At 42.7% G+C, this 121896-nt stretch overlaps 1 protein-coding gene across 1 annotated transcript; it reads right to left on the bottom strand.

Annotated features, from left to right (window-relative positions):
- Positions 1–8060: 8060 nt before the first annotated feature.
- On the bottom strand, positions 8061–61710 carry IRX6 (iroquois homeobox 6). Its single transcript, XM_073581509.1, has 10 exons — positions 61519–61710; positions 60788–61039; positions 60065–60174; positions 48440–48744; positions 46245–46844; positions 41936–42044; positions 31035–31147; positions 11312–11489; positions 8710–8934; positions 8061–8181 (listed from the first exon to the last, which is right to left on the bottom strand). The coding sequence occupies exons 1-10, from the start codon at positions 61588–61590 to the stop codon at positions 8061–8063; spliced, it is 2085 nt and encodes a 694-aa protein (XP_073437610.1). The 5' UTR covers positions 61591–61710.
- Positions 61711–121896: the final 60186 nt, after the last annotated feature.

Genomic DNA, 121896 nt, shown 5'->3' with positions numbered 1-121896 from the left:
AAAATTATTGAAACAAAAATTAAAATCCACAAAATGACATTATGATGGGTAATAACATCATGCTTCTCACAAAATTAGAATATCATCAAAAGGTTAATGTATTTCAGTTCTTCAATGCAAAAAGTGAAACTCCTATATTGTATAGAGTCATTACAGAGTGATCTATTTCAAGTGTTTATTTCTGTTAATGTTGATGATTATGGCTTACAGCCAATGAAAAGCCAAAAGTCATTATCTCGGTAAATTAGAATACTTTATAACACCAGCTTGAAAAATGATTTTAAAATTCGAAATGTTGGTCTACAGAAATGTATGTTCAGTAAATGCACTCAATAGTTGGTCGGGGCTCCTTTTGCATCAATTACTGAATCAACGCGGCGTGGAATGGAGGCAATCAGCCTGTGGCACTGCTGAGAGGTTATGGAAGCCCAGGTTGCTTTGATAGCAGCCTTCAGCTCATCTGCGTTGTTGGGTCTGATGTCTCTCATCTTCCTCTTCACAATACCCCATTGATTCTTTATGGGGGTAAGGTCAGGGGAGTTTGCTACCAATCATGCACAGTGATACTGTTGTTTTTAAACCAGGTATTGGTACTGTTTGCAGTGTGGACAGGTGCCAAGTCCTGCTGGAGAATGAAATTTCCATCTCCATAAAGCTTGTCAGCAGAGGGAAGCATGAAGTGCTCTAAAATTGTCTGGTAGACAGCTGCGCTGACTTTGGTCTTGATAAAACACAGTGGACCTACACCAGCAGATGACATGGCTCCCCAAACCATCACTGATTGTGGATACTTCACACTAGACCTCCAGCAGCTTGGATTGCCTGTCTCTCCACCCTTCCTCCAGACTCTGGGACCTTGATTTCCAAATGAAATGCAAAATGTCATTCTCCAGCAGGACTTGGCTCCTGTCCACACTGCTAAAAGTACCAATACCTGGTTTACAAACAACAATATCCCTGTGCTTGATTGGCCAGCAAACTCGCCTGAGTTAACCACATAGAAAATCTATGGACTATTGTGAAGAGGAAGATGAAAGACAACAGACCCAACAATGCAGACGAGTTGAAGACTGCTATCAAAGCAACCTGGGCGTCCATAACCCTTCAGCAGTGCCACAGGCTGATCGCCTCCATGCCATGCCTCATTGATGCAGTAATTGATGCCATAGGAGCCCAGACCAAGTATTGAGTGCATTTACTGAACATACATTTCAGTAGGCCAACATTTCGGATTTTAAAATCATTTTTCAAGCTGGTGTTATAAAGTATTCTATTACTGAGATAATGACTTTTGGCTTTTCATTGGCTGTAAGCCATAATCATCAACATTAACAGAAATAAACACTTGAAATAGATCACTCTGTAATGACTCTATATAATATAGGAGTTTCACTTTTTGCAACGAAGAGCTGAAATAAATTAACTTTTTTTTTTAATGAAATTCTAATTTAGTGAGAAGCACCTGTACAAGGAAAGCAGCAGTCAAGCACATTATCTACTCAACTAAATTAGAGGTTGATATTGGAAGACAAAATAGCTATCCATTACAGTTTAGAGTCTCTGTAATTAGAATGAGTAGCTAAATCATTTAATGAGCATCTATAGGAGAGCAAATCTGACGCCAGCAGCCACGGTAATTCCAGTTCGAACTGCGTCCACACGGATGGCACAGTGATACTGCGAATGGTCATAAAATCAGTCAATCTGGATGTATTTTTTTTAAAAATTCTGGCTACAGATCGCTTTAAAATTCTGAAAAGATAAAGGAATGCATGAAAAGCCTAACAGAGATGCCGCATAGGCCTCCTTGCCCTCGCGAACTATCCCGAACGACCCTGTGCATTGCCTTGGGTGTGTTGGTTGACAAGGCAGGGCGGTTGTGGTTTCCATGAGAGGCCTTTCACCTCATCTTTGCCGTGCAAGGGGTATTTTCTCTACGCCTGCCACTTATGGACCTGCCTGCACAGCGAAATGTTGTCCCTTGAGACCACCCCCCGTGCGGTATGGGCTCCATTACATTCTGGTTTCCTTGGAGTATGGTGAATCAGGATTTGAATATTGAGAGGGAGTCTGATACCCAGGTACCACATTCAAGGAAGGTAGCAGTTGCGCAAATTACCCATTCTTCAAATTTCGGAAAGAATTTAAAAAGTTTGTGAAGTGGATTGGATTAAAACATTTTTTTTTGAAAATGAGGCCCTGTACCACAACTACTGTGTACACAAAGATGGTACAATAAAACTGCAAATGGTCATAAAATCAGTCAAGTTGAATTCATTTTTTTAAATTTCTGGCTTCAGATTGCTGTAAAATTATTAGCCGATAAAGGAATGCACGGAAAGCAGCTAGCATGTTGTGGACTGTGGACAAAGTGAACACTCATTTCCAGCAGATGATACCAATTATTATTACAGTGCCATTTATTCCATGGCGCTTTACATGTGAAGAGGGGTATACATAATAAATATGTGGCGCCCCTGAGGCTTCAGTCGCCACAAATGGGACTGCACCTTCTCCTAAGGTGTAGTGCCCCACCATCCAGGTAGGCTGGAAACTCCTTTCCGCATTCCAACACCTGCACCCCACACACAGGATAGTTCAGCAGGGACCCATCCATGCTTTATGCTGGAAAGGTCATAGGGTGCATTTTGTGGTCCCTGGCTTCGTAACACGAGAGCTGCTGGGGAGGCGGGTGGAGTTAGATATAAAAGAGTGGGAAGAGTGAGAGTTAGTAGTTAGTTGGTTAGAGGAGAGAGAAGAGAGAAGATGGGTGTCTGAGGGACGTGCTGCAGCAGGTCCCAGTGATCCGGTCTGCTGGCACGAGAAAGACAAGAGAAAGAGACGGATAAGATTGATAACCTAACCTTCCATAAGAGAGATAGAACAGATCGGAACGAAGGAGAATAGAAGGACGGTGGGAAGCTGGTTGAAGAAAGATAGAGAACCCTTCCAGTCCAGAGGGTACAAAGGCCGGGGCCCGGTCCCCGAGGTTGATTGGATCTTTATGTCCGGTAACAGACACCGGAGGAGTAGTGAGCCGCTAACACCTTGCTCCCATCATAGACTTGGGACACAACAGCAACCGAATAGAGAGCCGGGACGCAGTGAGGAGTCCCTGAAGCAGGCTACAGCTGTCTGTCATACAAGTAAAGACTAGGAACACCTAGAGAGAGGCATTCCAGGGTAACTAAGTACTAGAGTGCTTCGCACCTAAAGGCGCATTGGAGGAGTCGTTCAGTAAGGTACATGTTGGCGGAGTGTGGAGGGGAGAATCCTATCCTGCCTGGAGGTTGGCTGGAGCCCTGACCTGGAGAACACAGTACGGAGTGTTGTGAGTTCATTTTCCCCTTCACTACTGAGGCCCGAGGAACTCCCTCTTCTGGTGAAGAAAGGTAGTGAGCCTGATTGTCAAACACCTGGGGCTGATGATGATGACTGGCTGAGTGGAGTTAATGACTGGATATAAGGCTGCCGATGCCCTTCTGGCCTGCGGGTGATTTCTCTGTGGACTTCTAGGAAGCCAGTCTGATTCCTGCTCATCTAAAGCTAAGATTTCTGCTTTGTCTTTTTGCATTAGTGTTTTGTTTTCCTTGTTTTTCTGGATTCTGCCATTCCCCGCTGGGGTTAGCTGAATCTCCTTTTGCCTGTTGCTCTGTCTTCAGAATATTCCTGAGTACTGACATAGCTTTTTTGAAGCCTAGCGTCTTCAGGGCCTTTTTTACTGTCAGTTTGTTGGCTCTTATTTTCATAGGGTTTTTCACGGATTGCAGACAGCAGCCTTCCTGTCCTTTCCTATCTAAGCTAGCGTGGGCCCCATCTTTGCTCAGTCTATCTTTCTGTCTGTGTTTTGTTCTTTCTTCTTGCTTCACCGTCATTATATGTGGGGGGCTGCCTTTTACTTTGGGGTCTGCTCTGGGGCAGTTTAGATTTCCCTTTCTGTCTTTAGGCTATGTAATCCTCCGGCTGTGATCGAGGGGCCTAGGGCATCGTAGGAGCCCCCCACGGCTACTGCTAGTTGTGTTGATAGGTTCGGGGGTCTGCAATCCGATAGCTGCCAACTTCTCTGGTTTTCTGGACTTAGCTTGCATTTCTATTTTTGCCTCCAACGGTGACTCAATCATAACAACGGAGGCAGGCAGTTGAGTGAACTGCAAACAGTGAGTAAAGCTTTGGAACCGCATACTCTGGTGTCCTCCAGTTATTCCCGCACCACTACACCTGGGTACCAGCCTCCATACCATTCTGCACCTCTCCTCATCCATTGCACCTACTCTGCCCTGGGACTACAGCTCCACCTGTGGGGAGCTACACCATCTCGGCTGCACCACACCATCAGTCCCAGCGGATCTGTATGCAGCGTTGGCTTACCATCTTACTTGCCAAACACCGCGGGTGGCGTCACGAACTATTCAAATAAACTTTAACACCATTAACATCACCGCCACAGATATTGGGTGCCCAGGGCCATGGACCGGGTCACCGCTGCTGTGACACATTCCCCTGACACCGGCCCGGTACCGAGTACCCCGCTGCCCTGGGTGTGCGAGGGCGACCCAAATACAAGTACAGTAATCTTAAACAATACAAGTCACTACTGGTACAGGAGGAGAGAGGACCCTGGCCGCGAGGGCTCACAAGCTACAATGTGAAGCAAGAAGAAACACAACAAGATGGCAAAAAGCCAGCACTAGATGTCCATGTCCTTTATTTCATGCTTTTCTCCTTTTGTTAAGTGTTTTTTAGGCAAAGTACACCCACAAACACAGTTGCAGATTAGAAATCCTTGTTTTTACGCACAGCACTATCCCAGACACGGGTGCATAAAAGTAGAAAAAATTGTTTTGATGCACTTGACTCCCACAGACACAGTTGTACTCTATCATAGTAATGATTAAAAGCCTGATGTTACCATTTTACTACAGTAAATTTATCACTTAAACATGAGCCATGTATGGAGGGAGTGGGAGTCAGGGTCGTGGAAATTGAGGAGTTGGAGTTGGAGGTTTGGCTTACCGACTCCACAGCCCTGATTTTGTGTGACTGTGTGGGTCTCCTTCCATGTTCTGAAGACAGACCTGTAGGAGATATGACCCCTGATGGGTGCAGTGATGTCTGTAAAGTGCTGTACAATCAACATGCTTATTTATTATGCTTCATATGAACGGTCTCACTTTGCAGACATTATTGCCTCGTCAGGACGCACATCCTATCAGTATGTCTTTGGAAGTGAAGCTGTTCATACTCTGCTCCATTCATTGCTTATGGGACTGTCTGAGAAAGCAGATATCTGTTATTTCCAGACAGTCCAGTAGACAATGAATGCCGTGGAGGATAAGCCCACGTACATCTGCTCCATTCAAGAATGGGATGGATCTAGGACACTTATGCACCGAGCTCTGGATATCATGTCATGGAGATTATTAAGTGATGTTTTCTAGTACGTGGACATGTCAGAAATGTCCCACAGTGAACGGCCGCCCTCGGCGGTCTCTTGTCTGAAAACACAGAGACTTAAAGCTTTTTGTTCCCATCTCATAGCTCGGTACAGCCTGCTGTTGCTGGTGGTTAAGCACCCATGGGGCAGCATGGAAACACTGGGGCTTTCATTTTCTTGTTGCTGTTTCCATTGGTTCAGCTCTGACCAAGAACAATGAGATTCCGCCTCTCTGACACATCTCAGAAAATGAAATCAGTGACCGCAAGGGAACCTGCTCTTCCTTTTCATGACCTGTGGGTGGGTATTGATAGGCATATAGATGACCTAGCCATCAGGTGGCTCAGTGGTTAGCGCAATTACCTTTCAATGCTTAGGTCCTTAGTTCAATTCTGACTGAGGTCTGAGTAATCGTATCTCTCAATTGTACTTTAGAAATTGCAAATCGAGCTGCTATAGTTTTTCCTGATCGTCCCATAGGAGCTGGTAGCAATATCAATGACTTTGCCAAAGGACAACTTTCGAGCAGCACGGTAGCTCAGTGGGAAGCACTGGTGCTTTGCAGCATGGGAGTCCAGGGTTCAAATCCCACCATAGATAACTATGCAAGGAGTTTGTATGTGCTCAGGTGGGCTGCCACCCATGCTCCAAAGACATACAGGTGCAGCATCAAGGAGTAGCCATTGGGCAAGTAGCCAGAGTTCTTATTGGATGAATGTTCAGATACAGGTATCAAGAACTCAGCTTGCTATATATGTGCAGCTCAGGTGCACCTGAGCTGTCAACACCTTTTTTTAAAAAAAATATTGGTTTAAAAAGGTAGCAAGCTGAACATTCATCCAATAAGGACTCAGGCTACTTTCCCAATGCAGAGGACAAGCAGCCCTCCTGGATGCTGCACAGGTAACACCATCATTTGCCCCTACCTGTATGTCTTTGGAGCATGGGTGGCAGCCCACCAGAGCACAGGGAGAACATACAAACTCCATGCAAATATCATCCATGGTGGGATCAGAACCCTGGACTCCCATGCTGCAAAGCATCAGTGCTTTCCACTGAGCCACCATGCTGCGCGGAAGATATCCTTTGGCAAAGTCATTGATATTACTACCAGCACCAATGGGAAGATCAGGAAAAACTAGAGAAGTTGCATTTGCTAAAGAAGACCTGTGAGGAAGAATCACTCCAACCTCCGTCAGAATTGAACTAATGACCCAAGCTTTAAAATGGAATGGAGCTAACCACTGACCCACCATGCTGCCTGATAATAATCTGATGGCTAGGTCATCAAGATGACAATCAGTGCCCACCGACAGGTCATGAAAAACTAGAGTCAGACACATCTTAGAAAATGAAATCCGAGACCTCAAATGAAACCTGCTCTTCCTTTTCATGACCTGTCAGTGGTCAATAATTCTGTGGTGGCTCAGTGGTCAGCTTCATTACCTTTCATTGCTTGGGTCCTTAGTTCAATTCTGGCTATGGTCGGCGTAATTCTACCTCTCAGTTGTACTTTAGAAATTGAAAATGGACCCGCTCTAGTTTTTCATGACCTGTCGGTGGGCACTGATAGACATATTGATGTCCTAGCCATTCGGCAATTCTCATGCAGCATGGTGGCTCAGTGCTTAGCTTAATTACCCTTCAATGCTTGGGTACTTAGTTCAATTCTGACTTAGGTCAGCGTAATCATATCTCTCAGCTGTACTTTAGAAATTGCAAATCAAGCTGATCTAATTTTTCTTGCGCTTCCCTTAGGTGCTGGTAGTAATATCAATGACTTTGCCAACAAGTGTTTTCTGAGCAGCATGGTGGCTCAGTGGAAAGCTTTGATGCATGGTGATCCAGGGTTTGAATCCCAACGCTTGGGTCCTTAGTTCAATTCTGACTGAAGTCTGAGTAATTCTACCTCTCAGTTGTACTTTAGAAATTGCAAATAGACCTGCTCTAGTTTTTCCTGATCTTCACATTGGTGCTGGTAGCAATATCAATGACTTTGCCAAAGGACATCTTCCGAGCAGCACAGTAGCTCAGTGAAAAGCACTGATGCTTTGCAGCATGGGAGTCCAGGGTTCAAATCCCATCACGGGTGACATCTGCAAGGAGTTTGTATGTTCTCCCTGTGCTCAGGTGGTCTGCCACCCATGCTCCAAAGACATACAGGTAGGGGCTAATGATGGTGTCACCTGTGCAGCATCCAGGAGGGCTGCTTGTCCTATCATCGGGCAAGTAGCCTCAGTCCTTATTGGATGAATGTCCAGATACAAGTAGCAAGAACTCAGCTTGCTATATAGACAGCTCAGGTGCACCTGAGCTGTCAACACCTAATTAAAAGGGTGTTGACAGCTCAGGTGCACTTGAGCTGGCCATATATAGCAAGCTGAGTTCTTGCTACTTGTATCTGAACATTCATCCAATAAGGACACTGGCTACTTGCCCAATGAAGAAGGCAAGCAGCCCTCCAGGAAGCTGCACAGGTAACACCATCATTTGCCCCTACCTGTATGTCTTTGGAGCATGGGTGGCAGACCACCTGAACACAGGGAGAACATACAAACTCTTTGCAGATGTCACCCGTGATGGGATTTGAACCCTGGACTCCCATGCTGCAAAGCATCAGTGCTTTTCACTGAGCTACTGTGCTGCTCAGAAGATGTTCTTTGGCAAAGTCATTGATATTGCTACCAGCACCAATGTGAAGATCAGGAAAAACTAGAGCAGGTCCATTTGCAATCTCTAAAGTACAACTGAGAGATAGAATTACTCAGAATTGAACTAAGGACCCAAGCATTGAGATTCAAACCCTAGATCACCATGCATCAAAGCTTTCCACTGAGCCACTGTGCTGCTCAGTATATACTCTTTGTCAACGTCATTGATATTACTACCAGCACCTATGGGAAGATCAAGAAAAACTAGAGCAGGTCCATTTGCAATTTCTAAAATAGAACTGAAAGGTAGAATTACACAGACATCAGTCAGAATTGAACTATGGACCCAAGCATTGGGATTTGAACCCTGGACCACCACATATCAAAGCACCAGTGCTTTCCACTGAGCAACCGTGCTGCTCGGAATACACCTTTTGGCAAAGTCATTGATATTACTACCAGCACCTATGGGAAGATCAAGAAAAACTAGAGCAGGTCCATTTGCAATTTCTAAAATACAACTAGAGGTAGAATCCCACAGACGTCAGTCAGAATTGAACTAAGGACACAAGCATAGAAAGGTAATCAAGTTTCCACTCAGCCACTGCACTGCCTGAGAATTACCTGATGGCTAGGTCATCAATATGTCTATCAGTGCCCACCGACAGGTCACGAAAAACTAGAGTAAGTCCATTTGCAATTTCTAAACTACAACTGAGAGTTAGAATTTCTCCATCCTTAGCTAGAATTGAACTTAGGACCCAAGTGTTGAAAGGCAAGGAGATTAACCACTGAACCAACTTAGCATTACCTGATGTGTATGTCATCAATATGCCTATCAGTATCCACCTACAGGTCATAAAAAGGAAGAGAAGGTTTCATTTGAGGTCTCAGATTTAATTTTCTAAGATGTGTCAGAGAGGAAAAATTTCATTGACCTCGGTCATAGTTGAACTAAGGACCCGAGTGTTGGACAGCAATGGAGGTAACCACTGAGCCACTGCACTGCCTGAGAGTTTATTTTTGGCCAGATCATCAATAGGACTGTCAGCATTTATGGCAAAGTCATGAAAACCAGAGCAGGAACCATTACTATTTCTAAAATACACCTAAGAGAAAGAATCACATTGTCCTCAGTCAGAGTTGAACCCAGGACACCAGCAGTGCAAAAACTGTACCATCATGCTGCCTGAATGCTAACCTCTGGGTAAGTCATCTATATGACTCTCAGCACCTATGGGACGGTCAGGAAAAACTAGAGCAGGTTCCATTTGCAGTCGCTGATTACAATTTCTAAAATACACCTGAGTGGAGGAATCTCATTGTCCTCAGTCAGAGTTGAACCCAGAACACCAGCAGTGTTAACCACTGGGCCATCATGCTACCTGAGCACTAAACTCTGGGTAACTCATCAACATGACTCCCGGCACCTAGGGGAAGGTCAGGAAAAATTGGTTAGATGGGTTGGGCAGCTATGCCTATCTGTTCATTGATTTCAATTTCTAAAGTGAGTTGGAAAACAGGGCCGGAATGGTTAATGGCAGAAGGGCCTGTATGGTCATGGGCTGCCTTGTTTGCTATGTTCTTAACAGAAATGGTGTTCTCAAGACACCCATACTGTTAAGAGTTGTAATGGAGCAGAAAGTTGTTGACTCCTTCACTTACCCCAGCAGGCCACGGGTATCATTAGAAATATTGGTCTCATAGAAAATCTTCCTTTCCTCCATCCAGGGTAATATTAGAAATATATATCCCATCTGGTTCATGGGGACGGGGACAACATGGGCCTGTGTGATTTCAAATGGCAGGACTGAATTTCAGCCCCAGTCTGTACCTGGTTGCAGATTAGAAAAAAAATTGGGTACGCACTGTACTATCCCAGACATGGGTGACAAGTACACAAAGAGAGTCTTTTTGAAAAATTGCTCACGCAAAATCTAATACTGTCCCTGACTCCAGTTGCATCTTGTCCCTATGCTAAGCAGAGCAGAAATACAAAATAATAATACTGAACAAGGAGGAAGAAGTCCAAGTGGAGGAGGTGGAGTAAATGGAAGAGGTGGTGGTGGGGAAGTAGGTGGAAGAAGCAAGGGAGGAGTAATCCAACACTGTTTTTTTAAGGGAAAACAACCTATAATAAACACAACTATAAATAGCAACCTAGAATACATCCTAGAGGTGTAGATCCAAGTGGAGGAAGAGGCAAGGAAGGAGTAATCCAACACTGTTTTTGTTGTTTTTTTTGTGTTTCGTCTACTTTTTTATGGAACTGACTTAATACAACCTAGAGTTAACAAAACTAATACTAGCAATCTAGAACATGTAGGCAGAGGTCCCAATGGAGGAAGAGGTAGACGTGGCGGTGAAGGTGGAAGAGGCAAGGAAGAAGTAATCAATCACTGTTTTTGTGTTTGTTTTTTTAATGGAACCGACTTAGAACAACTCAGAATTAACAAAACTAAAACTATAAGTCTAGAACAAGGAGGCGTAGTTTCAAGTGGAGGGAGAGGTGGACGTAACAGTGTAGCTGGAAGAGTAATCCAACACTGTTTTTGTTTGGTTTTTCTTTTTTTTTTTTATGAATCTGACTTAAAACAACCTAGAATTAAGAAAGCTAAAACTAGCAATCTAGAACTGGGAGGCGTAGGTCCAAGTCGAGGAAATGGTGGACGTGTAAGTGGAAGAGGCAAGGGAGGAGTAATCGAACACTGTATGTGTTTTTTTTTTGGGGGGGGGGACTTTTTTTAGGTAACTGACTTAAAACAACATATAATGAACTGAAAATAGGCTAACAAGCTAAAACTAGGGGGTGAAGGTTCAACTGGAGGAGGAGGACATCCATGACTTCTTCCTTTCTGATTCTTTCTGAGACATCACCGCTGTTGCTACTTTCTTATATGGTGGCCTACATTTCTCTCATACCCTAAAATCTGACAACAGACCAGGTGGAGGTTTTACTCGGCTCCTATCACCCAAATGTAATTTTCAGGTTATCCCCCAAGTACCGTCACTTATCTTCCCTTCATTTGAGGTCCTCATTATCAGACATTACAATGGCTTCTTCCTTCAAATGGCGGTTGTTTATCATCCTCCAGGCCCCTCATGTCATTTCCTGGATCACTTTGCCACCTATCATCCACATTATCTATCCTGTGACAGCCCCACCTTCATCAAGGGAAACCTTAACATCACCATTGGTGATTCCCTCTCCCCATCTACTACTCACCTTCTATCTCTAGCCTCCTCCTTTGGCCTTTCACAGCCTAATAATACTGATACACAAAAAGACGGAAATACTCTGGACCTGGTCTTCTCCTGGGTCTGCTCAGTGCTTGATTTTACTAACTCCCCTCTTCCACTCTCTGACCACAAGCTTTTTTCATTCTCTGTCAAGAACTGCCCTCCTGCTCAGAACACCCCCATTATCCACAATTATAGAAATATGCATTCCATTAACACCCAGAAACTTATGAAGAATTTGCAGTCATCATTGGCCCCAATCACCTCCCTCTCATGTTCTGACTCTGCACTCATACATTATAATGAAACTCTGCAAAGTGCCCTGGATGAAGCTGCACCGCCTGCATTTAAAACCACTCGACACAGATGGCGACAACTCTGTCACACACTGCAAACACGTTTCCTACAGCAGTACTCCAGGTGCACCGAATGTCTGTGGAGAAAATCCAATCTGGCCAAAGATTTCATCCTTATAAATTTAGACTTAAAACATACAACATTGCCCTTCGCCTCTCCAAACAAACCTATTGCAGAACCCTCATTACATTACTATCCAAGAATCCTAAATGTCTCCGACACTTTTTGTTCCTTCCTCAGTCCAAGAGTACAGGCCCTGACCACAGACCATTGGCTGACGATTTGGTCAATTATTTCAAAGAAAAAATTTGACCATATCCAACAAGAAGTTTTGTTCCAATCACTTCATACCACTGTCCTTCCTCCCTCCCCCACTGCATCTAGCTCACTTGAACCAGTCACGGAAGAAGTAAGCTGGCTCCTTGCATCTTCTCGCCCTACTTCTTGCACCAGTGACTAGAGATGGGCGAACCCGAACAGTAAAGTTCGGCATCCGTACTGAACACCTATTGTTGTGGCACAAACACCGAGCACGGACTTCTCCAGGAAGTCCGTGTTACTGTTCGGGTTCGGCTGCCCGAACACTGGGTGTTTGTCAAGCTGTCACGTGCTTGGCAGCATGCAAAACAATGCTTCTGATTGGCGGTAAAATCATTCTGTCAAAAGACAGTGTGAGCACTCAGCTGTGATCGGAGGTATAGAGTCTACCTCCGGTCACTCTTGTCAGCTGATGGGATTACTGATCCCATCATCCGACACCTGCTGCCACTAATAACAGTGAGAGCAGGAGCGTCAGATGGGAATATTCATTAGACGGCACCTGCTATGTAAATAGATTATAAAAAAAAAAACAGCATGGGTTCCCCTGTACTTTTGATAACCAGCCAGGCAAAACTCACAGCTGGGTGATGCAACCCTCAGCTTTCAACTTCAATAAGGCTGGTTATCAAAAATAGAGGGGTCCCCATGCTGTTTTTTCAATAAATAATAAAAAAAATAAGTGTGGGGTCCCCCCCATTTTTGACAACCAGCCTTGCTAAAGCAGACAGCTGGGGACTGGAATTCTGAGGCTGGTAAGGGGACATGGATATTGGCCCACCCTGCCTAAAAATAGCAGTCCACAGCAGCCTAGAGAAGGCACATATATTAGATGCGCAAATTCTGATGCTTTGCCTGGCTCTTCCCACTTGCCCTGCGGGGGCAAGTGGGGTTTATATTTGTGAGGTTGTTGTCACCTTTGTATTGTTAGGTGATATCAAGCCCACGGCTTAGTAATGGAGAGGCATCTATAAGACACCTATCCAATACTAATCCTATAGTTGTATGGTAAATAAAGACACAGCGAGAATAAAGTCCTTTATTAGAAATAAAACAAAACACACTTTTACTTTATAGATGCTTATTGTAACTGTTCGGTCAAACCCGCTGGACCCGAATATCCAGGGGTCCGCCCTTCTCTAACAGTGACCCTATTCCCTCACATCTCCTACTGTCCATTTTCCCAGCTGTCACCGCTAACCTAACAAAAATATTCAACCTCTCTGCCACATCTGATATCTTTCCCTCCTCATTTAAACATGGCAGCATACATCCATTACTTAAAAAAACATTCCTCATCCAAAACTTGCTGTTAACTCTATAGACCTGGCTCTAATCTTCCCTTCATCTCTAAACTCCTGGAATGCTTGGTCCTCGCTGATCTAATCTGTTATCTCTTCTTGACCCTCTACAATCCGGTTTCCGCTCTTTATACTCTACAGAAACTACTCTCACTAAAGTCTCTAATGATCTTCTAACAGCTCCATGCTAAATCTCCTGGATCTCTCTGCAGCATTCGACCCTGTGGATCATCAGCTCCTCCTCACTATTCTACTCTTTATCGGGCTGAAGGACACCTGTATTCTCTTGATTCTCCTCCTACCTCTCTGATTGCTCCATCACTGTATCTTTTGCTGGATCCTCTTCCTCTCCGTTTACCCTTACTGCCAGGGTTCCTCAAGGATCAGTCCTAGGTCTCCTCCTCTTCTCCTTGTATATTGTTCCTAGATTGAGGGAGATTATCAGTGGTCTTGTATGTCTTCCATTTTCTTATTATTGCTCCCACAGTTGATTTCATCACACCAAGCTGCTTGCCTATTGCAGATTCAGTCTTCCCAGCCTGGTGCAGGGCTGCAATTTTGTTTCTGTTGTCCTTCGACAGCTCTTTGGTCTTCGCCATAGTGGAGTTTGAAGTGTGACTGTTTGAGGTTGTGGACAGGTGTCTTTTATACTAAGTTCAAACAGGTGCCATTACTACAGGTAATGAGGAGAGGACAGAGGAGCCTCTTAAAGAAGAACTAACAGGTCTGTGAGAGCCAGAAATCTTGCATGCTTTGATGTGACCAAATACTTATTTTCCACCACAATTTGAAAAATAAACCTTGCCAAATCAGACAAGGTGATTTTCTGGATTTGTTTTCTCATTTTGACTCTCGTAGTTGTGGTCTACCTATGATGTCAATTACAGGCCTGTCTCATCTTTTTAACTGGGAGAACTTGCGCAATTTGTGGCTCACTAAATACTTTTTTTCCCCACTGTATAATTATTATTATTAGGACTAAGTAGAGGAAGAGGATGTAACAGAGTAGGTGCGAGAGGCAGATGTAGCCAACAAAGTTTTTTTTTCATTTGGGGAGAAGGCATTTAAATGAAATAAATGACAAATAGAATTGAACACTGGGGAGTACGACTGTTATAGTTGTCTAAATAAGAAGAAGAAGAGCAGCATCCAATCCAGGTGAGAATTGTATAAATTTATTCAGCCATGAAGAAATAGCATTTCTTCATGGCTGAATAAATTTATACAATTCTCACCTGGATTGGATGCTGCTCTTCTTCTTCTTATTGGGATTCCTGTTGTCCGACTGGGTCTTTGGACTGTGAGCATGCATCCCCCTGATCCTGTAAGTGCTGTTTGCCATTTTTCTATTTATGTTATAGTTGTCTAGTCAGCCAAATGAAAGGACAAGTCCTTTGGCATCCATGCCTGGTTCATTTTAGTGAATATTAGCTTCTCCACATTAGCTATGGAAAGATGGATGCCCCTATCTGTGATCATACACCCTGCCGTGCAAAACACACGTTCCGACATTACACATGCCACAGTGCAGGCTAGCACCTCCAAGGCATAAAGGGCAAGCTCAGGCCTTGTGTCCAAGTGTCCAATTTAGAGTCCCAGAAGTTAAATAGGGCAGACTCATTACTTGTGTAGATGTGTGGAAGCATACTCTTCCAACATGTTGTTGTAATGCTGCCTCCTGCTAATATGGACCACATCAGATGATTGTGCCGAATGTTGTGGCATGCTCATAATGTTTTGCCACATTCCGGCCATGCTAACCCTGCCTTCTGAGGTGCTAGTGGTGCTCTAGCTGTCTTGGCGACTTCCTCCGCCTCTTCCCCGTTTTTCCACTGAACCCCTGCTGTAAGATGGGAAATAGTCAGTAGTTTATCTACCAGCATGTGCTTGTATTCACAAGTTTTGTGATCACGCCCCAGAGATGGAAGCAATGATGGTACATTGTTCTTGTTGCCGGTATCCAGCAGAGTGACCACCCAGTAATCAGCATTGCTAATAATGCGAGCAACTCAGTGGTCATTGCCAGGCACAGCAGCATATATTGTCTCATGTGTGCCAGGCTGCCTAGAGACAATGACATGCTTTCCTCTCTGAGAGGTGTATTGTCTGAGTCCTCTGTTTCCCCCCAGCCACACTCTAGTGATTACTGTGATCTGCCACCCTGCTGTTGTTCCTACTCTTACTCCTCATCCTCCCAAACTGTCCCCTTGGCTGTATAGTTGGGTACCTAGCCACTGTTGGGAAAGCGGGCTCAGATCGGAGAGAGCAATGCGTGGCCATAGGCTTGATAATGGTGTGAATTTACCCTGCACCTGCTGCTCCTCTTCCTCCTTTACCACCACTTAATTTATCATCACCTGAATTGTTTTTTTCCAGCAGGCATATGAGTGATATAGTAATGGTGATGATGGCATCATCAGCGATGGCCATATTGGTGTAGCATTCAAAGCAGCGCAACATGGCACACTTCACACATGGAAGGCTAGTTTCACACTAGCGTATGGGCGAGATGCGGAGGGCTGCATACTTCCTCTGTGAAGCTCCGCCCATGGCCGCACCTCCTCCAGTCAGCTCCGCCTACCTCGGCATGCGGCGTGCGTACCCTATCTTTTGCATTGAGTACGCAGGCCGTGACGGTGTATGCGGTTGTCGCCGCATATGTCGTTTTGACGGTGTGGCGACCGCACCAAAATGCAACACGTTGCGTTCGGTGCCGGTCGCCACACCGTCAAAATGACGCATGTGGCGGCATCCGCATACATAGGCATGGCCTGCATACCCAATTCAAAAGATAGGGTACACACACCGCATGCCGAGGTAGGCGGAGCTGACGGGAAGAGGTGCGGCCATGGGCGGAGCTTCACAGAGGAAGTCTGCAGCCCTCCGCACCTTGACCGTACACTAGTGTGAAACTAGCCTAAGGAAGGGGCAGGAACCCTCATCTGCCCTCTCTCTCCTATGTGCACTTCGCTGTATTATGTGCCTGTTTATTAATGTCTTGTTGTTTCGGTACTGTGCAATGTGTGTAATATAATGTATGTGCTATGTTTGTAAAGTCTGATAATGTTTAGGGGGGTGTCGTTGCGGGTGCATTCTTGTACATAAAGGGGCGGTGTCGTTGTGGGTGCATTCTTGTACGTAAGGGGGAGTGTCGTCACGGGTGCATTTTTGTACGTAAGGGGGCAGTATCGTTGTGGGTGCATTCTTGTATGTAAGGGTGGGCAGTGTCGTCGCAAGTGCATTCTTGTACGTAAGGGGGGCGGTTTCATCGTGGGCGCATTCTTGTATGTAAGGGGGCGGTGTCATCGAAGTTGCATTCTTTCTCTAGAAAGGAACTAGTTAATTTTGTGGGCTGGGTCAGCAGCTTCTAGAGAGGAGGAAGCTGCTGCTTCCAGTCAATAGCCCGGGCACGTTTGCCCTGGGCAGATATGTATCCACAGCCGGGGCATTGCCAGATCCCAGGAAGGAGCAGAATCTGCTGCCCCGGTCTAAAGACTTAAGGACCACAACATGGCCCCAGGACTTTGGAAGGGCCCCCGCTGAAGGAACTAAAAGCATCCAGATCCCAGTGAGTGGAAAACTGCTTGATTTCGGCTACCATGGCTGTGCTGGGTATGGCCGTGGACAGCGTCAGGGTAAGAGCAGGAAGCCAGTGTTATATCCCTTTTTCTTCTCATCACTGGTCTATTAAAGTTTATTACCTGTTGATCCGCAGCTGTGATCCTGGACTTTTATTACCTGTACAACCGTGACTGGAAAAAGTGGTAACTCGTGAGGGAAGCTGGGTCCATCCTGTGATTCATGTACAAGGGGTCAGGGTGTTTGTGGACTGTGTTTTGTGTGTGAGTTCAGTCAGGGCTACCACCCCAGTCGCCCTTGTTACAGCTGCTGGCACAGTCTCTCCAGCAAATGCAAGGGGAAGTTCCACTTTTTTGGTATATTGCATATGAGTCAGTGAGCAGAAAGTCAGAAGTTATGCTGCAGCACAGACAGGCAGTCAGCAGCACAATGAGAATGCCAAAAGTGTGCACACACAACCCGCTCTTTCAGCAGCAGCTCCAACATATGTGGGTAGTTTTTCAGGAACTTCTGCACCACTAAGTTCAACATATGCGCCAGGCAATGGAAGTGTGTCAAACTGGCTAGGCTCAGAGCTGCTAAGAGATTTCTCCCATTATCACATGCCGCCAGGCCAGGCTTGAGGTTCACCAGCACCAACCATTCTTCTGTCTAGTGTTTGATCCCCTTCCATAGTTCATGCTTATTGTGGGACTTGTGCCCCAAACAGATGAGTTTCAGAACAGCGCGCTGTTGTTTTCCCCTGGCTGTGCTGAAGTTGGTGGTGTAGGTTTTCCTGGAAGCAGAGTACGAAGTAGGAAGTGGACACATCCTCGACAGAGAAATGTCCATCAATCCTCAGTGGATCACCCTCATTATCTTCCACCCAGTCCTCTCTCTTCCCTCCTTGCCAGTCTGCACAGTGCAGAAAAACACAGCAGTTGGAACCTGTGCTTCATCATGATCAGAGATGTGCTGCAGTGGTCGGCTGACCATGTGCACTAACCCTCCCATGTACTCATCCTCCAACTGAACAAGTGGTTGGGCATCAGTGCACTCAATATCTTTCACTTATGGGGCAGGGCCAAATGGATGGCGCACAAAATGACAGCCAGCAGTGTCAACAAAAAGCAGAAGTAACTGTGCATAACTTAGGGTTCAGACTGCTTGGTTGATTTGCAAGGGTGTAAGCCGGATGACCATGGTCCACACATGCAAACTCTGTGCTTTCTTCAATGGACTGGGAAGAAGATAATGAGAAGGAACTGGAGCAACTTTCAGACATCCAATGTAACACTGCCTCAACATGTTCTGGCCTCACCATTCATGTACCGGTATTCGGCCCTACGAAATTATGCAGAATGTTCCGTCGCCTGCGTGCACCAGAGGAAGGTGTTGTATTTGGACACGCATCAGGCACCAAATGACCACGTCCTTTCCCTGCAGCAGCTAAATCACTAGCAGCACCATGGCAACAGTATAATATAAGAGTATACTTATTTTTTAGGCACACTACTTGCAAAAAGTTGGCTGCAGAGTATAATTATTTTTTAGGCACACTACTCGAACAGACATGCCTGCAGAGTACACACAGAGGCTTTTTGGAACAATACTCGCACAGGCAGGGGAGTAGAATACACACAGACTCTTAAAGGTACAGTACTCCCAAAGTCAGGGGTGCAGAGCACACATAGAGGCTTAAAGGCACAGCACTCCCACAGGCGGAGTAGCAGAGTATACACAGAGGCTTAAAGACACAGTACTCCCACAGGCGAGGTTGCAGTGTACACACAGAGGCTCACCTTTCCTCACCTCACTGTTCATCTCTCAGGCCCCACCACTCTTCACTGTCAACTTTACAGCCCCCTGCTGCATCTTCAGGTTGCCGTTGGTCTCTGCACATAAGGTTACAGCACGTGACGTGATGTCATGATGCCATGACAGTTCAGAATCCACCCAAGCCTCATCCAAGCTGGAAGTTTGGTGTTTTCAGCCAGAGCGTTTGTGATCTGAAGATGCGTCGAGCAGTGGACGGGTGACATGGAGGGGCTGGAGAGGTGAGCGATAAGGTATGAGTTTTTTTTATTTTTTAACATTTTGGTTTTTTACGGCTCAGAAAAATGATGGCCAGTGGCCACCATTTTGGTGAATCCATATGGAAGCGAATTGCAAAAAATCCACATTTTGGCAAATGCATTTTTTTGTCAAACTTGTGTACAATTCAATTTCATTTAATTTTATCCAGATATTTTATATTGGGTAACTCTTAAAATATATTTCACCATCATGAACACTTTTTTTCCCATGTATAAATATCAACTAAGTATATAAATTAATAATAAATTGTGATGGCTTGGAAAGTTTTTTTAAGGCTATATTTTGTATTTATTTAGCTGTTTTTCTAAGTAGTTAATCATGTTTTGCATTAAGTTGAGTCAATAGTGTACTAATGTGTACTTTACTAACCAAGCATATCTAGAAAGGATACGCTTTTGGCATCTAAAAGCTACTGTAAGTTTAAAATTCACTCAAGGTTTTCTACAAATTAGGTATAACTTACGATAAGAGGTGGGCCTACCACAGAACAACGTACACTCATATATTGGGCATATATTGGAGCTGAAATCTATTATGTTCTGGCTCACAGACAGACCCAAACAGCTAAATTTATCAAGTGTCTCCTAAAACAAAAAAATGGGCACACCTTCCCCAGCGCGCTCTGTGTTGAAAACCACCTTTATAAAACACCAGTCTTGATCATTTCCTTCATCCACCTCACCCAATGACTCATAGGTCTGTGATTAAATAGTCCTCACAGATACACAAAATACTATAAAAATGATTTGATCCTCACCCCAAATAAATTTATAATATATTTAAATAAATACTTGTTTTGTGATGAATTTTCAATTTTTGAGCAACTTTTCTTTGAACTGTATGTTGTGCCATTTTTATGTAACGTTTCCAGGAAATGTATGAATAATCTAATAGGGCATTACACACAACTGCCAGTTTTATTATAACATCCAAGAGGCTTGATAAAACGGGCAACCTACCAAACTTCCAGAGTTGGCAAGGCTCCCTGGTGCCACAGGAGCCCACCTTGAAAGCAGTGCTCTCTGAGTGTTTTCTGTGCATAGCACCACCATCATACCCCACTCTAGCATCCAGTCACCCAATCAGGGTGTGTTTGGTGAAAAATGGGTGTCACATGTCAAATTTTCCCAAAGTACCATTTTTAAAGGATTGCAATGTTAGTATTGACTCTTTAACGATCCTTAAGCCACATGACTTAAATAAAAAGCCAATTAAAACACTTCATTTGTGGACACATGTTTCAGGTTGTTTGCCCCTCATCAGTGCAAAGCAGGAGGTCTGATTTGGCTAAAAGAGAGACCTCTGACCAGGAGTCTAAGGGGGAAAGCTTCTTCTTGTGGACAGTTCCAACCCAGTGTAAAAAGACTTATACTAAGACCTTTGGATATTATAAGGCAATTTGACCCCATTAATTTTATATATTATTATATACTAGCTACAGTTTTAATAAATCTACTAATAAAAGTTATATTTTCTTCACATATGACTTCCTTTATTCCCCCCTTTTTCTCCCTTAGATGACTATTTAGGTGGTGACCACATATGTGAAGTATTAATTTGGCCATTTACCTACCAGGTAATAAAGAAGACTTATAGGCCATGGAATTTCCTAGAGGAACATTACAAGGCCATACAATGCATCTCAGGGAAATTAAATCTTCCTCTGCAGAAAAGAAGAGGACTTAAATTCTAGTGCCACAATTGGATATAGCAAGTCTAGAATATAGGCAAAATTGAAAATGATTGGCACATAAATTGGACAATTCATGTGTACCCAGCAGCCGCGTTACACGGGTATTACATACCTGGTAATGTGTTTTTTCATGAGACATGACGGCACCACGAGAGAGGGGATCCGCCCTACGAGGACAGGAAACCTTCAAGATAAAAGGGGCGGCTCCTCTCTCCGCATCAGTTGTTTTACAGAGCACGAGAGGAACTCCGCAGGTTAGTGCACACATGAACAATACATATTTTACACTGCTAAATTTCCAACACCAAGGGAGTGTATAATACTAACGAAACACCCAACTAATGACGTGATCAAAATAGGGCGGGAATATAAGGGTGCCGTCATGTCTCATGAAAAAACACATTACCAGGTATGTAATACCCGTGTTTTTCCATGGTACATGACGGCACCACGAGAGAGTTACAGAGATTTGTATTCTCTTTTAGGGGGGGATCACTGCCTGTAACACTCTTCTCCCAAATGTGAGATCAGAGGTGGCAGATAGGTCTAATCTGTAATGTCTGAAAAAGGTAGATGGAGAGGACCAAGTGGCCGCCTTACAGATTTGGTCGATGGAGGCGTCCGCTTTCTCCGCCCAGGACGTTGCCATGGCCCTCGTGGAGTGGGCTTTTAGGCCCTCTGGAACAGCCCTACCTGCACTACTATATGCTAGTATGATGGCCTCTCTCACCCATCTAGCTATAGTTTGCTTAGAGGCTTTAAGGCCTTTCCTTGCTCCTTGATACGAGACAAATAAGGCCCTCCGTTTCCTCCATGGTTTTGTCACCTCTAAATACTGTAGGATACATCTTCTAACGTCTAAGCAATGTAATCTCTCTTCCTTTTTGTTACCGGGGTTAGGACAAAAGGATGGCAAGATTATTTCCTGGGCTCTGTAGAATTTTGACACTACCTTAGGGAGGTATGCTGGATCTAATCTCAACACGACTCTATCGTCCATAACCTGAGTGTATGGTGGATCTGCTGATAGTGCGTGTAAGTCCCCAACCCTACGTGCCGATGTGAGCGCCACTAACAAGGCTGTTTTTAAAGTTACCACTTTATCTGATGTTGCGTTTATTGGTTCGAACGGACTTTCCGTTAGGGATGATAGGACTAAATTTAGATCCCAGGGAGGAGGTTTAGGAGATGGGACAGAGTCAGCTCTAGCACAGGCCCGGATAAATCTGGCGACCCATCTATCGCTTGCCAGGTCATAATTAAATAATGCTGCCAGGGCTGAAACGTGTACTTTCAGGGTGCTGACTGCTAAGCCCAGGTCCAAACCCTTTTGTAGGAATTCTAGTATCGCCCTCACAGGCACTTCCCCCTCCTGTATTGGGCCTGAGGTGGACAAAAATTTTCTCCATATCCTCCCATATATTTTTGTGGTCACTGGCTTTCTGCTACTAATTAGGGTGGAAATCAATCTTGCTGAAAAGCCTTTCTTCTCTAACAGTGACCTTTCAAATTCCAGGCTGTCAAATGCAGCCTGGAATTTGGAGGATGATTGAAGGGACCCTGTGTTAGGAGGTCGTGATCCTCTGGGAGCACCCATGGGTCTGTCACTGACATCACCCTCAGCCAATAGAACCACGGCCTTTTTGGCCAAAAGGGAGCTATCATAATTACTCTGGCTTGATCCTCCCTGATTTTCTTCAGGACTAATGGAATGAGGCATATCGGAGGGAAGGCGTACAGGAGACCTGATGTCCATCTTATTCTGAAGGCGTCTACTGCCAGTGGCATGTCTGCTGGTCTTAGGGAGCAGAATTTTTTAACTTTCCTGTTGGTTTTTGAGGCGAAGAGATCTATTATGGGTTTTCCCCACCTCTGCACAATTTGCTGAAAAATGGACTCTTTTAGGCACCATTCTCCTTGTTTTAAGTGGTTCCTGCTCAGAAAGTCCGCCTTCAGGTTGTCCGTGCCTCGGATATGCAGGGCCGATAATGAAAGGAAATGATGTTCCGCCAGAGTCAGGATTCTTTTCGCTATTTACATCAAAGACCGAGAACGAGTGCCCCCTTGATGGTTTACGTATGCAACCGCCGTACGATTGTCTGATAGGACTTTCACATGATGTCCTCTTAGGTATGTCAGTAATCCTTCCAGCGCTCTTTCGATGGCTAGTAGTTCCCACTCGTTTGAGGATAGATCTTTTTCCCCCCGCGTCCAAGGGTCTTGGAGCCACAGGGTGTCTAGATGGGCTCCCCAGCCCCAGGGACTGGCATCTGTCGTGACTACTCTGGAGGCTGCATATGTCCAGGGTACTCCCCTCGGAGAGGACTCTATCTGTAGCCACCACTTTAGCGACTGGAGTACAGGATCCGGGATGGTAAGCTTCTGTTCCAACTGCCCCTGAAGCGTCAGATCGTTTTGTAACACACACCACTGAATTTCCCTTGTGTGAAGTTGGGCCCATTTTACCGCTGGTATGCAGGAGGTTAGGGACCCCAACACTGACATGGCTTTCCTTAGAGTCATTGTTGGCTTTCCTAACGTTGTTCTGATTAGGTTTTTGATTTTCTCTTCTTTCTCCTCTGAGAGGCGACGCTCCTGCATTACCGAGTCTATTGTTAGGCCCAAAAAATTCTGGACCATCGTTGGCTCCAACCTGGATTTTTTGAAGTTCAGTTGCCAACCCAGAGTCTGAAGAGTCTCTATTACTGTCTTGACTTGTTCCTGACAGTGAGCGAAATCCTTCCCCACTATCAAGAAGTCGTCCAGATATGGTATTACTAGAGCATCTTTTTCTCTGAGATGTGCCGTGACCTCCGCAATTAACTTCGTAAAGACCCGGGGGGCTGTTGCTACCCCGAAGGGCAGAGCCTTGTATTGAAAATGATGCCACTGAGAGTTTATCTGGACTGCCACTCTGAGAAATTTGCGGTCTTGCTGCCGGATCGGGACATGATAGTAAGCGTCCTTGAGATCCAGGACCGACATGTAACACCGAGGGAAGAGGAGTTTCACCGTAGACCTTATCGTCTCCATTTTGAACGATGGGACTACTAGATACTTGTTGAGGCCTTTCAGGTTTACAATCGTCCTCCAGGAATCGTCTGGTTTCTTTATCAGAAATAGGGGGGAGTAAAAACCTTCCTTCTTTTCCCCTTCTGGAACTTCTTCCAGTACGCGTTTTTGTATAAGCGATAACACCTCCCCCTCCAAACTCTTTTGTCTTTCTTGGGATGATTGTACCGGAGTTTGAATGAATTTTTGTGGTGGCCAGTGGTGGAATTTTAACTCCAGACCTGACCCTACTATAGGTTGGATCCAGGTACTGGATGAGATCCTTTCCCAGGCTGGGAGGAAGTGAGAGAGCCTTCCCCCCACCTGAGAGGGACCGTCACTGGCCGGGTTTTTTGGCTTCTCTAGGGGGCTTACTAAAATAGAAGCCTCTCCCTCCTCTGTATCATCTGTCAGAATTATTTCTGTCACGTTCTTTGAACTGTTGCCTTCTAAACTTTCGGCCCCTCTGAAAGGAGCGCCGAAAGGCCTGAAACGGTTGTTTCGGAAAATTCTTTTTTGTGTCACTCGCTTTTTCCAATACTTCATCCAGTGCTGGACCGAATAAGAAATTTCCCTCACATGGTAGAGAACAAAGCTTCAGTTTTGCCTGTGTGTCCCCCGGCCAGCACTTGAGCCATACCGCCCGCCGTCCTACATTTGTTAAGGCTGCTGATTTTGACGCTAGTCTGGCCGAATCTGCTGACGCCTCTGCAAGAAAGCCCGCCGCCGCTCTAATAGCCGGTAATGATTCCAGAATCATGTCCCTGGGAACTCCTTGTTCTAATTGATCTTCCAAGTTGTCTGTCCATATCTTTAGGGACCTAGCCACACAAGTGGCTGCGATGGCGGGTCTTAGTGCGCCAGCCGAGGTTTCCCAGGCTGATTTAAGGCAATTGTCTACCTTTCGGTCCAGTGGCTCTTTTAGGAACCCCAGGTCCTCAAAGGGTAGGGAAGATTTTCTGGCGACCTTTGATATCGCCACATCAATTTTGGGGGCCCTATCCCAGGACGAGGATGCTTCCTCCTCAAAGGGGTATCTCCTCTTTAGGGAATTCGTTATCTGGGACTTCCTTTCTGGCTTTTCCCATTCGCGTTTTATTAGTGCTTTTAGTTGCTCGTTAGCAGGGAAGGTCTTACGTTTTTTCTTTTGCAATCCGCTAAACATGAGATCTTGGGCTGTCTTTTTTGTCTGTTCTTCTACTAGTCCCATGGTAGATCTAACTGCTTTAATGAGCTCATCTGTAGTTTCTACTGGAAACATATCTTCCCCGTCCGAGCTACTTCCTAAATACTGAGACTTATTTGAGTCGTCCTCTGACTCTGTAGAGTCTTGCTGAGAGACCCCTGAGGGGCTTGCTCTCCTATTTTTCCTTTCTGTATCTACAGGTTGTAATGCTCTTACTGATTTTGAAACTTCTGTCTGAATTATGGTCCTCAGACTAGCCGAAAATAAGGGTGTCTCCTCCGCTATGGTTTTGTTAATGCATTCCTGGCACAACTTTTTGTTCCAGGCTGCCTCTGTGGGATTTTTACATAAGGCACATTCCTTATTCTTCGACTTCCCTCTACATTTCTTAGGGACGTCCTATACTCCACCCAGCCAATGTATATAAGAGGAGGAGGAGGAGAGGGAGAGAGAGAGAGAAGAAAAGGAGAAAGAGAACAGATATTAGATTACTGGACTTTCTCGAAGTTCACTCACCACTCGGATGCTTCATAGAACGGGTACCGGATCTGGAGGTTGGCTGGTCCTTTCACTGTCTCCCAACGAGACTACGGACCCCTCTTTCCTGCGGTGACGACCCGCCCGTGCGCTGCCCGAGTGGCTCACACTACTGCTGCGACGTGCTTTCTCCTCTGAGCGCGACCGCCTCTCTTTCGCTTCCTGGCGTGGTAGCACATGCTCTGGCGAAGGGCTCTCCATTACGCTGCTTATGGCTGCAAGCAGTCACTTCTGCTCCAAATTGGTGCTGTGATGCCTGCTCGCCTTTTCTGGTGAACTTAAATAGCCCCCTTTTTTTTTTTTTTTTTTAGACCAACTGGTCTCGCACCTGCCGCGCCTCTGTGTGGACGTGCGCGCGCGCATGCGTGCTCCGTGCCCCTCCCGGGACCGTGCACACCTTCTGCTTCTCCCAGGCCCCGTGGTGTCGTGCTCGCCGCTCTACTTCCGGGTCGCCGCACCACTTCCGTTTCGTCGGCCATGATGCGCGCTCCCAGCGCGCGCGCCTCCCGGTGCGGCCCGGCCGAGTGAGCGTCTGCATTTCGGGACCCCCAGACACCTCTTACCTGCATGGTGGACCCCATCTCCCCGCTCTGGCGCAGGTATGTGCGGAACCGACCCCCGCTGCGGGGTCCGGTGTCTGGTGCTCACAGGGAGGGTACACAATCTGTGGCCTCCGAGGAGCTCTTCTGCCCGGGCACTGATGTGCCTCCCGGGCTGCATGGCCACTATATGTCAACAGGGAGGGAACACTATCAGTGGCCTCCCTGGACCTCCTCGCTGACATCCGCTCGCCTGGGTATCTCCTCCGGCTGTGGCCATGCTCTCGCTCAGGGGGGGCATAGGTGTATATGGCCCCCGAGGCGACTACCGGTACCCGGTGTCAGGTGTAGCAGACCCATGCCTGCCACTAATCACCCGATCCAGGCCCAGGCATCCTCTTCTCGGAATCTTCAAAGAGGCTTTCATCTTGAGGGTTCCCCGTCGAGGACAGGAAACCAACTGATGCGGAGAGAGGAGCCGCCCCTTTTATCTTGAAGGTTTCCTGTCCTCGTAGGGCGGATCCCCTCTCTCGTGGTGCCGTCATGTACCATGGAAAAAAGGCGATTCTTGTTGCTGCGACCAGCAATGCGCTAAGTATTCTCAATTTTTCCTATTTTTTAAAGCAGTAATACAATTGATATTTCATATATTTCATTCTTGAATGCTATAGTGCTAGACAGTGCTACTTTATTTGTTGGTTGCATATGGAGATGGCTACTCTTAGTTCACTTCTGTACACACCTGGTTTCTGTTTGCGAGTGATCGTCAGTCTTTTGTATGCATATTCTCTTTGACTGAGCACTCCATCCATCAGCCTCAGGCAGTTTTAATGATAGCAGGATCCTATCTACCCACATAAATGAAGGCTACAGCCTAGAAGAGGATTCACATTTGATAGGTTCCCAGCAATAATAGACGCCTTATCGTGGCTGCTGGGTACACATGAATTGACCAGTTTCATGCTCAATTTTTCCCATTTTCTAGAGCAGTAATGCAATTCATATTTCATGTAGTTCATAGTTGCATGCTAGAGTGCTACTTTATGTGTTGGTTATATATGGAGATGGCTACTCTTAGTTCGCACATGTACACACCTGGATTCTGTTTGGAAATTACAGTCTGTCTTATGTTATTAAGATAAAAGCAAATCCAGACACATATTTGCCCCTTGTCAGTGCAAAGCAGGAGGTCTGCTATGGCTAAGTGAAAGGCCTTTTACTGGGATCCAAAGGCGAACATTTCCCCTTATGGAAAGTGCCATGTTAGTGTAAGGTGACTAACAGGCCATGCAATTTCCCAGAAGAGCATTACATAGCCTATAAGTCTCCTTACGCTGAAAAGTCTTTACAATTCTTTTACTACACAGATACAACTCAACATTGATTTTCATATGTTAACTTAGAAAACAAATTCCTATTTACAGGTTAATAAGATAATGAAATGTTAACTTTAGTGTTTCTCTTTGCATCTTTATGAAATGAAATTCGTAGCCACCAGCATTCGCCATCTGTGTTTTGCCCAAGACGACATCAGTGAAACACAAAGATTACATTCATATTTAATATAGACACATATCTGTTTGTTCCTTGCAGATTATTTTTTTTCAGAAATGATTAAAGCAATGCTTAAACTCCTTGGTGTATTTTTAAGGATAGAAGCATATTAAGGTGACCTGCTGTGCCTCTCTTTTAAGGATGGCATTTTCCTCCCCTTTATTAAAGGTCAACTGACTTTAGATTATCCAGGCAGCTCAAGTGCGAATGCAATCTGTCATACAGACCAGATATGTATCGCAAATCTAGCAAAATATAATCTTTAGGAATCATATTCTGAATACTATTTTGATTAAAAAATAGGAGCTCGGATTGATTCTAAACTAATATGTTAAGAAATGGCTCTAGGAGATTGAATTAACCCCATCAAGCCTGACTACCTCCAGCAAATCTCCAAAAATTAGTGACTAAACAAAGTCCAAAAACCCTTATATAACAATGATTCGTGATTTTATTTATTTTTTTTTTTACAAAGCTCAACATTAACAAGGTGTTGGATGCAAGAAAACAAACTTGTTTGACCATTCTTGATGAGGTCTACATATACAAATATGTAATGTTAGGTTACTATTAAAATATATTCACTGTCACGGAAAAATATTTTCATGTATAATTTAAATAAATTAATTAATAAGTAAATTAATGAATTATTGGTAAATTAAGATGGCTTGGAGAGTTTTTAAGTCACTGGAAGCACAAAAATTTACTAAAATATTTTTGACCCCTTTCGACAAGTAGATTTCGGAATGCCACATTACTGATTTATAATTTCATAATGGAATGTAGGTCATTGGGGCAAGCCCTAATCATCCAACTGCCAACAGAATGTCTCCGAGATATACGATGGCACCAGTAAATGGGTCAATCAAGGGGCACATTATAATTTTGGAAAGATTTCGTAGTCTTTGTAATATGCACAAAGGCATCTTTTTCAGTTCTTGTTATACAACTCAAAAATTGTCATTGTCAGAAGTAATTAACGGGACATCAATGGTCGAGAAATTCCGAAGGTTGTAGAAAACAAGATGTCGAATAATGAAAACACGTTGAACTGTTCTCATTTAAATAGATGTAATGAAGTGTGCATGCTGCCTTCCCATTAACATTTGAACTCCAGTCGACCGGCATTCAAAGTTTGTTTTGTAAATTTCCCACCACATAATGAGAGGCCTAAATCCCGTAGTACATAGTTCATCTTGTCTCGTACAATGAAAGGGGAAGAAAGTGTTTATCTTTATTGTCTTCTAATTAGTACAAGTAATCAACAGTTGTCTCTTTCAGACAGAATGCTGAAGGCATCGAAAAACATGAGAGATTACTGTATATCTCCTGCTGACCACAGTCAAAAGGGTTAAAGCAAAAAAACAAAAAAGAAACTGAAAAATTTCGTCACTCCTCACTTAGGCCGGTTTCACATATGCGCTTCAGGGCGCAGCGACGGCCAGTGCACGGCTGCCGCTAAGCCCCACCCCTGCCGCGCCTCCTCCGGTAGCTCCGCCTCCGGGCGCATGACGCTGCATGCGTCATGCGTCCCCTATCTTTATCACTGAGGACGCAGGCCGTACGCAGTAAGCATTTTGGCGGCGCCTGCGTCCTTTTGACGGTGCGCCGACCAGCGCCAAACGCAACCTGTTGCAATTTGGTTGCGCTCTGCGCACCGTCAAAAGGACGCAGGCGCCGCCAAATGCATACTGCGCACGGCCTGCGTCCTCAGTGATAAAGATAGGGGACGCATGACGCATGCAGCGTCATGCGCCCGGAAGCGGAGCTACCGGTGGAGGCACTGCAGGGGGCGGGGCTTACCGGCGGCCGTGCGCAGGCCGACGCTGCGGCCCTAAACGCAAATGTGAAACCGGCCTTAGGTTGTATTACTAAGAGGAAAAAAAATATCAAATAGTGAGCACCAAGTAAGTTATTGGCTTTGCACATGACACAAGGCTGTGACTTACCTTGGCCCATTGGGATCCAGACGCTTCGAGCTACCAACTAGCCAATACCAATACCAACCTCTGGCTCATATGATTGATGATTATCCATATCAGGTAGATATAATGCCAAGTAAAAGCTTGTTAAGAAGACTTGATTGATCATAAATTTTAGTAGATTTGTGACCACAAAGTTCAGCTCATCTTTGAATAAATCATCGCAGAAGAGTTCAGCCAAAGATTGATAAAACTGTTACAAATTCTCCATCCAAACAAGCTCACTGATGTATTCTCAGTTAAAGGGGTAGTCCAGGCTTGGGGCTCAAGTCACATAGGTGGACTGCAGACTTGTGAATCCTCACAGAGTTCGCAGTGCGCACTGTTAGGATTTTCGGGTGCAATGTGACCGTAAGTATGCAATTTGCATGCTTCCGGCCACATTCTGACTAGACGTGTCTGGCCTCACTCAATTCCCTTGTACTGAGTGAGGCCGCACACACCTAGTCTGCACGTGACCATATATATGCAAATCACATACTTGGGGTCATGTTCCTCCAGCTCCCGGGGCCAACACCGGTGAATCTCGACATCGCATAGTGCGTGCGTTGTGAGTATTCACAAGTCTGCAGTCACAGAGTGACTGCAACCTTGTGAATTCTCACAGAGTTTATAGTGCACACTGTTAGGATTTCCTGGTGCCAGGAATGGGAGGCCATGTGACCGGAAGTATGTGATTTGCATGCTTCCGGCCACATTCTGACTAGACATGTCTGGCCTCATTCAATTCACTTGTATTGAGCGTGGCTGCACACATCTAGTCGGCACGTGACCACATATATGCAAATCACGTACTTGCGGTCACATTCCCTCCAGCTCCCGAGGCCAACACCGGCGAATCGTGACAGTGCGCACTGTGTGCACTGTGAGGATTTACAAGTCTGCAGTCACATAGAGCGACTGTGGACTTGAGCCTCAAGCCTGTACAATCCCTTTAAGTCATTATGCAGCTTGCATTGTCCAAATCAACAGCTGGTAAGAGCCAAATGTTGCCAAACTTGTAATAAAACCCAATTAATAAAAAGTGAATATTTTTAGCCCAAAATGCATTAAAGTAAAAAAATAAAACAATTTACCCAAAAGTGTCTCTATCCTTATAGTATAACATTATATCAAGTTATTAACTAATACAGACGGCGGGATATCGTTTGGAGAAGAAGACACTACTTTTTATTTTCTAAGTCTTAGACAAAAATGTCTTTGGCATGTAATTTTCATTACAGCAGCCCCTCGATCTTACAATGCAATGTTACAACATGAAGGCTTTTCTATACCACTATAAACCATGGCATTGTTGTACGGAGCAAATAATCTTGAATAATTTCACCAGAGTTGGTCATTGCTCTTACAGTCCCCGTAACTGAGTAACAATGTTGTCTGATTAAGTAGATTTCCCGTGCGGCGGCACTAAGCTGCTTACATTTACATCTTCAGCTTGATGTTCAACTAATGTCTACTTTTCTCTTGCTTGAGCTGACATGAAAATGGTCTTTAAAAATCTGTGATAATGTTATAGTTTCCAATACTAATTCTCACCTGTTATCGTGAGGTCTGATAACACCTCTGAAAACGACAGAAAATCAACATGGTTACAACCACAAATCTTCATAATCTTGTGTTCTTGCTGTTGACCTTGACTTTCCACCAGGCTATGTTCACGTCAAGGATGGAAGGTTATGGTCATCTTATGGAGCTTGCACTGCCTAGGACATGAAAACTATACCCTTTACCATGCACTGTGCTTTTAATAGTTATGATGTGGCCAACACTGCCTATGAGATGCAGACGCCAGAGACACTTGATGATTTCAAATGCTTAATTCTGATGTTGGAGTTGACCCCAAATTTAATTAAGACTCCAATATCGCACTTGTAAATTAAAAGGAAATCAATAATCAGAAAACGATTTCTTGTTTAAATCTGGGTTTTGTGTTAAAATGTATTTTTTGTCAATTTTTCTTACATATAAAAAAAAATAGAAATCTTGCAATATTCACACCGGCCACTGGGGATGTTTTAGACTCTAACTTCCTGTTGTTTCAGGAAACAACATATGTACATTAGCCACAAAGAACAGTCTGACCCTATCTTTTGTATTAAAACACCTAATGAGCGTATCATTGCAAAGGGAAGGGGCTGAGTCAGCTGTAACATCATCTATTATTATTGCTGGATCCTGTTTATCAGCTGTGTATGAAGGTTGGTATCAGTCATTATAATTCTGCCTCTGATAAGGAAAAATTCCGGAACTCTTCCTGAAAAAACAGGAAGTATGAGTCTAAAATAGCCCCATCGGACAGTGTGAAAATTACAAGATTACTAGTTTTTTTGTTATTTATTACTGATGATTAGTGTTGAGCATTCCGATACCGCAAGTATCGGGTATCGGCCGATACTTGCTGTATCGGAATTCCGATACCGACTTCCGATATTTTTTCAATATCGGAATTCGGCATCGGAATCGGAAGTTCAGTTGATTGACGGCCTGACGTCATCATGATGCGCGGTGTGTGCGCATCATGATGCGCCGTCATTTCGGGCCTTCCGGGGGTCTCTGCCGGCCTGCCGGGGGGCTGTGCCGGCCTGCCGGGGGGCTGTGTGGACTGCCCGGGGTCTCTGCCGGCCTGCCGGGGGGCTGTGCCGGCCTGCCGGGGGGCTGTGCACCCTGTGGGGGTCTGTACCGGCCTGCCGGGGGGCTGTGCCGGCCTGCCGGGGGGCTGTGCTGATGTCCGGGGGTCTGTGCAAGCATCGTCCGATGGGACTACAAGTCCCATCGGGCGATGCCTGCTACCATGACAGTGATTGACACATTAGCCAATGATGGGACAGTAGTAGTCCCATCATCCGGCTAATGTGTTAAATGTTAAAAAAAAAAAAAAAAAAAAAAAAAAAAATACTACATACATACTACATGCTACATACATACTACATATATACTACATACATACTACATACATGCTACATACATACTACATGCATGCTACATACATACTACATGCATGCTACATACATACTACATGCATGCTACATACATACTACATATATACTACATACATACTACATACATACTGCATGCTACATACATACTACATACATACTACATACATACTACATGCATGCTACATATATACTACATGCTACATACATACCACATGCATGCTACATATATACTACATGCATGCTACATACATACTACATATATACTACATGCATGCTACATACATACTACATGCTACATGCATGCTACATACATACTACATACATGCTACATATATACTACATACATACTACATATATACTACATGCATGCTACATATATACTACATGCATGCTACATATATACTACATGCATGCTACATATATACTACATGCATGCTACATATATACTACATACATGCTACATACATACTACATACATACTACATACATACTACATACATACTACATATATACTACATGCTACATACATACCACATACATACTACATACATGCTACATATATACTACATGCATGCTACATACATACTACATATATACTACATGCATGCTACATACATACTACATGCTACATGCATGCTACATACATACTACATACATACTACATGCTACATACATACCACATATATACTACATACATACAATACATTCATACAATACATACATAGACATACAGTACATATAACATAGAGTAACATACTTACCAATACTTGTCACATTGTTCCCCGAAGCCATTGTCTTTCCGGAATAAATATTAACATAACAAACCACAAAAATACTCACCCACGATCCGAAGCAGTCCACGAGTGTGTCCCACGACGATCTTGGGTAGAGAACTGCAGCATCAGATGATGCTGCCGTTCTCTACGGGCTGCAGGAATCCAATGACGGAAGGTAGGTATCCTTCCGCACTGTATTCCTCCGCCACTTAAAAAAAAAAAGTCCCTAGTCTCACTTTATGCCATTGCTGCGTGGGAATTTCCCACACAGCAATGGCATAAAGTGAGACTAGGGACTTTTTTTTTTTAAGTGGCGGAGGAATACAGTGCGGAAGGATACCTACCTTCCGTCATTGGATTCCTGCAGCCCGTAGAGAACGGCAGCATCAGCTGATGCTGCAGTTCTCTACCCAAGATCGTCGTGGGACACACTCGTGGACTGCTTCGGATCGTGGGTGAGTATTTTTGTGGTTTGTTATGTTAATATTTATTCCGTAGACGACAATGGCTTCGGGGAACAATGTGACAAGTATTGGTAAGTATGTTACTCTATGTTATATGTACTGTATGTCTATGTATGTATTGTATGAATGTATTGTATGTATGTAGTATATATGTGGTATGTATGTAGCATGTAGTATGTATGTAGTATGTATGTAGCATGCATGTAGCATGTAGTATGTATGTAGCATGCATGTAGTATATATGTAGTATGTATGTAGCATGCATGTAGTATATATGTAGCATGTATGTAGTATGTATGTGGTATGTATGTAGCATGTAGTATATATGTAGCATGCATGTAGTATATATGTAGTATGTATGTAGCATGTATGTAGTATATATGTAGTATGTATGTAGTATATATGTAGCATGCATGTAGTATATATGTAGTATGTATGTAGTATATATGTAGCATGCATGTAGTATATATGTAGTATGTATGTAGTATATATGTAGCATGCATGTAGTATATATGTAGCATGCATGTAGTATATATGTAGTATGTATGTAGTATATATGTAGCATGTATGTAGTATGTATGTAGCATGCATGTAGCATGTAGTATGTATGTAGCATGCATGTAGTATATATGTAGTATGTATGTAGCATGCATGTAGTATATATGTAGCATGCATGTAGTATATATGTAGTATGTATGTAGTATATATGTAGCATGTATGTAGTATGTATGTAGCATGCATGTAGCATGTAGTATGTATGTAGCATGCATGTAGTATATATGTAGTATGTATGTAGCATGCATGTAGTATATATGTAGTATGTATGTAGCATGCATGTAGTATATATGTAGTATGTATGTTGCATGTAGTATGAATGTAGCATGTATGTAGTATGAATGTAGCATGTAATTTTTTTTTTTTTTTTTTTTTTTTACATTTAACACATTAACCGGATGATGGGACTACTACTGTCCCATCATTGGCTAATGTGTCAATCACTGTCATGGTAGCAGGCATCGCCCGATGGGACTTGTAGTCCCATCGGACGATGCCTGCACAGACCCCCGGAGCCTGCACAGACCACCGGCAGGCCGGCACAGCCCCCCGGCAGGCCGGCACAGCCCCCCGGCAGGCCGGCACAGCCCCCCGGAGCCTGCACAGACCACCGGCAGGCCGGCACAGACCACCGGAGCCTGCACAGACCCCCTGGCAGGCCGGCACAGCCCCCCGGCAGGCCGGCACAGCCCCCCGGCAGGCCGGCACAGCCCCCCGGAGCCTGCACAGACCACCGGCAGGCCGGCACAGACCACCGGAGCCTGCACAGACCCCCTGGCAGGCCGGCACAGCCCCCCGAAAGGCCCGTACAGACCCCAGAGAGGCTGTACAAGGGCAGGAAAGGGTTTTTCTTATTCCGATACCGGAAGTCCCATAGACTTGAATGGGACTTCCGGTATCGGAATCGGCGATACCGATACTTTTTTTAAAGATCGGCCGATACCATCCGATACGATACTTTGAAGTATCGGATGGTATCGCTCAACTCTACTGATGATCAAGATAGGAACAAATACAATGCCAAAAATTGTTAAAAATACACGGAACAACAAACCTGACAATAGCTAATTTTGTAATACTTTGCATGGCTTTGATGGCTCCAGAAGTGACCACATCCTATAAGCTTGTTGATTGACTGCACTGCTGCCTTTCAACAAACTTTATTCAGCATCCCAACCTGAACAGTATAACGGACTTCCGCCAGAAGTCTGTGTTCGGAGTTCAACACAAGACACTAGTTTGGGTTTGCTCATCTCTAGTCCTACCCACCATGATATTGTGTTTTAGCCCCAATTTCAGATATCTCAGAAACTCCCAAATTTTCACTTATGGCTCTTTTACAATATGTGCTCTACAAATGCTGTAGCATTTCAGAGAAAAACGTAATTTAAAAGCCACTGGGGACCGGTCCCCGCTGGCTTCTTTCTGCTTGCTCCCCCAGAAGTGATAAGTCTAACCCTACAAGCTCATGCAGGGAAAAACCTGTCTGTCACTGGTAGCGGGTGGGACGAAGACGCAGGACATAGTGTCCAACTAGTCTCCCTTGCAGCCTGGTACCTGGAAGGCTCTGCATGTGTGACTTTGATAGTGTCTCTTTTGTACTCCGTCTCCTGAACTACTTCATCCATGGCAATCTGTTGCATTTTTATGAAGGTTCGGAATTTTGTACCAAAATGTCAAATGTATATTGCAATTGGATTGCTTAAATAAAAGGGTCACAATTCTACCGCTCAATGCCTGAGTGCCAAATATTTCTCTCTATATATTTACGGACTGGATCCCTTCTCGGGAATAGCTACCCTGATGCAGTGACGTACACCACTATATATAATAATACGTGGCAAAAAATAAGCAGAAAAGGCTTTGTTGCTAGGTAGGTACACCTAGTTTCATGCCTAGAAAGGAACATGCGGAAAAGCGCACAGAATTGTTAGACTAGCAAAATTGGTATGCAAAAAGTCAAAGGTGTCCTTTTTATTTAAAATGATAACACTCCACTTGGGACAAGAAAAGATAAGTACCGTAGGTATATGTGAACTTTCAATAAGCTACTCTATACGGGTGTAATATTGGACTATTAAAACCAGTGTGCAAAAACTATGTATTTTTCAAATATTTTGTGAGGCAGCCTATTACATTTGAATTTTTAAAAAGTTGAGATTTTTCTTTTGTCTTAAAAAAGAATGAAAATTACAGTAATACAGTTCTTTCATAAAAGAAATTGCTTATGCTTGACAGTCTCCCAACAAGCCAGTTAGCACCCTTTATCAGACACAGAGTCAAAGACTGAGTAATCAATTCACAGTCACACTGACTCTGCAGGTCAAGCACCTCCCTACTGCTTGAATCTTTGGATTATAATTCACAGACTGAGACCACTAGTCCCGTTTTCTATGTTCTTCAGTGGTATAAGTGGTACAGCCCGTTCTGATTTAGGCCCTTCTATCCTGCTCTCTAATAATGAGTTGTGCCCTATTACCTCCTATCCATTAGCTAGGGCGGCACGGCGGCTCAGTGGTTAGCCTTGCAGCGCTGGGGTCCTGGGTTCAAATCCTACCAAGGATGACATCTGCAAGGAGTTTGTATGTTCTCCCTGTGTTTGCGTGGGTTTCCTCCCACATTCCAAAGACATACTGATAGGGAATTTAGATTGTGAGCCTTCAGGTACAGCGATGCTAATGTGTGCAAAACTGTAAAGCGCTGTGGAATTTGTTAGCAATATATAAAGATTATTATTAGCTGTAAAATCCTAAAATGGCCACTGCTTTCCTTGCCCTCATCTTTTATACTGGCTGTGATAGTCACCTCTTACTGGCTGTGCTAGTCCATGTGATGTGATACTGTAGCTGCAAGACATTATGGGTAAGCCTGTGCGGCCACTTATTTTGAGCCCACTCTCTGGCTGAAGTAATCCTGTGCAATGTGTGAAATGGTGCAGAGCATTTTTTCAACAATCTATGCAAATTGAAATGCAAATTGTTTGAATCTATCAGAACCTGTACATTTTATGAAATTGGACCCCAAGCCAAGTTACATTGGATTGATTTGATCTTTTCTAGTGGTTAAAGAAGTAACAGGGACATTGTCTTTTGATTGCTCAGCGGCTAGCACTGTTGCTTTGCAGCGCTGAGGTCCTGGGTTCAAATCCCACCAAGGACAACATCCACAAGGAGTTTGCATGTTCTTTTTGTGTTTACATGCGTTTCCTCTGAGTTCTCCAAATTCTCCCCACAATCCAAGGACATACTGATAGGGAATCTAGATTGTGAGCCCCAGTGGGGACAGGGAGGATGTCAGCAAAATGCTCTGCAATTAATAGTACTATATGAGCTATTAAAATATATACATAAATACAGCTTACCCTTCATACTTGTTGGCCAGCTTAAGGCTACTTTCACACTTGCGTTTTTTTGCGCTGCACTGCGTGCCCAGTGCAAACGCACATAAAAAACGCATCATGCGGTTTTATGCGTTGTTTTGTGTTTTTGCGCATGGTTTTTTAAAAAAAGCATGCTTTTTTGCCATGACATGCGCATTACCATGCGCACGTCAGCGCTCCCATAGACTATAATGTGTTTTTGGGTGAATTTTGTGCGCATTGCGTGCGCATGCGTTTTTTTGGGCCAGGTCGGATGCACAAAAAATGCAACAGGATGCATTTTGTGCGCCCGGGTGCACACTGCAAAAAAACGCATGCGCATACAAACGCGTACAAACTCATGTCTATGCGCACCCATGTTAAGTATAGGAAAAAAAAACGCATGCTTTTTTGAGCAAAAAAACGCAAGTGTGAAACCAGCCTGACATTATTGAATCATTATTTGCACCCCGCAGTTGGGTGCATTACATCGCTACCGCAATGTAGTAGTACATCAAATTGACACGGCCACCCCATTTCACAACTATTAGCAGACAAAGGAGCTGAAAAGCATTTTTTTCCTCTCTTACAGACATAGCAGATACAGTATGTTTGTAGTTTATATGTAAATATATTATATATTTTATTAATGTAGCTTCTATGTTAAATATGCTATATATTTTATAATGTAGTTTATATGTTAAATATGATATATATTTTATTAATGTAGTTTATATGTTAATATATGTCAATTCACCAGACTCCTGGGGTCAGCTGGTACCTATTAACAGTAGCTTTCTTTCCACTCTATAGGTCATAGTATGACTATGTATTACATAGTATCTAATTTAATTTGCATTGGTGCTGTGATGCCACATTTTTCTGCAGTGCAAATATCTAACTAACCACAGCTTCCACTGACTAAAGTCTGTAGTTAAGGAAATAATTTTGCAGACTGGACAAACCCTTTAATATACTGTCAAAGACCAATCTCTGTGTCACGGCGGTAATTTGCATATATTCTCAGTGCTGTGGTTCTTATTGCGCTCGCTGCTCCGCTCTTCCCAGTGTCAGGCTGCCTCGCTGAGTTACCTCATGCTGCTCTCCCAACTCTGCTGCATCTTCCTGCGGTCTCCACCTGGCTATAGGGATGTGCGGTCAGATCTTGCAGGAATGTAACCCTGCTGTGGACCTGCAGGGTTTTGCTTCCCTATCCTATCTCTTGTCAGCAGAGGATATTTTTGGCAACTCCTCTATCTATTCCCTGCCTTAACTTAGGTTCCTGTCTGTCTGCAGCAATGAGTTTAATTGATATTTTGTCTCGCCACTCCTGTGCCCAACCTGGCCTGTCTGACCTCTACACTCCTTACCCAAGCTTTGTATTATGAACTGTGCTGCCCTGACCTCGGACCATTGACTAAGCTTCTATCTTCACCCTTTGATGCTCTACATTCCTGCTGTGACCCATGGGTCAGCTGCTGCAGGTCAACGAACTGCCCTGGAGTGGCTTCTGGTGTTTTCCTGAGGCCAAGCCTATGCTCACCACCAAAGGATCTAGTGAAAACTAGATCGTCACGCCCCTCCAGGGTAAGTCTGGCCCATGGCACAGTGAGTCCACACTCACTGCTGTCACACTCTGAATATCTTAATACTAAAAACTTAAAAGATATTAAAAAATAATAAACCATAAACTATCACTTTCCATTTTATTTAGACGTATCAGGACTACGTAACATGGGTTAGTGTTTATAGCCTTTGTAGGGTATAAATGCCAAACATAAAGGAACGAAGAACAAATTCATGAAGATTTTAAATAAAAAAAACCTAAATGGATAATTTGATGGGAAGGATAAAGTGGGTGGTCTTCAAATAAATATATAAACATACAAAACCAAAACAAACTCACACATAAAAAAATCTACACGCTGTGTGATACTAATGCAAAAATTAAACAAGTAATAAACATAAAATATACACAGATTTAACAATGGCTATAAAATAAGCTATTAACCTTTTGTTTAGTTACTTAAAGTTTTATAATATAGGAAAAATACATCACAATATAATGTAACGGGCACTGAAAAGTAATTTATTTTATGGAAAATGCATGGAAATTGGCATTGAAATAACTTCATCTGGATATTCCTTACAAATCATGGCTTTGATGCTACAATATTGAGGAAGACTGCCTTGGTGAAAGCATGTGAGTAACCATATGCCATTGATAAGCAAAAGTATTGAATAACATGGTGCTAAAAACAGTAGTGCTCAACCAAATATATTTTAGGGCCTTAAATGCAACCAAGGCAACAACTATGGATCACACTTGCCATTCAGCTAGAGACAGACCAAGTAGTAGGCATACATGTTTACATTTTATTACAGAACTGTGTTTGGGGGCTTTGCAGCTCATATATACGGTATATACAAAGCAAAGACACAACTATTGCAAATGGGAAGATACCACAGTACCCCTAGATCACCTGTTCTTTATGGTTGGGAAGCCCTTATGCCTGATCATATCCTCGGGACACCAGCTATGTCATAAGAATTTGCTTTTTCTGGGACATTAGAAGTGCAAGTGCAAAATGCAATTTTAGGCTACTAGTTGGTTAACAGGTTTGGAAAACAATTGCAAAATGCTACTTTGGGCTACCACTTGGGCAACGAATTTGGAATGAAGGTGCAAAATGCCATTTTGAGCCACTAGGGTCACGTCATAAGAATTTGCTTTTCCTGGGACAATAGAAGTGCAAGTGCAAACTGCAACTTTGGGCTACTAGTTGGGTAACAGGTCTGGAATGCAAGTGCAAAATGCTACTTTGTGGAAACAGTTTGGCAATAGGTCTGCAATGCAAAATGCCAATTTGGGCCACCAGTCAGACAACAGATCTGGAGTGCAAGTGCAAAATGCCACTTTTGTCACCAGTTTGGTTTCACTGGCTTAGAACAACATAACAATGTTATAACGTTGATTTTAATGAATGTAAACATAAATTACAACAGTCAGCTGAACTGCTCAGTTAATGATCAGAATGATGGATAGTTAAACATATCATTTCTCAAACATTCTCAGGCATGTAGGAGCATTTCCTCTCTTTGATGTAAGTTTCTTTTCCTTCTAATCTACTTCATATTTAGGTCTGGTGAATGAATCTTTAAAAAAAAAAAAAAAGAAAGAAGCCATTCAGTTAGTGTACAAATTCCCTTTTTGCTTTGCTGAAAATCTTTGAACTGAATATTTAATAAATTATAATATTTTATGGAGCAACTTCAGTTCTAATATCTATATATGTTAAATCAGAAATCAAACAATAGACAATATTTTCACCTCATACATACAGCATTTTATAGCTTCAAATTCCCAGTATAAATGTAATAATACGTGATATACATCTGGCTACATATATCCAACACTAGAAGGTGCTTATTAGCATAATTCATACTAGTTTTAATGTATAAATATAGTCTGGTTTGGCTTTTTATCCTTTGTCATGTGGCAATGGTTGTTAAAGGGTTGATATTGACTTTTAAGATTGATTCCTCCAGTAGGGAGCACTAGAGGTCTATTCTTCTTGCTCTCAGACGAGACTATTTCCATAAATACAGTATTGTTATATAAGTAGGTCAATACAAAGTAGATGGCAGCATAGGGAGTCACTCTCTCTGGTAGGTTTTAGACCGTAGGTAGCATTCATACAAAGATTTGGTCCAAACATGTGCAGTTTTGATTGCTTTCCACAGGTTGAACAGCACCAAAAACAACCTCAATCCCTAGCCTTGACCAGGCGCTAACTAAACACAACAGACCCTGGCTACTGATACATGGCTGAGCTAGCCCCAGCTCAGTCACACAAAACAGCTATTGTCTATAGCAACCACTGATAGTTGCGGTTCTCTGCACACAGTCTGTGCAGTGTCTTGTCAGAGAGGAATTCTGTCCTTTCTCCCTCTTCAGCTCCAAGACACATCCAGTCTGGTCAGCTGACTCACTAAGGAGAACAGGTAGCCTAGTTATATGCAGAGCCAGCCAGGTGATCTAATCATCACCTGTAGAGCTAGGATTTAACCCTAGCCTACCTGTCTTTGCCACAGCAGTTAAAAGAGATTATTTTTTTTTCAGGAGGAGACTATGGTTTCCATATAATCTTTAAGATTGGGGACACATAGGTCTGCGTTGGGAACTATATACATAAATTTCAATATCGCCAATTATGGACATTTGAAAGGATGTTTAGCTTTTTTTTTTATTGTCGATGCAGTGAAAAAAATAAAATGTTTGCGAACATAGAGTTTATTGCACACACAATATAATCAAGATACAATATACTTGGTAATGCCTCACCTCCTCATAACTGGCCTGAAGGCTGTTCTTAGCAAGTCATTGTCATCCATAAAGCTGGTTTGTCTGTATTCTGAAACATCTTTATTTGTCTTCATTGACCTTTCACTCCCTGCATAAAGAATACAAACAGCATTGTAAAATGATCAGTTACAAGTTTAATGTGTCTGTTTGGCAGTGACTTTCTAGTTGGGCCATGAATGGTTAATTACCAGAAAACTACTTAAAAAAACCAAACTATCACTGGATCAAAATTGGTAATTTTTTTCTCTTTTTATACTTCATGCTTCTCCGAGTGTTTTTTTCTTTTTTTCTTTTGTTTTTTTTTAAATCCACCATACGGTTTCAAGGAGTTGATGCTCATAGGGTGATAATGTACAGGACAATTTACAGAATACGATACAGATCAGAGTATAGACACAACATTTTGCATAATTAACCCTTTCAAAATGCTATTTTATTAGAAATATAATTAAAATATTCTCAACCAAAAAATACTCCCACCTCAACAAAGTGATAAAGGTGCTTAAAGGGTTTGGCCGATATGAGCTACCGCCACCACCTTTCAGGGCTGATATACAGCATTCTATAATGCTGTATATGAGCCCCCAACCCAAGAGAGAGAGAAGAAAGGAAGAGTAGAAAAATAACTTATTATACTCACCTGTGTGGCGGTCCGGTCTAAGGTTTGTCGCTCTTCTTGGTCCGACGCCCCTACATCTTTTTGCAATGCCGTCCTCCTTCTTGGTTCGTGTAGATGACACATCCCTGCGTCATCCACAGAAGTCTCCTCAGCATCACGCTCCTGCACTGGCGTATTTCTCTGCCCTGTTGAGGGCAGAGCAAAGTACTACAGTGCAGAAGTGCTGGGAAAGGTTTATTGATGAAGCTTGATGATGTTACTATAGATGATAACACCTTCTCAGCATCTACTGATGTTGAAGCACTATATAGAAATATGCACACTGGGCAGGCTTGAAATGAATGGATCACTTCCTTAAAGGGAATCTGTCACTCCCTTGGACTGTGCCAACATCTGCGCAGAAGAACAATGATGCCAATGCACATAGCAGGGCGGAAAAGGTAAGTATAATTGAGTGATTTCAGGGGGTAGGTGCGGGATTCTGGGGCTTGCAAACACTTCACAGGACTCTGACAGCTCATGGGGACTGCAATGGGGAGCCCCTGGTCCCCACTGTATGCCAACCTCTTCCTGAGCTGGTGGGAGGAGACCACAGTCTTCCATGATGACCCATGGTGGGGTTCAAACATTCTATTATGGAGTAAGGTTCATTGATGATGTCTTCTTTATGTGGTCCGGGTCTGTGGAGGAATTCCACCTTTTCATCGAATGCCTCAATGATAATTAGATCAGTATGAGATTCACTTTAGAGATCAATGCAAACGAGATCTCCTTCTTGGATCTTACGATTGGCAACGATAGTATGGGTAAATTGGTCCTGCAAATATAGTGAAAACCTACTTGGATGAATAATTTATTAAGATGGGAAAGTCATCACCCATGATCATTTAAGAAGGGGATCCCCAAAGGAAAATTTACTCTGGTCAAGAGGAACTTCTCCAGTGTGAAAGATTTTCATACACAAGCTCATGATTTGAGACACAGATTTCTGGGAAGGGGATCTCTCAGAAATGTCCTGCATTCAGCCTACCAAGGTGTGGTGAGTCTGGATGGACAATCACTCTTGTTCCAACAAAAGGGAGAACCCTGTTGCTATAGCAAGGATTATTGGAACATATAACAGGCTGTCAAATCATGCACATGCTGTAATAAAAAAAGCATTGGGGCATTGTAAGAGCGGACACGGACCTCAGTGACTTGCACATAGCCCTCCACATGTAATAATTGCCCCATGCAGCCCTCCATTTATTATAATAGCTCCACATAGACCTCTATACATTATATTAGCCTTCCATATACTATAATGAGCCCCATAGTTCTTCATATAGTTTAATGTACTCCTCATAGTCCTCCATATAGTATAATGCACTCCCCATAGCCACTATACAGTATTATGGCCACCACAAAAATACTCACCTCTCTTCCTTGTTCCTCTGCTGCTCTGCTCTCAGCAGAAAGAGCTTTGAAGAGCCGTACATCTCAGTGCAACAGGCACCATATAGTGACATCATCGTGCCCGCTGCACTGATACGTCAGACACTGAAGAAGAATGGAGGAGGAAGGGTCAACTGAAGCTCCCTCTTTTATCATTACTTTCAACTGTATCGGCATCCAGTATGTCAATACAGTTGAACATGCAATGAAGGGTGAGTGGGGCCCGGTGCCTCTTTAAGAACTTCCTTGGTTTATTATATGCAGCATAAACCAAGCTGAAGCCCTCTGGGAAAAAACAGCAAAACAAAAGATAATGGTAGCATAAAGCACATTCCTTGTGGTAGTGGAAATCAGCCCGCTCAGGGAAGAGCAAGACCCCTTGTTCAGGTTTTAGCATAAACACACAAACACTTCTCTGGAGTGTTGCTCTCCAGACATTGAACACCCACTGCCTCTGGAGGCTGACTATTTAAGCTCGAGACCACACCGTTGGGTGGAGGATAAGGTGGACATCCTCCCACCTGCTCCATGGTTGTTCACACAAACCCAGCCCTTCCAAAAAAATGGCTACTTTACACCTTGCAACACTTAATGTGCTGGAGGAAAAAACGCCTGAGTTTTACATCACTGAAGCAATTAGCCTCAGCAAAACATATGTCGCCTCCAGCTCCTTGCCAGTGACTTTGCCACACTCAATACAATAAAGCATGACCACAATGACTATGTCCACATATCATATATGGCATAAATGTCTGGGTTGCAGACTCTAGAAAGCATTAAGGAACTTCAAAAATGCAACCTGACAAAAGATTTTAGTGTCCACTTTTCCAAATACTGTAAGATTTGATAAATATTTTAGCCAGCAATATGCGCTTCTGAAGGATGATGATGGAACTCAATGTCATGCAACATTATAACTGAGGAAGACTCCAAGACGTCTAAACCGGTTGTGTTTTAGTTTTAAATAAAAATCATCTTCAAATCCGAACATTGAGTTCCATCATCATCCTTCAGGAGCGCATATTGCTGGGAAAAATATTTACCAAGTGTTATCTCCTATGGAAGCACTGGCCAGTGCTCTCATTAGTGCCCAGATTTCTGCAGCAAACTGAATGGAAAGAGGAATGGAGCGATCCATCCACTGGATCTATACGCAGTATCTCAAGACACCAAAAAGGTGAGTGGATTCACACTGAGTATATACCTTTGGAAACGAACTACTGCACTTAGATGCCTGCGCTTCTCATTTCTCTCCCTATCATCCCCTCTGGTTTCATAAATACTGAAAGATGCGAATGTTGCATTCATTCCAAGGCTACTTCCTAAAGAGTCAGACCAGAGCTTCAATTATTTTCATGTGAACATGGAAACACGAGAAGCAATGGGATGAAACTGAAAGGGAGAAGGTGCAGGTTAGATATTAGATAAAACTTTTTGGAAGTGAGGGTGATCAATGAGTGGAACAGGCTGCCACAAGAGGAAGTCTTCAAACAGAGGCTGGATAGACATCTGTCTGAGATGGTTTGGTGAATCCTGCATTGAGCAGGGGGTTGGACCAGATGACCCAGGAGGTCCCTTCCAACTCTAACATTCTATGATTCTATGACTTGTTAACCTAGTATGTAGAGAAGTGTGTGGTCTAATTGAACTCCTTACATCCGTAGGCAACTGGTATATATTGACTATTAAAGATGACTATTCAAGATACACAAACAATAATTCCAACTGTCCAATCTTTTTCTCCCCGGCATCATCTGTATTGCACACTCAATTAATATAGGGAATCTTAAAGGCCCCATACACAAAAGATCGAATTTGGCCAAATATGCTGAGATTGGCAGATCGTCAAATGTGTATTGGGCCTCTTGACCTTCCCTCATAGATTATGTCAAATGGCTGATCTTTTTCTTCTCAAGGCAGATAAGTGGAGGCCAGATTAATCTAGTAGTGGCTATTCTGCTCTCCTCCTAGAGAACACATGAATGCTGGGCTGGTTAGGTGAGATTGGACGACCTTTATGGGCACCTTAACACTTTTCAAGCTGTTCATGCATTGTCAGTACGGATAACGGCACAACAATAAGTTCTACAAAAAACGCCCTAGATTTCTTTTTCTCCTGGGGAACATGCATTTACTAAAACAAATATTTCATGAAAGTTGTCAATGAAGGGTGCAGGTTTTATATTCCCTCAATGGGTCTTAATAGCTTTTACAATAACAAGGAAGAGAAGATACCTTCCACTCCAGAGGAATAGTCACAAGATTCTCCCAAAACAGGGTATGGACAGCTGAGCTGAAATGATTGTAAGTTGAACGTTGAAGTGCTATAAACTTTGGTTGACTGGGACATTTCTTCAAAAGAACATTCGGTGTGAGTTTGAGTCTTTATACTATGCAAGGACCTCGTCTCATTGCCCAAGCCATGGGCAGAGTGTCTTCTTCTCACAAAGAGACAGTCAGGGCTCATTGACCTACTATTACCACTTTCAGTGTCCACAGTAATCGTGGCACCTGCTGTGTGCGCCAATGACCATATTCTAGGTTTTTCAGCATTCTCACAACTTACTATGTGTTCACTGTATCCTTGGAAGCTTTTTTTCTCCACCATTAGTCCTAAAAAGTCTTCGGTATTATCTTTATTACATAGATTGGTATCTGCATTGCAATTTTGAGTCAAAATGCTTTCACCGGTCCCTGAAGCATATAAGCTGGATCTGGCCAGATCATGATGACAGGCCATAGTCTTGTCTTCACTCTGTAGGCTGTTAGTCTCTTCCTCAGAGTCATCCAGATCAGTTTGCTTCAGCTCCTTGTCACTTTTACACATTTTGTCCTCTGAAAGATAAAGGAGTATAAGAACAAAACCAAAATATAAAAAACAAAATTATCTAATGAAGTTACTGTATTGACCTATCTATTGGTTAAAGAACACCTTTTACTTGGTCAAAAGTGGCCAGGTTTTATTCTTATTTTATTCCCGCTCCTCACTTGAGTATTCTGTTTTTTCTTTTTTTAAATTCATCTAATGATTCCAGAGATATGGTCCTTTTATTTTGTGTTAATTTTTATGGCCAATATTAAGGGGGCATAGCTTACAAGATCCTCTGGGGTATGTCTTTAGGCTGCTCTGCTTAATTACCCCATTAACCATGCCATTTTACTGTAATGTACTGCTGCCTTTAAAGAAGCACTCCTCCCATCAAAGTTTTTATCCTCTTAATATATTGCAGTTATCATATTATATGGCAGTGTGTACTTACAATCGCTCATTTTGCCTTTCTACCTAGCTAATTCTTGAATGGAATTGAAGGTGAAATAGAATGGAAAGAGCTGCAGTACAAAGTACAACTTCTCATGATAAAGGGGATGTGGCTAGAGATGAGCAATTTGATTTGTGCTGTCCTTCCTGGTCCTGTGACCAATCACGTTCTTTGTAGCAGCTGGTATTCACTTTTTTACCCATCATCCTCTAGAGCTCCATTGAAGCCATTGTCACCTGTAAAAAACAGAAAATAATAAACAAAAATATTCACCTTACGCCTATTCCAATGAAGCCCATGTGGAATGGGCGTAAGGTGTGTATAAATTTGTTTTTTATTTTTATTTCAAATAAAGGAAGCCTGTGTCATTTATTTCAGTTAAAGGACATTATTCTGGCTGTGTGTTTATTTCAAAACTTACTATGGGGTTAGTAATGGGAGGCATCTTATAGGCGCCTCTCCATTTCTAACTTGTGGGCTTGATGTCAGCGGTCATAAAACAACTGACATCAACCTCACAAATATTACCCCACTTGCCACCGCCACATAGCAAGTGAGAAGAGTCGGAGAAAGCGCCAGAACTTTTTACCACAGGTCACAGCTAATTGCTCACTCTCTCATCTGACAGCGTGGGAACCGCAGCTCTCTGACTGGTGGTATTAAGCTTACCGCGAATCAGAGGCAGTGTTTGCCATGTTGTCAGCGTGGCAAACAACTGATGTTCAGGCCCCCCATTCATCTGATTGGAGTGCGGATTTGGGTACTGTTCTGGTACCTGAACTGAACTTTTTTTTAAATGTTTGGCCGAACCCAAACATCTAGGGCAGGGCTTCAGAAATGATCATCTGCTATGAATGCCGGCCATGGATAGTTAGTGCGAGAGGTGTCCAGGATGCCGAGCAGAAGTGAAGATCTGCTGTCACGAAGAATTGGCCTGGATGCCGGAACAAGGCAGCATGATTTGAATTGCTCATCTCTAGATGTAGCACTTGCAAGATCTCCATGGCCAAAATGCTAAAAGGAAATAGCTTTGGATTTTAGATCTTTACCAACATCACACTAATGGCCTACCTTAAGGATAGGTTGCCAATATACTGTAACAGTCATTGAGAGCCCCTTTAATGCAACAGGTATTGCTATATTGTACCTATTTGTAGATGTTTAGCTTACCTGGACTGTCACCTCCTGGACTGTAATCGTCTACATCACTTTTTGCTTCTTTACCTTCATCTCCAGGCTTATTTTTGGGCGACCAGGTCATCTTATTTTCCTTTTTTAACCTTCTTCTGGCATTGGCAAACCAAGTTGAGACTTGTGTGAGCGTCATCTTTGTAATAATCGCCAACATAATTTTTTCACCTTTCGTTGGGTAGGGATTTTTCCTATGCTCATATAACCAGGTCTTAAGGGTGCTTGTGGTCTCTCTGGTTGCATTTTTCCGTCTTGTCGAGACAGTAAAATCCAGTGTTCCAAACCTTTCAACAGATCAATATTTAAGGAAACTGTATCAAATGTATTCTCATTGAACCGACATACAGAATTCCTTTTTCTGTAAAAGTATTTCAAGCAGAGCGCTCGCTAAACAAGTTTGCCACAAAAAAGTAAAACTTTCTTTTGACTGATTAATCCTAATTTCCTTCAACATTATTTACAAACGAAAAAAACACTGAAAAGCACAGTAAAGATACTTTATTGCTCTCACTCATCTGATGCAGGTGCCATTCCAGTGATGTTGGCGGTAGCACTCCCGGGGCTCACGGGAGTTATGTCACGCGAGCCCTGCTGCCAATCAGCTACCACATCACTCTCACTTAGTTCGGACATAACTGACATATCTGCAGCTACATATGCTTCAGTTACCAGATCACGGGCACACAGGTTTGCAATATTATAGCAGTACAGCAGAGCTGTGAGAGTTGCAGCTGCTAATGTGTTTGTAAAGAGACAAAGTTCAGTTCTGCTGTTCTGTGTTAGTCACTTGTCTCCCACTCATAACTTTCCCTTCCATTAAAAATAAGCTCTGGAGGCAGATTCTCAGGAAGATCTTTGTCTGAACCATAGCCTGGAGTCGATATAGGAAAAACTTGTATTTCTCTAGAATAAGACCTCAGATTTCAGATATTAATGTATTATTTTATTCAACTTTCTATGGCCAACGTGCCCATATAGACTGCATAGAAGGGTCGATCCTATTGACAGATTTTCTTTAATTTGGTATTTCAATAGATCGGAGTATTACGTGAACAAAAAGAAACAAATATATTTTTAGTGGTGGAAAAGGTGGTGATTCCAATTTTTACATTTTCTTTTTATCTATTTTTTTAAATGTTTTATTTTATTTATAGCCCCCTTGAGGGACTTGAACCTGCATTCATCTGATCACTTATACTATATACTGCAATAACAGAGTATTGCAGTATTTAGAGAAATAGCTTAGTTACTCACTGATAACGGTGTTTCTCGGAACCCATGACAACACGGAGAGAGGGGGTCCGCCCATCAAGGACAGGAACCTACTGATAAAAAGGCGGCACCTCTCCTCCGTCCCCAGTTGGTTACAGAGCATCAGAGGGTCTCCCGGTTAGTTAACAATAAAAGTATATACATAACGTTATAATATTGCATATTATGGAGAAGCCCCATGTCTAACAAAAAACACTCTACACACATTAAACCGTTCTAACCGCACACGTGAAGGGGGGGAATAAGCGGGTGCTGTCATGGGTTCCAAGAAACACCGTTATCGGTGAGTGACTAAGCTATTCTCTCTCACCCATGACAGCACCACGGAGAGAATTTCAGAGATTGGTAGCTTAGGGAGGGACCACCGCCTGAAGGACCCTTCTCCCGAAGGTCAGGTCAGACGTAGAGGCTAGATCTAGGCAATAGTGCTTGAAAAAGGTAGAAGGTGTTGACCAGGTGGCCACCTTACAGATCTGCTCTATTGATACCTCTGATCTTTCTGCCCATGAGGCCGCCATTGCTCTTGTAGAGTGGGCTTTTAAACCTTCCAGGATGGTATTCCCACTGGATGAGTACGCCAGGGCAATCGCATCCCTTATCCACCTTGCTAAGGTACTCTTGGATGCCTTGAGCCCCTTCTGAGGTCCCTGGAAACACGCAAAGAGAGACCCTTCCTTCCTACATCCCTTGGTGGCCTCTAGGTACTGAACTAGGCACCTCTTCACATCTAGAGTGTGAAATTTTTCCTCTCCCCTATTCCTAGGATTTTGGGCAGAAGGAAGGACTACCTCTTGTGACCTATGAAAGTGTGTTGACACCTTAGGTAGGTATGCTGGGTCAGGTCTTAATATGACTCCAGGATTTTAGTGAATGGGGGTATCGCTGACAAGGCTTGAATGTCACTCACTCTGCGAGCGGATGTTAGGGCCACTAACAGCATCGTTTTTAATGATAAGGTTTTCAGGGGAGCTGACTGAATGGGCTCGAATAGGGGTCCTGTTAGGGCAGACAATACTAGGTTTAGATCCCATCATGGTACCTTCTGGGTGGTTATTGGTCTAGACCTGGCTGCGGCCCTCATAAATCGTGTTACCCAAGGGTCGCCTGCCACATCCTGATTATAAAGGGCGCCTAGTGCCGCTACCTGTACCTTCAGTGTATTAGTCGCCAGCCCCTGTTCTAACCCCTTTAGCAGGAATTCAAGAATTTTATCAATTTGTATTCCATCCTGAACCCTTGCCCCGGAGCTGGATAGAAATTTCCTTCAAGTTCTACCATGGGCCCTGGTTGTGATCGGTTTCCTACTTTTTTGTAGCGTGGAAACCAGATTTTCTGAGAACCCTTTCCCCCTTAGCAGTGCCTTTTCAAATTCCATGCTGTTAAATGGAGGTTCACTGCTCGAGGGTGTAGCACGGGACCATGAGACAGAAGGCTGGGGAGATCTGTTAGAACCCAGGGGTCGGTTACTGACATCATTCTTAGCCTTGAAAACCAAGTTCTTTTTGGCCAAAAGGGGGCTATCAATATCATTCGTGCCCTGTCTTCTCTGACTTTCCTTATTACTGCCGGGATGAGAATGGGCGGCGGGAAGGCATACATTAGGCCCTGTGTCCACGGAAGCATAAACGCATCCAGGGTCCGAGGATTCCCCTTGGGATCTAGGGAACAAAATGCTTCCACTTTTTTGTTTTGTGGTCGGCAAACAAATCTATGTCCGGGGTCCCCTACATTTTTACGATCTTCCGAAAAATGGACTGTTTTAGAACCCACTCCCCTTGATGTAGCTGGGTACGACTTAGAAAGTCTGTTGTCTGGTTCTCTGCTCCCCGTATGTGTAGTGCCGATAGGGATAGTAGGTTATCCTCGGCTAGCGTGAATATTTCGGAGGATGTGTTCATTAGTGTTCTGGACTTGGTTCCCCCCTGGTGATTTATGTAGGCCACCGTCACTCGATTGTCCGAGAATATGCGGACATTATGGCCTCTTAATACTGGTAAAAAGTGTTTTAGGGCGTAGCCTACTGCCAGCAGTTCTTTTTGGTTTGAGGAGGCTTTTAGTTCCTGACCTCCCCATTCCCCCTGAGCCACCCTGCTGCTCATGTGTGCTCCCCATCCCGCGGGACTGGCATCTGTGGTGATTATGTGTGTGATTTTTATCACCCAGGGAATCCCTTTGGACAGGTTGTCTCTGTTCCCCCACCAAGCTAGGGAAAGAATAGTTTCTGAGTTTAGTGTAACATAGCCTTCCAAGTGACCTCCTGATACTGACTGGTTGCTCAACACATCCCATTGGAGATCTCTCGTGTGTATCTGCGCCCACTGGACCGCCGGCAAGCATGCAGAGAGGGACCCTAACAGAGACATTGCTTTTCTTAGTGTCATGGAAGGGTTCTGCGTTGCTCTTGCTATCATGTGAGCGATCCTCTCCTTTTTGTGGTCTGGCAGGTAACACTCCTGGGTGTTTGAATTTAGTGTCAGGCCTAGGAAATCCTGGACTTTCCTGGGCTCCAGCTTTGATTTTTTTAGGTTTAGGAGCCATCTGAGGTTTCTTAGAGTGCCCATCACTCTGTCCCTCTGTTCCCTGCATCTTTGGGCTGAGTTGCTCGCTATTAAAAAGTTGTCCAGATATGGGACTATTAGAACATCTTGTTCTCTTAGGTGAGCAATCATCTCTGCCACTAGTTTCGCGAAGACTCGCGGGGCTACCGAGATCCCAAATGGCAGGGCCCTGTACTGGAATTCCCTTATTTCGCTTGCTATAGAGACCGCCAGTCAGAGGTATTGTCTGGAGTCTTTGTGGATGGGGACATGATAGTAGGCATCGCTGAGGTCTAATACCACCATAAAGCAATGTGGAAAGAGAATTTTGATGGTCGACTTGATCGACTCCATTTTGAATTTTTTGTTTTTGACGTAATCGTTCAGTCTTTTTAAATTTATAATTGTCCGGAAGGTACTGTCCGGTTTGGTTATTAGGAAGAGAGGCGAGTAGAATCCTCTGCCTTTCTCCCGCGTGGGAACCTCCTGGAGGACCTTTTTGTTCAACAGGCTTAGGACCTCTTTTTCGAGGGCTTCTTGTTCTTTTTTTGATGATCTTAATGGGGTCACTATATATTTTTGAGGTGGGAGAGAGAGAAAGTTTATCCTTAACCCTGATCTTATCAGATTTAGCAACCAAGGGTTGTTCGATATTTTCTTCCAGGCTGGAAGAAAAAAGCTGTGCCTCCCTCCCACCCTGGGCAAACAGTCACTTGGAGGGCTTTTTGTCCCGGGACGAATTACCAAAGAAGAATCCCCTGTCCCTCCTTCTGTCGTCCCATTTTTGTTCTCTCGGGGGTCTCCTCTGAAAGAATTTTTTGTTACAAAAGGACCGTTTAAAGCCTGTGGGGCCTATCGGGCCTACATTTGGGAATCCTTTCTTTTTGTCCCCCGCCTTTTCGATGATGTCATCCAAAGTCTCTTCAAACAGGAATTTCCCTTCACAAGGGATGGCGCATAATTCCATTTTAGTTTGTAAATCTCCAGGCCAACATTTTAGCCACAGCGTTGTTCTGGCTGCGTTTGACAGGGCTGCCGTTTTGGATGACAACCTTACCGAATCAGCCGAAGAGTCAGCTAAGAAGGCCTTTGCACCCCTTATCATAGGAATGGATTCTAGGATCTTTTCCCTGGGTGTACCTTCCCTTAGCTGCTTCTCTAGTCGGTCTACCCACACCATGAGGGCTCTGGAGGTACAGGTTGCCGCTACTGCTGGCCTAATATTTCCTCCTGCTGATTCCCAGGTGTCCTTGAGTAGGGTATCCGCCTTTTTGTCTAATGGGTCCTTCAGAGTACCCATATCCTTAAAGGGGAGTGCAAATTTCTTTCAAGCCTTGGCGACCGCCACATCTAGCTTGGGGGCTTTATCCCAGGACGTGGATGCTTCCTCATCAAATGGGTATTTCCTTTTAAGAGAGGGAACCGTGGAGTTCTTCCTATCTTGTCTCTCCCATTCTTTATGAGGCCCTGCACGTTCTCATTTAATGGAAACACTCTCCGTCTCTTTTGGCCCAGTCCCCCGAACATTATGTCCTGGACTGATCTATCGGGCCGGGGATCTTCCACCCCCATGGTGGACCTTACTGCCTTTACTAATGCATCAACCTCATCCAGGGGGAAACAATGGCAACCCTCTGTTTCCTCATCAAAGGATGACGAGTCGGTGTTTGAAGTATGGGAGGTAACTTCCCCTGATGTTGAGATCTCCGACTGGGATTCTATTACAGTGTCCCTCTTTCTTCCCTTTCCTTTCCGTTTTATGGATGAAAGGGCATTCTGAAACTCCGAACGGATTACTGCTCTTAGATTTGAGGCGTAATCCGGGGTTTCGTCACAGAGAACTTCCTGTATGCAGGAGTCGCAGTTTTTTATCCCAGGAAGCTGGTAACGGGCTTTTACAGGTGGGGCATTCCCTGTTCTTTGTTTTGTCCCTAATAAGGGAAAGAAGTCTATTATAATGGGGAACATTCACGTAGATCACTTACCCCCTATGCGCGGTTGCAGGTACCGGTTCTGGAGGTGGATTCAAATCCCTCACTGGGCGATCCACGGCAGGTGACTTGCTCCTTGCAGTCGATTTGCTCCGCTGCGTGGAGTGACTACTGGACCGGCTCTCACGCCCGTCCTTATCTTTTTGCCAGCGATGGTGGTGTTGCCTATGTTGCTGCTGCTGCTGTTTAGGCTGCTGTATTGGCTGCTGCTCGTGCTGGTCGCTGTCCTCCATGTTCACAGGACGCTTCCAGCAAGGAGCAGCTCCAGCGTTCCCCTTTTAAATTTCCTGGCGATGACGTCACCTGCTTCTCTCAGCCTGCACCGCTGTGCCCCAGGGAGCGTGCACCGCGCATGCGCTGACCGCGGGGACCCAGAAGTCGTCGCTTCATTTCCGGGGCAGCGCCATCTTGGTACACCTCTGTACCACGGCGCTGCCCACGCGTGCCGGCATCTCCCAGCCCCATTCTCCTCTCTGGAGCGGCAGCTCGGTCCTCCCCCGCCCGCTCACCCTGAACAGCCCATCAGCTGCAGCGGTGGCGGCTTCAGGAACCGACCCCGCCGCGACAGGGGCCTCCCCGCTGCCAGACTGCGAACGGGGCAGCCCTGGACTCCTCTTCCATCTCCGGTAAGCTGCTGCTGCTGCTTTTAGTTCCACGGGTCACCCGTCAAGGACAGGAACCCAACTGGGGGCGGAGGAGAGGTGCCGCTTTTTTATCTGTAGGTTCCTGTCCTTGATGGGCGGACCCCCTCTCTCCATGGTGCTGTCATGGGTGAGAGAGAAATTGAGGTTTCCTAAGAAGCTCAGCCTGTGACTGAGCTACACCTATGAAGCTCAGCCTGTGACTGAGCTTCACAGGTGTAACAAGATGGCAGCAATGGGATCCTTTAACTAGTACCCTGGCCATGGTAACCTTTTAGCATTCTAAGATTGCATTGAGGGCATCTGCTGGGGGCCAGTAGGTGTGAGCACCGACAACTGGTCTTTTAAACACCACTGGAAGAGACTGATAGCATTTACACCAGCAGCAATCGGAGCTCATCTCTGGTCGCTGCTGTTAGACACAGATATCGGCCATTGGAGCTCAGCTCCTGAGCCCTCCCAACACGTAGACACCCCAACAATGATGTACAATTACATTGTGTTAAGGGGTTAAAGGTATTGTTCAATGGAAACAATTTTAATGTTAGGGGATCACTTTTATTTTGTTTTGATAATCCAGCTATTGAAACTCCCACTAATCGCCAACATTGGGTGATTTTATCCCCATCAGAATGTGTTAGCGGTGCGCACACTCGACTGCTGCTCCTTCCTTTCTCTTTGGGACTTCTGTAGCTCTGAATTCGGCTTTCTCTGGCAGAAAGCACACAGCCATGTAATCCCCATAGGCAAATACTAGCAAGTAATATGGGTTGTACAAAAGCTCAATGACTTAAACTGTGGTGCCATAATAGAGGACACGTGATGTTATTACGAAGTGGAAGTGAAGATCAATGAGCCAGAGAGCCCTCTATAATGCCGATCCTCCTTTTGGAAATTTATTTAAAAAACTAGCTGAAGAGCCCGGCGTTGCCTGGGCATGGTAACTAACTGTGGGTCCCGCTCTCTACCTTAACAGCCCTGCTCTCCACCCACCATCACGCTCTCTCCTTCCGTAGTCCCGCTCTCCACTGTCCCACTCTCTCCCTCTGCAGCCCCGCTCTTCATGCGCCACCCCATTCTATCTCTCCACAGCCTCGCTCTTCATCTAGCCCATACAGCCTTGCTCTCGATGCACTGTGCCACTCTATCCCTCCGCAGCCCTGCTCTCCATCCGTGTCCTGCTCTCCCCTTCACATCCCCGCTCTCTCCCTTCACAGCCCCGATCTCCATCCACGTTCCGTTCTCACCCTCACAGCTCCGCTCTCCACCTGCATCCTGCACTTTCCCTCTGCAACCCTGCTCTCCAACTGCCAGTGGGTGGGGCTATGTTGAGTGGGCATGGCTTGATACATACACACCCATGCATACACTCAGCTTTATATATATAGATTGACAATTTTGTGTTACCGTTTTCCTTCTCAAATGCCTGCGTCTCCACAAAGTCAGCACTGATTGGACAGTATAAGAGTATGTAGGGATATGCCCCCAACTGGTAACACCCACTTGTCAATTTTGCCATCGGGTTTTGTAAGAAAAAAAACAGAGGTATGGCACAATGGAGAGTTACAAAGATAAATTCTCCAGAATTGTTATTTCAAGGGGAATACAATCATCTGCTAAAACTAACCTGTCTGGGGAGCTGACAAAACTTACTTAGGTTTATATAAAGGTAACATGTCACAAGAAGAAAAATTATTAAACTGCAGGTTCTTGCATTCTGAACCTGCTTGGCGCCGGCACTTAGACCCATGCTACCTGGAGGAAATTAACTTGATTCTTTCTGGCAGCGCTTGGCTACGAGTCATTGGGGCGGCGCCAGCATAGGTTCAGTTACCGCTCTGTGTATAATGAGCGGCGGCTTTAACCACACCCCCGGAAATGACGGACAGCCGGCCTTAGTGCTAAGCTGCTGTCAGTCAGTACGGGGGCATGGCCACAGTCGTCGCTCACTATATATACAGAGCGGTGACAGAACCCGCACCGGTGCCACCCCCATGACTAAAACCCAAATGCTACTGGGGTAATAAAGTTGATTTCCTCCCGGCAGCGGGGCTCTCAGTAGGGGCACCGGGCAGGTTCAGAATGCCATTAACCTGCAACTTAACCCCATATCTGAGGGTTAATAGTGTCATTTCGCTTGAAAGGTTCCTTTTACAGGGGTTGTCCAAAACTTTACATTGATGGCCGATACTTAGGATAGCTCATGAATATCTGTTTAGTGTCCATGCGACACCTGGCATCTATGCCAATCAGCTGATCCTGATACCAGCCGCAAGCGGAATTGCCCAGTTTCACAGCACACCTCTAACAACTGTATAGTTACCATCTGCTCATCTGCCCCCTATCGGTTTGAAAAGGCAGCAGATATGCGTTACCCGGCCGTGAACACTATGCAGTTGGCAGAGCTGTGTTGTGCAGCTCTGTAACTCAGCACTTCCGCCTACCACTGGCACCAGGAACAACTGATCCACGGGGGCGCCAGATATCGCAAACCCTCCATTCAGATAGTGCTGAGCTATCCTAAGCATAGGCCATCATTATAAATGTCCAGGACAAACCCTTTAGGTAAATTCTTCTCTTTAAAGGGCTATTCCTATTTCCAAGATCCTATCCCAATATGTAGTAGGTGTAATAATAACAATATTAGCAAATACCTCCAATTAGAAATGTAGTATAGCTCTTCTGATTCTCTGTGTCTCTTTCCTCATGTGCAGATTGTCATGATCTCAGTGCAGGTTTTTGAGCTGCACTTCAGGGGTTAATGTCTGGAGCTCAGTGCAGGTTTTGACCTGCACACCTGGGGTTAATGATTGTGGCCTCTCTTTGGTTCTGGGAGAGCTTCTTAAACCCCTGGGAAGCTCCAATCCCTGTCAGTTATACTTTTGCCTTTGGCCGAGTGTGGTGACCTCTGTGTGCCTGTGCCTGTTTGTTGCTATAGCTTGTTTATATGATTCTGACCCGGTTCTGTTCCCCGTTGTGAGTTTGCCTGTTGATTCTGTACTGCGCTACCCTCTCTGTGTATGACTCGTTGCCTGTGATCTGACTACAATCTGCTCTCGCCCCTCTTGTACTTTGCAGCTATCTCTGTGTATGACTCATTGGCTATGTCCTGACTATCCTCCCTGTCTATGCCCCTTGGGAACTTTGTCTCGCAGTTACCCTGCTAGGAGTTCTCTTGCAGCTCCTAGCGCTCTGGAGTTTAGGCCTCGCCCCCAGCAGTCACGTGCTTCAGGTCCTGCTGTTCTGAAGTACGTAGCTACTCGGCTGCTGCCCGCTCCACAGGTATCTTTGAGCACAGTTCGCTTTACTCAAGACACGCGCACTGGCTCAATGAGCAAGTTCAGTGCGGTGTTCCTGACATAGATATTGGAGGACCTTAGGTATCCATGGTTATGACCACTGATAGAGTGACAGCTCATTAGTGATGGTTGTAACCATGGATACCCAAGGTCTTGCAATGCCCTGCACATGGGGCAAGTGACAGCAAATCAGAAGAACTAGACTCCATTTCTAATTGGAGGTATTTGCTAATATTATTATTACTACAACACCTACTACATACTGGGATAGGATCTTGAAGATGGGAATACCCCTTTAATTCTCATGGAATAACAATTTCAAAGATTTTTTATTACAGTTCTGTTCCTTTGTTATTCCTCCTTGTAAAGTATATGTAAATTGACAACTGGGCATTGTCCTTTCTATTCTCGTAAAGATTTGTCCTAGTCTGATGCTGTAAGCGCTGATTGGATGGCGTCACAATGTGACAAGGCGAATGGAAACTACCAGTTGTCAATTTTTTTTAGACCTTTCCGGGAGGCATAACTGAGGGACAGAACAAGGCGGCACTGCAAAAGGGATCTATAAAACGATGATATACTAAGACAGACATGTCAGAAGAGCAGACGTAGCAGGCAGTAGTTTGGTAACGTCTGTCTTCCTGACATTTTATGGTAATGCCCAGATGCCCAGCAGCAGAATCTCATCACAGGAGCGCGCGCCCTGCACCATTACTGGGGGCCGCAGTGTCTTCTGGGAGGTCTGCTGCAGCGCCTGGTATTGCTATGGATTATGATGAAGGTTTTACTAGTCGGCTTTCTGGTTCGTCTTTATTCCTCTTGATTCATTATTTCCAGACACATATTTATTAAGCAGAGCTCCGGCAGATAAAGGTGAATTTTTGGAAAAGTTTTGATTTAGAAGAAGCATCTGCGGTGTTAGTGCACCATCTAGTGGACACTTCAGGGTACGACACAGTGGTTGTAGAACTAGTTCACATAAGTCCATGTGCGCGGAGTCTCACATGTATGCAGTTATATACGGCTCCTACTCAGGACAATCTTACCACACATCAACCATTTTCTAAAATGTTTTTGAAACTTTGTCCTGATATCTAAAGGCCGTCAGTTGTGGTGTTATAAGAGAAAAATGTTGTTTATTAGACACCGGAGAGCAGTGGCATTTAATAATGGCCATATATTATCCATGCTCCTTTATATGTAATGTTTAGTAGATTTGTAGCTGTAAATTTCAGAAAGACATTTTGCATTTAGTAAAAAAAAATTGGTGAATAAATAAATGTTGTGTTTCTTGTGATTTTAAAGTGGGAAATTTATAATGTTAGATAGATAATAGATAGATAGATAGATAGATAATAGAGAGATAGATAGATGATAGATAGATAGATAGATAGATAGATAGATAATAGATAGATAGATGATAGATATACAGATAGATAAATAGATAGATAGATAATAGATAGATAGATGATAGATAGATAATAGTGAGATAGATAGATGATAGAGAGATAGATAGATAGATAGATGATAGATAGACAGATATATAATAGATAGATAGATAGATAATAGATAGATAGATGATTGATAGATAGATCGATAGATAGATAATAGATAGATAGATAGATAGATGATAGATAGATGATAGATAATAGATAGATAGATGATAGATAGATAGATAGATAGATGATAGATAGATAATAGATAGGTGGATGATAGATAGATAGATAGGGTCTGGCTTAGTTGGTGAGATTACAGACATTTCCTCTGGATGTAGTGATAGTCCCTGGATATGGTGGGGTTTGATGTCGGCTGCAGCATCACAGACAGAACATTAGCTATTCTTATTGATCAAAGAGCACGTTACCTGTCGTACTGGTACTGCCCCAAGGAGTGATCATAGGGATAATAGGCAGCGGGCTGAGCGATGCCCGGATGGAGCGAGCCGGAGCCGTCCTTCATGTCATACTGGGAGGTCTGCAATATATGGACACCGAAAGAATTAGCCATAACATTACTGATGCTTATGGGGCCGAGTGCTGGAAGTCAAGACGGTCTAACAGCAATGTGCTCCTACTATATATATATATATCTCCATTCACATGTATAGGAATAATCTGCAGCAATTTCAGCTGAAATAAAGAAATGAAAACATATCCTAAGTGATTCATATAGAAAACAGAACGTAGGTTACAGAAAGAATAAATGAAGATATAAATGTGTGTGTTCACATACATAGATGTATACAGCTGTACACACATGTTTAATATGCAAATCTATTATCTATCATCTATTATCTGTCTATCTATCTATCTATTATCTATCAATCTATCAATCTAATCTATCTATCATCTATCTATATTTTATCTATCTATCATCTATTATCTATCTATCTATCTATCTATCTATCTCTCTCTCTATTATCTATCTATCTATCTATCATCTATTATCTATCTATCTATCATCTATCTCTCTATCTATTATCTCTCTATCTACTGTATCTATCTATTTATATCTATCATCTATCTATCTATTTGTTATCTATCTTTCTCTCAATACTGCAACTAATGATTTCATGTACATTACTTACCAGAGTAGAGTATAAGGCTGTTGGGTCGGAGCTGCAGGGTAGGTAACTCGTGTAGCCGGGGCTGGCGGTGGTATACTGAGGGTTATACACGCCGAGAGCTGCACTCAGATCACTCCTTGTGCTGACCAGCAGCCTGTTCTCATAAGAGGGGCAGCAGATGGTTGGGGTCTGGGCAGCAGAGACCTCAGGCAGAGATCTGGAGACTGACACTGAGTCATAACACATTGTGCCTGGATTTGTAGTAACCAAAAACTGCAAATAAACCATAATATAATAGATATAAATGGAAGATAATAGAGTGTATTAAGCAATAGAAAAAGGCAAAATTCAATTAAAGTCCACAGGCAATAACACATGCCAGATGTTACTGGAAAGTCTTAGAGTGATCAGACTTATTAACTCCTAGTAACAGTTCTCTTTTAAGCTAAGTAAAAAAAAAAAAAAAATGTTATTTATATAACTTTAAAAAAATGAAATAAAAAATATAACTTTAAATCTAAAAAAAATAAAAAATATAACTTTAAATCTAAAAAAAATATAACTAAATCTCAAAAAAATAATTAAAAAAATAAATATAACTTTAAATCTAAAAAAAAATAAAAAATATAGCTAAATCTAAAAAAATAATAATTAAAAAAATAAATAAATATCACTTTAAATCTAAAAAAAAGCCAGTATTTGCAATTTCCATTCTTGTTTATTCAGAGCGGCCGGGCAATGCTGTCACTTACCTGAGAGTTGCCGTTATATGGATATCCAAACTGAGAAAATGACATCTCTGCTCCTGATTTTTTTATTACCATAGATAATCGTTTACCCGCAGATGAGTCGTAACCGAAGGCGGAATCAGATGCCCGTCTCGAGCCCCGGCTTTTTACTTAATTATATATGATTGCACTTAACGGCATCTTCAGCTTGCAGGACAATGCCAGGACGAGGTTAGGCTTCCTGTCAGAATAATAAGTCAGGAGAGATGGCTTTAGCACACAAGAGTTAAAAAAATGAAAAAAAAAAAAAGAAGATGAATAAATCTTGCTAGATCTGATGACGGCTTGTTGTATTATTTGCTTATCTGTAGTTCTTTAGCATTCATCCATGGAAGAGGAGGAAAAATGACGTCACGGTAATCCCAAAGCCCAGGACAGGATAGGATCCCAATCATATTCAGCATCTTTCAAGATACAGTGGAAAATTGTTTCATGTTGATTTAACCTATCGAAGCCCAAAAGAAACAACGTTTGGACGACGTTACTAAGACGCCCCGTGTCTACGTTCCGAATCGCCATCTTCCTTTTTAGCGATTGGGTCAAAGAACTTGAACGATTTGTCAAAGAAATCATTTCAAAATGTCAAAAACGTTCTTCATCCCAACGTGGTTTTAATCCTCAGTGTAAAATTCAAACATCTAGATTTGACGATTACATATTTAATACCGGGGGGTTGTGTGCGCCCAAGGTGCGGATGGAAACATTTCACTTGACGCATTGGACTTGGCATTTTTTCGGATCTTCATTAGTGACGGTTCCGTATTCGGTCAAATTAATTTGTCCTAGGAATGGTGGCTTGTCTGGAAACAATGCTACTATATTGCTTTATTCTCTCATGAAATATTCATCTATGTTCATTTAAAAAAAAAAAAAAAAAGCCGAAGCACATTGAGAAATCCAAACACACTGCCAACCTACTTCTCTACGAAGACTACAGAACACAACATCTAAAAAAAGTTACATCTGGATAGAACCAAAATAATCATAAAAATTTCAGCACATATGTAATTCTTTCTTATATAGAAATGTATTTTACCCCCTAAAATACTCATTTAGCCATAAAACAAAAATGATATCACAAGCTAGAGAGAAATAAACTAATTTGGCTGATGATGACCTCTTGGTGCACCGTACAGAGCTGGCAGTAGTTTTCTACTACAGTAGTATCGGATTCGAATTTGGTTAGATCGGTTAGAGATCTTTTAGATCAGGGTTCCCAACTCCAGTCCTCAAGGCCCACCAACAGGCCATGTTTTCAGGATTTCCTTAGTATTGCCCAGGTGATAATTGCATCAACTGTAGAATACAAGGGAAATCCTGAAGACATGACCTGTTGGTGGGCCTTGAGGACTGGAGTTGGGGAACCCTAGGCTAGATCAATATTATCTGATTACAGAACGATCTGTAGAATCTCAAATTTGAAACAGATCTCCTGAAATTTGAGGTTCCGTGATACAATTTGAAAAATTAAAACTTTCCTGGCACCATTTCCCTCCCTGCTGAAGCGTCGTTGAGCGGGATAATATTGGTCTGCGAGGCAGCGCTGGCTTCCCAATAATGCCCCACAGGGGTGTTTACCATCTACATTGCTGTACCTTGTACCATATGATCATCGGTAGATAAGAAAATCATCAGTTCACCCTTGGAAATTTGTCCAAACAGTCCGTGATCACGCTACTGCACAGCCTCCATGGGACATGATGAGAAGAAAAACGATCCACCTTCTAATATGATATTCTTAATAAAATATCCTTTTAATATAAATCCTTAAAGTACACACACTAGGAGCATGAATGTGTATGAGGGTATGGGGAGAATATCTTAAAAAAAATAATTGCATTTCTAATACAAGTCAAGTTCTCATACTCAGGCCAAATGTAAGAATACGGCTTGTTTCGAAACGTGTTTTTTTATGTTGTTCTCTCCCTATCCCCATACACATTCATAGAATAATAGAATCATAGAGTCATTGTGTCCAACCTCCTGCTCAATGCAGAATTCACTAAACCATCTCTGACAGATGTCTGTCCAGCATCAGTTTGGAGATTTCTATTGAAGTAGAGCTCACCACCTCTCGTGGCCGCCTGTTCTACTTAGTGATCACCCTCACTATAAAATCAAAGTTCATATTCTTGGTGTGTATGTTAAGGATATACACTCACTGGCCACTTTATTAGGTACACCATGCTAGTAAGGGGTTGGACCCCCTTTTGCCTTCAGAACTGCCTCAATTCTTCGTGGCAGAGATTCAACAAGGTGCTGGAAGCATTCCTCAGAGATTTTGGACCATATTGACATGATGGCATCACACAGTTGGCGCAGATTTGTCGGCTGCACATCCCTGATGCGAATCTCCCGTTCCACCACATCCCAAAGATGCTCTATTGGATTGAGATCTGGTGACTGAGGAGGCCATTTGAGTACAGTAAACTCATTGTCATGTTCAAGAAACCAATCTGAGATGATTCGAGCTTTATGACATGGCGCATTATCCTGCTGAAAGTAGCCATCAGATGTTGGGTACATTGTGGTCATAAAGGGATGGACATGGTCAGCAACAATACTCAGGTAGGCTGTGGCGTTGCAACGATGCTCAATTGGTACCAAGGGGCCCAAAGAGTGCCCAGAAAAAATTCCCCACACCATGACACCACCACCACCAGCCTGAACCGTTGATACAAGGCAGGATGGATCCATGCTTTCATGTTGTTTACGCCAAATTCTGACCCTACCATCCGAATGTCGCAGCAGAAATCGAGACTCATCAGACCAGGCAACGTTTTTCCAATCTTCTACTGTCCAATTTCGATGAGCTTGTGCAAATTGTAGCCTCAGTTTCCTGTTCTTAGCTGAGAGGAGTGGTACCCAGTGTGGTCTTCTGCTGCTGTAGCCCATCTGCCTCAAAGTTCGACGCACTGTGCGTTCAGAGATGCTCTTCTGCCTACCTTGGTTGTAACGGGTGGCAATTTGAGTCACTGTTGCATTTCTATCAGCTCGAACCAGTCTGCCCATTCTCCTCTGACCTCTAGCATCAACATGGCATTTCCGGCCACAGAACTGCCGCTCACTGGATTTTTTTTCTTTTTCGGACCATTCTCTGTAAACCCTAGAGATGGTTGTGCGTGAAAATCCCAGTAGATCAGCAGTTTCTGAAATTCTCAGACCAGCCCTTCTGGCACCAACAATCATGCCACGTTCAAAGGCACTCAAATCACCTTTCTTCCCCATACTGATGCTCGGTTTGAACTGCAGGAGATTGTCTTGACCATGTCTACATGCCTAAATGCACTGAGTTGCCGCCATGTGATTGGCTGATTAGAAATTAAGTCTTAACACACAGTTGGACAGGTGTACCTAATAAAGTGGCCAGTGAGTGTATATTAAAAAGAAAATATGATCTACGGGAATTTATTCTCAGGTTAAATTCAAAGTTAGATGGCCAAATAAATTGGAACGGGATCGGAACGTAGTGCACGGACTGTCCGGCAGCTCTCCTGACCCGAGCGTGACAGCTGCATAGGAAATACATGAAGCCGTCACGATCAGGTCTTGAGAACTGCTTGAGTTCAGATCTTGTTCCGATTTATTTGCACCCTAAAGGGAACACAAGATCAGAATGAGCAAAACCCCCAAAAAAATTATTCTAAAGACCTTAACTATCCAGGATCTAAAGAGGTTAATTTTAAATGTTGGCATCTCTATAGAGAAAAGATTGATTGCTTTCATATTTAGCTATTGTAGATGCAATAAAAATGTAAGTTTCCAAGAAGAACACATTTCTAGAATACCTGTAGAACATTTAGGAGGACAATGACACTTTATGTGGACACAACGACGTCTCGATTAATTAATTAGGGAAAAGTTATCTGCTTCCCCTATAAAAACAGAAAAGTTGCCCTACCTGACATTTTGCTTGGATTTTGACAAGTCAGTTGTGGAGTGATTGATGACTGCCAAGAGACCAATCTGCCTAATACCACTGCTGGGTAATTGCCTCAATTAAGTAATGAAAATGTCCTTGTTTTACGTACTGTACAGAATAAAGGAGCGCTGTGCCGTGAGCGCGATAGAAATCTACTACTTTGTAAGCATTTTGTCGCTGCTTTCCCCAGTTTGTTTTTGTTTCTATAGTTCACTTTTAATTTTCAGTTACCATAGTTTTATGCTGAAAAGACAAAACCCAGCCTAAAAAATAAAAAGAGCAAATACCCTACAGTAAGTGAATAATAAATAGTAATAGTACATGTAAATATGTACGCGGTTGATAAATAATAATGAGTGGACCAGGCGGCCACGAGAGGTGGTGAGTCCTCCTTCTCCTTCAAGCCTCTGGCTGGACAGACATCTGTCTGGGATGGTTTAGTGTATCCTGCATTGAGCGGGGGGGTTGGACACGATGACTCTGGAGGTCTTTTCTAACTCTAGCATTCTAGGATTATAGATGTAAACAAGGTGTACCCAATCAGGATGGACCATAACCCTTGAAGTTCACCCTAGAGCTCTGTCCCCTTCTATTTTGAGGTCTGCTGACACTAAGAACTGCAAGAGTTGGGTACCATCCCAATTGTGGTTCACCTTGTTGCGGTGCGATAGCTTTTACGCTCTTTTGTTAAAATTGTGTCAGCTAAGTCCCTTATCTTATTTATTTACATGCACTATTACTATTTATTATTTACTTTCTGCAGAGTATTTGCTCCTTTTGCTTTTATTCTAGGTTTTGTCAGTTACAGTGTGAATGCACACCTACACATTGCACTTCTATCAGCATGTCCTCGGGCTCATTTCTTTGGTTTTGCTTTAATTGTAAGATGAAATTAACATGGGTAGAGTATACCTGATAAGTAGAATAACTACTGTATGAATTTTTCTATTTGTTTAATGTTATGAGGACATAGAGTTTTTTTTAGGAGACAGCGTAATCTCTCTAAATACTTTGCAAAAAAGCAAAAATTCTCAAAAACTTGGGTTTCCTGTTCATTTTTTTGCTTCAAAAGTTCAGCAAAAAGACTCAATTTGCACATACTCTTAATTGGATTACATTGAACTTCTAGACAAAATTTGTAAGAGGAAAGCCACATACCATGTGTCAGTTATGGTTTCTTCTAATTTTGCAGAGTTTCTGACCTTAATGCGGGTTTCAATTTGGTCAGAATTGTGGGCGTTTACTTTTTCCTCTCTATGAGGCTGCCTTTTTATGATTGGACAGTATTGTAGAGGGATAAAAGTTCACACCCACAGAGCTGAGCAAAATGAAACACACAGTTCAAAAATTAAAAAATTAATGCATTAGGAGCCAGTAATTTTGATACCCTGCACTTCTACAATGGATTGGAGAAAAAAAAAGATAAAAATAAATGTTATGTACATTCCAGCTACCATGTGCAGGAATGTAGAGTTTATAAGGCTAAAAGGTGAAAGATTTTCTTTTACATGTCTTATTTAAATTGTGGCTGTTTTTTTCTTCATATTATGATATTTAGGAAAACAATTTTCGCAATTTTGGAATTTTCACATGGGTCACCAGGTATTTTTTTTTAGACCCATAAATCTTGGTCTTTCAGGAAGAGTTTTCAGCAGTCTCCATAACAGCAGAGGCAGAAATAAAATGACAGGTAACACATGTATACACAGCTGATAATGGCAAGCAAAAGCTTTAAAAGAAAAGAAACCATAGCTCAATGTTCAACTCTACGGTCGTCTCTGATGCTGCCTGTCCAGTAATCCATGCCTGTCACATCTTTGGCCTGGTTTTCACTTTAGGCTAAAGCTTCTGGCCACAAGCATGCCCTGGAATTTACTGAGCAGGTCCTTCCTAATGAACATCAGTTTTAATGAATCAGGGCAATAGTTTTAAGACTAAAACTCCTACATTAATTTACATCCCTTAAAGGGAATATGTCACCGGAATTTGCAGGCCTATGTAAATGGCCTGGGTCCGGTCCGATGGGCGGCGTTTCTTTGTTTCTCAACCGCGGGCAAAGCCGAAAATCATTACTGCGCATGTGCTGGTATGCTATGTCCTGGAAGTATTTCACTGTGTTCCGGGACATAGTTTACCGGCGCATGCTCAGTTGGGCAAAGCATACTGCGCGTGCGTGAAGCAAGTTTGCTTTGCGCATGCGTGAACGATGGAGAATACTAGAGAAGAGCGCGGACGGGAGCCACGGATGGGGTGGAGAAGGAAGAAACACTGCCCATCGGACCCGGACCCAGGCCATTTACATAGGCCTGCAACTTCCGGTGACAGATTCCCTTTAAAAAAATCCAGATCTGAGACATTTAGTATCTATTCACAAGACAGATGATAAGTGAATGATTGTTTGGCTGAATTCCTCAACACTACAGTTGTATTTTGAGAAGAAAACAAACAGATTTGGATCCCAATGTGGGGCCCAGAAGTGGGATCTCAAGCATTCAGATATTTATCACCAAATCCAATAGCTAAAGGCTGTAAACCACACTCAATTTTTACTCTGAAATTAAAAACCTGTTAGCAGGATTGTGCTCAACATTCTTCAGGCAATGTCACATTGGCTTTGTTAAACAGATTAAAATGATACCTTACTTGATGAAATTCGTCTTGTGGTTGTTTTTTAATCTGTATTTTCAGTTTTGAGTTAATGATTTGCTTGTGCAATTGGGCGGCCTGTATGGGGTGGGTCTTCATGTGGTGCTCTGCTTAGGCATTCATCTATATGGCTTCTGAGAGGTCACTGCCCCCTATTTTACATAACAAATATTATATATTAACCCCTTCACTACCGATGACGGAATAGTACGTAATCGGTAGTGATGCCCACTTTTAGGTGGGCTCCGGCGGTGAGCCCACCTCAAAGCCATGACATGTCAGCTGTTATTAACAGCTGACATGTGCCCGCAATAGCTGCGAGTGGAATCGTCGTCCGTCCACACCTATTAACTAGTTAAATCCCGCTGTCAAAGCTGACAGTGGGCATTTAACTGGAGCTTCCGGCCGCCGGGCCGGAAATGACCTCATCGCCGACCCAGTCACGTGATCGGGGGTCGGCATCGTGCTGCCTAGACAACCAGAGGTCTCAGAGACCTCTATGGTTGTTCCAGGCAGATGGCTTTCAGCGCCACCCGGTGGTCGGCGCTGAAAGCACAGGAGTAAATTTGCTACATATGGGCGATCTGCTCATCGCCCATATGTAGCAGAGCCGATCGAGTATTGCATGCTTCAAGCTATTGAAGCATGCCAAAAGTAAAAAAAATGTTTAAAAATAAAAAAATTAAAAAAAGTTCAATCACCCCCCTTTCGCCCCAATCAAAATTAAAATAAAAAAACCCACATACACATATTAGGTATTGCTGCATTCAGAATCGCCCGATCAATAAAAAAAAGCATCAACCCGATCGCTAAACGGCGTAGCAAGAAAAAAATTAAAAACGCCAGAATTATGTTTTTTTGGTCGCCGTGACATTGCATTAAAATGCAATAACGGGAGATCAAAAGAGTATCTGCACAAAAGTGGTATTATTAAAAACGTCAGTCCAGCATGCAAAAAATAAGCCCTCCCCTGACCCCAGATCACAAAAAATGGAGACGCTACGGGTCTCGGAAAATTACGCAATTTTTTTTTCTTTAGCAAAATTTTGAATTTTTTTCACCACTTAGATAAAAGAGAACATAGACATGTTTGGTGTCTATGAACTCATAATGACCTGGAGAATCATAAAGGCAGCATCTAGAGAACCTAGCAAAAAAGCCAAGCAAAAAACAAGTGTGTGATTGTACTTTTTTTTTGCAATTTCACCGCACTTGGAATTTTTTTTCCCATTTTCGAGTACACGACATGATAAAACCAATGGTGTTGTTTAAAAGTACAACTCGTCCCACAAAAAATAAGCCCTCACGTGGCCATATTGATGGAAAAATAAAAAAAGTTATGGTTCTGGAAAGAAGGGGAGCGAAAAACGAAAATGAAAAATTGAAAAAAGCTCCGGGAGTGAAGGGGTTAAAAAAATTGTCTCAAAATGGAGCAGGGCATGCCTGCCCAGTAGCAGCTATCGGCGACCCAATAGCTGCTATTGCACAGGAGCCAGCGTCCCCATCTTACTAGAGAAAAAAATTGCCTCCTCCAAGATGGCGCCGCCGTCACTTGTGCAGTAGCAGCTGTTGGCGATTTTTGCATAAAAAATTCTTCCAGTGCTTTGAGATTCCTGGGTGGTCTTGTATGCACTGCTATTTTGAGGACTAGCCACAGATTTTCAATGATGTTCAGATTGGGACAGTTAGCGCTATTGTAAAACCTTCAGCCTTTTGTGGATTTTATCTAGTGTGTAGGATCATAATCCATTTGTAGAAGCCATCCACTCTTTAAATTCAACTTTTTTACAGAATTTGTTGAAATTTCATTGAGTTCATTCTTCCCTTTTACCGTGAAATGTTCCCTGTGCCACTGGCTGCAACACAACCCCAAACAGTGATTTATACAACCCCATACTTATTGGTTGGTGATATGTTCTTTTCCTGTTCTGTGCCCGTTTTTCTTCACACATACCTTTGATCATTGTGGACAAAAAGTTCTATTTTAACTGCATCGGTCTACAGGATTTGTTTCCAAAATGCATCAGGCTTGTTTAGGTATTCTTTGCAAACTTCTGATGCTGAATTTTATGGTGAAGACGAAGGAGAGGTTTTCTTCTGATGACTCTTCCATGAAGGCCATATTTGTGCAGGTGTCTCTGAACAGTAGAACAATGTGCCACAACTCTAGAGTCTGCTAAATCTTGAGTGTTTTTTGCAGTCAAGAGGGGGTTAATGTCTCATTGAAATTTTGCTTGACCTCCATTGTTCCTGTTAACTGCCTGCTCTTAAAGCAAACTGGTCATCAGGATTTTGCTAAGTAAACCACAGGCATTATCAGGTTGGCGCTGTTACACTGATTCAAATGATATCTGGGTTGAAGAAAACCGTTTTGTGGTTCTTGTTTAATCTGTCTATGTAGTTTTAATTTAATGAGATGCTTATGCTCTAGGGCGGACCTGTGGGCGGGTCTTTTTTTGGTGCTCTAGCCTCATCATCATCATTTTGGCTCAAATCACATGTCACTGAACCTTTAGGGTATGTGCACATGATCAGTAAATGCTGCTGGTTGGACGCTGCGTACTTGCACAGTGTCCAACCTGTAGTGTCCAGGTGTTACAGCATAGTGGAGGGGATTTCAATGAATCCCATGGCCACTATGCATCCACAGATGCCCGCGGCTCACCTGTGGATAAGGACATGCGGACCGGCTTTCCAGACTGCAGCATGTCTATATATCTTGCGGAGTCGCCAGCCTCTGCAAGATAAATTTCACCCTTACAATGTATTGAATGTGGTGAATCCACATGTGTTCATTGAACCATGCAGATTCACTAGCGTTCAATAGCTGGCAGTGCTTTGGATGCAGCTGACTTGTGCTGTGTCCAAAGCGCTGCCAATTTCTGAGCGTGAGCACATACCCTTACTGACCTGCCTCCTGGCGCAGTTAATTTTGGTGTCTTAAAAAAAAAAAAAAAAACTCCAGCAAAATGCTGCCGGTAAATGCTGATAGATTATACTGCGCAAGAGCAGATTAAGAGCACTGCTTTTAGATAGATGCTACTGAGCATGCGTCGCCGTCTGTGCCTTTTTTTTAGCAAAAAAAAAAATTGTCTCCAGCAAAATGGTGGCAGCGCATGTGCAGTAGCATCTATCAGCAGCCGCCATTTTGCTGGAGTTAATTTTTTTTAAAGACCAAAGCATTAACTTCACAAGCGCAGCATTTAAGATAGAAGGCAGGTCACTGAAGGTTCAGTGACCTGTTATTTAAGTCAGAATGATGACGATGAGGTTAGAGCACCAAAAAACACTCGCCCACAGGTGATTTTGGGAAGTAGAAGGAGCCACAGCAACTCAGCCACAAAGTGGTGACTGTGCAACGTTTACAGAGTGGGGTTCACCGAGTGCTGAGAAACAGCTGACTCCATAACTGCAGAGTCCAGATCTCATCATATCATGGGTTTTTATTTTAGCTGCATGGATGCCTTATATGATGTAGCACAATGCTAAGTGACGGATGGACTGGTGTAAAGCTGCCACCACTGGACTTTGGAGGAGTAGAAATTTGTCCTGTAGAGCAATGGATCACACTTCTCTATCTGGCATCTGATGGATGAGTCTGGATTTGGTGAATGCTTTGAGAACATTACTCGCCTGACTGCTTTGTGCCAGCTGTACAGTTTGGTGGAGGAGGGATAATGTTTTTGGGATGGTTTTCAGAGATTGACCTTGTCCCTCTTGGTTCCAGTGAAAGGAAATTTTTAAGGCTTCGGGATACAAAACAATTTACAAAATTGTAGCTTCCAACGATGAAGGAACAGTTTGGGAGAGGCCTTTTCTGTTCTAACATGATTGTGCACCTATGCACAAAGCAAGGTACGTAAAGACGTGTTTGAAGGAGTTTGTTATGCAAGAACATGACCAACTGCACAGAGTCTTGATCTCAACCGCATCCAACACCTTTGGGATGAACTAGAATGGAAATCACAAGCCAGGTCCTCTTGTCCAACATCACTGTCTGACCTCACAAATGTTCTATATGAGTGGGCAAAATTTCCCACAGACACCTTCAAAATCGTAAAATCTTTACAGAAGAATGGAAGTTGTTATAGCTCCTTATTAATACCTGTGCATTTAGGATTTAGCCATAAAATCTCCTGTAGCTGTCATGTGCAGGTGTCCCAATACTTTTGTCTGTACCCTGTATCTGTTTCGTTTTGAAAACTAAAGAGAAAACAACTTTTAAACAGGAGCGGGGAAAAAGGAGACTACTCTCAGAGGCGGACCGCCACTGGCTTCTCTTGGTTTGCTTCTTCCTGCCCCCTCAGCTAGATTGACAGGTCACTTCCTATGCAAACATAGGCAGAGATCTTTCGGTCTAGCAGTGCTTGGGACGGGGAAACCTGTCAGGTTCCCCTCAAACACATTAGACTTTGCTGGTACTGTAAAACTTAGTGGAAAATTTGCATAAAAAACGCTGCAAAAATTCATAGTGTAAACTTACCCTAAAAGTTATATGAAAGCAGTGGGTCTGACTTCTCTCACCCAACTGTTATCACCAAAGAACACCTCAAATGTAGTATTACGGTGTATGAAGTAAGCTCAAATGAGATTCCATTCTTGCAATGTATGGACGGACCTAGTCCTTCAAGCCAGGAGAAGCTTTTTGTTCGGAAACTCCTTTGTGATATTCATACACCCTGGTAGAGTGTACGGCCAAAGATTGTTCTTCTGAGAGAATTAGATGCTCCTGGGTCCATCTATGCAGTATTTACATTACAACATAGCAGTCAATCACGGTGAAAGAAATGTCCAATCTCCTTTACTAAGTAGAGTAAGACGTACATGATGAATTACTTGGCTGTTATGCTGAAATTCGCACTTTTATTTATCCTCCAGGGATGTGCCAAATGAGGAATGCTGGTACTCTGCCAGGACAAAGTGGAAAATATCTAAATAAAAAAGTGAAAGTAGCCAACGAAAAGTATCATATACTGTCATAATAATAATAATAATATTGTATTCACTAGAGATGAGAAGATCCGGCAAAATTCGATTTTGCCTGTTCCAAAGGATTATCCCAGAAAATTTGATTTACAGATAAGTTGTTCTTTACAGACCCAAGAGAATAATAAACACAATATGTAAAAATAAAAAAAGAGAATCCTTATACTCATCTCACCGCTCAGCTATTTGGCTCCTTCGCTCGTCTGTCAACCATCCGGTCCTCTTAGCATCTTCTGATCACCACCGCGGGCACCGAAATCCCCAGGCCCCTCCCCAAGAAGGTTTTGCACCTGTGTACCAAAGATTATGACAGCATGATGTGATGTGTGCCATGACCTAGCCAATGCATGCATTAACCGGGATGCAACCAGAACAGGATACATAACTTTGAAGAGCAGAGTGGTTCCGCTACAGAGGTGAGTGGTAAGGTTAAAACAACGACCTTATGTTAGCCCATTCATGTTTAGAAAAATGGCAGCCTTCCATCCAATACACATGTAAGCAAGTTACAAAAAAAATCATCATTTTGGCCAATGCGGATTTTTGCAATATTCAAGTAGAATTCAGTTTCACTCACATATAGTCGCTCATCTCTAGTATTTGCCATTTAGTGAAGTTTTTGTCCTCCATGATTTAACACTTGCAGCTAAGATGTAAAGATCTGGAAATAATAGTAATCCTGGAGAACTACAAGTAGTTGCTGCAACAGTGAAAGGAGTACCATGAAATAGTCTCATAAGACTGCTTTCCGTGCACTCATGAAACCTGTTGGGCACTGTTGGCTCTTCTCATGGTGGAATTACAATAGTGGAGCCCAGAGGTGCAACTGTACAAGGTGCAATGGTGTTTGGCATACCAAGTCCCTTGTGCTTGAGAAACACGTTGTGTGTATTGGAACAACACAATAAACACAGAGAGAAAAAAGGCAATTTGGACATAATTTCACACAAAACCCTCAAAATGAGCCAGACAAAATTGTTGGCACCCTCAACTTAATATTTGGTTGCACACCCTTTGGAATAAATAACTACAATCAGTCGATTCTTATAACTATCAACAAGTTTCTTACTCCTCTCAACTGGAATTTTGGACCACTCTTTTGCAAACTGTCCAGGTCTCTCATATTTGAAGGCGCCTTCTCCCAACAGCAATTTTAAGATCTCTTAGTGGGATTTAGATCTGGACTCATTGCTGGCAACTTCAGAACTTTCCATCGTTTTGTTTCTATCAATTTCTGGGTGCTTCTTGAAGAATGTTTGGGGTCATTGTCCTACTTGAAGACTGTAGGTACTGTGTTCTTTTCTTTGTAAGCCTCATTTTGTTTTCAGAAAACAGGAGAATTATATTCTTTACCAAAAATCTGTCTATTGGTCTCATTTGTCAACAAAACACTTTGTCAGAAGGATTTTGGCTTACACACGGACATCGTGGCAAAGTGCAGTCTAGGTTTTTTATGTATCTGTGTCAGCAGTAGGGTCCTCCTGGGTCTCCTGCCATAGCCTTTAATTTCATACAAATGTTGAAGGATAGTTCTCGCTGACACCGATGCACCCAGAGCCTGCAGGAAGTTTGAATTTCTTTGAAAACTTGATTGGGGCTGCTTATCCACCATCCTGACTATCCTGCGTTGCAAACGTTCATCAATTTTTCTCTGCCATCTACATCCATTGAGATTAGCCACAGTACAATGGGTTGTAAACTTCTTGATTATGTGGCGCACAGTGAACAAAAAAATCAAGATCTCTAGAGATAGACTTGTAATCTTGAGATTGTTGATATTTTTCAACAATTTTGGTTCTCAAGTCCTCAAACATTGCTCATCTCTTCTTTCTGTTCTCCATGCTTAATGTGACACACAATGAAAAGATTCAGTCACCTTCTCCCCTTTTTGGTTTCAAGTGCAATTATCATATTTTAACATACGTGTTACTTGCCACAGGTGGGTTTGAACGAGCATCATATGCTTGAAACAAAGTTGTTTATAAACAATTTTGGAAAGGTGCCAACAATTTTGGCCAGCCCATTTTTGGGGTTTTGTGTGAAATGATGTCCATTTTGCCTATTCTCTTTTTGTGTCATTCCAACACAAACACATAAAATAAACATGTGTATAAGAAAACGTGTGTAATTGCAATAATTTTCTGGGAGAAACACTTCCTTTTCTGGAACAATTACAAGGGTGCCAACACTTTCGGCCATGAATATCTATATTTATATATATATTTATATATACACACACATCATAGATAAAGATATAGATCTTAGATAAACTAAATACCATCAATACCAGAGATCGACTGCCAAGACTCAGCAAAGAAACACCACCAGACAGTATGCTAGAAGATGCCAATAGAGCACTTGGATCAATTCCTACCACCTCCAATAATTTAAACTAATGGACTGATCTATGCTACTGCCTCAGTAATCATGGAAATGCTTGGCTATGCAACCAGCAAGAACAACAGATGTACATGCCCCCTTGGAAAAGAAAACTGGAGACAAAGATCAAGGTGACACACAGGGAAGTCAGCCAACTAACAGAAATACAGAAAGGTGTAAAGATCAAGAATAAGACCAAGCTGGACAAGTATAAAGGCCTGACCCCCAACTGAAGCCATAGAGACTGCTAAACAAAGGCTTGCAGCACTCGCTGCAAGACTAGGGAGATACACTAGAGAAGCTGAGGCCAAGAAGATAAATGCCTTGTTCTCCAGAGAACCATCCAAGGTGTACTCCCAACTACAGAGTAACAGCACAAAGGCTGCAACTCCACCAATAGCAGAGACTGAACAATACTAGAGGAACATATGGGAGAAGGAAAAAACACACCAGTGCAATGTGGCTGCAAGATCTGATAATGAAGCACTGCAACCACCTAGAACAAGAACCAGTCACCATTACAGAAGCGGACATCCAACAGCGGGTCAAGAATATGAAGAGCTGGACAGCACCTGGCCCAGACAAGATCCACACCTACTGGCTAAAGAAATTAACAGCGGTACATGAATCAAGGCAAAGCAGATTAACCAACTGCTAGAAGAAGGCCACCATCCAGCTTGGCTAACACAAGGAAGAACAGTGCTGATCATGAAGGATCCTCACAAAGGAACACTTCCATCCAACTACCACCCAATAACCTGCCTTACAACAACATGTAAACTCCTGTTAGGTATCATAGCGACCAAGCTACAGAACCATATGAACCAATACATGAATCCAGCTCAGACAGGCATTGGGACCAACACCAGTGGCTCTAACCACCAGCTCCTATTAGATAGAGCAGTGGCTCAAGACTCAAAATCCAGACAGACCAATCTCAGCACAGCCTGGTTGATCACAGGAAAGACTTTTACTCAATGCCACACACATGGATCTGTGAATGCTTGGCTCTCTACAATGTCAACAGAAAATTAAGAACCTTCCTCAGAAACTCAATGGAGCTATGGACGACAACACTGGGAGTCAACTCAAGACAACTAGCACAATTGACCACCAAATGCGGCATATATCAAGGTGATGCACAGTCCCCATTGCTGCTCTACATAGGCTTGAACCCCCTTAGTCAGATAATTACAGAGTCTGGCTATGGATACAAGTTCAAGAATGGAATCACCATCAGCCACCTCCTCTACATGGATGACATCAAGTTGTATGCGAAAAACAAACAAGACATCAGTTCACTGATCCACTTGATAAGGATCTACAGTGAAGACATCCGGATGTCCTTCGGACTGGAGAAGTGTGGCCAGTTGGTAATAAAGAGTGGCAAGGTAGTCAAAACTGATGGAGGGGAATTACCAGCAGGGCACATAGCAGATGTCCCGACATGCTACAAGTACCTCGGCATCCCACAAGGATACGGTAACCATGATGAGGAGACAAGGAAAGCAGCAATATCCAAATACCATCAAAGGGTAAGACAGGTCTTGAAGAGCCAGCTCAATGGGAAGAATAAAAGCCGCACCATCAATACATATGCCCTGCTAGTTATCTGATACCCTGTTGGCATAGTGTGCTGGCCAAAAGAAGAGATGGAAGCTGCAGATGTGAAGACACGAAAGCTCCTCACAATGCATGGAGGTCTCCACTTTAAGTCTAGCACCCAAAGATTGTATACCAACAGAAAGGAAGGTGGTTGAGGCTTGATAAGCATCCAGGCCACCATCACAGATGAAACAAAGAGTATCTAGGAATACATCAGAAAAATGGCACCAAAAGATGAGATGCTGAGAGAATGCCTAAGGCATTAACAATAGATCTGGAAGGAAGAACAGGAACATACAGCTCCATGGCAAGACAAGCCGCTGCATGGGATGTACCATCGACAGATAACGGAGATGGTTGACATGGAGAAATCCTACCAATGGCTGGAGAAAGCTGGACTCTGCGACAGCACAGAGGCACTAATATTAGCGGCACAAGAGCAAGCTCTAAGTACCAGATCTATAGAAGCAGGAATCTACCACACAAGACAAGACCCAAGGTGCAGACTATGCAAATAAACCTCAGAAACAGTCCAACACATAGTGGCAGGATGCAAAATGCAAGCAGGAACAGCGTATACTGAAAGCCACAACCAAGTAACAGGAATTGTATACAGGAACATCTGCACAGCATATGGGCTAAGTCCCCCCAAGTCCAGGTGAGAGACCTCAGAAAAAGTGGTGGAGAATGAAAGGGCTAACATCCTGTGGGACTTCAAGATCCAGACAGATAAGCAGGTGTTGGCTAACCAACCAGACATTGTGATAGTAGACAAGGATCAGAACTCAGCAATGATAATAGATGTGGCAGTGCCAAGTGACAGCAGCATCACAAAGATGGAATATGAGAAGCTGGAGAAATACCAGGGCCTCAAAGGCGAACGGGAGAAGATGTGGAAGGTGAAGGCAACAGTGATTCCAGTGGTGATAGGAGCACTTGGAGCAGAGACCCGTAAGTTGGAAGAATGGCTACAACAGATCCCAGGAGCAACATCTGAGCTCGCTGTCCAGAAAAGTGCAACGCTCAGAACAACTAACAACTAAGATCCTGCGCAGAACCCTCAAACTCCCAGACTTCTGGTACAGGACCCGAGAATGAGGAAGGACAAAAAAAGACCACGCCAATTGGGGGATGAGAAGGAGTTTTTTAATCATACATAAATACATAATATTATATATATATATATTGCTCAAAAACATAAACGGAACACTTAAACAACAGAATATAACTCCAAGTAGATCAAACTTCTGTGAAATCAAACTGTCCACTTAGGAAGCAACACTGATTGACAATAAATTTCATATGCTGTTGCGCAAATGGAATAGACAACAGATGGAATTTATTGGCAATTATGAAGACCCCACTCAATAAAGGAGGGGTTCTGCAGGTGTGGACCACAGACCACATCACTTTTGGTCACTTTTGAATGTTGGCTGTGCTTTCACACTCATGGTAGCATGAGATGGACTCTACAACCCACACAAGTGGCTCAGGTAGTGCAGGTCATCCAGGATGGCACATCAATGTGAGGTGTGGCAAGAAGGTTTGCTGTGTCTGTCAGCATAGTATCCAGAGGCTGGAGACAGGCCAGTACACCAGGAGAAGTGGAGGGGGATATAGGAGGGCAGCAACATAGCAGCAGAACCGCTACCTCCGCCTTTGTTTAAGGAGGAACAGGAGGAGCACTGCCAGAGCCCTGCAAAATGACCTCCAGCAGGCCACAAATGTGCATGTGTCTGCATAAATGGTTAGAAACCGACTCCGTGAGGATGATCCGAGTGCCCGACGTCCACAGATGGGGGTCCGTCTCATGCTACCACGAGTGTGAAAGCACAACCAACATTCAAAAGTGACCAAAACATCAGCCAGAAAGTATTGGTACTGATGTGTTGTCTATGGTCTCCATCTGCAGAACCACTCCTTTATTGAGGGTGTCTTGAAAATTACCAATAATTTCCATCTGTTGTCTATTCCATTTGCACAACAGCATGTGAAATTGATTGTCAATCAGTGTTGCTTCCTAAGTGGACAGTGTTATTTCACAGAAGTTTGATTTACTTGGAGTTATATTCTGTTGTTTAAGTGTTCCCTTTATTTTTTTGAGCAGTGAATATATACCTATATATAATTATTTTTTTCTTTCCTTGCTCCTCCACACATATTCTTAATAACAGTAGATTTATTATAATATTTGGCACATGCAGATTTTTTTCATTCAGCTCAAATTGTGAAATCCTATAAAAATCCTTTCAGTACAAAAAAAATCCATATATTACTTTTAATTATTCCTTAAAATCAGAGGTGCATGCTTCTGCTTTCCATGTACCTATAGCAGAGCGGGATTGAATCATTATACTGTGAGTTCTGTAAGCTTTGAAGTGTTAATCATGGGATCCACAATTGTTTTTCACCTATGAAATGAGTTCAACTGCAGTTGGTTGGATTTTCTGAAGAGGGTGGTAGAGAACTGCAAGAAAAGCCTCACGGAACGAATGACGAAATATAGCCGAGAAGTGGAACAGTCGATGAAGTTATAATAGGTGTTCAGTGGTATTTGAAGGAAGGCAATAAAAAATGAAAGAAACATCGGAGGCTGAATTTCACATCGGTCTCGTTGATCTCTTAGCAGGTATGTGATATAGAACTTGACATATTGCTCTCTATCTCAGCGTACCTATAGTAATCACTCAATAACTATATACAGAATATATATATATATATGCACACACAGACATATAATATATACTCTCTATATATATATTTTATGTTAAGAGTATGCACCAATAGACAACTTAATTGTCATTAATTTATAATGTTTCACTTATTTTATTTGAGTTTAATTAATTAATGATAAGTCTCTGAAAGAGACATAATGTGTTATTATTATTATTATTATTATTTTTTTTTTCTTTTTTTTCTTTAAAATGTTATAGCTAGTGATTTATTATTAAAAAAAAACCCTCCAGTGAGGCCATCATCTTGGAAGCACAACCTACTTTCAATGTATCAAGTTGCGCTCCCTTTATGGCAGCCGACATGAATGAGAGTAAATTGACAGAGAAATGTCATAGATCTACAGAGTCTCCGGGAAGTTTTGAAGTATCACTGCCTCCTCTAGACATGACAAAGTGTCAGGGTAGATGTATACAGAGCCTTATCTGTGTATAGTATGTTTTGTTACTAGTCTACATTATTTAGACTTCCAGATGTACAAAACATCTGTCATTCCGTCTCTATTAACGATATTGAGATAACTCTGCTCATACTGTCCCAGTTTACACAGCAAAGCTGACAAACTACAAAGAATAGTGTTAGTCTATTGTCACTGTGTTAGGACTAAGGTGAAATGTGAAATATTTTTATGATGTTAAGTAGATTATTCACATAAAAATAAAAATCACACAGAGCACCAACATTTTTTAAAAAAAAGCTTATAGTAAACCTGATAATAAAATGAAAAAAATGTAATTTACTCATACATTACCTGCCTTGAAATGTCAAAAATTATTAAAATATCACTTAACTAAAGAAAGTAAAATTGATTCGGCAGATTTGATATTCACATTGACATTTTGGAGGATCAATGCCGAATTGACAATGTTTAACCCCTGGAGGACCATGGTAGATTTAGCTTTGAGGGCAAGAAAAGTTTTTCTAGTTAAATTCTCATGGCATAACTTAGATTTTTTTTTCATTTGATTTATCTGTAGGAGACTGTTTTTTTTGGGGGGGAGGACGAGCCTTATGTTAAGTAGGTGTCATCTTTTATTGCAAATACCTTAGTGTTTCATTAATATAAATTTTAGGTTATGGCAAAAAAAATGCAGAAAAAATGAAATTTTAATGCAGATTTTATTCAAATTTTTTTTTTTCGCAAAGTGCACCAATTCTTCTTCATGTTGTTACGATCATGAAAATGCCAAGTAAGTATTTTTAATAACATGTATTTATTGTAAAAAAAAATATATATATGTTTGCGTTTTTCTTAATGTTCTACGATTTCTTTAATGCTACTTTTTTTTCTAGGCTACCATCCAAAGATTTCTACAAATACCTGTATTAGATTTTTCGTGACGTTCCAAAATACTTCAGGATCTCATATGCGCTGTCAAGCCATACAGTACTTTTTGAACAATCCTGAGAGACAACTGTATTTTACAACCTATGCACTAATGTTTTTTCCCTCCCAAAAGCCATCCTTCACCCATAGTTGGTAGAAGAACCCAGGGAAGTCTTCTTATATCCCCTATTGGTTTGATTTGCACTTGACAAAATAAATAACAAAGGGCACTGATCACTGGGAAATGTATAAAAAACACCTTTCCTTTGGTATCTTGAGCATGTACGGATATTTAAAATGAGGCCTCATCTTCTGACTTGCGCTGGAGAAGTCTCAGGCATTGAGGAACCTACTTAGGCTATTGGTGGGAATACCAATTTTACTCTTCTGGCATTCCATAAGAAGGAGCTTGGAAAACCCAATTTTCTTTCCATATTGCCGGGCTTCATTCTATTGCTTTCCACTCGAAATGGTATTTTTTTTTAGAACATTGACCATTTCACAAGGAGTAATTGTTTCATGTCTAGGTTTGCCCTTACAATGTGGAATATGGCCTTGGGATCCAGCAAAAGAACCTGGAATCTTTGCCTATACTACAATTCCAAGAGATGCAATTAAAGAGACGCTCTTGTTTCAGTATCTCCTTTCGAAAGCTGCAATTAACATCGATCATCGGAATCAATGGTGTCGTTTGGGGCTTTGGTTTTGTATTACGAGTAGAGTGAATTTGTTCGGATTCGGTTCAGAATACGATCGGCAGCGAATATTGTCTTTCCAATATACGCCGAACACAACCAAACGTCATTAGAGTCAATGGGACTAGAAATTACCGAATATGTTCGGAACCGATCATCAAACATACAATTGGCACGAATAGGGTACCTGTATGGCACGAATATGGCAACTTCAGATTCGGCGACCGAATCCGAACAAATTTGCTCAATTCTAATTACTAGTAATATTCAATGTTAAATTGTTGAAGGCTTTCTGACTGTGCTATCATTGCACCTAAAAATAAAAAAGAGTTAAAAAAGGTGCTATTTAGAGTTGCCCTTTAAAGAATGTTAGGGATAATGAAAAATATATGCTTTCTTGCAAAAAATATCTTCACTTTTGCCCAATATTTTGTGTTGCAACTCAATAATACTAATTTCAACCCCTTTCCGAGATGAGATGTAATAGTATGACTTATTGAGGAGTGAGTTCCTGCAAATGGACATACTAACATATCATGGTAATTGTGGGTATAGGAACTGTGCTCGGTAAGATCACCAAAGGGAGCTCAGCTTAAACCACCACTACTGCATTTTTTCTTTTCTTTTCATAGCTGGAGTGGTGCTTCCAGTCCTCTGCCCCCAGTTATATACTCACCCTCCAAGTCTTTCCCATTGTTTGAAACCGCTGCGGTTCCACGAATCATCTTGTGAGCACAGCTTCTGATTGGCCGGTAGTCAGAAGTTACCTAAGTAAAAAAAAAAAAAAAGTTAAATATTTGTAAAAATGAAAAAAAATCAAAATAAAGAATGAAAAAACCCACAAGAAAATGTTTCAGCAACAAAAATGCATTTTTGTGTACAAATAAAACGAAATAAAAAAAAAAACATTTAGTCGTATTTGGCATTTTTGTGTGTGATATTACAATAAATGCTTCATGTCATTTATCTCGTATGGTTATAAAAATCTCTAAAAAATCTCAAAAATAATTTTTTCATTACGCAAAAAGGTAAGAATTCATTTATAAAAATAAAGCATCATGGCTTTTAGCAAAATTCAAGCCTAAACATGGTTTTGGGGAATAAAAAATGTATACCTCTGAGAATGTAGCAATGGAAAAAAATATGATTTTGTCTAAAAAAAAATGTTCATAGTGAGCAAAAGTAGCACAACATAAAAACCCTATATAAATGTGGTATTACTGTAAATCGTAGACCCAAAGATTAAAGCTTTCTTATCTCTTTTGCCGGATGGATAACGTCCTTAAAAATGCAACAAATAAAGCAATTTTTGAACTGTTGTATATTTTTTCCTTATGGCTCTAAAAAAAATTCTGTGAAATGCTCATTTTACATTTATCCTGTGCTCTATACTGAGCACTTACATCTCACACTGAGCACTTACACTTTTCCACTTTTCTGTTTTAATCTTAGAAAAACAGGATTCAGATAGAACCTCTGATGAAAGCATTCTCTGCAGTGAAGCAGATGGAGTGACTTTGGACTTTGTCTGGCCTCCTTCCGGAAGGTGTCCCATCTTTTAAAGCATGCACGAAAGCGCAGTTGACCATAGTTTTGCTTACCTCTAAAACGATGAACCCTGCCATAACAGAGGGACCTATCTCCCTTCTTTCAATTAATATTTTTGTCTGACTCACGTATTTAGAAGATTTAGATGGAAACCTCGATGTACGTACTCAATGTAGAGTGCATGATAAATGTGAACCGAGTCTAAAAAGCAATCCAAAATGTTATGTCTACAATGATAATATAAAAAAAGCTTTAAAGACTCAAAAACAACAAGCCCTTACTCAGGTATGTCATTTGTCAATGGATCTATAGGGGGCTATCAAGTTATTGGTAACACAAAGTCCCTGGAAAGGCAACATGGCTCCCTTCAAAAAAAATATAGAGAAATACGAGTTCCCAAATTTAAATGTACTCCTCCATTCTGTGCCCTACAGTGTGCAGAACCCACAGTTAGAAACCTCATGTATATCCCTGCTGTGACAGGAAGTACCCAATTTATAAGCTGCATGTCTCCTGAAGAAAAAGTTGGTCACAATATACAGTGGCTTTCAAAAGTATTCATCCCCTTCCCTTTTTACCGTTTTGTTACATTACAACCTGTAATCCGATTTGCATGTGATGCATCAGCACTAAATAGTCAAAGTTGGTGAAGTGAAGTGAGAAAAATATAGGCATAAATTAAATTTATGAGATCAAATAACTAAAAAATGGAATTTGTATATGTATTCACCCTGTTTGTGATGAAGCCTCTAAAAACTTCTGGTGCAAGCAATTACCTTCACATGTCACTTGCTTAGTGAAAGGAAATCCACTTCTGTGCAATCTAAGTGTCACATGGTCTGTCAATATATGCACACCTTTTCTGAAAGGCCACAAAAGCCGCAACACCATTAAACAAGAGGCACCACTAACCAGAAAAACATGAAGACTAAGGGTTTCGCCAAACAAGTCAGGGACAAAGTTGTTGAAAAGTACAAGTCACTGTTGGGTTATAAAAAATATCACAATCTCTGATGATCCAATAGAGCACCATCAAATCCATTACCATCAAACGGAAAGAACATGGAACCAAAAAAAAACCTGCCAAGAGAGGGCTGCCCACCAAAATTCTCAGCCTGGGCAAGGAGAGCATTAGTCAGAGAGGCAGCACACAGGCCAAAGACAACCCTGAAGGAGCTGCACAGTTCTCAAGCAGAGACAGGAGTATGTGTCCATACGACTACAGTAAGTCAAACACTCCATAAAGGTGTCCTTTTTGGAAGAGTTGCCAGAAAAAAACCTTTACTTACACACAAAAATTGTAAGGTTTATTTAGAGTTTGCCAAAAGGCATATGGGAGAGTCCCCAAATCTATGGCGGAAGAAGCTGTGGTCAAATGAAACCAAGATTTAACTTTTTGGCCACCAAGTTATGTAAACGCTATGTCAGGTGCTAAGCCAACGTAGCTCATCACCCGAAGAACACTAGTAAAACATGATAATAGCAGCATCATGCTGTGGGGATGGTTTTCAGCAGCAAGAATAGGGAAATGGTCCAATTCGAGGGGAACATGGATGGTGCAAAATACTTGGATATTCTTAAGCAAAATCTGTTTCAGTCTGTCAGTGATTTAAGACTGGGACGGAGGTTCATCTTCCAACAAGACAATGACCCAAAGCATACTGCTAAAACAGCACTCAAGTGGTTTAAGGAGAAGCGTGTAAATGTTTTGGAGTAGCCTATTAAAAGCCCAGACATTAATCCAGTGGAGAATCAGTGGTCACACTTGAAGATTGCTTTTCACTAGAAGAAATGGTCTACCTTGAAGGAGCTGTAGCAGTTTATACCTTGAGGACTGGGCAAAAATCTCAAGATGTGGAATATCATAGAGACTTATACAAAGTTAGTTGCAACTGCAATTTGTGCAAAGGGAGGCTCTACAAAGTACCAACTTTAGGGGAGTGAATAGTTATGTACACTGAATATTTTGTCTTATTCGTTGTTTGCTTCACAAAAAAAAATCCAAATCTTCAGAGTTGCAGGAATGTTCTTTACATGAACTGATGCAAACCCTAAAAAAACAGTGAAATTCCAGGTTGAGAGGTAGCAAAACCTAAAATATGCCAATGGGTGTGAATCCTTTAGGCACCAAGCTGAAATATTTACAATTTTCACTCTGCAACACCGACTGGGTGTAGACAACACCTGTGGGATCAAAATAGTCAAAATCCCCGTATGTTAATTCACGGAGTGGTATAATTTCCTAAATGGAGTCACTTGAGGCAACTCAGGAGCTACGGCGGCCACAAACTACACACACGGACCAAATTGCTGGTACCCTCCTGTTAAAAGTACGAAAAACCTACCATGGTCAAATCGTTAAAGATGGTGAATTAGAATCTCTAAATCACAATGTTTGAGCAAGAGAGAAGTTTTTAAAAAAAAGCAGTCGTTTTTTTAATCTCATACAACCCTTTTAATTAATCAGACACATGTAAGTATCTCATATAGCACCTAAATTATAATTTTCCACCATAACAGTTGTATAATACAGACATGTAATATTAATTAGTATTAGCAGTTGAATAGATTATATGACACTTTGTTCACACTGTTACGACCAAGAAAAGCAAGGACCAAAGAGCTATAGTATAATAAATCTTGGAAAATCAATAAAAATTGGGGTCATATATTGCTTTAAAAGACCGAAAATGCTCATAAGTTGCAGCTATTAACGCCCGACCCCTCCTAATACCTGTGTGTAGTTAGATCCCATAAATCTAGATTGCAGTCACCTTAAATGCTTTTAACTTTCTGAAAGTTCAGCTCACTACCCCAAAATGTGCCAATATATTCACAATGTATTTTACAGGACCTATAAATAAATATAATAATGAATCCATGCCATATTTCTTTCCTGTTGGACGATGCTTTATAGAAACCCCCACTCATTCAAAAGAGCAAAAAAATCTAATGCACTTAAATATAGATTTCAAAGCTAATGTTTTATGGAAAAATATTATATTGATCATCCATTAAAATGCAGCGTGACTCCGAGAGGGAGATGATTCATAGCAGGCTGTAAAGATCATTCTTCCGAGGGCATTCAAAGTGAAGTTGGCCATTATGTAGAATTTTCTTTTTGTAATTAACCCATTTATTTTCAGTCAAATGACAAGGCAAAGAAATGTTTAGATGTCAGCTAATGTCAATCTTAGGGGTGTACAACATCTGGGGTCACATGGAACATCCAACTAAAGGAGGTGGCAGAAATCACCAGGCACCCAAGGTTTGCTACTACTACAATTCTTAATCTCTGTTGTATATATTGCAGCAAAGTCACTGGCAAAGTGCTGGAGGGGAGATATGTTTCATGGAGGCTATTAGCTTCAGTGATTTGAACCCAGAAGTTTCCTCCAGCACGTTGTGTGTTGAGAGGGGTTAATCAGTCATTTTAAGGGCTGGGTTTTTGTGGACAACCATAGAGCAGATGTGAGATTGTCTACCTTATCTTCACCCCATGGTGTGGTCTGGGGTTTAAATAGTTGGCCTCCTGAAGTATTCAGTGTGACTGGAGAGGCTATCTCCAGAGAAATGTTAATGCTTGGGATAACCTGAGCCGTGTGTGTTTTTGCTAACCCTGAGCGGGTGGATCCCCGTTATCACAAGGACTGTGCTTTGTGCTACCACTTTGCTTTGTTTTCTTGTTTTTGCCCAAAAGGAGCATGTTTATTTTGACTTCACTATGGTTTATTCTGAATTTATAGTAAACCAGTGAAGATCTTAAAGAGACAGTGTTCCCATGTTTACCTCTGTGTACAGCTGAGTGAGCCAATCTACCACAATATTCACACATTATATATCATTGTATTTGGATTACTTTATGGGTGGAACTGTTATTTGTTTCACAATAATAATATTGAGTGGCACTTCTGCTTATACTTCAGGATATTATCTTGCAGTGTATGGAGGTGGCACACTATCTATGTCCACACCTTAATAAACAGGCCAGAAAAAGCTAATTTTATTCATTTTTGTCTGTGCGCATTTCAGCTGCCATAGCTTTTTCATTATTTTTCACTCATGTGGCAGTATGGAGCTTTGTTTTGTACTGAACAAATTGTATTATAAATTACTGTAAATTCTATATAATTTTTTGTGACAAATATTTTGATTTTTTTTGTTATATTTTGTACAGTTTCTCTTATTTTTTTTTCAGACTAACCTGTTAAATGAATTCTTTAGGTTGGTACAGCATTTTGCATACCTAAAATGAGTAGGTTTTTTTTCACTTTTTGTTACATGTATGCGATAATTTATTTTATATGGAGAAACCTTTCACTTTCTAATTTTTTTTTTTGCAGGCGTTAATATTTATTTTTTCATTATTTGTTCCCCAAGAAATCAAAGCTCTCTGGAGATAATATTTTTCCCTTATAATTAAGAGTATTTTTGGGTCTCTCCAGATACGATCAAAGGTTTATAAAAAAAAAAACTCTGCAAAGACAACAGCCCTGGTGCATGAGTTATTGAGGTGATCAGCAGGAGGGGCCATGAGTCGTCTGATTCAGTGAGGACCACGAGAAGAGGAGGCCTTTTAGACATTAAAGATTACATTAATGAATTCTCCATTCCTGGCATTTGCAGACTTTTCCTTTTATTTTGTTCACCAATGGAAGTCTCCATGGGTTTGGAGTCATGTTGGCTCAAGTTTAAGATTGACAAGAATGGGTGATCGCATATGGCAGCCAATCTTTATGGGATATGGGAAGAAACCCTGAGAACTATACCTCATTCATATTTGAGTTATTGGCCCTGGTGTGGGCTATGATTGGGGAGTTTGCACAATATTTGCCAGGGTTTGAAATTTAAGTGTGAACTGATAAGCTGTTGGTCATTTGAAATGTGCGAAGATGAGAGCATTCGAGAAGTGATAGGTGGCCAGAATGTCTAAACTGACCATTACCAGATAGCCTAACCCAACCTGATGAACTCTTGAGAGGGACACATGAACAACCTGCCCAAGATGTGAAGAGGAGTTGGAGGGGGACGAGACCCCAGACTTCAGATAGTTTGCGACAGTTCAGTGACCTCTCTAAAACATAGAGAAGAATGCTGACCAAACCAGGTCTTAAATCGCCCACGAGACGAAAGGGAGCAAGGTCAATTGACTGAACCAGAATTGTTGAAGATATGGAAATGATTAATGTTATGTCACAAACCCAATTGTGAGAAATGGCCAGACTTGTTTATTGGTGCTTTACAGATACTTCGACAGTGGGAGCTGTTCTGTTTGAGGAATGTCCTGTTATACAGGTGGATCCAGTCTCCAAAAGAATTTGGGACCATGTGGCAGGTAGTGATTCCCCAAAAGATTGTGCTCAGTGTGGCAAAGGAAGCCGAAGAGATGGATCCACTTTGGAATGGAGAGGGGAAGTACCATCAGTGCGAACTTACTAAACCTCCCGAGCAAAGAACACCTATGCAGGTAATAAAGACTTTTGAGGCCTTGGGAGTGCTGATGGTAGACTACCTCATGATTCATCCATCCATTAATAGCTGTTAGTACTGTCTAGTGATGGCAGATCACTACATTTTGCAGTCATGACCCGACCAGAGATCAAGAGGGCAAGTCAGCAGCCTGTGCTATCTGTCATAAATTAATGTGGGTAATACGGATGTCCAAAGGGAATTCACTCTGACCAAGTAACCTGTTTTCAAGGAAGAGTTCATGCCAGAACTAGTGTGGGTGTACAATAACTGGGCTCATATCACAACAGAGTGTACCCCCCACACATTGCTGTTTGGCCATAATGGCCAGGAGATTGCTGAATTAAAGATTGATCTTCTGAAGAATTGCATTAGTCTGACCACTACGACTTTGGTTTGGGAACACTGACATTGGTTATAGGCATTGAGACATCTGGTCAGGCAGAGGATTCAGGAGAAGAGACACCCTGAATTGACACTGGTGCAAAAGTCACCATTACAGCCGGAGGATTGAATTTTGGTAGGAGCAAAGTGCTCTTAGGGAACATTGTAATTCAGGAGGAAGGTTTTTCTCCCTTTGAGCGACAAGTAGATCATACCCCGAGAATCCTGTGTATGAGGTTTGGTCAAAAGGACATCACATCAGGAAGAGTGCTGCACCATAACATGCTGCAACCATGTGTGTCTGAGTAAGAGAGGGTGACTAAGATTGAGAGAACAGAGGAACTCTGTACCTGCAATATTCGCCATTGTCGAGGATGATTGTTATGTGGTACCCAATGTACTAGAGAAAATAGCACCACTACCTAGGACTAACGCAGAAGATAGGTTGGAGGCGGAGCCCAAAGGATTAGTGCCTGAAAGCTCGAATATCCCAGATGAGATGAGTCAGGATGGACCCTGCAGAATTGAGCTTACAAACGCTGGTACATTGGGGAGATACTACCAACTAGTGGACATAAATGGCCAATGTAGGCAGTTGAGAAATACTGTAACAAAAACACAGACTTGTTGCTAGAGGGAAAGCAAAAGGCCAGATGCTCTAGAGACACATGAAAGGCCTGTGACTCAGGAGAGAAATATAAAAGCTGCAGGGACCAGCAGAGGCAGTCACCAGCTGCCTGGACTTGTACCAAGTCACTATTAGTGGAGAGAAGAAGACAGTGCTGGCTTATGGCCAAGTCATGTGAGCACGTGTCAGAGTACACAGGATTGGTACTGCCGAGGATTAATCGATAGACACAGAGTCCTTCCAGAAAGTAAGACGTCTCGTATACCGGAATGAAGATCAGAGCAAAGGAAGAAGACTGCAGAGGTATTGATCATGTGAGCAGTAGGGAGTGAGAGTTTCTCTCCCCTGAGACTGTAGATGACAAGAGAAGGTCTAATGTCAACTAGAACTGCCTGTGGACTATGGTGAGAGACCGGACTGAGGCGGCCTAGAGGCGTTCATAGTTGGTGGATTCTTACTAGGGTCCTGGTGCGCCAACCGCAGTTTCTGCAGTTTCCACATTGATGCTGTCAGTAGACAGATCACCATATCATTATTACCACACATTATTGTGCATTAATTCTGTTATTCACTTACCCCTGTACATTGTATTTGCCTTCTGTTAATACTGTTGTTTCAGCTAGTATTCATTGGGTGCATATCCTGTAGTGAGTTGACAGGTAGATGGTCAACTGAGTTAGTTGAGTACGACAAAGTTCAGTGTGCCGAAAAGTGAAAGGTTATGTGTTTAAGAAGCAGACACTATCAATTTAGTTGATGAATAGGATATCGGCATTGTACTTTTCATTGCAGTTGTACTGGGACTTCTGTATTCTAGGGCAGTGCTTAGATTACTAGGGACATGACTAGAGTAAGACTGGTAGCCACAGAGTGGTAGCCATATGAACTGTTACCATCATAACAATATTCTCATATTTTGTCTTGTTAATTGTGTAAATAGTTTAATGAATAATAACCTGTTCTTTTATAGCCACCTAGTCCGTGTCCTCTGGTCCGCTGCATCATCCAACCTATTTACATTAATATGGTAGGGTCCGTTCAGTAGTAAACCCTACTATAACGGTGTGGTGGTATATTTAGTGTATTTTGGCATTTTTTGCTGTTATACTATAAAATATTAGATATCTGTGTTTGTTGGTGTATGTTGTGTTTTTTCAGGTGGGTAAGGGGTAGAGTACATTTCCTTACAACTGTTAACAGACTCACAGAGGACAATGCAACAAAGCAAAAACCTAGTGTTTGTAGGGGCAGGACCCAGGTCCAAAAATTGACCAGGTGTAAAGATACATCAGGGTTGCAATCATGTCAGCACATTCCATACTCACTGTGCTGTCAGCTGCTTCTTCCCTGCTGTGTTCCCCGTTCTTCTGTTCACTTAAAGGACAGAAGGCAGAGTCCAAAGCAACTTTAAACATAATGGATTTATTCTCTTCAGGACACAGCACATTCATAACACTTCCGGCACACTTGTCACAGTACCAGCAATGCATTATTATTCGCTTCTCCCTTACTTCTTCTACTTCACTGGAATAGGTCACAAAGTTGCAACGGGACAAGGAGCCCGGAGAAAACGGCACTTCAACCTATCTTCCCTTGAATCGACTTCAGTCCAGACATGGACATATTCATCTACTAGGTTGTCCACACCCTTTTGGTTACCCTGCCCGCGCACTCGCTGGTGACCCACTCTACTACTTTAGCACCCAATCTTCTTCAGTAACCTCATCAGTACTTCTTCACTACGTTGCTGCAGATACCATGCACTGCACTCTTCTCTTCTTCCCTATTACTTCCACTCCTTTCTATGGATGGCTGGGCTTCTCTGCTTGGGAACGTTGTGTGATAGCTAAGGAGCTCAGACCCCAAGGTCACCTGAGCACACCAGGAGTCTTCCCCCGTCTGACTATAACCAGGAAATCTGTCTAGCTTATTCCCCAGCTACCACTCCTACAATTAACCTCTAAAGTGCCCTACAACTATGCTTTCCTATGCAGTGTACTCAGTGCCCCCATCTAGTGGCCTATTCCCTAACTGCACTGTCCCCAACTTACATATAGTACAATATGGCAATAAACACGTATATACAGCTTACACTTAATACAAAGATATGCAAATACGACACATTGAAGTATGACAATTATGTATGAGTTAATAGAAGCATCAACATTTAAAGGGCTAGGCCCTGACCCTCTTACACAGGGCCCCATAGAACTCTAGTCACACCCCTGTCTAGAACTATTTTTCTAGAATTAACTCCATACTATATTTTGTGCCTAAACCAAAAGCATGTTTAGAAATATCAATAAAACATTACACACATTCTCAGTTCTGAATTAATAATCATGAAAGTCTCGTTTTTTAATTTAAATTATTACAGAGGCATTTTTCTCCTGCCATCAGTCTAATGTCTCTAAGGATCTTCTAAGTCTATATTTCAGGATTCTGGTGTCCGGGGAAAGCTAAAATCCAACAATGGAGACGTTAAATGACTTGAAGTAATCGTTTTGGCTTTGGAAGTCTCCACTGACCATAATGGATCTTCTCCAAATGATGCTGTTCATGTTAGTATGTTGTACTGAGAGTGTATTCTTTTTTTAACGCAAAAGAATATAATCTTTAATTGCTGGGTATAATATTATGGTAGACTACCTTTAAAAATATACTAGGGCAGTAAAAGTTTTTTTTTGCAAATTTTAATAAAAATGTTCTGTAGTATGCTCACTTGTTTCATTATACAATCATTGACACTTTTATGGTTAAATGGGGTAATCCACTTTCTGACATCTTGTGTCTATGACAAATTAGAATGTACACAAACCTTCTACCTTTCTATCAGTTGAAGGATCAAACACTTCAAGTCTATGTTTCAAATACTTTTTTAAAGTCCAGAAAGTCATGGTAACTTATCTTCTTATTCCCCTTCTTGCGAAACATACCAGTTCCACATGTGAAGGTTTGTTCATTAAACATCAGCAAACACAAATTGTATCCTTCACGGCAGGAAGGGGAGTTACGATCTCGGCTACAGAAAGTGTCTTGACAACCAGGCCCATGAGGAAGGGAGGCCCGCCAATGCCAGCTTCAATTTCTCTTCCATTTTCATATTCAGATACAAAATAAGCTGAAATACTTTGCAGTGCAGAGACCCGCTGGCTCCCTGCACTGCAGTACACACTGTCAGCCAATCAGAGGCTGGAAGCAGATGTTGCCCTGCTCTGAACAGGCAGCTCATGGCAGTGATGCTATGCATTGCTCGTGCCGGCAGACCAAAGTCAGCTGTTGGCTTCTGCACCTGCTATAGAGGATGATGCCACACGTTGTGGGACCAGGAGAAGGTAAGAATAATCATTTGTATATTTTTGAAATGTGCTGGAGAAGAACAGAAGGGGGGCAGGATGAGGTACGTTATACCAAGAAAGTGGACCATTACAATGGACATTGTTATAGGATAGGGCTCTGGATGGGGGGACATTATTACGGAAAGGGCCCAGGATAGGGGTCACATATTTCTGAAAGGGGCCAGGAGGAGACATTATTACTGAAATGGGCCAGGATGGAGGACATTATTTTACAAAGGGGCCCAGAATGGAGGAAGTTATTAAATTAAGGGCCAAGGAGAGGCAACTTTATTACATGATGGGGTACATTATACCAGGAAGGGGTCCAGGATAAGGAACATTGTTATAGCATGGGGTGCAGAATTGGGGGCATTATTACTGGAAGACCCCAGGATGGAGGACATTACTACAAGAAGGGGCCAGGATGGGGGGAGATTATTACAGTAAACAGCCATAACCGGGAACATCATTACATGGGGGGGTGAACAGGCATGCCTTTATAGCATAGGGAAAGCTGGAAGGGTCCATATATCTAACCAACATGCAGGTGGGGTCTCAGGTCCAAATTTTGCATTGGGGCCCATTGAGCCCTAGCAACTTACAAGGAGCCTGCAGAATTTTCTGTAAACTGTTATTCACAGATGACAGCAGGAAAGAGACAGATTAAGAACTCTCCCACTATTTCTATATACTTGCAGTGGGTGTCCGGGCATATAATATTGATGGCCTATCCACTGGATAAATAATCAATATCATATTGCTGGAGTCCAACACCAATCAGCTGTCATTACATCGGGGCAGACAGATATAAACATTGAATGGAGCTTAACAGCACAGCTCAGTTCAATGCGTAGATGTCGCTGCCGGGTACTGCAGATCAACTTCTGTCCTCTCAAATTTCTAAGCATGTAATCAAATATAGGACCAGACTATCCCTTTACTAAGTAGCCCCATGTGGTTAAGAGACTATTAAAGGCCTGACAAAAGACCAACTATGGAACAGGAAGATGAGCATCAAATTACATCATTTGGTCCTAGGTAAAAAAAATTAGTTTTTTGAAACCCATTTGAAAATAGACATCAATTTGTTGAATCCCCTTTGGCTCTGGCATCGCCTCCCAATGCTTCTTGCAGGTCTTTCTTTGCAAGACTGAGGGTACGTGCACACGCTGCGGATTTGGCCGCGCGGATATTGTAAAATCCGCATGTAAATCTGCAGGTCAAAAGACCTGCGGTTTTACCTGCGGATTAGCCTCCGGTTTTGCCCTGTGGTTTTTCATCTCCACAATGGAAGAGATGGCAAACCGCAGCAGAATCCGCAGCGTGTGCACACACCCTGAAGAATTGATGTCCCATGTAAACCATGACCGCTGCAGCCAATCAAGGGGCTCATGGGTGATGTTGAGGTATCAGTGATTGACTGCACAGGTCTTGCATTGCTAACTGGACATCACCGACGTAGCCCTGTAAGCAAAGACAGATGGGGAGCAGCGGAGATGCAGTGGTGGAGTTCGGGGGACATCTAGAGACCACTACAAATGTTGTAATTTTGATTTAAAAAAAGTTCTAAAATTTATCAAGACATTTTACAAAAAGTGTTCTATCAAAAGCATGCAAATATTTGAGAAAGATAAAGGAAAAAGTATTTAAGAGACAATGGTACGGAGAAATGAGAATGTAAGGGTATGAGCACACTGGCAATTTTTGTAATAAAAAAAAATGCAAATACTGATGCATAGGAAAAATGCTGCGTAAAATACGCTTTTCTGTGTTTTTTTACTTGCATTTTTTCCCATACATTGGAAAGGGTGAAAAAAAGAAACATGCCAAAAATGTAACAAAAATGTTCAAAAGGAGTGTCTATTTTACGTAGAGTCTTTCCTGTCAACCCATTAGGATATGTTTGCAGCAGAATTTTCCCTAAGTCAGGCATTTAAAAAAAGTAAAGTGAGAGCCAAAAGCTTTCATAGGATAATTTAATATTGTATAACAAACAATTATATTATATATCAAAGAAATTGGGAAATCCCAATGATCTGATACAATCTCCATAGAAGATAAAAAATAAATATATGGAAATTGCTTAAAAATGGATATTGGGAAGGATAGGATCATAGAGTTGAGTGATTCTCCCGACATTCGTTGTGAACAGATTTGCTGAATTCAGGTGGGATAAACAAGTAGCAATAAATAAATTAGATGTCAATTGAATCAGCCAGGAAAGGTTAATAAAATATTATACTCCCCTCTCCTTGGCACTCCCCATATCTGCCCTGTTTGCGATAGCCTTGTCTATCTTCCATATTCTGCCTTGTAACTTCTTCCCTCCTTCTGGTTGGGTCTTCCATTCCCTACCTCGCACATTACAAGTGGGGTACAATGCATTTCATTGTACCAAGCAAAAATAGAAAGCACTTTAGCACCGATGCTCCACCTATGTCTCAATCCTGGTTCCAAGAGGCCAAAAAACACACATCAGTTTATGACACCATAAAATCCCAAAAGGAACCGGTGCTCAATCCATAGGAAAAAAACAAGCAGTGAATCCATATGAAAACAAATAACAGATGGCACTCACCGTTCGAGTATGAATGGCTTTTTTCAGGAATAAAAGGCATCGGCACAGGAGACATGTGGAAAGTACGGATATGGCAGTTTCGCGCTCTTGCGCCTCAATGGGTCCTGAGGACATGTGGAAAATACGGACTGTGGACTATGGCCATTTCACGCTCTTGCGCCTCAATGGGTCCTGAGGACATGTGGAAAGTACGGACTGTGGACTATGGCTGTTTCACGCTCTTGCGCTTCAACGGGTCCTGAGAACCCGTTGAAGCACAAGAGCGTGAAACAGCCATAGTCTGTACTTTCCACATGTCTGCCGTGCCGATACCTTTTGTTCCTGAACAAAGCCTTTCATACTCGAACGGTGAGTGCCATCCATTATTTCTTTTCATATGGATTCAATGCATTTCATTGCACAGATTTTGAGCACATTTCAATATTTTGCATTGCAGTCAAATAAAAATATCCAAACACTATTATTACACCTGGAAATGAAAAAATATGCTGATATGCAAACTGTCATGATCCAGGTTGGATTATGACAGATTTTGCACACGTAACCTTTTTTTTCCTTTGAGCTGTTTGCTTAAAGTTAGTTTTGCCCCCGGTGGCCATTAGGGTCATTACACTGTGGTTGTTTTAGTTCTAGTTTTGCCCCCGGTGGCCGTTAGGGTCATTGCACTCTGGTTACTGTGGTTCAGTTGCCCCTGGTGCTATTGCACGTGATAATGAAGCAGGTGTGATTCCCTGGCTGCTACCTATAAAGGAGTAGCAGGTGGTCTCACTCACTGTTGGTGATATTGCTCATTTCCAACCAAGTCTGGTGAAGGAAGGAACTACAGAGAGGAGTTCCTGGCAGCTCAGGGGAGCTCTGGTGTAATAGCTTCAGGCGGAAGCTGAATTCAGGTGTCGAGCTTCAGGGGTGAAGCTGAACTTTGGTGTTGTACTCTGTTGCTGGGAGCAATAGCAACAGAGCAAAGCTAAGTGGTGTTTTTCTCTGTTTGTGACTTTCCTTGTGTGTGTATTAGGTGCAGTGGTGGGATTAGTTTCTGCACTGTCCTGTTCATTAGAGAGGGATAGGTGCAGGGTGAGCTAGGGATTTGAGATATCCAGCTCGTCGCCAGGTGCGAAACCTGCCTAGGGATCGTCAGGAGTGTAGGGACACTGACTCAGGGGAGTGCAGGAGGTCTCCACGTCCCCGTTCCCTATTGCAGGGCCCTCCATTGTAACGGTTTCCCCGGTATTTCCCTTAACGCTGTTTAAATTCGCCCTGCTGGAGGCGGTGTATCCATGTTCACGGGTGTTAAGAAATTCGCCCTGCTGGAGGCGGTGTATCCAGTCACACGTGACATCACACAAAACAAACAATGATGCCGTGTAGTATTCATAGACACAAACTCCCCCTGAGGAAGACGTTCGCGAAACGCGCGTTGGGGCCCGCGTCATCCGAGTCCCCCTTCAGTTCGATCACTTGGATTATAATTATCTAGTATCTATCCCTTATATTTGAAAGCTTGGGTGTATTGGGTGTCTCAGACCACAGGTATTGGCTGCTATCATTCTATTGTGTTTACTATATATATCCTGTGGTTGGTTCTATTTTTTTCAACATTGATATGTTATGAATTAAGTTTGTCCATCCTTTGCGCAAGCACTTTATACTTCCCTACAGGATCTGTGTGTGTGTATATTTTGCCATGAATCCCTTTACATAATTGAGTTTCCATAACAGCCCCCCTTGTGGGTTTTTTTTACCCTCCCTGATCTTTTTTCTGGCTAGATATATTGACTTATTCCAAAGGCTGTGACTCCTGTTTGGATGTGGCACTTTAGTAACAGTGGGGGAGGGCAGTGACACCAATCAGTTTGTACCTGTCTTTGTCTTTATTAATTTCTAATAAAGATTATTCATAATTCTTGATATGCTCTAGTGTCCATTTTTCTTTTCTCTTTGGTCTACATTATAATTATGGATGAGCGATTTATTTGACCGGATTTTCCTTTTGGTGCTCTATTCAATAGTGCTACAATACTCTACACATAATTAGCACTTCCATACTGTACACATAAATATGATCGTGTCCTGTACACAAGAAAAAATGTGCTGGTCTGCATATAAATAGCACCACAATCAGTATAAGTCAAAAGTACTGCTAACTATAAAAATAAAAAAATACTGCTACACTCTCCACATATATAGTAGTGCTACACTGGATATGTAAATAATGCATTACTGTTCTGTACAAAAGAATAAATCTGCTGACCTATACATAAATAGTACTACAAACAGTAAACACCAATAGTACTGCTATCTATAAATATAAAAAAAAGACAATACACTACAAATAAATAGTAGCTCTGTACTGGATGTGTAAATAATGCAATACCGTTCTGTACACAAGAACAATTGTGCTGACCTACACGTAAGTAGCATCACTAAGGCTGGTTTCACATTTGCGTTTGGAGGCTCAGCGTACGCTCGCTGTGAATCTCTGCCCCCTGCCGCGCCTCCTCCGGTCAGCTCCGCCTATGGGTGCTTGCCGCTGCATGCCCTATCTTTAGCATTGGGTACGCAGGCCATGCGCAGGTATGCTTTTGCCGCCGCATGCGTCCTTTTGGCAGTGCGGCGACCTGCACCAAACGAAATGTGTTGCATTTTGGTGTGATCATCCCACCGTCAAAAAGATGCATGCGGCAGCAAAAGCATACCTGCGCACGGACTGCATACCCAATGCTAAAGATAGGGTACGCAGGCCGCATGCAGCGGCAAGCACCCATTGGCGGAGCTGACCGGAGGAGGCGCGGCATGGGTCGGAGCTTCACGGCGAGCCTCTGCTGCATCTCCAAACGCAAACGTGAAAGTAGCCTAAGAGTAAACACCAATAATATCTATAAATATAAAAAATACCATTATATGCTCCACACATACAGTAAAAAGCAGCTCTATACTGAACAAGTAAATAATATAATACTGTTCTGACTGTTTACAAGCATAAATGTGCTCTCCTTCTCATAATTAGCATCACTTGCAGCAAACATCAAGAGTCCTGTCTATAAATCTAAAAAATACTGCTATACTGTACACAAATACTAGCTCTATACTGGAAATGTAAAAAATGTGATACTGTTCTGTACACAAGAAAACATGTGCCGATCTGCATATAAATGGTACCACCAACAGTAAACACCAATAGTATTGCCATCTATAAATATAAAAAATATTGCCATACTCTACATGTAAAAAGTAGTGATATATATATATATATATATATATATATATATATATACACATATACAAAGATACTGTATATTGCACTACTTATTACATGTACAGTATGGTAATATTTTTTATTTTTATAGATGGCAATACTATTACAATTTATTTTATTGATAGCAGTATATATATATATATTTTTTATATAAAAGAGGGAAGCACAGAACACTGATCAGGGCGAGGAAGGCAGCAGTTCGGCAAACAGAGGGTGCCAGGTGGGATGACTATACATAAGAAGGATGTGAAGTTATTTTATTTTTTTGGTAAGTTGAGATTAAGAACTTTTAAATGCCGATGCTGCAAAAAAAAAAAAGAAAAGTAAACTCACAATAAATATGATTAAATATTTAGGCATTCATATCCCAAGTACATCAAAATATCTTCATTCATTATCTTTCATGACCATTATTCCAAAAACAAATATATAAAGAAAACTGTAGACTCGTCAAAGATATAAACAGCGGAGGGTCGAGTTAATTAAAAAAAAAGAGTAAATAATCTCGAAACATTTAAAATCCATATTACATATAACTAATATATATATATATTTGGGTACTTTCATAAAAATCAGCACAAACCCGCTGAGTGCGGGGAGCTGAAGAAGAGGCCACGTTTTCCTAATAAGATAGATACGTTTTATAAATTCTCATTTACTCATCAATCAAAAGCATGCAAGAAATGGTAATTATGGTGTATACGTATTTAGAATTATTTATACTGATACATTATTGCTTTCAGTGAGCTTTCGGCACATGGCATAGTAGCAAAACAGTGCAAACATTTCAAATACATAAACACAACTTTAACATGGAAAACATATCTCTGCATATGTTAGTGGTAACATTTCGTTAATAAAATTAATTCAGTTTTATTCTTAAATCTTTATTCATTTTTAAAACCACTGATATGAGTTTTCATCTTGTGTGAGCATCTGCACAAGTAATATAGGTTGGATGTGAGCTCCATGTGTACGCTTGGTGCTGTTGTCTACTTCTTCAGCACAGCTTCTATCCTGCATTTACTCTACTTCCTTTCCATTTGCTTTTCTCCTTTTCTACAACCTTACAATAGAAAGGTGACATTAACCCCTTATTACCCCACTTTCCACCGCAACAGGACAAGTGGGAAGAACCCAACAAAGCTCCAGAATAGGCGTATCTAATAGATGAACCTTTTCTGGACAGCTGATGGCTGCTGTTTTATCAGCGTGAGAATAGCAGCCCGCACCTGTTAGTTTTGCTGGGTGGGTTCAAAAAATAAGGGGGATCAACGTTGTTTTTTTTTTCATTTTTCCCTGCTCGCGCTGTTGCCAGCAGAGCAGGGGAGAATAATGAAAGCCACGTTCAGCATCACATGCAGGGGAACAGCGCTTACAGTAGCGCTACTTCCCCAGCGGCAGTCCGTGCACATGGAGGACAGTGAAAACAAAGAGCAAAAAACACAAATATCCTAAAATAAAAAAGTAAAAAATAAACTGCAAATAATGCATAAAGGTAATAATAATAATAAGGGTATTTAGTAAACATAATTTTGATCAAAATAATGTACAAGCCATCCCGCCACATCAAGGCAACCCTTGTGGGACAGTCCTAACTCTAGTATTTAAACCCTTTCTACTTGCCAAGTGGCGTGAATGTGAACAAGGATCGAGGGACTGAACCACTAGCAAAAACATAGGCCAGACAGGATGGTTTTCCCAAAATAAAATGCAAATGTGATTATTTGCATTATTTGCAGTTTTTTACTTTTTTAATTTTTTAATTAAAATTTTAATTTTCAATTTTTTTTTAAACTTTTTTATTTTTTACTTTGCTTTTTAACCCGGGGGACGGTCCGGGTCCGATGGGTGTCGCGGTCCGGTGCCTCCCATCTTCTAGCGATGACATCCTCCTCCTTGCTTCTGTCATGGCTTCTGCACAGGCATAATTCTCTGGAAGCGCTGGACCTCTCTTACCTCTCCCGGCGCCTGCGCACTGCAGTACTCTGCTCTGCCCTCATCAAGACAGAGAATTATGCATGCGCAGGAGCGCGACAGGAAGCAAGGAAGAGGTGCAAAGGTGTACATAGCCTATATACAGACCTTGGAGCTGCTTTAAGGCTCATGTAGAGAGAGGGGGCAGTTTGTAGTCGGAATCTTTCTGGCTACATGACAGTCCATTGGATTGCCTTCTCCCAATGAAAGGTTTATAATTAGAAATCCAGATGAGTGTCTTGTTTGTGAAAAAGGTTGTCTGGCCAATTAAAAACTTTCAGAATTCTGGAAAACAATAACTAAACAAAAAGCATTTGTATTCCTCTTTTCTCACAAATGGACTCAAGGTAAAATATGTCATATTTACTTTATCCTCCACCGTTCCCGTTTCAAGACTTCCTGGATCTCCTACCAGTTTCTGTACCAACTGCTCTGTCCAAACACATATCTGACTATTGCCAATTACTGGTCTCAGCGGCGACCTACAGCATTGACTGTGTTAGTGTGGCTGGTCTGGAGCCGGAATCTCCAGGAGTGGACCCTCAGGCCGTGGCACCGAGGGGCCCCGGGCGAGCTGCCAGGTGGAACCGACCCCTATACAGGGACCGTTAGGAGCAGGCCCAGGGGTTCGAGTACCACGGTAGCCGATAGCGAGAGGGACGGCTCAGGATGGATTGGAGTAGGACTGTGGGACTGAAGTGTAGATGACAGAACAGAGCTGGAACACAGGAGACAGGAGTGGAGTAAGACTGTAGACTGGAACGTGGAGGGACTGAAGTGTAGATGACAGAACAGAGCTGGAACACAGGAGACAGGAATGGAGTAAGACAGTAGACTGGAACGTGGAGGGATGGCTGGAGCAGGAACACAGGAGACAGGATTAGAGGAGGACGGAAGGACTGGAGCAGGATGGAACTGGAACACCGGAGGCAGGACTGTAGTAGGACGGAAGGCCTGGAGCAGGATGGAACAGGAACACCAGAGGCAGGACTGGAGTAGGAAGGAAGGACTGGAGCAGGATGTAACAGGAACACCAGAGGCAGGATTGGAGTAGGGCGGCAGGACTGGAGCAGGATGGAACAGGAACACCGGAGGCAGGACTGGAGTAGGTCGGCAGGACTGGAGCAGGATGGAACAGGAACACCAGAGGCAGGATTGGAGTAGGACGGTAAGGACTGGAGCAGGATGGAACAGGAACACCGGAGGCAGGACTGGAGTACAGCAGGGGACACGGATAGTTGGACTGCGAGGCTGCTGCAGAGAGCACACGAGAACGGGACTGTGAGTCTGCAGAGAGCACACGAAGAAGCGAGGCCCAGTGTGCTAGGAAACATAACGATCAGGCGCCTCCCTCAGGGGGAAGCGGCCTGATATGCCCCTGTCTGGTCTGCCATTGGTCAGGGGGTGCTTCCGGGTCAGGTCATAGCCGGAGCACAAGAAGCAGAAGGGAGGCGCGGCCGCGGCCTATGGCGCATGCGCATTGCATGCAAAGACGCCGTCGGCCGCGCGCCTGTCAGAGGTGACCGCCGTGGCTGTCGGGCGGCGATGGGCTGCGGCATGGGAGCGATGGCCGGGTGAGTATGCAGAGACGGCGTGACAGACTGTCACAATCAGTTATTGGCTACAGTGCTCAGAAATCCATTTTGACAAAATAAGTACATAGGCACTCACTGATAAAGTTAGTGGTTGGCTGCAGGGGTCACAAATCCATCCGTTAGTCCCCTTGACCTTTATCTTGCTCCTTCACTTCCATCTCTAGTTTGTTGCATCATGACCACTCTGCAATGTACCGTAAGTCCCCGGCTTTACTTTGACTTGGATTCTGCTCCACTCCAGACATCCAAAAGGTAAGTCCACACATACCTTCTTGTTTGCAAATGGAATTTCCAGCACTAGGAAAATCAACTTTCAGTTTTTAGTATAATACCTTGAATTTTTTTTTTTTACACTTCTTCACATTACACCCACAAACTTAAATGTGATATAACAATACAAAGTGGCAAGTATTTGTAAAAGGAAACTATACATGGTTTTCTAAATATTTTAAAATATTAATCTGAAAATTGTGACTTGCATTTGTATTCAGCGCCCCTGAGCTAAAACTTTGTAGTTCCACCTTTCATTTCAATTAGTGCTGCAAGTCTTTTGGGATATGTCTATCTGCTTTGCACATCTAGAGGTTGACATTTTTGCCCATTCTTCTTTGTATACTAGCTCAGTGAGATTGAATGAAGAGTGACAGTGAACAGCAATTTTGAAGTCTTCTCAATAGGATTTAGGTCTGGACTGTGACTGGGCCAGTCACACACATGAATACGTGAACATGTTTTGATCTAAATCATCCACTGTAGCTCTGGCAGGATGTTTAGGGTCGTTATCCTGCTGGAAAGTGAACTTATGCCATAGTCTCAAATCTTTTGCAGCCTCTAACAAGTTTTCCTCTAGGATTACCCTGTATTTAGCTACATCCATCTTCCCATCAACTCTTACCAGCTTCCCTGTCCCTGCTGAATAAATGACTCCCCACAGCATGATGCTGCCACCACCATATTTGACAGTGGGGATGGCGATTTGATAGAGTGATATGCAGTGCTGGTTTTCTCTCCCACATAGTGTTTTGAATGTTACCTAAAAAGTTCTACTGTGGTCTCAGCTGACCAGAGCATTTTCTTCCACATGCTTGCTGTGTGCCCTACATTACTTTTTGCAGACTGCAACCTGGACTTCTTATGGCTTGCTTTAAAAAATGTCTTTCTTCTTGTCACTCTTCCATAAAGGCCAGATTTATGGATTATACGACCAATACTTGTCTTGTGGACAGATTCTCTCACCAGAGCGGTGGATCTTTGCAGCTCCTTCAGACTGACCATGGGTCTCTTAACTGCTTCTCTAGTTAGGGCTCTCCTTGCCTGGGATGTCAGTTTAGGTTGACAGCCATGTTTTGGTAGGTTTGCAGTTGTGCCATACTGTTTCTATTTTTGGATTGAACAGTGTTCTGAGACATTTAAAGTTTGTTATTTTTTTTCACAACCTATCCCTGCTTTACTCTTCTCCACAACTTTATCCCTGACCTGTCTGGTGTGTACGTTAGTTTTCATGATGCTGTTTGATCCCTAATATTGTGAAACAAACCTCTGAGGCCTTCACAGAACAGCTGTAGTTATACAGAGAATAAGTTGCACACAATGGATTCAATTTACTAATTATGTAAATTCTGGTGTTATTGGTCACTCACAATTTTATTGAGGGGTACAAGACTACAGCAGGTTGAATACAGATGCATGTCAATTTTCAGGTTTAAAATTTTAAAGTAATTAGAAAACAATGTATCATTTCCTTTACAACTCACAAATACTTGCTACTTTGTGTTGTTCTTGTTGTTAAATTTATGTGTGTATACTGGAAAAATGTGCAAACGTTCAAGGGGTGTGAGTTCTTTTTCAAGGCACTGGAACTGAGGCTGCAAGTGGACAAGAAGCAGGTTGATTGTCAGCAAGTATTCAACATTTTGAGCCAGCCCTTGTGCTTGATTAACAACTGTTCATCACCGTTGATAACAGAGACAGAACCGAGCTGAACATGCATCAACCAAACCTATGGGACTGGAGTTAGGAGAGGAACAGTGTGGTGGATCAATGGACTTGGTAGGTAATGGCCACATAAAAATTCTAAATTTATTATTTCAGCGCACCTAGTGAGTAGTCCGCGGCTTTATCTTCTAAGGCAAATATTTGAAATACAGTTGTCATCCGGCATTAGATTGTATTTTAATTTGAATGCCAAAGCATGAAACATGAAGTTTGTTAAGTCATTTTCATTTCTGCTGCCTATCCTAAAATATTAGAAAACAAAAGGTTAACTCAAAATGGAGTTTTTACTTTGCTTAAAGGGCATTTGCATCAAAGCATCCATGAATGCAATTCTCTTGTTTAATGAATTTTTTATGCTTATTTAATGAATTTCACCAAGGCTAGATGTTTTTTTTTCTTTCATAAAATGGATAAGGACTTTCAGTCTTATTAAATTATAGAAATGGCATTGATTTTATGAAGTGTGCACACTCATTAGGTGTGATATACCCTTATGAAAGTCTTCACAATCAGAAATATTGTAAAGGAGCGTTGCAAATCTGCCACTTGTTATAAATTTTGCTCCAAATGTGCTGTCAGTTAAGACACCATGAGATGACTGAGCTTAATTATTGCATGCAGGGATTAATTATTATTCAATTCAACAATATTGTCTAAAGAGCCTTTAGCATCTGCAAACTACATTATATATAAGATGCCTGCAAATCCCTCTATGCTCGCCATAAATGCTCCTGAGCCCATAAAGGACCTGATGGGAGGTATAACTTATTTGGTACTGCATTGAAAAGTATAGCCGACTACTGTTCACAACACAAGGGCTTGCAAGCAAAGCTAGTGGAAAATCGAAATGATAGTAATTGCTCATAAAATATAAGTGGGGGGAGAGGAATGTGAGATAGAGAACCTGGCTGACCATAAGAAATTACACTTCATAGACAAGAAAGCGAGGACTCCACTGGCCATAAGAGTTTACAGGCAAGAGAGCAAAAGAGAGGATCCCACTGATCTTAAGACCTTACACTCTACAGGAGACAAAGAGAGAAACCCTCGGACCATAAGACCTTACATTCTACAGGAGAGAAAGAGAGAACCCCTCAGACCATAAGACCTTACACTCTACAGGAGAGAAAGAGAGGACACCTCGGACCATAAGACCTTACACTCTACAGGAGAGAAAGAGAGGACACCTCGGACCATAAGATCTTACACTCTATAGGAGAGAAAGAGAGGACCCCTTGGACGATAAAAGCTTACACTCTACAGGAGAGAAAGAGAGAACCCCTCGGACCATAAGATCTTACACTCTACAGGAGAGAAAGAGGACCCCTCTGATCATAAGACCTTACACTCTACAGAAGAGAAAGAGGACCCCTCGGATCATAAGAGCTTACGCTCTACAGGAGAGAAAGAGAGGACCCCTTGGACCATAAGAGCTTACACTCTACAGGAGAACCCCTTGGACCATAAGACTTAACACTCTACAGGAGAGCGAGGACCCCTTTGATCCTAAAAGCTTACACTTTACAGATGAGAGAGACAAACCCAGTGACTTTAGAGATCAAAAGTTACTACAAATGATGTACATATGTCCTCCACTGGGAATCGCTGATCTGTGATGGCCCAGGTACTGTTCACCACTGTGCAAGGTGATAATCCGCTAGTTGTCAATGTTTCAAGGAATTATGTGTTCGGCAATGCAAAATGATGTTTGAAGCTCCCTGATGCTTTAGCAGTGTGGGAGACGGGGGCAGGGCATGTTTTTTTTTTGCAAACCACGAATTGAACTTAAAAAAAAATTGAATTCACGTGCAGCATCGAATTTCAGGAGACTCAAAGCCTCCCTGAATCGATCAGCTCATCTCTAATAGTGAGCTATTCATTTGAGTGGGACCACTGTAATATAGTTTATACATCTCCCCAGTGAAAGGTCACCAGAGAAGGTCAAAGTTCAGTGACAAACATTTTTTGTTTCTTTTATGGTCAAGAAAGTTGTTAGGAGAAAAAAAATACTTCCACATGAAGAGTACTTGGAGAAAAATGGGTGGAGACAGTAAACGAGCCCAGAGACCAATGGATGCATTAGGACACTCCAATGTGGCATAATGCTCAATTAATATACAAACCACTGCCAATACAAGTAAGATCAATTAGTAACGTAAACTAAATTTTTAATGCTGCTTGAGCTGTGTCAATTTTAATATTTTATGTGCATTAAAAAATCCTGTTTAAAATATTAAAATATTTTTCAGATTGTCTGCTCATTGTGGATTTGTCTTTACTTTTACTTAAAACAAATTATAGACTTTAAATAATATGTTTGAGATTTTCCCAGAGGGACAGATTATTTAGAAATGAGCAATTTTGCAGTTTTTGGCACTTGTATGTTGTATTTAGACATTTAGATATTTTCATATCAGTGATACATCTAATATATTTGAATGTAGAGGATCTAAAAAATAATAAAATGTATAAATCAATAAGCCACAATGTATTTATGGAAATGTAGGTGCCAACTGGAAAAAAAAAAATCTCAAAGATTTTTATGGATCTTATTTTTTTTTCTGTGTAAAATCAAACGCCAGCAAATCCTAAATACAAACATTAGTCGTATGGTATGGGTAAGAATCATAATAAATTATTAATTTAATAATTAAATTATAATAAATAATAAGTAATAAATGTAATTTAGTCCCAATAGCTAAAGAAAAAGAAAATATATTTTAACACAAAGACACCTGGCACCCATTAATATATGGAGGCAATGGGTTTTAGTGAATTTGTCAAAAAATAAGTATGACCCTTTAAAAAATAAATGGAATCAAACAGGCTCAGCCAATAAAATATATAGTACCCAATATATTTTTAGGTTTGGCTGACACTTTTCTTTTTTGACTTCTGGGTTTTGCTAACTTCTTAATTTTTTTTCATAACATTGGCACATGCAATTCACGAATTTTTTGCAAAGCCTAAAATTGTTTTATTTTTTCTCTTTAAATCGATTTTGTGGGTTTTTGGCAAGAAAAGTCACAGGTTTAGCAAAGTGTCGCAAAAATGCGGCAACATAACTGGCAAATCATGAAGTCATTCCAGGGGTGGGCGGACTAGAATAGAACTGCATCAAATTATGACTTTTTTAAGTAACTTTTCTAATGTAAAAAATGACAATTTTAGGGGGGTCTAAAATAAGAAATGTGTCATCTTTAACTTTAGTCCTTTTAGAGATCATTTCATCTTCGATTTGCTTAACTGTTCACAATAATAGTAATTAGGGCTAAATTCATTAATGCATTTATGCCTTTTGAGTTTTTAGTGTTTTTGCATTTTTTTTTATTTGTTACACCAAATTTGTATTTCTATTTGTGCTTTTTTAATGTCTATTTTATATGTGTTTGCGTTTTTTTTAAAAAATGTTTGTCATTAAGGGCATGGTTTAGACTTTACAGATGTTTTACCTGATTCATCATTTAAAACTTTTCAAAAAAGGCAAAATTTCGCAGAAATGTGCTCATGTACTCCTGTCCCTACCTTTAGTGATTTTATGTACACAAGAAATTTATGAGTTCTTTTTTTTTGACATTTTGAAAAGATGCACCTTTTTACTCTCAAAGTTGTAAAAATGCTTAAAGACAAAAAGAAAGACGGTTTTTGCTTTGCCCAAAATTCATGAACCGTATTCACCATTTTGAATAATCTGGAACAAAGATCAGCGAATACTTTAAGATAAAAAAAGAAAAGTGACCTAAAAAAATGAAAATTATCATACTCAGTGGCGTAACTAGAGACTGATGGGCTACGGTGCAAGCTTTGGACCAGGGCCCCATCCCCATCCTGATATATAATATATAGGACTGCTCCGAGATGGGTATACTGTGACATTGGTGGAGTGGCTTAGTATACATTTTTTGCAAAAAACATATCAACTAAATACCCTGTTTTTGTTATCAACTTTTTACTACCACTTGCTGTTTACTGTTATATATCTTTTTTACAACAGAGTATTTTTGCAGGTTTGTTATACTGTGTTTCATATATATATATCTTCTTTCCAAGGGGGGCATGTACTTCTGGTGACACGAAGGGAAGTCAGCCTACTAACAGAAATATAGAACGGTGTAACGATTAAGAATAGGACCAAGCTGGACAAGTATAAAGGCCTGACCCCAACTTATACCCTAAGACTGCTAAACAAAGATTCACAGCACTCGCTGCAAGACTAGGGAGATACACTAGAGAAGCTGAGGCCAAGAAGATAAATACCTTGTTCTCCAGAGAACCATCCAAGGTGTACTCCCAACTACAGAGCAACAGCACAAAGGTTGCAACTCCACCAATAGAAGAGACTGAACAATACTTGAGGAACATATGGGATAGGGACAAAACACACATCACCAGTGCAATGTGGCTGCAAGATCTGAGAATGAAACACAGCAACCACCTAGAGCAAGAACCAGTCACCATTAAAGAAGCAGACATCCAACAGCGGGTCAAGAACATGAAGAACTGGACAGCACCTAGCCCAGACATGATCCACACCTACTGGCTAAAGAAATTAATGGCAGTACATGAACGCATGGCAAAACAGATGAACCAACTGCTAGAAGCAGGCCACAACACAGCTTGGCTAACACAAGAAAGAAAAGTGCTGGTCATTAAGGATCCTCACAAAGGAACAGTTCCAAGCAAATACCGCCCAATAACCTGTCTTACAACAACAAGGAAACTCCTGTCAGGCATCATAGCCATCAAGCTACAGAGCCAAATGAACCAGTACATGAATCCAGCTCAGAAAGGCATCGGGACTGACACCAAAGACTCTAAGCACTAGCTCCTAGTAGTTAGAGCAGTCGCTCAAGACTCAAGATCCAGACAGACCAATCTCAGCACAGCCTGAATTGACAACAGGAAAGCCTATTACTCAATGCCACACACATGGATCTGTGAATGCTTGGCTCTCTACAATGTCAACAGGAAATTAAGAACCTTCCACAAACTCAATGGGGCTATGGAGAACAACATTGGAAGCCAACTCAAGACAACTAGCACAAGTGACCATCAAATGCGGCATATACCAAGGTGATGCACTGACCCCCATTGCTGCTCTGCATAGGCTTGAACCACCTCAGTCAGATAATTACAGAGTCTAGCTATGGATACAATTCTAAAAGTAGAAGCACCATCAGCCACCTCCTCTACATGGATGACATCAAGCTGTATGCGAAAAACGAATGAGACATCAATTCACAGATCCACCTGACAAGGATCTACAATGAAGACATCGGGATGTCCTTCACACTAGAGACGTGCATTTGGTAATAAAGAAAGGCAAGGTAGTCAAGACTGGAGGAATGGAATTACCAGCAGGACACATAACAGATGTACAGACATGCTACAAGTACCTCGGCATCCCACAGGGATATGGTAACCATGATGAGTAGGCAAAGAAAGCAGCAACATCCAAATACCATCAAAAGGGTAAGACAGGTCTTGAAGAGCCAGCTCAATGGGAAGAATAAAATCCATGCCATCAATACATATACACTGCCATTTATCAGATACCCTGCTGGTATAGTGTGCTGGCCAAAAGAAGACATGGAAGCTGCAGATATGAAGACACGAAAGCTCCTCACAATGCATGGAGGTCTCCACCCTAAGTCTAGCACCCAAAGATTGTATACCAACAGAAAGGAGGGTGGTTGAGGCTTGATAAGCATCCAAGCCACCATCACGGATGAAACAAGGAGTATCCATCAGAAAAATGGAAAGAAAAGATGAGATGCTGAGAGAAAGCCTAAGGCAGCAACACCAACAAATCTGGAAGGAAGAACAGGATCATGAAGCACCATGGCAAGACATGGAGAAATCCTACCAATGGCTGGGGAAATCTGGACTTCGAGACAGCACAGAGGCACTAATCACAGTGGCATAATAGCAAGCACCAAGTACCAGATCCATAGAAACAGGAATCTACCACACAAGACAAGACCCAAGGTGCAGACTATGCAAAGAAATCTCAGAAGCCATCCAACACATAGTGTCAGGATGAAAAATGCAAGCAGGAACTGTGTATACTGAACGCCACAACCAAGTAGCGGGAATTGTATACATGAACATCTGCACAGCATATCGGCTAAGTCCTCCAAAGTCCAGGTGGGAGACTGCAGAGAAAGTGGTGGAGAATGAAAGGACAAAAATCCTGTTGGACTCCAAGATCCAGACGGATAAACTGGTGTTGGCTAACCAACCAGACATTGAGATAGTAGACAAGGATCAGAAGACAGCAATGATAATAGATGTGGCAGTTCCAAGTGACAGCAACATCAGAAATAAGGAATATGAGAAGCTGGAGAAATACCAGGGCCTCAAAGGAGAACTGGAGAAGATGTGGAAGGTGAAGGCAACAGTGATTCCAGTGGTGATAGGAGCACTTAGAGCAGTGACCCGTAAGTTGGAAGAATGGCTGCAACAGATCCCAGGAGCAACATCTGAACTCACTGTCCAGAAAAGCGCAATGCGGAGAACAACCAAGATCCTGCACAGAACTCTCAAACTACCTGGTCTCTGGTAGAAGACCAGAGAATGAGTAAGGACAACAAAGACCTCCCCCAGTGGGGGGGTGAGAAGGAAAATTTTATTATATATATATATATATATATATATATATATATATATACACACACACACACACATATACATACATACATACATACATATATATACACACACACACATATATGTATACACACACACAAACATGCAAACACACACACGTCCTCCATCCTGGTACATACAGTGTCATGCGAAAGTAATCGGCCCCCTCAAACTTTTCAACCTTTTCCCACATATCATGCTTCAAACATAAAGAAACCAAATGTAAATTTTTGGTGAAGAATCAACAAGTGGAACACAATTGCAAGGTTGAACGAAATTTGTTGATTATTTTACATTTTTGTGGAAAGTCAAAAACTGAAAAGTGGGGCATGCCATATTATTCGGCCCCTTTACTTTCAGTGCAGCAAACTCACTTGAGAAGTTCATTGTGGATCTCTGAATGATCCAATGTTGTCCTAAATGACTAATGATTAGAGTTGAGCGATACCGTCCGATACTTCAAAGTATCGGATCGGAATGGATCGGCCGATCTTTAGAAAAAGTATCGGTATCGCCGATTCCGATACCGGAAGTCCCATTCAAGTCTATGGGACTTCCGGTATCGGAATAAGAAAAACCCTGTTTTTGCCTTGTACAGCCTCTCTGGGGTCTGTGCAGGCTCCGGTGGTCTGTGCCGGCCTGCCGGGGGGCTGTGCAGGCTCCGGTGGGCTGTGCCGGCCTGCCGGGGGGCTGTGCCGGCCTGCCGGGGGGCTGTGCAGGCTCCGGGGGGCTGTGCCGGCCTGCCGGGGGGGCTGTGCCGGCCTGCCGGGGGGCTGTGCCGGCCTGCCGGTGGTCTGTGCAGGCAAGTCCCATCGGGCGATGCCTGCTACCATGACAGTGATTGACACATTAGCCAATGATGGGACAGTAGTAGTCCCATCATCCGGCTAATGTGTTGAATGTAAAAAAAAAAAAAAATTACATGCTACATACATGCTACATACATACAACATGCATACTACATACATGCTACATTCATACTACATACTACATACATGCTACATTCATACTACATAAATACTACATGCAACATACATACTACATATATACTACATACATACTACATGCATGCTACATACATACTGCATGCTACATACATACTACATGCTACATACATACCACATATATACTACATACATACTACATGCATGCTACATACATACCACATACATACTACATACATACTACATACATACTACATGCATGCTACATGCATGCTACATGCTACATACATAACACATATATACTACATGCATGCTACATACATACTACATGCTACATACATACCACATACATACTACATGCATGCTACATACATACTACATGCATGCTACATACATACTACATGCATGCTACTTACATACTACATGCTACATACTACATATATACTACATGCATGCTACATACATACTACATGCTACATACATACTACATATATACTACATGCATGTTACATACATACTACATGCTACATACATACTACATATATACTACATGCATGCTACATACATACTACATGCTACATACATACTACATATATACTACATGCATGCTACATACATACTACATGCTACATACATACTACATATATACTACATGCATGCTACATACATACTACATGCTACATACATACTACATATATACTACATGCATGCTACATACTACATGCTACATACATACTACATATATACTACATGCATGCTACATACATACTACATACATACTACATGCATGCTACATACATACTACATGCTACATACATACCACATACATACTACATATATACTACATGCATGCTACATACATACTGCATGCTACATGCATGCTACATACATACTACATACATACTACATGCTACATACATACCACATATATACTACATACATACAATACATTCATACAATACATACATAGACATACAGTACATATAACATAGAGTAACATACTTACCAATACTTGTCACATTGTTCCCCGAAGCCATTGTCTTTTCCGGAATAAATATTAACATAACAAACCACAAAAATACTCACCCACGATCCGAAGCAGTCCACGAGTGTGTCCCACGACGATCTTGGGTAGAGAACTGCAGCATCAGCTGATGCTGCCGTTCTCTACGGGCTGTAGGAATCCAATGACGGAAGGTAGGTATCCTTCCGCACTGTATTCCTCCGCCACTTAAAAAAAAAAGTCCCTAGTCTCACTTTATGCCATTGCTGTGTGGGAATTTCCCACGCAGCAATGGCATAAAGTGAGACTAGGGACTTTTTTTTTTTTTAAGTGGCGGAGGAATACAGTGCGGAAGGATACCTACCTTCCGTCATTGGATTCCTGCAGCCCGTAGAGAACGGCAGCATCATCTGATGCTGCCGTTCTCTACCCAAGATCGTCGTGGGACACACTCGTGGACTGCTTCGGATCGTGGGTGAGTATTTTTGTGCTTTGTTATGTTAATATTTATTCCGGAAAAGACAATGGCTTCGGGGAACAATGTGACAAGTATTGGTAAGTATGTTACTCTATGTTATATGTACTGTATGTCTATGTATGTATTGTATGAATGTATTGTATGTATGTAGTATATATGTGGTATGTATGTAGCATGTAGTATGTATGTAGTATGTATGTAGCATGCATGTAGTATATATGTAGTATGTATGTAGCATGTAGCATGTATGTAGTATGTATGTAGTATGTATGTAGCATGTAGCATGTATGTAGTATGTATGTAGCATGTAGTATGTATGTAGTATGTATGTAGTATGCATGTAGCATGCAGTATGTATGTAGCATGCATGTAGTATATATGTAGTATGTATGTAGCATGCATGTAGTATATATGTAGTATGTATGTAGCATGTAGCATGTATGTAGTATATATGTAGTATGTATGTAGCATGTAGTATGTATGTAGCATGTATGTAGTATGTATGTAGCATGCATGTAGCATGCATGTAGTATGTATGTAGTATGTATGTAGTATGTATGTAGCATGCAGTATGTAGCATGTATGTAGCATGTATGTAGTATGTATGTAGTATATATGTAGTATGTATGTAGTATGTATGTAGCATGTAGTATGTATGTAGCATGTAGTATGTATGTAGCATGCATGTAGTATATATGTAGTATGTATGTAGCATGTAGTATGTATGTAGCATGCATGTAGTATATATGTAGTATGTATGTAGCATGTAGTATGTATGTAGCATGCATGTAGTATGTATGTAGTATGTATGTAGTATTTTTTTTTTTTTTAACATTTAACACATTAGCCGGATGATGGGACTACTACTGTCCCATCATTGGCTAATGTGTCAATCACTGTCATGGTAGCAGGCATCGCCAGATGGGACTTGTAGTCCCATCGGACGATGCTTGCACAGACCCCCGGACATCAGCACAGCCCCCCGGCAGGCCGGCACAGCCCCCCGGCAGGCCGGTACAGACCCCCACAGGGTGCACAGACCACCGGCAGGCCGGCACAGCCCCCCGGCAGGCCGGTACAGACCCCCACAGGGTGCACAGACCACCGGCAGGCCGGCACAGCCCCCCGGCAGGCCGGTACAGACCCCCACAGGGTGCACAGACCACCGGCAGGCCGGCACAGCCCCCCGGCAGGCCGGTACAGACCCCGGGCAGTCCACACAGCCCTCGGCAGGCCGGCAGAGACCCCCGGAAGGCCCGAAATGACGGCGCATCATGATGCGCACACACCGCGCATCATGATGACGTCAGGCTGTCAATCAACTTTGAACTTCCGATTCCGATGCCGAATTCCGATATTGAAAAAATATCGGAAGTCGGTATCGGAATTCCGATACAGCAAGTATCGGCCGATACCCGATACTTGCGGTATCGGAATGCTCAACACTACTAATGATGATAAATATAATCCACCTGTGTGTAATCAAGTCTCCATATAAATGCACCTGCTCTGTGATAGTCTCAGGGTTCTGTTTGAAGCACAGAGAGCATCATGAAGACCAAGAAACACAACAGGCTGGTTCGTGATACTGTTGTGGAGAAGTTTAAAGCCGGATTTAGATACAAAATGATTTCCAAAACTTTAAACATCCCAAGGAGCACTGTGCAAGCGATCATATTGAAATGGAATACCACTGCAAATCTACCAAGACCCGGCCGTCCCTCGAAACTTTCATCTCAAACAAGGAGAAGACTGATCAGAGATGCAGCCAAGAGGCCCATGATCACTTTGGATGAACTGAGAGATCTACAGCTGAGGTGGGACAGTCTGTCCATAGGACAACAATCAGTCATATACTGCACAAATCTGGCCTTTATGGAAGAGTGGCAAGAAGAAAGCCATTTCTCAAAGATATCCATGAAAGGTTTTGTTTAAAGTATGCAACAAGCCACCTGGGCGACACACCAACATGTGGAAGAAGGTGCTCTGGTCAGATGAAACCAAAATTGAACATTTTGGCAACAATGCCAAATGATATGTTTGGCGTAAAGGCAACACAGCTCATCACCCTGAACACACCATCCCCACTGTCAAACATGCTGGTGGCAGCATCATGGTTTGGGTCTGCTTTTCTTCAGCAGGGACAGGGAAGATGGTTAAAATTGATGGGAAGATGGATGGAGCCAAATACAGGACCATTCTTGAAGAAAACCTGTTGGAGTCTGAAAAAGACCTGAGACTGGGGCAGAGATTTGTCTTCCAACAAGACAATTATCCCAAACATAAAGCAAAATCTACAATGGAATGGTTCACAAATAAATGTATCCAGTAGAGTTGAGCGACTTTTGTTTTTTTAGGGTCGAGTTTCGTTTCGTGAAACCCGACTTTTCCAAAAGTCGGGTCGAGCAAGATCGTCCGATTATAGGGAAAAGTCGGGGTCGTCCAGAAACACGAAACCCAATGTAAGTCAATGGGGAATAAAAGTCGGCAGTGAGAGGAGGACAGGAAACACACCTACAGTGCCCATTTGAATGCCAAAAACATCAATTCTTCTTACTTAAGCTTGTCAACCTTAATTAACTTCATAATACAAGTTACGCACTGAAAAATGCTGGTTTATTTGGCTACAGTTGTGGGGGGGAGGGCTGGCTCCAGGTTTTCATGTGCCCTGGGCGAAAGAGCGTCCCTTTAACACATACCACAACTCATCATGCTCCGATACGGCAGAGAAATAGCGGTATAGTACAATGAAAAATACTTCACTTTTTACATTTCATGACGAGGCCCATCTATTTCTCCATACAGAATCATTGGTCCCATATAATGTTTGAAACAGTATATGATGAGCGCCACATAATGCTACAGTATATGTTGGTCCCCATGGATGAAGCTCCACTGTCTTATGGGCCCAAATAATGCTCCAAACATAATGGGCCCCATTTCTAATGCTCTAGTGTATAATGGGCCCTGTAAATGCTGCTCCAGTGTCTGATGTCCACCTTTGGAATGTTCCATGTATGGTGGGCCCCATCAATCATTCTCCAGAGTATAGTGCTCCCCAAAAATTGCTGTCCCAACATTGAAACCAATCAAATAAGTCTCCTCGCTAGGGAATCCCTGTACTAGTCTGGACTCCTCGTCGTCCCCATCTTCCATCTCACTGCACAGTATTTCAACCTTGCAAGTGCTGTGATCCTGAGCAAGCAGGGGGGGCCCACTCATTGGCGACGGCACTGGCACAGGGCCCCTGATAGTACGGTGGTGTGTCTGATGGCGGGTGGGCCGAACCTGCACTTTCATCTGCAGCTTCCTCTTTGTCACCGTATAAGATGGAACTGTATATGGGAAGGGTAACCTGAGTTTCATCAGGGTCAGATTCAGGCCGTGTAGAGTGCGAGGGGAATGTAGTGGTCTGGGTCAATGTACCAGCAGATTCATCGAGCAGTGGCTGGGCATCAGTGCACTTGTGTCGCCCCCAGGAGTACGGTAGCCACAGTGGCATTACCTTCCTCCTAGGGAGTGTGATGTCATGCTTGGGAGCAACGAACGATCTCTCTAGCAGGTTAACTGATTGGGCGGCGTTATTCCCACGAATCATGACCCTCCAAACAGCGTTCATGAAGGCAAAGTGTTTGTTTTACGTGGGCAGTATGGTTGCAAAGCTGAACCTTAAAGGAATGTCCAGAAGGGCACCACCAGGAGTGGAGCCTACGGTTAAATTCGACTCCACCTGGGAAACCTCAACCATGCCAGCTACAGAAAAGATGCACACATTGCAAGCTTAATTCCGTTAACGAACAAAACTCCGTCATGCCCCGCGGTCCGAGTCCGGCTTACTAGAGGGACACGTGAGGCTCTGGCACATGAGATTGGCCAATAACTGGTGTGTCATGCCCTTACATGTCCGTGGCTGCATGTGCGCTACACTGAAAAGGCCAGCGTTTGTTGCTTACAGGTGCAGATAACCCGCTGAACAACGTTAGTGATGGGGATCACTGATTACAATTATTACCCGCGAACAATGATTTCCCAGTAAGTGCAGGTCAACCGCAGTTCCGGAATTAGGCCTAACCGTCATTCCTGAAAAAATGAAAAACTTACGTGTGCAATCTACAGGTGCTGTAGCTTGCTTAACAGCTCGCCAGCCTTTCTCACGCCCAGTATGGATTACATGTGATTGCACAAAGGTGAGAAAGGGTACCGTATCCCCAGATAACATGTATGGATAGCGTACACATTCAAAATATATGTCTATACATCAGGAGGCAGGCTCAGACGGTGTTAGGCCCAGTATGGATTGCACGTGATTGCACAAAGGTGAGAAAGGGTACCGTATCCCCGGATAACATGTATGGATAGCGTACACATTCAAAATATATGTCTATACATCAGGAGGCAGGCTCAGACGGTGTTAGGCCCAGTATGACTTGCACGTGATTGCACAAAGGTGAGAAAGGGTACCGTATCCCCAGATAACATGTATGGATAGCGTACACATTCAAAATATATGTCTATACATCAGGAGGCAGGCTCAGACGGTGTTAGGCCCAGTATGGCTTGCACGTGATTGCACAAAGGTGAGAAAGGGTACCGTATCCCCAGATAACATGTATGGATAGCGTACACATTCAAAATATATGTCTATACATCAGGAGGCAGGCTCAGACGGTGTTAGGCCCAGTATGGCTTGCACGTGATTGCACAAAGGTGAGAAAGGGTACCGTATCCCCAGATAACATGTATGGATAGCGTACACATTCAAAATATATGTCTATACATCAGGAGGCAGGCTCAGACGGTGTTAGGTCCAGTATGGCTAGCACGTGATTGCACAAAGGTGAGAAAGGGTACCGTATCCCCGGATAACATGTATGGATAGCGTACACATTCAAAATATATGTCTATACATCAGGAGGCAGGCCCAGATGGTGTTAGGCCCAGTATGGCTTGCACGTGATTGCACAAAGGTGAGAAAGGGTACCGTATCCCCAGATAACATGTATGGATAGCGTACACATTCAAAATATATGTCTATACATCAGGAGGCAGGCTCAGACGGTGTTAGGCCCAGTATGGATTGCACGTGATTGCACAAAGGTGAGAAAGGGTACCGTATCCCCGGATAACATGTATGGATAGCGTACACATTCAAAATATATGTCTATACATCAGGAGGCAGGCCCAGACGGTGTTAGGCCCAGTATGGCTTGCACGTGATTGCACAAAGGTGAGAAAGGGTACCGTATCCCCAGATAACATGTATGGATAGCGTACACATTCAAAATATATGTCTATACATCAGGAGGCAGGCTCAGACGGTGTTAGGCCCAGTATGGATTGCACGTGATTGCACAAAGGTGAGAAAGGGTACCGTATCCCCGGATAACATGTATGGATAGCGTACACATTCAAAATATATGTCTATACATCAGGAGGCAGGCCCAGACGGTGTTAGGCCCAGTATGGCTTGCACGTGATTGCACAAAGGTGAGAAAGGGTACCGTATCCCCAGATAACATGTATGGATAGCGTACACATTCAAAATATATGTCTATACATCAGGAGGCAGGTTCAGACGGTGTTAGGCCCAGTATGGCTTGCACGTAATTGCACAAAGGTGAGAAAGGGTAACGTATCCCCAGATAACATGTATGGATAGCGTACACATTCAAAATATATGTCTATACATCAGGAGGCAGGCTCAGACGGTGTCAGGCACAGTATGGATTTGACGGCCCAGACTACACAGCGGAGGAGCAGGGAGAGGTAAAGATTGCAAATGCTGGGGCCCTGCCCAAGCAAGGGGGGCCCACTCGTGGGCGTCGGTACTGGCACTGAGCCCCTCAAAGTACGGCGGTGTGTCTGACGGCGGGTGTGCACCACCACCGTCAGAGACACTTGATTGCACTATGAGGGTCCCTGTGCCAGTGCCCGCGCCCAAGAGTCGGCCTACCCACCTGTCCAGGGCAACGGCACTAGCACGGTGTCGTGCGCTAGGTGGTGACCACAGCCATGGGGGGGAGGCCGCACAGTTAGAGAGTTTTTGAAAGTGGCATATGTTGATGTTGGACATTCAGCTGATGCAAAAGGCGAAATAGGTCAAGTCCCAGGAAGAGGTGGACCAAAGCAAGCCATTTTTCTGTCACCCTATGTGTCATCAGGGGAAGGTGGGACAAAATCCTTGGAAACCCATGCATGGTTCATTTTAATGAAGGTTAGATCATCCACATTTTGGGTTGACAGACGGGTCCTTTTTTCTGTCAGGATTGATCCAGCTGCACTGAAGACTCTTTCCGATAGCACACTTACAGCTGGGCAAGCGAGCTCCTGTAAGGCATATTGTGCCAATTCAGGCCAGGTGTCCAGTTTAGCGGCCCAATAGTCAAAGGGGAATGACCTGTGTGGGAGAACATCGATATGGGAGGAAAAGTAGTTTGTAACCATAGTTGACAACTGCTGTCTCCTGTCACTTTCCATCGATGCAGTATTACCAGTTGTGTGAGCGGTACTTGAAAAATCAGTCCACAACATTGTCATGAAACCCCTGTCTCCAACGCCACTTCTGCTGTGTGCACCACGAACACCTCTGCCAAGCTGCCCCCGGCCCGTACGGCTCGTGTGAGAACCATCACCGCTGCTGTGTGCTGGGAATGCCTCAAGCAACCGATTTACCAGAGTTGCTTGTTTATTAGCCAATATTAGGTCAAGGTTCTCCTGTGGCATGATGTTTTGTAATTTGCCTTTATAGTGTGGATCCAGGATGCTGGCCAACCAGTAGTCGTCATCGTTCATCATTTTGGCAATGCGGGGGTCCCTTTTTAGGATCTGCAAGGCATAATCTGACATGTGGGCCAATGTTCCCGGTGTCAATGATGCACTGCGAGTGCTGGTTGGAGGAGCACTTTCTGGCAAATCCACATCCCTCCAGTCACGCACAAACCCTGTACCAGACCTTGCCACGCCAACATTTTCACTTGCCCCACGAGATGCATCCTCCTTCCCTAAGTGATCATCACCATCATACTCCTCCTCCTCTTCTTCCTCCACCTCGTCCAGGAGAGGTCCCTGAGCAGACAATGGCTGAATGTCATCAAGGATTCCCTCCTCCTCTTCCTCCTCATCAACATTAGCTGCAGAAGCCTGCTCCTTAAGGTGCGTCAAAGTTTGCATGAGCAGACGCATAAGTGGGATGCTCATGCTTATGATGGCGTCGTCTGCGCTTACCAGCCGTGTGCATTCCTCAAAACACTGAAGGACTTTACAGAGGTCTTTCAGCTTCGACCACTGCACATCTGTCAACTCCATGTCTGCTCTCAAAGTGCCTGGCCGTGTATCCTTCCACAAATGCATTATGGCCTGCCTCTGCTCGCACAGCCGCTCCACCATGTGCAGGGTGGAGTTCCACCTTGTTGCAATGTCGATAATGAGGCGGTGGTTGGGAAGGTGGAGCAATCGCTGCAGCTTCTGCATACGAACGGAGTGTACAGGCGACCGGCGGATGTGCGCGCACAGTCTTCGCACCTTCTGGAGCAGGGCTGTTAACTCCGGATAATTTTTGAGGAAGCACTGCACCACCAGGTTCAAGGTGTGAGCCAAGCAAGGTATGTGGCTGAGTTTTGAAAGGGCTATGGCTGCCACAAAATTACGGCCGTTATCACTAACTACCTTGCCTGCCTCAAGATGTACACTGCCCAGCCATGACTCAGTTTGTCGCTTCTAGTACTCGGCCAGCACCTCGGCGGTGTGCCTGTCGCCCAAACACATCATCTGCAACACAGCCTGCTGACGCTTTCCACTAGCTGCTCGATAGGGGGACACCTCGTGTGCAACAGTGGCAGCTGCAGATGGAGTGCTCGTACGACTGCGCTCTGTGGACGAGCTTTCGCTTCTGGAGGAGGAGGAGGAGGAGGAGGGTCGAACGCCTACAGCCAGCTGTTTCCTATACCGTGGGCTAGGCAGCACTGTCCCACCACCGCTGTCCCCTGTGGACCCTGCATCCACCACATTAACCCAGTGGGCAGTGATGGACACGTAACGGCCCTGGCCATGCCGACTGGACCATGCATCAGTTGTGAGGTGCACCTTTCCGCTCACTGACTGCTTGAGTGCATGGACAATGCGGTCTTTCACATGATGGTGGAGGGCTGGGATGGCTTTGCGAGAGAAGAAGTGGCGACTGGGTAGGTCATAGCGTGGTACTGCATAGGCCAT

Source organism: Dendrobates tinctorius, unplaced genomic scaffold (genome assembly GCF_039654945.1).
Source record: "Dendrobates tinctorius isolate UK_male_01 unplaced genomic scaffold, ASM3965494v1 ptg000009l, whole genome shotgun sequence".
Lineage (NCBI taxonomy): Eukaryota > Metazoa > Chordata > Amphibia > Anura > Dendrobatidae > Dendrobates > Dendrobates tinctorius.
This window is presented reverse-complemented; position numbering and strand designations above follow the sequence as displayed.

Coding starts and splice junctions, on each gene's coding strand:
- IRX6 (XM_073581509.1), bottom strand. CDS start 61,590: ATGGTAATAAAAAAATCAGGAGCAGAGATGTCATTTTCTCAGTTTGGA. Junction 11,490..31,034: donor ATCAGACCTCACGATAACAG/GTGAGAATTAGT, acceptor TGTTCTGAGCAG/GAGGGCAGTTCTTGACAGAG. Junction 8,182..8,709: donor ATTGATGACCTAGCCATCAG/GTAATTCTCAGG, acceptor TCTATCTCTCAG/TTGTACTTTAGAGATTGCAA.